At 37.9% G+C, this 144,179-nt stretch overlaps 5 protein-coding genes and 2 long non-coding RNA genes across 23 annotated transcripts in view; all 7 read right to left on the bottom strand.

Annotated features, from left to right (window-relative positions):
* The window catches only part of LOC107766389 (uncharacterized), a 6,513-nt gene extending 359 nt beyond the window's left edge, over window positions 1-6,154 (bottom strand). The window contains exons 1-9 of one of the 5 annotated variants that reach the window (XM_016585164.2): window positions 5,996-6,154; window positions 5,749-5,820; window positions 5,515-5,589; window positions 4,818-4,901; window positions 4,185-4,296; window positions 3,683-3,774; window positions 3,018-3,059; window positions 2,865-2,945; window positions 644-716 (exon numbers count right to left, since the gene is read on the bottom strand). In XM_016585164.2, coding sequence (XP_016440650.1) covers window positions 666-716; window positions 2,865-2,945; window positions 3,018-3,059; window positions 3,683-3,774; window positions 4,185-4,296; window positions 4,818-4,901; window positions 5,515-5,589; window positions 5,749-5,820; window positions 5,996-6,022 — 636 coding nt within the window. In that variant the 5' untranslated portion in view covers window positions 6,023-6,154 and the 3' untranslated portion in view covers window positions 644-665. Of the gene's footprint in view, window positions 1-643; window positions 717-2,864; window positions 2,946-3,017; window positions 3,060-3,682; window positions 3,775-4,184; window positions 4,297-4,817; window positions 4,902-5,514; window positions 5,590-5,748; window positions 5,840-5,995 lie in introns of all 5 variants that reach the window. The other 4 variants (XM_016585163.2, XM_016585165.2, XM_075235250.1 and 1 more) reach the window with 4 other exon arrangements.
* Window positions 6,155-33,165: 27,011 nt separating this feature from the next.
* On the bottom strand, window positions 33,166-35,495 carry LOC107766391 (uncharacterized). Its single transcript, XM_075235249.1, has 6 exons — window positions 35,361-35,495; window positions 35,104-35,173; window positions 34,672-34,848; window positions 34,009-34,107; window positions 33,667-33,912; window positions 33,166-33,563 (listed from the first exon to the last, which is right to left on the bottom strand). Exons 2-6 carry the CDS (start codon window positions 35,164-35,166, stop codon window positions 33,267-33,269), a joined length of 882 nt encoding a protein of 293 aa, XP_075091350.1. The 5' UTR covers window positions 35,167-35,173; window positions 35,361-35,495; the 3' UTR covers window positions 33,166-33,266.
* Window positions 35,496-53,189: 17,694 nt separating this feature from the next.
* On the bottom strand, window positions 53,190-61,096 carry LOC107775208 (uncharacterized). Of its 13 annotated transcripts, none has more exons than XR_001645674.2 (3): window positions 60,768-61,044; window positions 58,553-60,655; window positions 53,190-53,306 (listed from the first exon to the last, which is right to left on the bottom strand). It is a non-coding gene; the product is annotated as an uncharacterized LOC107775208 (long non-coding RNA). The 13 variants fall into 13 exon arrangements; XR_001645672.2 differs by lacking the exon at window positions 53,190-53,306 and adding an exon at window positions 57,445-57,937 and having other exon boundaries at window positions 60,768-61,043; XR_001645673.2 differs by lacking the exon at window positions 53,190-53,306 and adding an exon at window positions 57,445-57,927 and having other exon boundaries at window positions 60,768-61,043.
* Window positions 61,097-63,100: 2,004 nt separating this feature from the next.
* Window positions 63,101-64,115, bottom strand: LOC107775210 (uncharacterized). Its single transcript, XM_016594913.2, has 3 exons — window positions 63,868-64,115; window positions 63,486-63,604; window positions 63,101-63,345 (listed from the first exon to the last, which is right to left on the bottom strand). The coding sequence occupies exons 1-3, from the start codon at window positions 64,056-64,058 to the stop codon at window positions 63,275-63,277; spliced, it is 381 nt and encodes a 126-aa protein (XP_016450399.1). The 5' UTR covers window positions 64,059-64,115; the 3' UTR covers window positions 63,101-63,274.
* A 6,355-nt stretch (window positions 64,116-70,470) lies between these two features.
* Window positions 70,471-72,882, bottom strand: LOC107775207 (SCARECROW-LIKE protein 7). Its single transcript, XM_016594912.2, has one exon. It carries the CDS (start codon window positions 72,615-72,617, stop codon window positions 70,809-70,811), a length of 1,809 nt encoding a protein of 602 aa, XP_016450398.1. The 5' UTR covers window positions 72,618-72,882; the 3' UTR covers window positions 70,471-70,808.
* A 17,252-nt stretch (window positions 72,883-90,134) lies between these two features.
* LOC107800215 (uncharacterized) lies at window positions 90,135-91,535 on the bottom strand. The gene is made up of 2 exons (XR_001651335.2): window positions 91,212-91,535; window positions 90,135-90,554 (listed from the first exon to the last, which is right to left on the bottom strand). It is a non-coding gene; the product is annotated as an uncharacterized LOC107800215 (long non-coding RNA).
* A 14,499-nt stretch (window positions 91,536-106,034) lies between these two features.
* On the bottom strand, window positions 106,035-115,877 carry LOC107795955 (succinate dehydrogenase [ubiquinone] flavoprotein subunit 1, mitochondrial). Its single transcript, XM_075235248.1, has 16 exons — window positions 115,621-115,877; window positions 115,018-115,185; window positions 113,978-114,065; window positions 113,405-113,551; window positions 113,196-113,336; window positions 112,847-112,932; window positions 112,667-112,759; window positions 112,510-112,573; window positions 112,165-112,308; window positions 109,012-109,199; window positions 108,724-108,898; window positions 108,470-108,640; window positions 108,243-108,312; window positions 108,027-108,147; window positions 107,901-107,938; window positions 106,035-106,412 (listed from the first exon to the last, which is right to left on the bottom strand). Exons 1-16 carry the CDS (start codon window positions 115,711-115,713, stop codon window positions 106,310-106,312), a joined length of 1,890 nt encoding a protein of 629 aa, XP_075091349.1. The 5' UTR covers window positions 115,714-115,877; the 3' UTR covers window positions 106,035-106,309.
* Window positions 115,878-144,179: the final 28,302 nt, after the last annotated feature.

Here is a 144,179-nt window from a genome sequence, read left to right as displayed (position 1 = left end):
TATTGAGCTGCAGATGATTATGCTTTCTGTTTGATATTTCCTATTCCCCAAAGGAGACATAATGTCCATCACAACGATTTTGAACTAGTCATTTAATTATATTCCTAATATTTAGCACTTTAAATCAACTAAAATTTTATTTAATATATTTTTCCTTATTTGAACTATGTAAAAAGTAGTAATATTTAAAACTTTAAAATTAATTAATTAAGATTTTACCTTTTATACTAACAAAGATCACGTTGAAAAGGAAAACTATTTTGTATTTTGATCACCATTAAACTTGTATTTAAGTAATACATTTTAATGATCAAAATACTCTTTCTCACTCAAGTCCGATAGGTTTGGTTAGTTGCCGTTTCTTTTCTACTTTGTTTTGCCTTTTGTTTTGGTTGTGATTCAAGCCTTATTCGTTGTTATCTTTCTTTTTGCTTGCTTTCTTTATTTGTTTTGTTAGTAATTTTAATCTCATAATCCCATGTAACTATAATATGATTGATGAAAAATCCAAATCTATTAATTTCGAATTACATAATTGAGTATTGTTTTGATTGATTATTTTGCTAGTTACATTGTATTAAAATATTTTTTTATTAAGTCTTTCAAGTTCTGCGTTTGATGAAAATTGTCAATTATAACTCACATGTTCTTGGTTGGAGGGTTTCTTAGTACTCCTTTATGCCATGAATGTGAAATCCGACAAGGTTTGATTTAACCTGAAAGAGTATTATAAATAAACTGAGGTATTCAATTTCATCTAATGAACATAGATATTCTTAATTAGCTTAGTCTTCCAATATGCTCAGGTGTTCTTTACGAACAGTTCAATCACATAGTGCTCTCTTTTGTTTGCTAATTACAATAACTTAGTTTGTTCCAGGATGTTTGGGCAAAGAGTCCGAGCTGGCTCGGGGCTCTAACACCGAATTAGGGTAGAAAAACTCTAATTTTCGGTATTTCACTCTAAATATGAATACAGAAAACACACACAATTACATAACTACACAAATACAAAAGTTACACACTCTTTGGCCATTGAAGATTTTTAGAAGGATGCAATAGTTAACAAATTCGAAAATTTATCTTCGATTCCCACTTCTTTTAGCCATTGCTTTCTCTTTAAAATTTATATCGTCATATTTCATAATGGATAAAACTATACTCATTATTAGTGCTTAAATTTATAAAAAAAAATTTAGCTAGCGTTTGTACATAGATTTGATTGAAATTTTAAAAAAAAAGTCTTTGAAGTTGTGTTGAAAAATAATTTTTATTTTTTGAAAGTTGAAGTTGTGTGAGTGGAAGGAAAATTTTCACCCAAAAACTGGTTTAGACAGTTTTTGGAAACTTGAAAATTTTTGAAATTGTTTTCCCAAAACATGATCATATTTCATAAATAAATAATGTTTTTAATTTATTTTTGAAAAAATGAAGCCAAAATCTATGGTAAATTTTCTCTCTTTTACATCTTAAACTTACTCACCAAATTAGTGTTGCTTCCTTACGATCATGTCTTTTGCATGTTAATTTCCATTTCAATTAATTGATAGGTTTGCCTTTAATCTTTACTTTATAACTCAAATAATTTTTAAAAAAATAATAATTAACTAATTTTAATAAAATATATACTCATTATATGAGGTACATGCGCAACGCGCGTACCCTAAGACTAGTACTATATTAAAAGCACGAAGGCCCTTAGCGAAATGTCGTTCGCCTTTTTTACCCTTTTAAAATAGAGTTTATATTAGACAAAATAGTCATTTAATTATTTTCCTAATATTTAAGACTTTGAATCAACTAAAACTTTTACTTATTAAATCTTTTCTTATTTGAACCATATAGAAAATCCTAATAGGATTTCTAAATCAATTAAAATATAATATTATATAAATTCTTTCCTTATTTGAACATGTAAAATAACAAGACTTCTTACAAATTATATTTCGTGGTATTTTGTTTCAAAACAAACTTAAATGCCGTAATGAGTTTGGTGTTGGTGTTTCTTCATCAGTTTGGTTTTGGTTTTTACCTAATTTGATTTTATCCTCTCTTTTTATCACTTAAGTTCTCACATTTTAAAACCTTTTTTCTAAAACCATTGTTATTAGAGTTTAGATTCTTCATCAACAACCCCCGCTCTTTTTTTCCTTTTCCCGTTTCAGTCCCTTCTTTTAACTAAAAGTTTATATTCTTTTCTATTCTATTCATGTGGTAGCTTAAAAGCTACCAATTTCTTTGTGCTTTTCAACTATTTAAAAGTTAGTTGTAAATAAAGACGTCTATATTTGGTACAACTTAATAACATATGCACACTTAATAAGTAAAAATATTTTAATTAGAAATCATATGAACTAACTTTATTTTATTATCATAGTTGCATATCGATCCAATTAAATATCAAGTAAAATAACATCATCATTCATAATATATTCTAAATTCAAAAATGTCTTGCTATAAATTTAATTTTATATTATAACTCCAAATACATTTTCAAGAATATGCATACATTTAGTTTATTATTTTCTTAGGTGTCATTGGTTGAAGTACCAACGTATTTTTAGTTTGATTTGCTTTTTCACATTTTCATTAATATTTACAATCCATAAACATTGGTTAATACTTAATTCTAAAAGACATGATTCCTTCCTTCGGTGAATTAGCTACATAGGATCAACAATTTAACATTTATCATTTTCATAAATTTACGATTTATTTTCTTAGATTCTATTTTATAAATATTTTTTCAATATTATTTACGTGAGTTTTAAAAGTTTGGGCACATTAGTACAAGGTACACGCGCATCGCGCGTACACTAAAACTAGCATATATATATATATGAGAGAGAGAAGGAGAAACGAACCACAGTATCAACGAAGGGCAACGTCAGTGGATGTTCAAGCATTAAACCACCAGCAACATTAAGTATTATTCCTTCCTCAATCTACACAATTGCACTAGAAGTTAATGTTGCAGGTAAAGAACATCCCTTATTTAAGTACACTGTCATATTTACCAGGCTATCAATGACCTCATCAGGTATCTCATGGAAATATACCTGCAATTAAGCAGCAGATCATTATACTCCATGTTAACTAATCATATCATGTGCAAGAAAGTCAGCAAAAAGTTCTGTGAGCAAAATCATGTTGCATCCCACCATCAAGAAAGAACCAATTCATAACAGTAATAAAAGGAGGGGTGCGTAGAACATAAAACTAGCAAACTAATAATCCGGGAGATTTGAGGCAATTGTATTGGCGTTCCAATGAGCACATAAAAGCGTAAGCATTTTGGGCATCCTTATAAACTTGGATGGTCAGTAAAGGAAATCTTTGTCCAAGTTAAGTATATGATACAGAAACAGATTCATGGGTGAAGAGAGTTAATGTTAACGGGCTTTAAATTAACCAGCTTCCATCAACGTTCACTCTTTTTCGCCTGGGATAAGCATTAATGTACTTACTTAAATATCTATAAATAGATTTCTGGCATATCTTCAAATGGCACATCGCCTTAATCCTCGCTCACACATCACACACACTTATGCATAAGATGCAGCTAAGCCTACATTACCATTTGAACATATCAATTTACGCAAGAATGTACTGTATAAATGTGTTTTTGTACTTCAATAGTCTCCAGCACATAGGAATTACTTCACTTGGAGAAAAAATATACCTCTGACCTTTCCCAAGCTCCTTTTCTTATCCCCTTTGTGAGGTTGGTCACCACAACAGATCCCACAACCGTGGCTTGACCACCGGAGTAACCTGCAATTCATAACAACATGAATGGTAATAATGCTAGTAAAGATAAAGAACAACCTGACCAGCTGAGATACTGGATGAAACTACAACAACAACATATCTAGTGTATTCTCACAACTCACAAGTGGTGTCTAGGGAGGGTAGTGCGTGCGTACGCAGACCTTACCCCTACCTTGTGCAGGTAGAGAGGTTGTTTCCGATAGGCCCTTGGCTCATGCAAGCATAATCACAACATTAAAGAAAATGAAATATAGCAGAGAAGATTTCATGGAAAAGAAGCAGTAACAACAACGAGATAGTAACAAACCGGAGCAGAAGCAACATCAGATAATACTAGAAATCCAAAAATAAGGCAAAGCAAGAGTAATATTAAAGATACTGGATGAAACTTCCAACCACAAATGCAGACATACTTTTGATGAATTGGCGTGCTTCGTCCTTACTTGATGGCTTTTCTCTAATAATTCCTTGGTACACCGCCACCTCGATACCAATAGATGTAGGTAAGATATAGCCAAAAAAGATCTATTTTCATCCAAGAAAAAATTCATTAGACGGCTCAAGTACTCTAATTTTTGCAATATACTTTTTAACAGTAATATGAATTAAGATTGCCCATCACGGAGCAAGCCTGGAGCGTCCAATTTTAAATGAGAACAAAGCAAAAGACTATAAAATTAGCTAACCACACAATATATGTCAATCTAAAATGGCATTACAATATGCATCAACTGTTTGCAACATTTATCCAACAAAAGAATTTACATAGCTAATGTCAACACTTTTTCCAGACTTCTCCTATACAAAGTTACTTAGTTAAAATAATGTAATGCTATTATTTGTTTATTGCTACATGTGCCGATATCTCCAACTAGTTTTGGAATAAATGAAAAATAGCATTAACTGGTTTCTAGTGAGCCCTCAATTCAATTACTGAAATAAGTATGAAAATGTCATAATTTTGTGCTAGATAATTTGAACTACACGTCATTAACAAGACCATGGTACTTGAAGTATTCCCTAGCAATGTGGAGAAATAAACATACTGTGTCTGCAGTAATCAACAGAGTGGGATGAGTATTTTCCTCCAACTGTTCAGTTGTTTCGAGCCTTGACATAATAGCATCTGCCTAAGAAGAAAAGACCAGTAAGCAAACATAAGACTTGTTCTTACAGTACTGGAACATGATATCAATGTATTACATATTACGCCCTCGTCTCAATTTATATGGCATGCTAGAGTGTCATGGGGATGGAAGGAAAGCAAATGAGTTGATTATATTAAGCCGAACTACTCAAAATCAGTCAAATATCAACAGAAGAGAAGTACCCATTTATTGATAGTCCCCAACCATCAAATGGCAATTTGATAACTCGAATAATTGATGGGTGAAGTGATTAAAGTTTCACTGGGACACCAAAGATGTCAAGGGGACACTCAAGAATAAATCTCATCCAATCACCAGAATCTTGGATTTGACCTTCTTATTGAATTCATCACATAACTGCACTAGGATAACTCCTGGCCGTTATACCTAGAGTGATTTCTGTTACTTAAAAGAGCAATTCTAATACACTAGAAAGATCTTCCTTTCAATTTCAAATTACTTGCATAATAATAAAATTCGACAAATGTTCTAACCTATTCTAGCTAAAAATAGGTTATGGCATTAGTGAATTAGTGAAATTAACTGAAGAAGACATGAAAAATGTCCAAATAATTCAAGAAAGGAGGTAGCATACCTTTGCCTCTGCTAGAGCTACCACTAATTCCTCAGCATTTTCCTTCCTAATGCTCTTTTCGTCAATGTCAGCAGTCTAATCCGCAAAACAATTTGATTTTAAGTCAAAATCTACTAGAAAAGACAATCCCTTTTTAGAGAAGTAAACTTAGACTCGAGTCCAGAACCTACAGTGACCAGAAAATGCGAGTTCTAGTGAAAAGACAAAATCTTTTAAAAGCAAAATTGGACTTACCATAACTGTAAAATCATAACCCATGTCAGCTAGAATTTTTCGACGTGCCATGGAGGAAGAACCCAGGATTATCTTTCAACATATGGAACCACTAGTCATTTACTTCTACATTCAGTATATCATAGAATTGTAGGAAACTAACATGAAACATTAACTTTCAGATAAGAACAGAGCATTGTGTTAATTGTTAAAACTCAAAAGCTTTGAGAAAAAATGAGGGTAGTTCATCAGTGGGTGAAAAACAAACCTTGAATGACAAGTTCTTCGGAGCCATTTGTTTGCCCGCCTCTTTCTCACCTATGTCTAAGAGTGTAACGGTTAGCTTTGGAGATAAGCAAACGTGAATATCCGAAGAAAAAAAACGAGTGGTTTTAAGGTGGAAAAAGTAGAATGACTGGTTATTGCTTGGGGAAGTCCAAGCAATCCTTTTTTCTTTTTTTTCTTTTTTTTGTTTTGTTGTGCGCATAGTAAGACAAAATAAAATAAGATTTGGTTGGTAAAACTGTACGAGCACCGGTGCCACGGGGCAAGATAGATCAAACTCTGTCGTGTTTTCTTTTTATAATAATTCTTTAAGAAAATATTAAATATAAAAGATTTTTTTGATTATTTTATCCTTATATAATTTCTCTTCATTTAATATTACCATAATTAAAGATATTTATAGTCTTCAAGAACAATTAATATTAAGGGTAGAATAGAAAAATAAATAATTAATTTAATCTTGAACTTCTAAAATGACAAATAATTTGAGATAACTATTTTTAGAAACCACGACAGATAATTGAGACGAAGGTGTCTAAGATACCTTAATTGTGGCGAGTCTTAACAACTGGATGCAGACAACTACTTCAAAGTTGTCTGAGATATCTAGTACTGTTGCAGCGCAGTCATTTACATAGGCACCACAAGTCTCAACTGATCTTGATGAGAAGTTGTGCAAGATTCTGGACAACCAGAAGATGATCATGAACACTCTGGTACAACACGGGTCGGTTATTGAGGAGTTGACCAAGGAAGTGAAGAAGACGAGGAAGTCCCAAGCAAGCAAGAGATCAATTGATAAGCTTAGGAAGGAGGTGACCCGACTTGCGGCAAGTGGGAATTTTCCATTTGGTATGTTACTTGACCTAGACCAGTCTGCCCCAGATCCATATGCACCAGTTGCACCAGCTGGCCAGTCTGATGAGCCATGCCTTACTGCCGACACTGCTGAAGCAGTGCGTGCGATGTTTTCCACTCCTGTCACTCCCAGATATGATGATGATAAGATACAGTTGGCTGACCCAACGGGAGATGCTGTTGCTGGGGACACTGTGATGTCTAAGGATGCTTAGAGATTTTTCTTCGCCCTTTCTCTTTTCACACTTATTTTGTTCAACATTAGGGACAATGCTTACTTTTATTCGGGTGGGTTGGGGGGGGGGGAGGGGGGTTATTTGATTGACACATTTGGATACATTCGGACTGTAATAATGGGATGATTTTGTTTCTGTTCTTATTTTTAGTTTATTTATCTTTATTAGTTATTGTTCATTAGCTTCTTTAATTTTTCTCTTTAATTTTTGTTTTGTTAGTAGCTTCTTTTTATGTTAGTAGCTTATTTTTATGTTTTTTGTAGTGGTATGGATAATAAGCCTTTCATTTTTTTAATGCCACAGTTCTTTTCAAAGGTAGTTTTGTGTGAACCGGGTGACTCGTCCTGAGGATGGATGGCGTGACAACCTTTTTAAGGGAATGAGTCTGTTTTTTGTGTTCAGGTAATAATAATAGTAATAGTAAGGAATAAAAGGCCTAATCAAGTCATTCTAAAAAAAGAGTTATTCATGCTTCATTTGGTGCCAACACACTTAACTATGTGCTTATGGTTTGAAACAAGGTTTTTGAAAGAAAAATAGCTCTAGTTAGTGACTTTGAGACTCTTGAATTGACTTTGGTAATCATCGAGTGATTTATTGGACCATAGTAATCTTAAACGTGATTGTGGTTGTTGTAGGCTCTCGACTCTATCTTCTTTTACGGTCTAGTTACTGTGGGGTGAGGTGATTCGTTGCTAGTCCAAGTACCCGTGCGAATGGTCTAGAACTTGCCCCGAATGTACTTCAAGGCGAAATCCTAAGTTTGCTTGGTTTGGGATATGATTGTAGGCTTTTCTTGGTCCGTTTGAGCTTTCTATTTCCAACCAATGTTGTTATCCCTAGTTAATCCCTTTTGAGCCTCTAGCCTTTCTCATTTGATAACCATGATATAAACATTTACCCGTTATGTCGTGATCCTCTCTTGGCACCCGGACCATCCTTAACACTCTTGTGAAATAAGTGGCTTAAGGCATAAATTTAGGGAAGAGTTGAGAAATTTGAAAGAGGTATCAAGACACCAAAAAGAGAAAAGAAATGATCTCTATGAAAAGAGAAGGCAAGAAAAGAGAAAGAACAAAAAGAAAATGCAAAAAAGAGAATTAAAGGAAGGGTTGGTGGAATCAAAAGGAGGTAATTATCCCTAACATGAGCATAAAGGGAGAAAAAGAATGAAATAAACAAGAAAGAGTGATGTCAAGTCTCTCTAACCCCCAAGAAAGAGAATGCCTCTAAGAATTTGTAAATGTGAGCCAAGAAATGAAAATATGGAGTGCTTAAAGAAAGGTGTAACCACTTACGCATATGGTATCCTATCCCAATCTAATAGCCTTCATTACAACTCGAAAGAAGTCCTACTTGATTTTGAACCCAGTGAGCTTACATTAGTGGTGATCTATATGAGGGGCAAACCTATGGTACTTGAAGTCGTACTTGTGATATTATTTTGTGAGAGAAGAGTGAACCTTTCATTGATCTAAAGATTGAGTGCTAACTTTTGAAGTGATCTTGGTAAATGGAAGGTAGAAGAGGAAGAGTTTGGAATCCACCATGATCTAAATGATAGAACAAGAGTCTTTGATGAGTAAAGTCAATTCTTGAAGCTCAAATGTCACATTAAAACTATATGTGCATGATATTTGAATTGTCACCTTGTTGATAATGCATGAGTATTGTGAATAATTGTTGGTCCCAATTGAGTATGAACGGCTTACCATTAACTCTCTGAAATGACCTTTCACTCTGAGGAGGTAGGAACTAATCTATTTGCTTGAGGACAAATAAAGACTTAAGTTTGGGGGAGTTAATAAGTGTGAATTTGAACCACTTATTAGTACCTTCTTGCTTTAGGTTTAGTCCAAAAGTATTGATTTATATTCTCAAAACTAATAAAAGTGTGCATATTGTGAAATGTTGGAGATTTAGACTTTAATGAAGAAATCTAACTCAAAAAGGAATATTCCGGCTCATAAGGCAAGAAAGGCCGCAACAGACCAAAAGTGTGGTCCGTTGAAGTATTTCTGCGGCTGCAGAAGAAAGCGATGAAGCTCAGAAGTTGATTGAAGAGAAGTGCGGACCGCACACAATTTGTGCGGCCGCAAAACATGGTCGCACTGACAAGAATTCAAAAAGTTCAGAGAGTGTGCATAACGACCAAGATAGAAGAAGCCTTACCAGAAGTACGGACCACATACGGAATTGTGCGGCCGCAGAAGCTGAAGTGCATCCGCAAATCAAATTGTACGACTACAGAATCCCTCTACCTGCAGACTCGAGCGAAGTGCGGACCGTACATGGAATTGTGTGACCGCAGAACCTCCCGAAGGTCATTTTTGTCAGCGAATTTAGGGCCACTATAAATAGACGGGAATCACTTTTTAGGTCAAGTTTGGTAGTTTTTTGAGCTGTAGTCGTTGTAGTTTACCACTTTTGGTAATTTGTGATCAATTTGGGTTAAAAATACAATAGTTTATCATTTTAATTTCATATTATGGCTTTAGTTAGTATTTCATCTTTATTTTCTGCCATTTCTACTATGAGTAGCTAGATATTTACTAGGGTTGTAACCCAACCCTAGTGTGTAAACCTTATGTGTAATTAATCTAATGCTTGTTTATGATTGAGTATTTGTTATTTAGCCTTGTTCATGCTTTAATTTTAGAATTAATGGTTAAAAATATTGATTCATGCCTTTTGACTTAGTCTTTATTTGAGAAAGAGGGACTTAGTCTAGGAAAACTTGGCTAACAAGAAATTGGGTTATTTAAGGTTTTGACTAGCCTAATTAAAGGGTTTGAACTAGAGATAGGGAAAATTCAACTTGAGCTCATATCAACTATTTGGTTTGATAACCATTTAGGCTTGAAAAGGCCAAATTGGGAAAAATCACTCTATGATCGAGACGTATTGAGTAGGTAATTTAGAGTTGAGAGCTAAAATACACCCCAATCACTAAAATAAGTATTAATGTAATTAACTCATTTGGCTAAAACCTAGGCGAATGTTACATCCCTAAGCCTTTTACCTATTTGAAAATAACCAAAAATAATTAATCAATTTTTAATTTCATTTCTCTAGTTAATCATTGATAGTATAGTTTATAGAAGTAATTTACAAAACCATCTTGTTTGGAAACGTATTTAAGTTATTTCTTCTACACGCATCAAGTGTACACTCTAACACTCATATTTCGCTCCCACAGGAAATCGATCCCGACTCATAGTTGGGTACTATTCTTCCAACGTCCTCTTTCACTCATTGTTGAGTGTGGATTGGGAGTGGATCATGGACCTCACCAAATAAATTTATCTTATTCCATTAAGAGTTAAGTAGGTCTCATCCTCCAATTCTAGAGATTATAACCATATTTGATTTGGAACAGTTGTTCTAATATTACCACCCAAATTATTTTCTAATTTCATTCATTTTTTCCTTCTCCATAATCTATTTTCTTGCACTTTTTTTATCCTTTTCTTTATTTTTTCTCCCTTTTTATATAATATTTTTTTTTGATATAGTAAAATTATTTAATTATTTTTAAAATTTTTATATAACTGATAGAGTATATCTTTTCTTTCTCTGTTTCACATTTTTCTTTTTCTCCATATCAATTATCAAAAAAATAACTTATATAGTATATCTTATTTCTCTTTTTCTTTTTTATCTTTCATTTTTTTCTTTTTTTAAAATACGTGTATTACTATAAATATTTCTAGCATATAGGATCCAAAATTATATAAAATTATAACAAAATATTATATTAGTATAATAAGTTTTTGAGTATTTAATATTATTATAAAATACATATCATAATAGTATATCAAAATTGCATGTAAATATACCGAATATGTATATTACTATTTTATATCTTCCTACACCTACATCTTATAAAATGAATAATACATATTTTCATGGAACTCCATAAAAAATTCATTTAAGAATATATTTGAAAAAATCATAAGGACTTCGTTGAAAATTTTAAAAAGGACCTAGTTGGAAAAATTAAAAAATAACTTAATTATTAGGGTATACTATTTCATTATATTATATATTATAACATTATAATGTTACTATAATCATGATTTTATCTTTGTACAATAGCACCTAGATGATTTAACAAATAGGAGTCGAAGTATACTATTATGGTATATTGTATACTATTACAACATGCTGTTGCAATATGTTACATATTATTGTAGTATACCATGGCAGTATATTGTATACTATTACAATATACAAATAATGCTGCCATATCTTCAAGGCATGAATAATAGCTGCTAACTCAAGGTCGTGGACAGGATAGTTCTTTTCGTGCACGTTCAGTTGTCTGGACGCGTATGCAATCACCCTACCGTCCTGCATCAACATTGTGCCGAGACCAATCCGCGATGCATCATAATATATACAGTATAAGACCCCGAACCTGTAGGTAATACCAATACTGGGGTTATAGTCAAAGCTGTCTTGAGCTTCTGAAATCTCTCCTCACATTCCTCTGTCCACCTGAACGGAGCACCCTTCTGGGTCAGCCTGGTCATAAGTGCTGCAATAGATGAGAAACCCTCTAAAAATCGACGGTAATACCCCACCAACCCAAGAAAACTCCGGATCTCTGTAGCCGAGGACGGTCTGGGCCAACTTTGCACTGCTTCAATCTTCTTCGGATCCACCTGGATCCCCTCACTCGATACTATATGACCCAAGAATGCCAATGAGTCTAGCCAAAACTCACACTTTGAAAATTTTGCATATAACTTCTTTTCTCTTAAGGTCTGAAGCGCAGTCCTCAGATGCTGCTCATGATCCTCCCGACTCCGGGAGTATACCAGAATGTCGTCAATAAACACAATGACGAATGAGTCAAGATAAGGCCGGAATACACTGTGCATCAAGTGCATAAAAGCTGCTAGGGCATTGGTCAGCCTAAAAGACATAACAAGAAACTCATAATGATCATATCTAGTCTTGAAAGCCGTCTTCGGGATATCTGGCTCCCGAATCTTCAACTAATGATATCCTGAACATAAGTCAATCTTGGAAAACACTCTGGCACCCTGTAACTGATCAAATAAGTCCTCAATACGAGGCAATGGATACCCGTTCTTCACTGTGACTTTGTTCAACTGGCGGTAATCAATACACATCCGCATAGAACCATCCTTCTTCTTCACAAATAAGACAGAAGCACCCCAAGATGATACACTGGGCCGAATGAAGCCCTTATCAAGCAATTCCTATAACTGCTCCTTCAAATCCTTTAACTCAGAAGGAGCCATACGATATGGAGGAATAGAAATAGGCTGAGTGCCCGGCAACAAATCAATGCCAAAATCAATATCTCTGTCGGGTGGCATGCCCGGAAGATCAGCTGGAAACACATCTGGAAAGTACCTCACTACTGGAACTGACCCAACTGTAGGGGTATCAATACTGACATCTCTTACATAAGCTAGATATGTGTCACACCCCTTCTCAACCATTCGTTGAGCTTTAAGAAAAGAAATAACTCTGTTGGGAGTATACTCTAAGGTACCTCTCCACTCTAATCGCGGTAAACCTGACATAGCCAATGTCACGGTCTTAGAATGACAATCAAGAATAGCATAATGGGGCGACAACCAGTCCATGCCCAAAATAATATCAAAGTCTGCCATGCTGAGCAATAATAAATCGGCCCTGATACCAACTTGTCACGGCCCAATTTTCCCTCCGTGAGACGTCGTGACGACACCTAGTCTCTAAAACTAAGTAAGCCTAATATTTTTGCGGAATAATAAAATAAAAATATAAATTTAACCAACTATTCAAAAATACACAACAATCCCAAAATCCGGAACATAATCACAAACTGCAGAAGGAAAGTCTAGTGTCTCTATACGTTAGAGTCTATCAAAAAAAAATACAGAAGATAGTGGACATGAGGATAAAGTAGAAGGGGACTCTGATGTCTGCGGACGCGGTAGATATACCTTGAAGTCTCCAAAACTATCCCGGCTCACTGATAATACGGCTGATAAGGAGCACCTGAATCTGCATACGAAAAACATGTGCAGAGAGTAGCATGAGTACACCACAATTGGTACCCAGTAAGTGCCAAGCCTAACCTCGGTCGAGTAGTGACGAGGTCGGGTCAGGGCCCTACTGGTAAATATATAATAAAACAAGATAGAGTGTAATACCGCAATAAAATAAAGGTTGAAATCCAACAACAATGAAATCATAGAAGGTAACAGCTCGGTACAAAAAAAACATAACAGGGGATCTCCCGGAATACAGTTCCGTAGTCCCAAAGTAAATATGCAGTACAGGGGGATCTCCCGGAATACCATTCCGTAGTCCCAAAGTAAATATGCAGTACAAGAGAATCTCCCGGAATACCGTTTCGTAGTCCCAAAGTAAATATGCAGTACAGGGGGATCTCCCGGAATACCGTTCCAAAGTCCCAAAGTAAATATGCAGTACAAGGGGATCTCCCAGAAAACCGTTCCGTAGTACCAAAGTAAATATGCAGTACAAATCTTACGGGGAGTTCCCCCACATAAGGTTAGGCAAGCCACTTACCTCAAACCAAGCTCAATCAATCGGTAACAATGCCTTTTCCATGAATTTTCGACTCCGAATGGCCCAAATCTAACCAAAAATAATTACATATCATAAATACAACTACAATAAATAATATAATTAATGAAATAAAAATTTAGATAAAAATTTCGAAATCCATCCTAAAAAGTCGACCTAGGCCCATGTCTCGGAATCGGGTAAAAGTCATAAAATACGAAAGTCCGTTCACTCACGGGTCTAACCATATCAGATTTACTAAAATCCGACACCAAATGGTCCTCCAAATCCAAAAATCAAACTTCCAAATCCCTAGCCTCCAATTCCCAATTTTCACCTTAAATACACACTAACTAGGTGGAAAAATACATGGGGAAGCAAGATTATTGATCAAAAATAAGCACAAGGGACTTACCTCAAGAAACCCCTCTAAATGCTCTCAAGAAATTGCCAAACCCGAGCTCAAAATGTTAAAAATGATCAAAAATCGCGAACACTTGCATTTAAGTGTTCTGTCCAGACATTTCGCACTTGCGGACTCTCTGTCGCATCTGCGACTATCGCAAGTGCGGAAATGCATCGCACCTGCGGCTTCCCTTCGCACCTGCGCCCAGCTGCCCGCATCTGCGACTTTCGCTGGTGCGGGAAACATCTTTGCACCTGTGGTTCCTGCTTAACTCCTTCTTGACTGCATATGCGGCTCCTCCTTCGCACATTCGATTCTGCACCTGCGGTCTCCCCTCCGCTGGTGCGAAAATACCAGAAACTAGAAAATCTTCAGCTACTAGCCTAAGTTCAAATTCAATCCGTTAAGCATCTGAAACACACTTGAGGCCCCCGGGACCTCAACCAAATATACCAGCCAATCCTAAAACACCATACAAACTTAGTCTATCCCTCAAATCACATCAACTAATGCTAAAATCACGAATCGTCCTCCCATTCAAACTTAAAGAACTTAAAACTTCAAATTCCTACAACCGATGCCGAAACCTATCAAACCACGTCCGAATGACCTCAAAATTTGCACGCAAGTCACATTCAACATTACGGACCTACTCCAACTTCCGGAATCGGAATCCGACCCCGATATCAAAAATTCCACTACCGGCCCAAAACTCCAAAAATTTGACTTTTCGCCATTTCCATCCTAAATGAGCTACGAACCTCCAAAACACAATCTGGGGGTCAAATAATAGCGACGCATCTCTATGATAGACCGGAACAATACATGTAATGACATAATCAGAAGCAACTGCCTCTGTACGTGCAGGAAGTGCATAGTATCTGGCCTGGCCTCCCCCTCTAGGGTGACCTCTACCTCCCCGACCTCCACCTCGAGATGGCTGAGTAGGTGGGGTGGCAGCTGGTGCTGTAATCATAGCCCGAGGACCCAGTGGAGCACATTGTGGCTGAGAAGTCGATGGAGGCGCACCCCTCATAATCCTGGGGCAATCCCTCACCACATGGCGAGTATCGCCACACTCAAAACAAGCTCTGGGAGAGAGTGGTTGCTGTGACTGGCTCGGGCCAAGTCTGCTAGATTGGTCACTAGGAACACCCCGTGCAGGAGGCACACTAGAAACTAGTGGTGCATAATAAGGCTCTTGGGGCCTAGAAGGAGCTGGAACACCGCTGGCGGCTGGAAGATCTGAATGAACGGGGCGACTCACATAACCCCTGCCATGACGAGCTGCTAGGACACGAGCTCCAGAATAATAACTAGTCTCTCAAGACCTCTTGGCATCCCTCTCCTCTCTATCCCGGGAAAACATGCCCTTAAATCTCCTGGCAATACTCACAACCTGCTGATAAGAAATATCCATCTCCAACTCCCTAGCCATACTACTCCGGATGCTGGGATGGAGTCCCTCAATAAACCGTCGAACCCTCTCTAGAACTGTGGAAACTAAGGCCGGTGCATGTCGGGCCAAATCACTGAAGCAAACTGCATACTCTGACACAGTCATAGTACCCTGGCGCAACTGCTCAAACTCCGCGCGCCATGAGTCCATGAGGCTCTGAGGGGCATACTCTCTCAAAAACATGTCAGAGAACTGAGTCCATGTAAGTTAAGCTGCCTCAGCCAAACTACTCAACTCATAAGCACGCCACCACTGATAGGCTGCTCCTCTAAGCTGGAATGTAGTAAAATAAACCTCGCTCGTCTCCGCTACGCCTATAGTATGAAGAATACGATGACACTCCTTTCCGGAGTCGTCTTCACACAGTTCCGACTACGGTCAAAATCCTAAGACTTAAGCTTTAGTTTAGGGAGTAAGTGTCCCAAATTACTCCAAAAACCAAAATGAAACCTCCCGGCAAGTCACAATAGCAGAAATAGATATGGGAGAAGCAGTAAATAGGGGATCGGGGCTATTACTCTTAAAACGACAGACCGGGTCGTTACACCTGCCAAAGCCGCCCTCGCCAGCTCGTAGCATCAATATCAACGACGTCAAGTTCACTGCCACCTACAAGCTCAAATGATTGATCACCCATGAACAATATGACGAGTTCGAAGAAAGTATCATCTTCGACGAGTTAGATGCCGATGATTTGACTTTCCCTCACAACGATGCTCTACTCATTACTTCATGAATTTTAGATACTGATATTAAATGTATCATGGTAGATGATGGGAGTGGAGCATGTATCATCCATCCCCGAGTCCTCGCCCAGATGAGACTCAAGGACAAGATAGTGCCACGTTGCATCACACTAACTGATTTTAATAATGTAGTTGAGCGGACCTCGGGAGAAATTACACTCCCCATCCTTGCCGTGGCATAGCTCTGGAGACAACGTTCTACATCATGGACCAGGCCACCGCATACAATGCCATAGTAAGACGACCATGGATACATCATATGAGAGGAGTCCCCTCCAGCTTATCCCAAGTGATTAAGTTCCCAACACCTTGGGAAATATTCAGTATACGAGGGGAATAGCGCACGTCCCGGGAATGCTACCGCATCACCATGGATAGCACGAAAACTCAACAGAAAAAGACGGAAAAGCAACATAGCAATCATGAGGGTCGAGGTTGCCACAAGAAAGATCTAGGGATGTCATTATAGACCCCGAAACAGTCAAAGCCACATAATTAACTATAGAGGACCTTGAACTCGTTCAATTAGACCTCTGCGACCCCAGTAAAAAGGCCTGCATCGGCTGCAAAATCTAAAAACCAGGTAAATTTAGTCAATTCATAATAACTAACGCATATTTGTTTGATTTTAGCCATGCAGATATGCCAGGAATCCCCAAAGAAACCGCCACACACAAATTGAATGTCGACCCCTTCTATCCCCCGATATGGTAGGTCCGACGAAATTTCAAACCCACCATCAACAATGTCATCCATGAGGAGGTAGAGAAGCTATTAGCAAATGGATCTATCAGAGAGTTGAAGTACCCCAAGTGGATAGCCAACGTGGTGATGGCCACAGAGAAAAATGGGAAATGGAGGATGTGTGTGGACTTCACAGACCTAAACAAAGCATGCCCGAAAGATTCATTCCCACTGCCACATATCGACCAACTCATTGACACAACGACCGAGCACGAGATGCTAAGTTTTCTAGACGCATATTCGGGTTATAACTAATTACTCATAGAAGAAGAGGACCATGAGAAAATCACGTTCATCACTTACATGGGAATATATTGTTATAGGGTCATGCCATTTGGGTTGAAGAATGTAGGGGCCACATATCAAAGGTTGGTCACATGTTGGTAAAATCTGTGAGGGCAGAAGACCATATCGACTACTTGAAGGAAACTTTCAACATACTAAGACAATACAGGATGAAACTAAACCCCGAGAAATGCGCGTTTGGCATAGCCTCAGGAAGATTTTTGGGTTTCTTAGTATCACAACGAGGAATTTAAGTCAACCCAGATCAAATCAAGGCTATCGATGGGATACCTGAACAACTGACTATTAAGAAGCAAGTCCAAAGATTGACTGGTCGAATCGCCACCCTATCGAGATTTATCTCGCGATCGTCTGATAGATGTCATAGAATTTTGGCGTACTCAAAAAGGATAACGGCCTAGAGTGGACGCCCGAGTGCGTGCAAGCACTGCGAGAACTGAAGGCATATCTGTCATTGCCACATTTACTCTTGAAGCTTGAACCAGTGGAACACCTCCTCGTTTATCTCGCCGTCTCCGAAGCAGCAGTGGGTGCGGTCATGGTTCGAGAAAGAAAAGGTTCACAATCTTCTATTTATTACATCAGTAAAATACTTGTCGATACCGAGACGAGGTACCCACACCTCAAGACATTAGTCCTGGTATTAGTCATAGCTTCACGAAAGCTTAGACCATATTTCTAGTGCCATCCTATCTTGATCGTTACCACTTTCCCTTTAAGAAGCATTATACATAAACTCGAGTTGTCGGGGAGGCTGGCCAGATGGGACATCGAGCTAAGTGAGCACGACATCACATACCAGCCTTGAACAGCGATAAAGTCGCAAGTGCTCGCCGACTTCATCGTAGACTTTAGCGCAAAGTAATGTCCGAGGACAAGAAGGAAGTCGTTTAAGCTTCTCTTCAAACACAAGACCTTTGGGTCCTATACACCGACGATGCATCCAATGCTTCTAGATCTAGATTGGGACTCGTGCTCGAGGTTCCTACCGGTGAAGTAATTATCTAGTCCATAAGATGGACAGATATGACTGACAACGAGGCCGAGTATGAGGCCTTAATCGCAGGGCTGAGTCTAGCACTCAAATATGGGGCGAAGCGATTGAAACTCCGATGTGATTCTCATCTCGTGGTCAACCAATTTACATGGAATTTTCAAATCAAAGAACAAAGGTTGCAAAAATATCAAACCGAGATCTTTAAGTTACTGCCCTATTTCGATGAATGCCAGCTCGACCAGATTCTGCGAGCTCGGAACATTGAAGCAGATGGCAACGCCAAATTGGCCGTCACCACCAGAAGTATCACAATCAGGGATAAAAGCTTAGTCCATCTCCTCAACTCGTCACTAGACCAAATCGAGGTAAATTCTGTAAGTTTGACTTGGAATTGGCGCAATTGTATTATTACCTACTTGCAGGATGGTGCCCTCCTAAACGACAAAAAGGAGCTAAAAGAGTAAGAATGAAAGCGGCCAGATACAACCTCCTTTATACCTACCTGTATAAGAGAACATATGGCAGCCTTCTGGAGAAATGCTTAGGTCCGAATCAAACCCAGTGCGTTCTCAAGGAAGTTCAAGAAGGCCACTACGACGCTCATTCTAGTGATCGAGCACTCGTTAGGTGTCTCATACGGGCTGGGTACTACTGGCCCACCATGAAGAAAGACACCTCAGAATTTGTGAAGAAATGCGAGCAATGTCATAAATATGACCCAATAATTCACCAAGCGGGTGAACACCTTCATTTAGTCACCCCTCCATGGCCATTTTCCCAAACAGATCGGACACACACTAGATCAGAGCAAGTTTAGCTGGCCCAATGGCGCAGACGGAATAGACATCGTGGGTCCACTCCCGCCGGGGTGAGGTAATGTGAGATTTATTTTAGTTTTAACTAACTATTTCTCTAAATGGGTGGAAGCAGGAGCGTTCGCCCAAGTGCGCGAACAAGAGGTAATCGCCTTCATATGGAAAAATATCTTCTGCCGATTCGACCTACCCAAGGAGATAATATGTGACAACGGGCCCTAATTCATGGGAAAGAAAACCACCGAATTCTTCGAGAAATGGCACATTAAGAGGATACTTTCAACTCCCTATCACTCAACAGGCAACGGGCAGGCATAATTCTCCAATAAGTCCATATTAAACGTCATGAAGAATAAATAGGAAGAAGCCAAGGGACTATGGCCGGAGATACTCCCAGAAGTATTATGGACGCATAGAACCACCCCAAAAATGAGCATAGGAGAGATGCCATATTCCCTGGTCTACGGAACAGAAGCAGTTACACCAGTCGAGGTTAGAGAGCCTAGCCTGAGGTACTCCCATGAAAGCGACACCAACAACAACAAGAGTAGGAGATAAGAGCTCTACAAGGTCGACGAACGAAGAGATATGGTTGCCCAAAAACAACAGGCGAAACATTACTACAACAAAAAGGCAAAGGTCCGACCAATCAAGATCAATGACTACGTACTCAAATCCAAAACACAAGAAAACAGTGATCCATGAGAAGGCAAATTGGGAACCAACTGGGACAGACCATACAAAATTATAGGCAAAGAAAACAAGGGATCATTCCAACTAGAGACAATGGAAGAAAAACAACTACCAAACAATTGGAATATCATCAACCTCAAATACTTTAACTTCCAGAAAATAAGAACTGCCCCAAGTCGTACTCATTTTTTCCTACCTTGAGTTTTGTCCCATTAGGGTTTTCTCAAGGAGGTTTTTAACGAGGCGACGAGAGGGACACTTCGAGTCGGAGTGTACGAAGAACAAATTGATTTCTTTTTCATTGCTCGACTCCTCAAGATTCTCCAAGTCGAACAATGAAGGGACTAGATATACTGGGGCTGGGGCTGGAACGCTAGCCTACACCCAAAATTTGTAACCTTTACCAATTATGTAATTAGAGAAACAAAGCCAAAGTAATAGAAATTCACACTTATCGAAACTACTTTAATGAAATGTTAAGTTTGACCAAGCTCGAACAAACACCTACCGGCCTTCGGCCACGACCTAATGAAATGTTAAGTTTTACCAAGCTCGAACAAATATGTACCGGCCCTCAACCACGACTTAATGAAAAGTTAAGTTCGACCATGCTCGAACAAACACCTACCGGGCCTCGGCTACGACCTAATGAAAGGTTATGTTCGACCAAGCTCGAATAAACACCTACCGGCCCTCAGCCACGACTTAATGAAAGGTTAATTTCGACCAAGCTCGAACAAACACCTACCGTCCCTCGACCACGACTTAATGAAAGGTTAAATTCGACCAAGCTCAAACAAACACCTATCGGCCCTCGGCCACGACCTAATGAAAGGTTAAGTTCGACCAAGCTCGAACAAAAACCTATCGGTCCTCGGCCATGACCTAATGAAAGGTTAAGTTTGACCGAGCTCAAACAAATACCTATCGGTCCTCGGCCACGACTTAACAAAAGGCTAAGTTCGAACAACACCTATCGGCCCTTGGCCACATCCCAACTAAGAAACATACTTAACCTATATAAACAAAGGGAGAGTATGGCCCACGACTTTTTGGCTCAAAGGCTATGATCAGCTAGAAGGTGACAACAATAAAAAGGACAAAACACGAAACATGCAAACAACAGAAGAAAAAATATACAAGTACAGAAACAAACCGCATGACTGAAAAAAGGTACAAGAAATAACAAATTTGATATTCATACTTAGATAAAGAGTTTTTTACAAAGGCGCTCAAAGACGCCAACAAAAATACATAAAAAGTTTAAAAGAAAACTACTGGCCCTCACCATCATGGCCCTCAACACCCTCGTCATATCGGCTTTCAATGACGTCACCTTGACCATCGACACCCTCACTATCTCGGCCTCCAGCATCCTCTTTATCCTCACTCTGAGGGTAAACGAAATCATTTCAGGCATCGTCCTCAAGCCGATCTATGCCCTCTTCTTACTCCTCCTCACCAGGCTGAGGCGTAGCAGGATCATAGCCACAAACAAGCTGAGCCTCGTGAGCCTTGACCCGAGCATCCTCAAAAGCTGCCACAAAAACAGAGCCAGTTGTATTCAAGTCACGGAACACATCCAGTCGGGCTTCATCATGGATCCACTCTTAATACAACTCCTGATGGATGTTGGGCAAATCAGAAGCATTAGACGAAGAAGATTGCACAAGCAATTGAGTTTTCTCGATCTCTAGAGTGGCAACTCGATCATAAAGCTCGTAGGTTTCCTTGTCCAGCTCCCCGATCCTCTCCTCAAGCCAGTCGTCCTTGGACCTTGCCGTTGACAGTTCATTCTCCCGCTCAGAACAAAGGGTTCTATTTGCCAGCTCGAGGATCTCCACCTTCTTCCTAGCATCAAACCGAGAAGACTCCGCCTATTCGAGCTCCTCCTGCTTCTCAGTAATTTCACCCCTAAGAGCCTCCATCTGAAATTGGCACTCGTCTAACTAGCCTTGCAGCTAGACTACTTGAACTTGAAGGTCGCTACATTGGGCCTTCACGCCATTACTAATATCAAACTCCTCTTCCTTGGACTTTAACGTTCCCTTGGGGACGCTGAATATTTCCAGTGCCGCCATCAATTACTCGTTTTTCTTCTTCAAATATTCTCTTAAGGCCAGCACGTCGCCTCCCTCACAAAGCCGGTCTCGATGCTCCCGGTACTTCCCATGGCATGTTGTATACTTTCCTTTCAACTTCACATAAATTTCTTTACGTCTCTTCTCCCTCCAAGCACTCTCAGTTTCTAGAATGACCGTCTGCAAAACAAAGAAAAGAAGTTAGAACCTAAGAAGAATTTAAGGCATAAGGAGAAGGGCGGATAACAGTCATACTTACCCTAAGAGCGAGACCAAAGATTTTCTTCGACAAAGTACCATCGGTTATCTTATTGAGGGTCTCACCCTCGGCTTCAGAACAGAGAGAACCTAGTGCAGGGACTACCTCCTCGGTATTAACAAGCAAATTACGATCCATTGGGATCGTGATGGTCCTAGAACCCCCCTCCATAATCTCCTCGAGTTGGGTGAGCCCCTCGTTGATCATTCTCAGCACCAGAAAATAAGAAGTGCCCTAAGTCGTACTCTTTTTTCCCTCCCTTGAGTTTTTTCCCATTAGGGTTTTCTTAAGGAGGTTTTTAACGAGGTGACGAGAGGGACACTTCGAGTCGGAGTGTACGAAGAACAAATTGATTTCTTTTTCATTGCTCGACTCTTCAAGATTCTCCAAGTCGAACAATGAAGGGACTAGATATACTAGGGCTGGGGCTGGGGCTGGAACGCTAGCCAACACCCAAAATTTGTAACCTTTACCAATTATGTAATTAGAGAAAAAAATGCCAAAGTAATAGAAATTCACACTTATCGAAAAGTTGGACCAAGCTCGAACAAACACCTACCGGCCCTCGGCCATGACCTAATGAAATGTTAAGTTTTACCAAGCTCGAACAAATATGTATCGGCCCTCAGCCACGACTTAATGAAAGGTTAAGTTCAACCATGCTCGAACAAACACCTAGTAGGCCTCGACTACGACCTAATGAAAGGTAATGTTCGACCAAGCTCCAATAAACACCTACCGGCCCTCGGCCTCGACTTAATGAAAGATTAAGATCGGCCAAGCTTGAACAAACACCTACCTTCCCTAGACCACGACTTAATGAAAGGTTAAATTCGACAAAGCTCAAACAAACACCTATCGGCCCTCGGCCACGACCTAATGAAAGGTTAAGTTCGACCAAGCTCGAACAAAAACCTATTGGTCCTCAGCAATAACCTAATGAAAGGTTAAGTTTGACCGATATCGAACAAATACCTATCGGTCCTCGGCCACGACTTAACAAAAGGCTAAGTTCGAACAACACCTATCGGCCCTTGGCCACATCCCAACAAAGAAACATACTTAACCTATATAAACAAAGGGAGAGTATGACCTACGACTTTTCAGCTCAAAGGCTATGATCAGCTAGAAGGTGAAAACAATCAAAAGGACAAAAAACGAAACATGCAAACAATAGAAGAAAAAATATACAAGTATAGAAACAAACCGCATGACTGAAAAAAGGTACAAGAAACAACAACTTCAATATTCATACTTAGATAAAGAGTTTTTTACAAAGGCGCTCAAAGACGCCAACAAAAATACACAAAAAGTTTAAAAGAAATCTGCTGCCCCTCACCATCATGGCCCTCAACACCCTCGTCATCTCGGCTTTCAACGACGTCACCTTGACCGTCGACACCCTCACCATCTCAGCCTCCAGCATCCTCTTTATCCTCACTCTGAGGGTAAACGAAATCATTTCAGGCATCGTCCTCAAGCCGATCTATGCCCTCTTCCTACTCCTCCTTACCAGGCTGAGGCATAGCAGGATCATAGCCACAAGCAAGCTGAGCCTTGTGAGCCTTGACCCGAGCATCCTCAAAAGCTGCCTCAGAAACAGAGCCAGTTGCATTCAAGTCACGGAACACATCCAGTCGGGCTTCATCATGGATCCACTCTTCTTACAACTCCTGATGGATGTTGGGCAAATCAGAAGCATTAGACGAAGAAGGTTTCACAAGCAGTTGGGTTTTCTCGGTCTCTAGAGTGGCAACTCGATCATAAAGCTCGTAGGTTTCCTTGTCCAGCTCCCCGATCCTCTTCTCAAGCTAGTCCTTCTTAGACCTTGTCGTTGACAGGTCATTCTCCCGCTCAGAACGAAGGGTTCTATTTGCCAGCTCGAGGATCTCCACCTTCCTCCGAGCATCCAACCGAGAAGACTCCGCTTGTTCGAGTTCCGCCTGTTCGAGCTCCTCCTGCTTCTCAGTAATTTCACCCCTAAGAGCCTCCATCTGAAATTGGCACTCGTCTAACTAGCCTTGCAGCTGGACTACTTGAACTTGAAGGTCGCTACATTGGGCCTCCACGCCCTTACTAAGATCAAACTCCTCTTCCTTGGACTTCAACGTTCCCTCGAGGACGCTGAATTTTTCCAGTGCCGCCACCAACTACTCGTCTTTCTTCTTTAAATATTCTCTTAAGGCCAGCACCTCACCTCCCTCACAAAGCCAGTTTTAATGCTCCCGGTACTTCCCATGGCATGTTGTATACTTTCCTTTCAACTTCACATAAATATTTTTACGTCTCTTCTCCCTCCGAGCACTCTCAATTTCTAGAATGATCGTTTGCAAAACAAAGAAAAGAAGTTAGAACCTAAGAAGAAGTTAAGGCATAAGGAGAAGGGCGGATAACCGTAACACTTACCCTAAGAGCGAGACCAGAGATTTTCTTCGACAAAGTACCGTCGGTTATCTTATTGAGGGTCTCACCCTCGGCTTCAAAACAGAGAGGACCTAGTGCAGGGACTACCTTCTCGGTATTTACTACAAATTATGATCCATTGGGATCGTGATGGTCTAGAACACCCCTCCATAATCTCCTCGAGTTGGGTGAGCCCCTCGTCGATCATTCTCAGCTCCAAAAAATAAGAAGTGCAAAAAGTCGTACTCTTTTTTCCCTCCCTTGAGTTTTATCCCATTAGGGTTTTCTCAAGGAGGTTTTTAACGAGGCGACGAGAGGGACACTTCGAGTCGGAGTGTACGAAGAACAAACTGATTTCTTTTTCATTGCTCGACTCCTCAAGATTCTCCAAGTCGAACAATGAAGGGAGTTGATATACTGGGTCTGGGGCTGGAACGCCAGCCAACGCCCAAAATTTATAACCTTCTCCAATTATGTAATTAGAGAAACAATGCCAAAGTAATAGAAATTCACACTTATCGAAACTACTTTAATGAAATGTTAAGTTCGACCAAGCTCGAACAAACACCTACCGGCCCTCGGCCACGACCTAATAAAATGTTAAGTTTTACCAAGCTCGAACAAATACGTACCAGCCCTCAACCACGACTTATTGAAAGGTTAAGTTCGACCATGCTCGAACAAATACCTACCGAGCCTCGACTACGACCTAATGAAAGGTTATGTTAGACAAGCTTGAACAAACACCTACCGGCCCTCGGCCACGACTTAATGAAAGGTTAAGTTTGACCAAGTTCGAACAAACACCTACCGTCCCTCGACCATGACTTAATGAAAGGTTAAGTTTGACCAAGCTCAAACAAACACATATCTGCCCTCGGCCACAACCTAATGAAAGGTTAAGTTCGACCAAGCTCGAATAAAAACCTATAGGTACTCGGCCACGACCTAATGAAAGGTTAAGTTTGACCGAGCTCGAACAAATACCTATCGGCCCTCGGCCACGACTTAACAAAAGGCTAAGTTCGAACAACACCTATCGGCCCTTGGCCACATCCAAACTAAGAAACATTCTTAACCTATATAAACAAAGGGAGAGTATGGCCCACGACTATTCGGCTTAAAGGCTACGATCAACTAGAAGGTGACAATAATAAAAAGGACAAAAAACGAAACATGCAAACAACAGAAGAAAAAATATACAAGTACAGAAACAAACCGCATGACTGAAAAAAGGTACAAGAAATAACAACTTCGATATTCATACTTAGATAAAGAGTTTTTTACAAAGGCGCTCAAAGACGCCAACAAAAATACACAAAAGGTTTAAAAGAAAACTACTGGCCCTCACCATCATGGCCCTCAACACCCTCGTCATCTCGGCTTTCAACGACGTCACCTTGACCGTCGACACCCTCACCATCTCGGCCTCCAACATCCTCTTTATCCTCACTCTGAGAGTAAACGAAATCATTTCAGGCATCGTCCTCAAGCCGATCTATGCCCTCTTCGTACTCCTCCTCACCAGGCTGAGGCGTAGCAGGATCATAGCCACAAACAAGCTGAGCCGCGCGAGCCTTGACCCGAGCATCCTCAAAAGATGCCTCAGAAATAGAGCCAGTTGCATTCAAGTCACAGAACACATCCAGTCGAGCTTCATCATGGATCCACTCTTCATACAACTCCTGATGGATATTGGGCAAATCAGAAGCATTAGACGAAGAAGGCTACACAAGCAGTTGGGGTTTCTCGGCCTCTAGAGTGGAAACTCGATCATAAAGCTCGTAGGTTTCCTTGTCCAGCTCCCCGATCCTCTCCTCAAGCCAGTCCTCCTTAGACCTTGCCGTTGACAGGTCATTCTCCTACTCAGAACGAAGGGTTCTATTCGCCAGCTTGAGGATCTCCACCTTCCTCCGAGCATCCAACCGAGAAAACTCCGCCTGTTCGAGCTCCGCCTGTTCGAGCTCCTCCTGCTTCTCAGTAATTTCACCCTTAAGAACCTCCATCTGAAATTGGAACTCATCTAACTAGCCTTGCAGCTAGACTACTTGATCTTGAAGGTCGCTACATTGGGCCTCCACGCCCTTACTAAGATCAAACTCCTTTTCCTTGGACTTCAGCATTCCCTCGAGGACGCTGAACATTTCCAGTGCCGCCATCAACTCCTCGTCTATCTTCTTCAAATATTCTCTTTAGGCCTGCACGTCGCCTACCTCACAAAGCCGGTCTCGATGCTCCCGATACTTCCCATGGCAGGATGTATACTTTCCTTTCAACTTCACATAAATTTCTTTATGTCTTTTCTCCCTCTGAGCACTCTCAGTTTCTAGAATGACCGTCTGCAAAACAAAGAAAAGAAGTTAGAACCTAAGAAGAAGTTAAGGCATAAGGAGAAGGGCGGATAACAGTCATACTTACCCTAAGAGCGAGACCGGAGATTTTCTTCGACAAAGTACCGTCGGTTATCTTGTTGAAGGTCTCACCCTCGGCTTCAGAACATAGAGGACCTAGTACAGGGACTACCTCCTCGGTATTTACAAGCAAATTATGATCCATTGGGATCATGATGGTCCTAGAACCCCCCCACCCCCCCTTCACACTTACCTCAAATTAGGTGAGCCCCTCATCAATCATTCTCAGCTCATCCAGGTCCATGTCGGAATCAGATCTAGTGTCCTCTTCAGCGATGGCTTTCCCTCTATCTCCGGTTGACGAAGGGATTGCCTCCCTAGAGGAAGAAGCCTCATCTTGCCTCGAAAGTGTGGGGCCGCCATCAAGTGCCCTCACTATGGCTATCTCCCCTTCGGGACGCACTAGCACGTCCACGACCACCTCTTCTAGTTTGGGGGCCTCGGTGCTCGCCCTAGCATCTTCTTCAATATGGATCATCATCGTGTCTCTGAGAATCAAGTAATCCTCTATCGAGTCAACGACAACCAGGATTTCCCCTCCAGCATCCACGTCTCTCCTCTTGCGAGGCCTTAGATCCCCAACACCGAGGGAGATGTCGCCGTCCTCATCAATCAGCGAAAGTAGCTGAGGAGTAGAGGCAGCAGTCGGGACGGGACAGATTCGTGGACCACAGCAACCAGGACGAGTGCGCGCACAGAAGATACAGTAGCTGCGACGGGGGCATAAACCGATGACATAGCGGCCCTTCTCCTAAAATAGGGAATAGGCGCCCTGCTCCTTCGAGAAGACCCCCTAACTGGACCTAGGAAAAGAATAAACATAAAAGTTAACAAAGCAAGACAACATACAACAAAGATACACAATGATCACAGCCAAAAAGAGAAGTTACTTGTGGAGGGGAGAGCCGGTCTGAACTTCTTAAAGAAGCTCGGACAGTCGTGAATCCCTACAGAGGGAGAATCTGCCCGACCCAGTCCGCGATGCATACGACTAGAGGGGGAGGATAGTTGTTGGCTGCAAGGAAGGAAGAATCACTTAACTAGCCTGAAATAAGCAAAGAGATGCAAAAGGTGAGAAAAGAAAACTGGACACTTACGTGTATGCTTCCAAACCTAGGGAAATCTATCGACGTTAGCCACGACGTCCTCATTCCTGAGATAAATTAAATCAAGCCAGAACTAGCGACTAGACTTGCCATCCATCTTCACCACAAAGCACTTGCCTCTACGGTGGTGAAGGTTCAACATCACCCGCTATAGAAGTTAGGGGCGAATAGGTGCACCAAATGCCGTATTGTTACCTCGACCCCGGCGAGCTCAGCAAATTTGGTCAACATCTTGATGATCTTGTAAACGTAAGGGGCGAGCTGAGCGGGGCAGACGCCCTAGTGGAAAACCTCATCCACCAGCGGAAGAAGAGGAAATGAGTAACCGATAGTGAATATGTAAGAGTATAGAGCGCAGTATCTAGGGCGATGAACATGTACTTCGTCCCCCTTAGCAGGGATCAGTTCGATATGGTTGGGGAGGCCGAACATAGCTTTAAATTCAGCCAAATGTTTGGGTGCCATTGTCGACAGGAGTTTTCCAGGCACCGTATTCGGTGATAATTGGAAATCAGACCTGGGTTCAGGATTCCGGGGGATGATCTCCTCCACCGATGAAAAAGTTTTATAATCTATGGTGACAGCTACATTCTCCCCATGAGCAGGGAACACCACTGCCAACGGAACGGCGTGACTCCCTTCACCAACATCAGATGGTAAATTTGATATGTTTATGAGAAAGTGAAGAAGAGTACTGGGAAGAAAGTTTGGGATATGGTATAGAGCTATAAAGCAAAGATGAGAGGTTCAGAGAGGAAGTTTGAAGTCTCAAAGTTGGCAAGAATAAAAGTTTCAAATCTAGGTTTGGCCATCCTTATTTATAGAGATTGAGGCGCCAAACTCGAAATGGTTTGTCATAATGAGAACCAAACCCAAAAGGACTCATTATAATTGGCATCGGAATCAAAACGGTAGATCTAATCAAAGGTCAAGCGCGAATTGATGCAATCTGTCGGGAACAAGCATCATCATGACGCATGACATCATGACGTCACTCCCTCTCTTGGACCAGATGGTTCCAACAAAATCACTCGAAAAATTTAAGGAATTTGAAATATACGGCCCACGGAGAGCCAAGTCGCCTGCTTGTGACAACGACCACGACTCATGTTATCTGTTCGGCAAGCTCGACCACGAGGACGACCATGAATGATATTATCCGCTTATTGAACTCGCCGGCGAAGACGACCTCAACAAGCGGAGGGACTAACTATATGGGCCAAAATTATCCTAGTTATATTTAGGCCACGTTAGCACTGGGAGACTCTTCGAAGGCTGCCACGTGTCATCAGTATGATTTTAACAAGAGACAGATTCAAGGCCAAAGTGATCTGACGAAATATAGGGGCGAGGTGACGAGCTCAACAGAGATCGAGTTCGAGTACGAGCACTCTCCTTAACAGAACAGTACCAGCTAGTTTTGTTGATATGACTTTAAAGAGAATATTCCTAGGATCTGTACTATTAGGGTATTATGGCACATGGCCTCTTATAAATAGAAAGAGACATAGGCATTGAACACTCATTTGTAAGAGAAATTTATAAAAGAACACTTTGACAATCTCTAGTGATTCTTGCTTTATTATATACATACAAAAAATACATTTTTCTTTAGATCCTTGTCTAGTCTTTCTCCCACGATCCAAGGGGAATCTGAATATTCAAAGTCTCATCAATTATTTATTATTGTCAAGAGGAACATTACACGATTCCATACCCTTTTTCGGTCATACTGGTTACACTTATTTACATAAATATCATTATACGCCATTTATTGCCATTTAATGCTTTCTACTTCGTATTTATGCCATTAAGTGTTGTTCATTGTCATATATTCACCACTGTTATCACAGATCTTGTAACATTTTGACACAATAGCTAAATAATCTAGTAGATATTATTATTGGCTAAGATTAACCCTATCTTGTTAAGAAAATCTAATTGTTTAAACCTAGATCTAAATTTTGGTCAAGAAAAAATCCCATGTAAAAATTATAAAATTTATTTTAGAAAATATTTTCTCACACTAAACACACCGTAGTTCTGTTCCACGATTCCATATTAGTGTGAAATCTCTATCTTGCCATTCCATTATGTTAGATAGAGGTGTTCAAACCGAACCGGAAAATCACACCAAATCGAAAAGTCAAATCAAACCGATTAAAAAATTCGACTAGATTTGGTTTGATTTGGTTTGGTATTGAGTAAAAAAATTTGAACCAAACCGACATATAAATATATAATTTTTATATATACTTTTAAGACTTTATATTGAATTTTCTTTAAAAAAATATAGAATATTTGAGATCCTCTCATGAGATGTAATATTTAATAGAACTATAAAGTGTATTTATTTTTATTTACTATAAATAATGAGTTGTATCGTTTTCGTATTAACTGTTACTGAAATGCGTTAATCATCTCTTTGTTCTTCCATATTTATATGTCAAGATTTCTTATATCTTTTTCGAATTTGATTTAGAATTAAACAGAATATATCATTATTAGGTATCATCTTGATTTTTATGTCTAATTATTAAATTCAATTAACCTTGAAAGCGTACATTAACAAAAAAAATTATTGTTAGACAACTAAGAAAATAACTATCATGTGTTACTAAGAAAATTCTCCCATAAGAATATTTTAATAGACATATGTTATTCAAGTTTTTAAATTTTTACTAAACATATATTCACTTATCAAAACTTTATCTATAACTTTAACAAAGTAAAATTGAAAAATATTCATGTAACTCAAAAATCCCAAAAATTCGAAAAATCCGACAAAACCGAACCAATCCAAACCGATGTAGTTGATTTGGTTAGATTTTGATAAAAACCGAACCAACCCGATCCATGTACGCCACTAATGTTAGATAGTGTTAAAACATTCTTCAATAAATATACGAAAAAGACAAACATCAAAGAGAATTCCATGCAATTAAATCTTCACTAATAGGAACTTCTCATTGGGGCCACTCTAAAAGCGATAGAAACATATTCCCTCTCTTTACTTCAAATTCAATTATAGTAACATAATATCCATTTTTTGAGGCAATCGTTTTGTTTTCTTTTTCTTTTTCTTGTGGTTTAATTACGTTTTTCTCTTTATAGCTATTTGCTAGTAAATCAAAGGAAGTTGTTTTAGTTTAGTGCAAAGAATGTTTAAGTTTTGCGCCTGCGGTATACATGTGTATGGAGCAATAGACAAAGAAATTGTAGTTGACTCAAGGCAGATGCGTTTGACTTTTTCTTGAAGAAACTTTTTAATAAAAAGTTGTTTAAAACAAAAACAACTTTGCGTAGTTGTTCCTTTTTTTTCTTTTTTCCATTTGAGTTTGTTTACTCGAAAAACAGATAGAGTTGAATTTATACGTAGTCCTAATGATACGTGGTATAACTTGGTACAAACCGGAAAAATAAGTAGAGAAATATCGAATATTAACTGTAAAAAAGAATTAAAACAAACCGAAATTGAGTGGAGAATGATATTTATATGAACAAGATGATCCAATGTACAAAGCCCAAAAAAGGATAATCTTTACTATATGTGTGTAAATCTCAATAATTTCTTAATATGAGAGTGTATCTATGTTTGCTTCTCTGGATGTACGATATGTTCCTTACAGAAATGATACCAACTCTTAATATAGTGGAAAAATTCTACTTTGAATATAATAAAAAATACATAGTGGGGATCCCATGATAGATTAGTTAATTAACTTTTCCTTAATTCCTGCCAAGATTCTCTCCCTAAGTGCGGCTACAACGGCTCTTTGTCTCTTAGCTCGATCTTGGTCGGTCTTGGTATTGGTCGATCTCCGGATCTCGAGCTCGATATTGACTCGAGCTCGATATTGACTCAGACTCGGTATTGATCGGTCTCTGGCTCTTGTGCTCGATAACACTACTTCATATCATAACTCGATATTGACTCGAGCTCGGTGTTGATCGGTCCCTGAATCTTGAGCTCAATAACATGGCTTTACTTCTTATCTCAATGTTGCAACGACAACTCTCGGTTTATCACGTTCCAATCTTTAATAATTACACGAAGGACAAATTCGGATTTCACCGTATACCGAGATCTTGCGAGAACTCCCAAATTTTCAACCAATACAAATTTCTGACATTGAGAATACTTTTCGAGAAAAAGTAGGCAAACAAGTTTTCTGAAATTTTACGTGACAACTTATTTGACAACATTACAAGAGAAATAGCTTACTTAATAATTGCTTGTTCAAATGTTGAATGCTCCTCTCTCCAACTTAAATGCCAGTTGATTCCATTCTCTCTGAAGTTAAATAGCCAAACTGGTAGCAGACCCCACAATTAAAGCCACCAAACCTAGCCGTAGACATCTTTCATTTATGTCAAGACCAACCCCAGCAATAAATTTTAACTCAAAATGGGAAAAACATGTGTATATTCCAATTTATATGATTTGTCAAATTAACGATTATGAAAATGATGTCTAATATTTTTACTCCACCTTTTTAAGAGGACTCCATTCCATTGATATATGACCTTTGGATTCATAAGTAGGGGGTAAGGAGGAGCACGTAGGAATGTCAACCACTTCATAATGTCAACCACTTCATAAGCCACTAGTAGCTAAGATAAAGAAAACAACACCTTGTATAGGTTTGGCGGAGCTCAAAGAAGCAAGCCCCTATTAGAGAAATTCAGCGCTAGCCTAGCTAGCTAACGTTTTCCAGCTGGCTGTGTTATGTTAGTTGTAGCGTGTTTTTCCTCCTCTTACTTTGGAAAGATTTTTCAGCATTTTCTTATGAAGACATGGTCAAGAGAGTACAATACATCAGCGTAAATGATTTACTTTTTACGGGAAAAATAACTTAAAAATTGTGCTGCTTACATCGTGAAATATTTGTTTACTTCCCTTTATCGATCTACAATGGTATAGTATCTACTTGTCTAGAATGCGTTTCCTTTTCTGTACATTGGATTACTAATATTGATTATGTAGGTCTGGGTGCTTAGAAAACTTCATGTACTATCATACTTAAACATTATTTTAGGAGCGATCGAACTATATATGGAATTATCGAAGAACTGAATTAAACATAGGGATTGCTTTTTAAAGCATTGAAGATGCACAACATAATACACTGTTTAAGCCGTACACTAGGAGTTGCTATTATAGACAAGTGAAGTATGGTTAGCTTGCAGCTGATGCAACACTCACTGGCACAGGCATTATGGAGCGTCCAATATTATCATTAACATGGGATGGCAAATCGTCAAAGCCCCAAAATTTAGCAGTTTTAACATCTTCCTTAGCCATCAATCTGGAAAATTCTTCATGATCGTAATGCAATGTGGCTTTTCCCCCAAACTCTCTTGGAAGGTTTTCAGCATCGAAAAATATCTTCATCAACTCCGTGCTCTCTTTGTTATTCGGATACACAAACTTTATCTTCGCAAATGTTTTTGCATCAATAAAGTACTTTACAACCTGCAGAGCAGTGAACAATTGGGATCAGTGATGGATCGCTTTGGAGTTTAAAAATCTGTGGGATCAGCCACTGATACATTAAATGAAGAGGGAAGAATCAAACCTTCCAAAATGCCTCGAAAAATCTAGGAGGACTATACAGAACAACTATAGCAAGCCTCTCGGGGTAATGATTCTGCAAAAGGTAAATGACATCGCGTGCAATTTTAATGGAAATGTTGGTGTTTAATGAGCATCCGCTGAAGTCAATCAACCAACACATTTGTTCTTGGCCTTCTGGTAGGTTAAGGATTGCATTCTCCAACAGATAGACTAGATGACGAACGTTACCTTCTGGAGATGATGTATTCTGTTATCGATTAAGCAGAACAATGAGAATATTAACCATTTGATATCAGACATAGAATGGATTTTATTTAAAGGTAAGATATCAAGAGTACTTAACCTGTTTCCCAGGCCTCATTATAAGTACGGTTCCCCCTAGTCGGTCACAGAAATTGGCTTTGGAAACTTTGCCAGTTTCACCTTCATGTGCTACTTCATGCTGATAAAGTGCAACATCGTCATTTCAGAATCATCTTCCAACTTCCAAGATTATACCAAAGTAAAGTTGATGAAAGAAAAACACAGAAACAAAGTTGTTCTAGTAATACTTAGTGCAGCAATAATCAAAACCATATTGTCCAATAAACTGCAGGGAGATTCACTGAACTATAATGATAAAGATAGATGTAATTTCACCATTTTGATACACTCTTTAATGTTGGAATTGCAGGGATTAGGGGCATCATTCACTCCCTCAACCATTGATAGCAGTGTTCTAAACATCCTTTAACATTTTTTGGTGCAACAGAAAGCAACCAACAAAAATTTGAATCTTAAACTAAATCAGCTTTATGATGTGTATATTCTACAGACCGAAAGTAAACACTTGCTGGAATCAAGCAACTCTTTCATAGTTTTTTAAGATATTACATTATTATCCCAATTATTTTAAATGGTACTAACTGTGACCTCGCATAGTTTGGACGACAAAGTTGGGAATACAAGAAATTAGAGATGGCAAAGGGCAAAGAGCACTCTGATTTGCAGTACAGACAAGACTTACCCAACGAATTTCTTCTGGTTTATAGGTAGATCTCCACTTGAGAGTCTCTTCCAGCATTTTCTTTGCCTTGTCAAGTTTCCAATTTCGAGCTTCTAAGTGTCGCCTCAGACACGCATCGGTGCAGAACTTTAAACTACGTCCAGATAGAGGTCCAAGAGCTGCCCTTAACTCGCAAACCTGTTTTGACTAAGAAAATTAGTTCCTGTTCTATAATTCCAGAGTACTAACTACGTCACTGACACTACTAATTCAGCTAGAAATTTTAAGATGGAACTTTAGCCTAGTAACAGAGTACTGGTTAGTTTAACTCGTAAACGTTCTATCTTTATAATATGTCGTAAGGTTAATTTGAAGGATATTGGAAAGTAAACAAGCCAGAAAAGAAATCACAAACAAGCACGATTGTTTATTTTCTGAGAATTTGCCTGTTACCTTTGCATCACGGTTAGCAGAATCATTTGCCTCATTCGTGGGGCAAAGCTTTCTCCGAAACATGGTTCCTGAATATTAAGTAAATGATTTATACGTAAGCTCTGAATTCCTGCTTCATCGTTATTAAGAAAAATTTTAAGAGTAGTAAATCAAGAGTATCCTCAAATGTCAACTTTCCGCAATTTTTTATAGGTTACCAAGGGATTTCCATTTATGGCGAAAACAAGAATAAATAAGAACCTGTTATGGACGTTCCTTTCTTGAAATGGGGCTAGGAATTAGGTGTAGAAAGTTTTGCACTTGAAAGCTTTCCTGAAAGAGAGAAAGGCAGATAGGAGGAATACTTGTGATTCGCTTGGTCTCTTTCTATGCACAAAATAGCAATTAATTCTTGAACTAACATAAAGTAAATGAAAGAGACAAAACCACGCATAGTTCTAGGGAAATCACGTAAATTTGGTGATCTTTCATTTTACAAACTTTATTAAAGAGGGAGACGGCCGGACATTGGAATTTTCGCACGCTTGGGGTCTTCTCTTTTGGTCTCTAAAATGGACTATAATGTAATTATTTATAATCAACTTAAGTTACTCCTCAAAGCTAATGTGTAAAAATTTGGATGGATCTAACAAATACTTTGAAGGTAAAAACCAACTGAACTGCTGACTAAGAATTGTTGGAAAATTCAACTAAAATTTTAGTTATTTTTCCTACACATTGCTGTAATAGGACGGCTCAGATAGTTTCCTATGATATAGGTAGCATTTAATTAAAGCTTCCAAATTTAGGTAAAGAATTTTAATAATAGGTGTTTCGTGCATATTTGACTGTTGATTTTCCCGCTCTCCTTTTTTTTTTTTTTTTTTTTGGGGTACAACTGAAGAACCCGTATAATATTTTCCAACTTCACGAATTGAAACTGAACCAAATGCGGATTGTGATTTGCCTTCAACTATTCTTTTAGAGATCATGGTGGACGTATTATAGTGTTTCATGTGTACTAACACTCAAAAATGGGTGAAATTGTAGTAGATTTCATTATGAATCAGCTATACAATATATAGAGTTACACAGATATCGGAAGATATTTACAATCCCAAAGAATATGCTAGTACAATCCTAGAGAATATGCTAATTGATTTACAATTAAAATGACTGTTTACCCGAAAAACGGATATAGTTAAATTTGTACGTAGTTCTAAGTATATGTGATATAGCTTAATACAAATCGTAATGATAAATAGAAATATCAAATATGGATTGCAAAGAATGCAAAATAAACAAGGTTGTAAAGAAGATGATTTTTAGGACTGAGCAAGATAAATCAATTTATGAAGCTTAAAAGAGTAACTCTTGAATATAGGAGAATATGGTGCTTGAATTACAATGTAAGCCAGAGAACTGTCCTCTACAGAAATGTAGTCATCCTCTTTACAGTGGAGGATCCTACTTTAGATATAATTAAAAATACATAGTGGAGAACCCATGATAAATCAGTTTTTCCCTAATTTCTTCCGAGATTCTCTCCCTTAGTATGTTTGCAACGGCTCTTGTCTGTGAGCTCGAGCTCGATCGGCCTCGGTGTTGGTCGGTATTGCTTCTAGAGCTCGATGTGGACTCGGAATCAGGTGATGATTCGGGCTCGGTATCGGTTGGCCTCTGCCCCTTAAGCTCGAAATCATCTCATCATAGTTCGATTCGGACCCCAGCTCGATAGTGACTTTGAACTCAGTATTTGACCTATACCTGTAATCTGAAGCTCGTTCATACCATCTTCGGAACCCATCTCGATATTACGAAATCTTTCTTCGATCCATTATGTTTCGACCTCGATCAATCGTACGAAGGCCGAAATCTATTTCGACCGTATACAATGACACCGATTAATTGATTACAAAATCTACTCTATGAAAGGAAAGTCAATCAATTTACATGACTTACTCTAATACTCCCCCTCAAGATGGAGCATAAATATCATGCATGCCCATCTTGACCAGTGAGTTATTAAAAGCTTGTCTGGAAACAACTCTTGAATACCTTTGACCATTGCCATGTATTCAGCTTCTGCACTAGACAATGAGACAACCTTTTGTTTTTTACTTTTCCAAGTAACCAGGTTTTCTCCAATGAAAGTGAAATAACGTCGTCTTTCTCCTCTTGCACCCCAGTCCGAATCACAATAAGCCATAATTTTGTATGGTTATGCTTAGAGAACATGAGGCCTCTTCCAGTGCTGACTTCAAGTGCCATAAGATTCTAATAACTATATTCATATGAACTTCACTTGGATTATGCATAAAGCGACTTACCACACTGACTGCATAAGCAATATCTGGTCGTGTGTGTGACAAGTATATCAAGCGTCCCACTAGTATTTGATATCTCCCTTTGTTAATAGGAACTTGATCAGGAAATTCCTCCAAGCCATGATTTTGTTCAATCGATGTATCGATATGTTGACAACCTAGCATTCCAACTTCTTTTAGCAAATCAAGAACACATTTGCGTTGAGATAAGAAAATTCCTTGTTTGGATCTTATAGCTTCAATACCCAAGAAATACTTTAATTCAACCAAATCTTTCATATCAAAGTCCGCAGATAAGCAATTCTTCAATTTAGCCATCTCATCAACATCATCACCAGTAACAATCATGTCATCAACATAGATGATAAGAACAATTAGCTTACCATTTTGTCTCTTGAAAAATAAGGTGTAATCTGCATTGCTCTGAATGTAGCCATATTTCTATTGCTAGTCGTAATCTTCCAAACCATGCTCTAGGCAATTGTTTCAAATCATACAACGGCTTCTTTAACTTGCATACCAAATTTGTATGGCCATAAGTGTCATAACCAGGATGTATGCTCATATAAATTTCTTCAGACAAATCTCCATGTAAAAAGGCACTCTTCACATCATATTGTTGCAAAGGCCAATCAAGATTAGCAGCTATAGATAATAGAACAGGAACAGTATTTAACTTTGCCACGGGCGCAAAAGTCTCCTGATAATCAATACCATAAGTTTGTGTATAGCCAACACACCACTAGCCTTGCTTTGAGCCGATCTATTGAACCATCCGGCTTGTGCTTCACTAAAAAAACCCATTTGCATCCGACGAGTTTTTTTTCCTTCTGGTAAAGACACGATATCTCATGTCTGATTTTTCTCTAGTGCTCGCATCTCCTCAGTCATGGATTCTGCCCATTTAGGATCACCCAATACTTCTTCAAACCTTGTTGGGATTTTAACAGATGATATTTGATTCACAAAGCCTTGGATAACACTTGGTAAGTGTCTACTAGAAACATAATGAGTAATAGGATATTTGACTTTCTTTGAATTATCAGGGGAGTATCTCTCTGGTGCTTTACCTCGACTGGTCCGATGAGGTAACCGATACCTGTTATCATCACTGGAAACCACTGGTGTAGTGTCATCAATAAAATTACTAGTATTTTCCTCAAAGTTAATACATACCTCAGGAACATCATCAGCATGAGGATCATTGGTGGGTATTATAGGTACTAGAGAGGAGGGCTCCTCACTTTCTTGTTGTACTGCTTGATCGAGAGTACCATGATTTGGAGTTGTTGAGACAATCTCAGTATTAGCTAAAATTATACGATTATTGTCAGGCAGTAACACCATATAATTATGCTCTTCAACTATATTCTCCCCCTGAAGAGAAGAATTAGATATCTCCTAAGAAAAATACATCTCAATTTCAGAAAAAGTAACATTCATAGTCACGTACAATCTTCTAGTGGTAGGATGATAGCATTTGTAGCCTTTCTTATGAGGCAAATACCCAATAAAGACACACCGTAATGCACATGGATCAAGCTTGGTACGTTGATATTTAGGGAGATGAACAAAAACAACACACCCAAAAATACGGAGTTCCAAGTTTAAATGAGATGTAATGTTAACCAAACTGGAGAGAAAACTTAAGGGAGTCTTAAAATGGAGAACACTACTAGGCACACTATTTATGAAATAAACATCATACAAAATAACATTCCCCATTCATGTGGGGGATTGTTGAGGTTTTATTTTTTAAGATGAAATAGTCTTAAAATGAGGGTGAATGGGAAATGGAGGAAAAATAAAATTTTTGAGTAAAATTTTAAGTTTCTCCCTCTTGACAATGAGACATTGTCCCATATTGGAAGAGAAAAAGATTTTTGGTGGGTATATATATAATTACTCTTCTTGTAGCTCTTAAAGAGTTAAGAAGAAAGCAAGCCTCGCGCCGTCGTCGTCGTCGCTCGCTCGGCTCGGCTTCGGCTATGGCTTCGGTTACGGCTTCGGCTTCGGCTTCGGCTTCGGATTCGGATTCGGATTCGGATTTGGATTTGGTCAAATGATCGATTGATTGATTTAGTGGAAACTGCTACAACTGTGGGAAAATCGGATACAAATCTACGGAGTGTCGTGCTCCGAAGAAAGACAAGAAAAGGGGTCAAGCAAACATGGTAGTAAACCATGATGATGTTGATAACTTGTGTGCCATGCTTTCTGAATGTAACTTGGTGAAAAATCCTAAACTGTGGTGGTTTGATTCAGGAGCTACTCGCCATGTTTGTGCAGTTAGAGAAGCTTTTGCTACTTATGCTCCTGCTGGACCCGGAGAGACAGTTTATATGGGAAATGCTTCAACAGCAAAAGTTGAAGGATATGGGAAGATATTTCTGAAAATGACTTCTGGCAAGGTCATGACTCTGAACAATGTCCTTCATGTTCCGAAATGAGAAAGAATTTAGTCTCTACTGGACTTCTTGTTAAGTACGGTTTTAAGTGCATTTTTGTGTCCAATAAGGTTGTCATTAGTAAGAATGAAATATTTGTAGGAAAAGGTTACCTCACCGAGGGCCTTTTCAATCTGAATGTAATGGTTGTGAAAAACAATAATAATATTTCAGCTTCTTCTTACTTACTTGAGTCAAATGATTTATGGCATGTACATTTGGGTCATGTCAATTATAAAACCTTGCAAAAAATGATTAACTTGGAAGTACTGCCCAAGTTTGAATGCGAAAAATCAAAATGTCAAATATGTGTGGAATCTAAGTATGTTAAACATCCTTATAAGTCAGTTGAAAGGAATTCAAATCCTTTAGACTTAATTCACACAGATATTTGTGACATGAAGTCAATACCATCTCACGGTGGAAAGAAGTATTTCATAAATTTTATTGACGATGGTACTCGATATTGCTATGTTTACTTACTGAATAGTAAAGATGAAGCAATAGACGCATTTAGGCAATACAAGAATGAAGTTGAAACGCAAGTTAACAAGAAAGTAAAAATGATAAGAAGTGATAGGGGTAGTGAATATGAATCTCCTTTTGAAGAAATATGTTTAGAATATGGAATTATTCATCAAACAACAGCCCCTTACACGCCCCCAATCTAATGGGATTGCGGAAAGAAAGAATGGCACATTAAAGGAGATGATGAATGCGTTGTTGATAAGTTCTGGTTTGCCACAGAACTTATGGGGGAAGCCATTCTTACGGCTAATCGAATATTAAATCGAGTGCCCCATAGCAAAACACAATCCATTCCATATGAAAAATGGAAAGGAAGGAAGCCCAACTTGAATTATTTTAAAGTGTGGGGGTGTTTGGCAAAAGTGCAAGTTCCGAAACCCAAAAGGGTAAAGATAGGACCGAAAACTGTTGATTGTGTTTTCATAGGATATGCGAAAAATAGTAAAGCATATCGATTTCTGGTTCATAAATCAGAAAATCCCGACATTCATAATAATACGGTTATAGAATCAGATAATGCTGAGTTTTTTGAAAATATATATCCGTATAAAAAGGAATGTGAGTCGTTTGGTGAAGGATCTAAACGACCTCGGGAGGAAACAAAAGAAAGTACATGTAATAAGGAGGATCCAAGACGTAGTAAACGTCAAAGAACGTCTACTTCATTTGGACCAGATTTTGTGACTTTCTTATTGGAGAATGAGCCTCAAACATTTAAAGAAGCTATGATTTCTTCGGAATCATTGTTTTGGAAAGAGGCAGTCAATAGTGAAATAGAATCCATATTGAACAACCATACATGGGAATTGGTTGATCTTCCTCTTGGAAATAAACCTTTGGGTTCTAAATGGATTTTTAAGAGAAAAATCAAAGATGATGGCACTATTGATAAATTCAAGGCAAGACTCGTAGTCAAAGGGTATAGACAACGAGAAGGTCTAGACTACTTTGATACATACTCTCCAGTTATAAGAATTACGTCCATACGGATGTTAGTAGCATTAGCTGCAGTGTATGGTCTTGAAATTCATCAAATGGATGTTAAGACGGCCTTCTTAAATGGAGAGTTGGAGGAAGAAATTTACATGGAACAACCTGAAGGGTTTGTGGTTTCAGGTAAAGAAAAGAAGGTATGTAGACTTGTTAAGTCTCTTTACGGACTAAAAAAGGAACCCAAACAATGGCATGCGAAATTTGACCAAACAATGTTGTCAAATGGTTTTAAGATAAATAAATGTGATAAATGTGTGTACATTAAAAATGTTCCAAATCACATAGTCATTGTTTGCCTATATGTGGATGATATGCTGATAATGAGTAATGACATTGCCAACATAAAGGCTACTAAGCATATGCTCAATAGCAAGTTTGATATGAAAGACTTGGGAGTTGCTGATTTAATTCTGGGAATTAAGATCCATAAGACTCCTCAAGGTCTGGCATTGTCACAATCTCATTATATTAAGACAGTACTTGAAAAATTCAAGCACTTGGGCTTTAAAGTTGTAAAGACTCCAATTGACGTGAATCTTGCATTAGCAAAGAATAAAGGCCAAAGCATATCACAATTGGATTATGCTCGTGTGTTGGGATGCTTAATGTATATCATGAATTGTACACGACCAGATATAGCTTGTGCTATAAGTAAACTGAGTCGATATACGAGCAATCTAGGCCAATCTCATTGGATGGCAATGAAACGAGTTTTGGGATATTTAGAACATACCCAGAACTTTGAATTGCACTACAGTAATTTCCCTGCGGTGATTGAGGGATACTGTGATGCAAATTGGATCACCGGTTCAACTGATTCTAAGTCCACAAGTGGATATATATTCACTATTGGTGGAGGAGAGGTATCTTGGAAGTCGTCCAAACAAACATGTATTACCCGCTCTACAATGGAGGCTGAATTCATAGCCTTAGATAAAGCCGGTGAAGAAGCTGAATGGCTCCGGAATTTCTTGGAAGACATTCCATTTTGGCCCAAACCGTTGGCACCAATATGTATACATTGTGATAGTCAAGCGGCAATTGGAAGGGCTGGGAGCGTTATGTATAACGGTAAATCTCGTCATATACGACGAAGACATAAAACCGTTAAGCAATTACTCTCTAGAGGAATTATCACGATTGACTATGTAAAGTCAAGTGATAATGTGTCGGATCCACTTACAAAAGGCCTAACTAGAGAGGTAGTTGAGAAATCATCAAGAGGAATGGGGCTATGGCCGAGAACAAGTCATTGTGGCGGTAACTCTACCTAGAAGACTGGAGATCCCAAGATCTAGGTTCAAGGAGATCAAACAAAGTCATTAATGACGGTTCAACATTGTCAAATAAAATTTTAGTTCGTTCTCGTGATGAGACAATGTTCAGTACCAAGGATAAAGCATTCAGGCTTTTTAATGATTTCTAAATTTGATACGGGGTATATCAAATAGTGTATCTATAGGATGACACGTTTAGGAATCACCTATGTAAGTGTGAAGTGTTAGCCGCTTCAAGGAGAACTTTGTAAGGCCAGTTCTCTACGCACTTATGAAACCAGGCGGTGTTCATGGCTGAAACGAACACAACAATGAGAACCAAAGACGGTTAAGGGTTGATTGTGTGACTTATGGTTGTCTAGGTATACACCAAAGATCGACGGTTCAAAGATATCAAATATACCGATTGACCGAGTATATCCGACATAAGTTTACTACGGAAAGTTCAAAGGGAAACCTACTTATCCAGATGCGATTAATCCTTGCTTGTAAATCACACAGTTTTTTCATGCATACTTCCGTGATATAGCCATTCCCAATTCATGTGGGGGATTGTTGAGGCTTTATTTTTTAAGATGAAATAGTCTTAAAATGAGGGTGAATGGGAAATGGAGGAAAAATGAAATTTTTGAGTAAAATTTTATGTTTTCCCCTCTTGACAATGAGACATTGTCCCATATTGGAAGAGGAAAAGATTTTTGGTGGGTATATATATAATTGCTCTTCTTGTAGCTCTTAAAGAGTTAAGAAGAAAGCAAGCCTCGCACCGTCGTCGTCGTCGCTCGCTCGGCTTCGGCTATGGCTACTGCTTCGGCTTCGGCTTCGGCTTCGGATTCGGATTTGGATTTGGATTTGGATTTGGATTTGGATTTCTTCAAATGATCGATTGATTGATTAATTTTTTTGACCAAATTTATTTGTTAATAGTAAATATTAACGTAAGATTATCCGCATTTGTAACGGATATTTTCCAATCCGTGTATTGACCATTTGGCAGCCGCCTAATGCTCTTCCCAACATGAATGTGCTTGCTCCACAAACAAGCTAATGCTTGCTCCATCATGGAGGGTGGACAATTGATCTTCTTCAACACTGACTGCTATATATATGTGCAGCAGCTGTTGAAGAAAGACACACACAATACACAAGACCAACAAACTGAAAATCGCTCAACAGATTTGGCTATACATTGCACTCCTTCCTCTCAGCATTTCCATACGATTTTCTGAGTTTCTACTCCCTCGTTCTGCATTGTTTTTAACTTCAAACAAAGCAACTGTAAGTGTGATTTGCTACCGAACTTTGTGTTCGCTTAAACACTGGGGTTTGAAGTACCGCTACACCAGTGTGTGATTCGTTCTATCCTGGGAGGAAATAATCCATTACCTTGGGGTACTAGGAGGGGATTAAATTCCTTAAGGAAACACTGTGAATTCAATAGGCTCGAATTATTTATTGTTTCATTACGATAACTTATATTTTGCAGAATTATTATTTACATATACAGCAATATTGGCGGGAATAACAATCTTAAGGAATTTAAAATTTATTTCTGTATTTGTGTTATTCTTATTATTCTGCAAACTAAAACCTTTGTGGTTTTGTGTACTCCCGTTTTGGAGAGTAAAGCCTTCGTGGCGTTTTGTTGGAGATTAAAATCTACGTGATTTTTTACTCCAGTTTGAAAATGTGTATTAAACGTTTGTTTGTGTCATTCTTTTATAGAAAAAATGACGACTGAAAGTGAAAACCAAGCTATTCCGATGGTGGCTGCCAACGCATCGACAAGCTGAACACCGGCGTTGGCACCGGCAGAAAAACCCGGAAAATTTTCCGGGATTGATTTCAAGCGCTGGCAGCAGAAGATGTTCTTCTACTTAACTACGTTATGTCTACAGAAGTTCATCAAGGAAGATGTTCCTGATCTGCCAGATAAAACTCCAGAGAATGAACGCTTTCTCGTGATTGAAGCGTGGAAGCATTCTGATTTTTTATGCAAGAATTATATTCTTAGCGGACTGGATGATAATCTGTATAATGTATACAGTAGCGTAGAGACGTCAAAAGAATTGTGGAATGCGCTTGAAAAGAAATATAAAACTGAAGATGCCGGGATGAAGAAATTCGGTGCCGCAAAATTTTTGGACTACAAAATGATAGATAGCAAGTCTGTTATTACTCAAGTCCAGGAATTGCAAGTGATTATTCATGATCTACTTGCTGAAGGTCTTGTAATCAACGAAGCATTCCAAGTAGCAGCAATAATTGAGAAGTTGCCTCCGTTGTGGAAGGACTTCAAAAATTATTTGAAACACAAATGAAAGGAAATGTCCCTTGAAGATCTCATTGTTCGGTTGAGAATCGAAGAGGACAATAAAGCTGCTGAAAGGAGAGGCCGTGGAAATTCAACAATAATGGGAGCAAATATTGTTGAAGATAACAAAAAGAGGAAGAAGGCTTCTGGTCCGAAATACAACCAAGCAAGAAGCGGTTCAGTGGAAACTGCTACAACTGTGGAAAAACCGGACACAAATCTACGGAGTGTCGTGCTCCGAAGAAAGACAAGAAAAGGGGTCAAGCAAACATGGTAGTAAACTATGATGATATTGATAACTTGTGTGCCATGCTTTCTGAATGTAACTTGGTGGGAAATCCTAAACTGTGGTGGTTTGATTCAGGAGCCACTCGCCATGTTTGTGCAGTTAGAGAAGATTTTGCTACTTATGCTCCTGCTGGACCCGGAGAGACAGTTTATATGGGAAATGCTTCAACAGCAAAAGTTGAAGGATATGGGAAGATATTTCTGAAAATGACTTCTGGCAAGGTCATGACTTTAAACAATGTCCTTCATGTTCCCGAAATGAGAAAGAATTTAGTCTCTACTGGACTTCTTGTTAAGCACGGTTTTAAGTGCATTTTTGTGTCCAACAAGGTTGTCATTAGTAAGAATGAAATATTTGTAGGAAAAGTTTACCTTACCGAGGGCCTTTTCAATCTGAATGTAATGGTTGTGGAAAACAATAATAATATTTCAGCTTCTTCTTACTTACTTGAGTCAAATGATTTATGGCATGTACGTTTGGGTCATGTCAATTATAAAACCTTGCGAAAAATGATTAACTTGGAAGTACTGCCCAAGTTTGAATGCGAAAAATCAAAATGTCAAACATGTGTGGAATCTAAGTATGTTAAACATCCTTATAAGTCAGTTGAAAGGAATTCAAATCCTTTAGACTTAATTCACACAGATATTTGTGACATGAAGTCAATACCATCTTGCGGTGGAAAGAAGTATTTCATAACTTTTATTGACGATGGTACTCGATATTGCTATGTTTACTTACTGAATAGTAAAGATGAAGCAATAGACGCATTCAGGCAATACAAAAATGAAGTTGAAACGCAACTTAACAAGAAAGTAAAAATGATAAGAAGTGATAGGGGTGGTGAATATGAATCTTCTTTTGAAGAAATATGTTTAGAATATGGAATTATTCATCAAACAACAGCCCCTTACACGCCCCCAATCTAATGGGATTGCGGAAAGAAAGAATCGCACATTAAAGGAGATGATGAATGCGTTGTTGATAAGTTCTGGTTTGCCACAGAACTTGTGGGGGGAAGCCATTCTTACGGCTAATCAAATATTAAATCGAGTGCCCCATAGCAAAACACAATCCATTCCATATGAAAAATGGAAAGGAAGGAAGCCCAACTTGAATTATTTTAAAGTGTGGGGGTGTTTGGCAAAAGTGCAAGTTCCGAAACCCAAAAGGGTAAAGATAGGACCGAAAACCGTTGATTGTGTTTTCATAGGATATGCGAAAAATAGTAAAGCATATCGATTTCTGGTTCATAAATCAGAAAATCCCGACATTCATAATAATACGGTTATAGAATCAGATAATGCTGAGTTTTTTGAAAATATATATCCGTATAAAAAGGAATGTGAGTCGTTTGGTGAAGGATCTAAACGACCTCGGGAAGAAACAAAAGAAAGTACATGTAATCAGGAGGATCCAAGACGTAGTAAATGTCAAAGAATGTCTACTTCATTTGGACCAGATTTTGTGACTTTCTTATTGGAGAATGAGCCTCAAACATTTAAAGAAGCTATGATTTCTTAGGAATCATTGTTTTGGAAAGAGGCAATCAATAGTGAAATAGAATCCATATTGAACAACCATACATGGGAATTGGTTGATCTTCCTCCTGGAAATAAACCTTTGGGTTCTAAATGGATTTTTAAGAGAAAAATCAAAGATGATGGAACTATTGATAAATTCAAGGCAAGACTCGTATTCAAAGGGTATAGACAACGAGAAGGTCTAGACTACTTTGATACATACTCTCCAGTTACAAGAATTACGTCCATACGGATGTTAGTAGCATTAGCTGCAGTGTATGGTCTTGAAATTCAACAAATGGATGTTAAGACGGCCTTCTTAAATGGAGAGTTGGAGGAAGAAATTTATATGGAACAACCTGAAGGGTTTGTGGTTCCAGGTAAAGAAAAGAAGGTATGTAGACTTGTTAAGTCTCTTTACGGACTAAAACAAGCACCCAAACAATGGCATGCGAAATTTGACCAAACAATGTTGTCAATTGGTTTTAAGATAAATGAATGTGATAAATGTGTGTACATTAAAAATGTTCCAAATTACATAGTCATTGTTTGCCTATATGTGGATGATATGCTGATAATGAGTAATGACATTGCCAACATAAAGGCTACTAAGCATATGCTCAATAGCAAGTTTGATATGAAAGACTTGGGAGTTGCTGATTTAATTCTGGGAATTAAGATCCATAAGACTCCTCAAGGTCTGGCATTGTCACAATCTCATTATATTAAGACAGTACTTGAAAAATTCAAGCACTTGGGCTTTAAAGTTGTAAAGACTCCAATTGACGTGAATCTTGTATTAGCAAAGAATAAAGGCCAAAGCATATCACAATTGGATTATGCTCGTGTGTTGGGATGCTTAATGTATATCATGAATTGTACACGACCAGATATAGCTTGTGCTATAAGTAAACTGAGTCGATATACGAGCAATCCAGGCCAATCTCATTGGATGGCAATGAAACGAGTTTTGGGATATTTAGAACATACCCAGAACTTTGAATTGCACTACAGTAATTTCCCTGCGGTGATTGAGGGATACTGTGATGCAAATTGGATCACCGGTTCAACAGATTCTAAGTCCACAAGTGGATATGTATTCACTATTGGTGGAGGAGCGGTATCTTGGAAGTCGTCCAAACAAACATGTATTGCTCGCTCTACAATGGAGGCTGAATTCATAGCCTTAGATAAAGCCGGTGAAGAAGCTGAATGGCTCCGGAATTTCTTGGAAGACATTCCATTTTGGCCCAAACCGTTGGCACCAATATGCATACATTGTGATAGTCAAGCGGTAATTGGAAGGGCTGGGAGCGTTATGTATAACGGTAAATCTCGTCATATACGACGAAGACATAAAACCGTTAGGCAATTACTCTCTAGAGGAATTATCACGATTGACTATGTAAAGTCAAGTGATAATGTGTCGGATCCACTTACAAAAGGCCTAAATAGAGAGGTAGTTGAGAAATCATCAAGGGGAATGGGGCTATGGCCGAGAACAAGTCATTATGGCGGTAACTCTACCTAGAAGACTGGAGATCCCAAGATCTAGGTTCAAGGAGATCAAACAAAGTCATTAATGACGGTTCAACATTGTCAAATAAAATTTTAGTCCGTTCTCGTGATGAGACAATGTTCAATACCAAGGATAAAGCATTAAGGCTTTTTAATGATTTCTAAATTTGATACGGGGTATATCAAATAGTGTATCTATAGGATGACACATTTAGGAATCACCTATGTAAGTGTGAAGTATTAGCCGCTTCAAGGAGAACTTTGTAAGGCCAGTTTTCTACGCACTTATGAAACCAGGCGGTGTTCATGGCTGAAACGAACACAACAATGAGAACCAAAGACGGTTAAGGGTTGATTGTGTGACTTATGGTTGTCTAGGTATACACCAAAGATCGACGGTTCAAAGATATCAAATCTACCGATTGATCGAGTATATCCGACATAAGTTTACTACGGAAAGTTCAAAGGGAAACCTACTTATCTAGATGCGATTAATCCTTGCTTGTAAATCACACAGTTTTTTCATGCATACTTCCGTGATATAGCCATTCCCCATTCATGTGGGGGATTGTTGAGGTTTTATTTTTTAAGATGAAATAATCTTTAAATTAGGGTGAATGGGAAATGGAGGGAAAATAAAATTTTTGAGTAAAATTTTAAGTTTTCCCCTCTTGACAATGAGACATTGTCCCATATTGGAAGAGGAAAAGATTTTTGGTGGGTATATATATAATTGCTCTTCTTGTAGCTCTTAAAGAGTTAAGAAGAAAGCAAGCCTCGCGCCGTCGTCGTCGTCGCTCGCTCGGCTCGGCTTCGGCTTCGGCTTCGGATTCGGATTTGGATTTGGATTTGGTCAAATGATTGATTGATTAATTTTTTGGACCAAATTTATTTGTTAATAGTAAATATTAACGTAAGATTATCCGCATTTATAACGGATATTTTCCAATCCGTGTATTGACCATTTGGCAGCCGCCTAATGCTCTTCCAACCATGAATGTGCTTGCTCCACAAACAAGCTAATGCTTGCTCCACCATGGAGGGTGGACGATTGGTCTTCTTCAACACTGGCTGCTATATATATGTGCAGCAGCTGTTGAAGAAAGACACACACAATACACAAGACCAACAAACTGAAAATCGCTCAACAGATTTGGCTATACATTGCACTCCTTCCTCTCAGCATTTCCATACGATTTTCTGAGTTTCTACTCCCTCGTTCTGCATTGTTTTTAACTTCAAACAAAGCAACTGTAAGTGTGATTTGCTACCGAACTTTGTGTTCGCTTAAACACTGGGGTTTGAAGTACCGCTACACCAGTGTGTGATTCGTTCTATCCTGGGAGGAAATAATCCATTACCTTGGGTACTAGGAGGGGATTAAATTCCTTAAGGAAACACTGTGAATTCAGTGGGCTCGAATTATTTATTGTTTCATTACGATAACTTATATTTTGCAGAATTATTATTTACATATACAACAATATTTGCGGGACTAACAAGCTTAAGGAATTTAATCAAACATGCACACATGACTTCTAATATATGTCGATTTTTACTCTCTGTCACGCCATTTTGTTGAGGTATATGTCACGACCCAATTTCACCTATAGGGCGTGATAACGTCCAACACTACAGCTAGGCAAGCCAACTTAATTAATAAAGCATATATTGACAAAATTTAAAACCAAGAAAATAATAAAAATACCAAATTCTACTAACGTGTGTGCCAAGACCTGGTGTCACAAGTGTATGAGCATCTAGTAGATTATACAAAACCTCAAATACTGTCTGAAATTAAAAAAAAAATAGACAGAATGAAAAATACAAGGAGAGAAACTAGTAGCTGCAGAACGGCTCAGAAAGGCAGCTCACCACTATGTCCCTAGATAACGTGGGTGTAAGACGATAGGTCCCCCACTAGTACTTGCCTCAGGTCCTGCACAAAAAGTGCAGCAAGTGTAGTATGAGTACGTAAACAACGTGTACCCAGTAAGTATCAAGCCTAATCTCGAAGCGGTAGAGATGAGATGGCCGACTTTGACACTCACTATGGGTCAATAATAATAACTGAAATACAACTAGAATATCTAAATTAGCATGATTCACAGAATTTACAATAATTTATTTAACCAGCGAAAATAATCATATTCCTTCAAATGCAACAATTCTCAATATATTAATTAAATTTCTTAAATTCAAATAATTTTTAATTTATCAATTAATCTCATTTACGAGAATAACAATTAATTCCTTAACAAGCAGGAATAATAATCCATTAAATTTCAAGGATTCAATTTATCAATTAGCTTCGCAAACTTGAAATAACTATTAAAGTATCGTGTAATTATTATTATTAAGCACGATTTCTGCCGAGGGCGTACGGCCCGATCCAGAGTGTCGTGTACACTGCCGAGGGACGTGCGGCGCGATCCATAGATGCATTTATCCTGCCGAGACATTCGGCCTGCTCCACAAGAAAGGAGGACATTTTCTTATATACCTCCGGAAGGAGAGTATATTTATTATAAGATAAATTCGGGAGGAAGAATAATTTTTTTTAATAATTAATTAATTTAAACAGAAAATCAAGCATATGAGATTTTCATCCTTTAATATCTTTATCTAACAATTCACAATATACTCATATATATCAATTAATATTAATTAAACAAGGAATACAATTTACACGAGTAATTCATGCTTTGAGTCCTAAACTACCCGGACTTTAACATTAATAGTAGCTACGCGGACTCTTGTCACCTCGTGCGTACGTAGCCCCCCGCAATTAGCAACAATTATTCAATTTAATCCCTGTGGGGTAATTTCTCCCTCACAAGATTAGACAAGAGACTTACCTCGTCTCAAAGTCCACTTTCCGATTACCACGTCGCGCTGACTTCTTGATTCGACGTCGAAAGATCCGAAACTATCCAAATATTATACACAATAATATATGCTAAATTATTCGAAATTTATCTATTAAATAAATTACCTTATCCAAAATGGTAAAAATTTTAAAATTCACCCTGGGCCCACATGCTCGGATTCTGGAAATTTTCGGATAAAAACGTTACCCATAATCTCAAGAACTTAAATATATAATTTTTACCCAATTCCATAACTATTTTCGTGGTTAAAATCTCATTTTTATAAAAATCTAGGTTTTTCACCTAATCCCTTGATTTCTAAGATTTACTAGTTATAATCTACCTATAATCTATGTATTTAACTCAAAGGGTGCGGAATTAACTTACCTTTCAATTGCTAGTTGAAACCCTCTTCTCAAAAGCTCTGAAATCGCCCGAAAATGGAAAAAAAATGGGCTCAAAATGTCTGAGCTCCGACTTTTAACCATTCTGCCCAACAGTGATTTTCGCACCTGCGGAAGAGGTAGCGCACATGCTACTTTCGCACCTGCGGAAATTTTTCGCAGGTGCGCATTTTCCCTCTTTTCCTGATTCTGCACCTGCGGAAAAAGAGCTCGCTTCTGCGCAAGCGCAGGTGCTCCCATTCCTTCGCACCTGCGCATCCCACCGCTTTTGCGCACAAGACCTTCGCACCTGCGCGTTCGCAGGCGCAGGTGCGCCAAATTACTCTGCATTTGCGATAGCTGGGCAGGCTCCTCTCTTTCGCACCTGTGATTGGTGGCTCGCACCTGCGAGCTTGCACCTGAGGCTGTACAAGTGCATGTGCGATTATGACAGTAGCTGGGAGCTTCTGTCCTTGCTCAATTTCCCAAAATTGGTCCGAGCCTCGTTCGGTTAACACTCGGGACTCCCGGAGCCCCGTCCAAACATACCAACAGGTTTGAAATCATAAAACGGACTCGCTCGAACTCTCGGAACGCGTAAAACAATATCAAATCTAAGAATCATACCCTAAACTAAATTGATTCAAACTTAAGAATTTCAAGTTCTTCAATTTACTACCAATGCGCCGAAATATACTTAAACTACTCGGAATGACACGAAAATTTGTGTGCAAGTCTTAAATCACTATACGGTACTATTCCCAAACTCGAAATTCCAAACGGACTTCAATTACTCAAAATCCTACTCCAAACCAAATTTAAAGAATTTTAAACCTTCAAATAGTTGATTTTTACTATTAAGCGTCAAAATGCTCCTGGGTTATCTAAAACCTGATCCGGACATACGTCCAAGTCCAAAATTATCATACGAACCTATTGAAACCGTCAAATCCCGATTCCGGGGTCGTTTTCTTAAAATGTTAACCGAAATCAAACTTGACCTTTTAAGGCTAACTTAAGGAACCAAGTATTCCGATTTCAACTCAAACGCTTCCAAATCCAGAACCAACCATCCCTGCAAGTCAATAATCATTAAAAGCACATACAGAAAATTTTATTTTAGGGAACGGGATTCTAAAAGTTAAAATGACTGGTTGGGTCATTACATTATAAATGAGCATGTTGTTTCATGAATGATGCCATAATTTTGGAGATAAGACTGCAAAACCTGATTAACAAATTCTCCACCATTATCTGACCTAAGAACTCTTAATTTAGCTGAAAATTTGGTTTGTGTCATCTTATGAAATAAGCGAAAGCATTCATAAACATCACTTTTATTCTTCATTAGATAAAGACATGTCATATGACTACAATTATCGATAAAGATTACAAACCAACGATATCCAGTTAAAGTAGAAACGGGAGAAGAACCCCACACATCAGATTGAATCAACGCAAAAGGTTCAGTCACCTTACTAGTACTCAAAGGATAAGTGGTGCGATGACTTTTAGCTAATACACAAACATCACATTGAAAATCAGAGAGATTTCAATCCAAAACAATGTTGGAAATAAGTGTTTAATGTAGCCAAAAGAAGCGTGGCCAAATCTTCAATGCCACATCCATATTTGGTTTCGTTTAGCAAAAGAGGAACCCTAACTGGTTAGAGAAATACCACGACATACATCGTCTACATAATAAAGTCCCCCCCTTTTAGTACCACGCCCAATAATCTCCTTGTTGTTGAGGTCCTGAAAAATGCAGAAATTGGGATACATTAATACTAGACAATTTAATTGTTGAGTTACTTGAGGCACAGATAAGAGATTATTTTATAGTGAAGCAATAAATAATGTATGCTCCAGAGATAAGGAAGGCGTCAAAACAAAAGTTCCAACACTAGTAACTGGAGATGATACACCATTTGCATTGGACATATGTGAACGATGTGATATTTTAGGAGCCTGTAGAAGAGACTGATCAAATGTCAAGTGATCAGTGGCTCCGGAGTCAATAATGCATCTCGTGTTTATGTCTGAATCCATATTAATGAGAGCTGATCCAATATTACCTAATGAATGGCTAGGTATATCAGAATCACCAATCTTAGTTAAAACTAATGATGCAGTTCCAGCGGTTGGCAATGAAGTGCCTGATAACACCGTTGCGGCAGCTTTTCCCTCATTCTTTTCACCCTCATTTCGATTGCGTCGCTCCCGGGACTTCTTTTCATTTAAATCATCCCACCAATCTGGATAGCCATGCAATTTAAAACAATTTTCTGCACCATGTTTAGGATTGCCACAATGAGTACAACCCTTTTCACCGTTGTTGCGAGTTTTTAAATGGTAATTTCGATTATGAATCAAGGAAGTTTTTACTACCATAGCCATACTAGGATCTATAGTATTGCTTAGCATTGTATTCCTTCGTTGTTCGTCACTTCAAACCATAGCAAAAGCAAATTCTGGATTGGGGAAAGGACTTGTGCGAAGAATATCACTTTGAACACGATCATAAATATCATCCAAACCAGCCAAGAAAATATAAACGCGTTCTACCTCAATCTCTTTCTGTCGAGCATGAATAACATCAGCTTGTGTGAAAGAGATTGGCTTCCGATGATCTAGTTCCTGCAATATTTTGCGCAAATCTGCAAACTATGGGAAAACTGATTTTCTCTCTTGTTTCATACGCATAGCTTGACAAGAGAGATCATAAATAACTGATCTATCAGACCCTTCATAATATGTTTGAGACACGGTGTCCCAAATACTCTTGGCCGTCGGAAGACGAACAAATAAACTCATAATGTCGGGTTCCATGGCACCGACAAGCCTACTTTTAACAATAGCTTTATCTATACTCCATTTTTCATACGTGGCATCACTGGTGAAGGATTCCTTAATCGTTCCCCTTAAATATCCCAGTTTTCCACGACTTACAACAAAAGTCTCAACAACTTGAGACTAAAGAAAGTAATTATTGCCATTGAGTTTCACACCAAAACAAATGGAAACAGGTTCTGGTACAAGATTGGTGTTCTTAAATGAATCACTCATGATAGAATAAGAATAAAAAGATGATGATAATCAGAGAAGCAACCGTTGCTCTGATACCAACTCAAAAATGGGTGAAATTGTAATATATTTCATTATGAATCAGCTATACAATATATAGAGTTACACAGATATGAAAAGATATTTATAATCCCAAAGAATATACTAGTACAATCCTAGAGAATATGCTAATTGATTTATAATTAAGATGACACCTATTAATTGATTACAAGATATACTCTTTGAAAGGAAAGTCAATCAATTTACATAATAGCATTTAACACTATGACCACAGATTTTCCCACTTAATTCTATACTGTATTGGATCATTAGTATTAGATTCAATATCAGTTAGAACTTTCTGCACAAAATAAATAAATAAATATGTCTATGGTAGGTTCAAGAGGAGTATGATGCCTGCCTGTCGTAATTGTAAGATGTCTAGAGAAGCCAGCAAGAGTCTGTCAAGAAAATACATACCAAAAAAGGAAGAAACAACAATGTTGATTTTGAGCTATTCCCCAATCAAATTCCAATTCTCATAATAATTATATATGCACCCATTCTGTCGATATCCTCCTTAATGAGCAACCGCCAAACACATGTTCTTGTAGGGAAAAAAAATCATACTAGATGATTATATCAAATTAATAAATGCAAAATAAACTTATTTTGCTTGATCATAACTAGTTGATATACCTTCTCTCCTCATTTATTCACATAATAATTTATAGTTTGATTTTGTGTAAACATCCGGTGTGGATAAGCAAACAGCCTAAGCTTTCTTGTTGATTTCGCAGGCAGCCGATTTTTCATGCTTTGGTCTCATTCTCTCACCTAGCGAGACCACAGAGAGCTAGGCCTCGGTGCAAGTCAACATATTAGAATATCAAATTGATGTGGCATTCCCGACTTGAAAAAGGTTGGTAGACTTCAAACTGGATCGGCTATAATAATAATAATAATAATAATAATAATAATAATAATAATAATAATAATAATAATAATAATAATAATAATAATAATAATAATAATAATAATAATAATAATAATAATAATAATAATAATAATAATAATAATAATAATAATAATAATAATAATAATAATAATAATAATAATAATAATAATAATAATAATAATAATAATAATAATAATAATAATAATAATAATAATAATAATAATAATAATAATAATAATAATAATAATAATAATAATAATAATAATAATAATAATAATAATAATAATAATAATAATAATAATAATAATAATAATAATAATAATAATAATAATAATAATAATAATAATAATAATAATAATAATAATAATAATAATAATAATAATAATAATAATAATAATAATAATAATAATAATAATAATAATAATAATAATAATAATAATAATAATAATAATAATAATAATAATAATAATAATAATAATAATAATAATAATAATAATAATAATAATAATAATAATAATAATAATAATAATAATAATAATAATAATAATAATAATAATAATAATAATAATAATAATAATAATAATAATAATAATAATAATAATAATAATAATAATAATAATAATAATAATAATAATAATAATAATAATAATAATAATAATAATAATAATAATAATAATAATAATAATAATAATAATAATAATAAATAAGACAAGTCTTTATTGAAAAGGAGAAACTTCCCAAATATACCAACTACTCTCAAGATTACATATTTTAATATTTAAAAAGAAATTAACTTTAAATTTTAATTCTATCCATTTTACCTCCCTCAATGAAAAGTTTTTGTTAACACACAAGTATTATAGCCCTATAAAACTCTTACCCTTTAAGTTTCTAAGGCCACTTTTCAAAAACTTTTTTCTTAAAACTCCATACCAAATTAAACTACGTTACATACATTAATATGGATGGAGTCTAATTTGTGCCGAACACTACAAATCAAGTACTAGTGCACCGACGTCCCCATAGGAATTTGATTCTCTAGCAAAACATACAAAGCAGACACAGAGATGCCCGATCTAGATTTACAATTCTTCCTAAAAATGTAAAAAGTAGGAATGACGAATGGATACCCGCACTTCATCGGCTTGACTTCAAGCTCTTGTAGAGTATCTCCTTTTGCCTTTGAAGTCCTTAGAGAGCACGGGTGTACAAAGAAAATCGATAAATCCCACCAAATCGATAATCCGAGTTAAATCGGGAAAAAAAATTCGATGTGATTTGATTTGGTATTGGAAAATAAAACTCGACCATAATTGATTTGGTTTGGTTTTAACTAAAAAAAGTCAAACCGAAACCAAATCAACCCGATAGTACATTTATATAATTTTTAAAAATATTTTATACATATAAATATTTATTGTAATGTAATTTATAAATATTTTTTAAACTTTTTCACAATTTTATCGTTTAACGTATTATTTCAAATTTAGACTTAACATTCTTGAATGATAAATAATTTTATAGCCCAATTAATATTAGTACTTATTAGCTATACTTATTTTAGCATGACCTATATAGTATTTTTAGATTATGAAATTTTCATTATGGCTTATTAATTAGCAATATTTGTTTTATGTAATTTTATTATTTTATCTTTGTTATTGAATATTTTAGTATAATGCTATGACTTATCTCATATTATTGTGTTAGTTTCTTGGAAAACACATTATATAGTTGTATTTTACTAGGACTTAAGAAATATTTGGAGCACAAGTTATATATTTTATGCTATGAAGATTTCACCGGAAAAAAAAACCCGAAAAGCTGGAAAAACCGAAAAAACCGAGAAAAACCGAGATTGAAAAATCTGACTTTGTTGGTTTGATTTGGTTTATAAATTTAAAAATCCGACACCATTGGTTTGGTTTGATAATTGAAAAACTCGAACCAACCCGACCTATGTACACCCCGTAAAGAGGTCCAAAATAAGTGTTTTACTCATCCCCAAATGCAAATGTTTTTCACAACTCTCCACAACGTCTTGTCGCACCGTCAATCACATAATTTGGCTACTATTCATGATGCTTAAATGCTGGCCCTGAGGTGAATAGCTCAAAATCAAGCAGGTGTAGACTTGTTCTCCATTTACTTTTACTTGGATGAAGTCCCTCAGCTCCAACAGAGTTATGTTCTCAATCTTCTTGAGGAATTTAACCGTGCCAAAATCATCCCAGTTGTTGTTCCTTTGGATTCTTCAGTCAGATTATCAGGTTGCGTGGATAAATTAAATCAGCTCCTGAATCATCTTTGTACAGGAGACTGTTGGAAAGTTGAATTTTCCGCACTACACCAAGCCTGATATTTCCTTCACAAGTCGACAACTTAGTCACTTCCTCAGCCTTGCAAGAGTTCCTCAAATGCTGTTATGTTTTCTTTGACATCTGTTGAATGAACTTGTCCTAGCAATCTTGTTAAGTAATTCAACAGTTTTTTCTTTCGAGGCTCACCTTAACTCAGATTAGACTGCTCCTATTTCTAGAGTGTTATTTCTAGTTATTTCATTACAATTCCTGGGCTTTTTATCTCTTTGAAGTCCAAGAGATTATTCACATTGTTTTATTATCTTATGTTGCGGTTGACTATAGAGCCTTACTTAAACCTGTTGCAAAGCTAGCGAGCTTGGATGAATAAGTTATTGGGCCCTCTGTTTCTGTTGCTCTACCAACACATTGTGACAGCCAGATTGCCAAGCACATTGCCCAAAATCTTATTCTAACTGACTCTTCAAATTAGCCGAGTCTTTTTTGTGGTTTTGCCTTGATTCTCTGATCTTGGCTGGAAAGTGGGTACAGAACGCTCACTTTAAGAATGCAGCCCCGTTCGTATTATGGAATGCAATACCTCCAAAAACTGGATGAGACAACTTAACCAAGAAAAAATGAAAAAAAAAAGGGACAGAATCACAACCGAAAAGCAATACCTGAAAGAAGTACAAGTATCTTTTGCAGCCAAACGTTAAGTCCATTACCAAATCTCGATCACATGAATAGTTTGTTTTACCAGCTACAAGCCGAAGAAAAGCTTGAACGACGTTAGCCCCAGCTGCTGTATATGAGAACATCTGCACCCTCGTTACACGGAAAAAGAAACCTCCCATCTTGTACTTTCACTGTTCTACACAATAATGGATTTATCAACAACCTACTACCAATGCACAGTAACAGAAACATCCGTCTCTCTACAAATCAAAAGCCTACAATGAAACACGCAAAAAATAACCCGAGCACCTGATACTAAATAAAGAACATCTATAGTTTAGAATGGAATAACTCAAATCGAAAATTAAATTGATTATAACATAAATCCTTGGATATGCAGAAGAATCACTATAATTAAATTGTTCTATACAACAGCGATTTCACCTCATTTATTTGGAGTTAAACAACTTGATCGCTATCACCAGCCTTCAAATATCAAACTATCACGCATATCCGCTGTATTGGCAAAAGATAAATTGGAACAACAGCCACCAATACCAGTTCTCCACGAACGTGATACCAATTGCATTTCAAGTTTAACAGACAATATCATACTACTGCAAAATTAAAAATTTCTACCGACAACGACAAATCAGAATGATGGCCACCAATACCAGATTTACAAAGCGACTCAGGTGAACCCTCAAGTTTTCGGGTGCAGAAAGCTCTAACATTGCAGATCTCCAACTAGTATTTAAAATTCTCCGAGATTCATCGCAATTATTTTTCTTTTGTTCGCGAAAGATTCATCGCAATTATTTTTCTTTTGTTCCCGAAGATTCATTGCAAATTCATTAGAGCTTATAATAATATGATCGTGAATGATAAACAAGAGCAAGGACACCTCTAATGCAGAAGGAAACTTAAATCAATACCAGTTTGGATACTCTATCAGCAGATAATCAGCTCTTCATTCTGCTGCAATTAAAATTCATGTCTGTAGATAACATCTGTATATATGTTAGCCGTAACTTATCAAATTCTAGAAGAATCAAGTTGAAAACATTCCCCAATGTTTAGTTGTGAATATTTTAAACCAAAATTACACGCCTATAATGCATACCTGAGGTCCAGCTGCCAATGTACAACAACCAACTTAGAAGTTGCTTCGCCTATTAGATAGATGAAGTTCGCATGGATACCATAGCAAGAAATTTCACAGGATAATTGGTTTATTAGTTTTGGGATTACAACTGTGATGAAATGCATGTTCGACACTTTGGGAGATAGGAGATCGCATTCGTCATCCTCTACAGCGCTAACTGCACAAACTTGCAACATATATTAAACCCGAATTAGGTCGCTTCCATTGACAACGAATTTAGAATAATTGTGCTAAGCATAAAAATATTACTAGGCTCTTATAAATTGGTCGTACACCTACGCATTATAATCAATTGGCAGTTCAAGCAGAAACGTCTTGTGTTTGGGTTGCTTCAATTGACAACTGATCTTGGAATAATTCTAGTATGGATGCGTCAAAATATTAACTCTTATTGTCTTACAAATATGCATTATAATCAATTGCAAGTTCAAGCAGAAACGTGTTGTGTACCTGACGTGGGAAGCCAACTAAGAATAGCTCGTTGAGAATTTGCAATTAGGTCTGACGATTGATTTAAGCATCTATGCAAAGTGTAAGGAGCACAGAAGAATTAGAGAAGCGAGAAAACACACACACACCATATGAGGGTAGAGATCCCGGGCCAAAAAGTTCCCGTGCTATCTCCACCCCCAAAACCCGCAAAAACAAATCTTTATTAAGTGAGCGACCTGCCATGAGAGCGCACCCGACATGGCAAAGGCCAGAGTTATAACAGATCAGTAATTTAAACGGGACTTGGCCCCCTGAAATTAGGCCTTTTATGTCCCCATTATACCTATTACATCTTCGTACAATAGCAATTAGCAAATTCCTACGGATGTTCTCCACGCTTCTGAATACATAACCTTGATTGACAGCTTACAATATGGAATTAAATCCAGCAAACCACGCCAAGAATTTTAATTTGTCTGCATTCCATCTTTTTGAGCCAAAACCTTTCCTGTACGGCAAACCCCGGAGACAATTGAGAATAACAATGGAAACCTCCAGCAATTGCCAATCAAGTACCTACAAGGTAAAGCAAAAGAAATCTATGTAACCATGATTCTTACCAGAGGCAAAGAAGGCAGGAGAGACCATCTTATCAGCGGCCAACGCGACAGCTGAGATTGTAGTCTGTAGAATCTCAAAAGTTGGTGCTGTAGTTAAGGGAATATTGAAGCCTATATATAAGATGGTAACCGACTAAGATAACAACTTTTTGCGTGGCGGCGACAGAATCCTAGGAGGAAAACATAACCGACTTAGTACGATGTTTCGTTTGTGGCGGTTGATCCAATGATTAGAACAATCTGGATTTAGCCACTGGTTCTGTGACATGTGGTGAACTCGCATGTCCTCTTCCGAATTGAAAGCTTAACCGCAAGCAAGTCCAAGACCAACCCACACGAGTAGAAATGGCGTGGTATAGCCAGTTTTGTAAGTTGTATTTACTTTTTAGCTAGTGTTTTTAATGTTGAGCAAAAATAGTCATTACTCTATTAAAATTGATACGAAAAGTCTTTTTTATCCTTTCTTTTACACTGCACACATGAAGTTAAGGACACCATGTCCTTAACATTTACTCAGCACATATAAAGTTAAGGACATCATGTCCTTAATATTTACACATCACTCATGAAGTTAAGGACATTATGTCCTTAACATTTATATTGCACACATGAAATTAAGGACACCATGTCCTTAATATTTACACTGCACATATGAAGTTAATGACACCATGTCTTTAATATTTACACATCACTCATGAAGTTAAGGATATTATGTCTTTAACACTTACATTGCATACATGAAGTTAAGGACACCATGTCCTTAAAATTTACACTATACATATGAAGTTAAGGACATGATGTCCTAAAGTTTAACAACAGAAGTTGCAAATACAAGTTAATGATATTATGTCCTTAACAATTACATTACACACATGAAGTTAAGGACACCATGTCCTTAACAATTACACTGCACATATGAAGTTAAGGACATGATGTCCTAAAGTTTATTAGCAGAAGCTTCAAATATAGGATACTTTTTTCTTAATATTTACACATCACTCATGAAGTTAAGGACACTATGTCCTTAACATTTACAATGAACACTTGAAGTTAAGGACACCAGGTCCTTAACATTTACACTGCACATATGAAGTTAAAGACATGATGTCCTAAAGTTTAACAACAGGAGGTGCAAATACAAGTTAAGGACATTATGTCTTTAACATTTATATTGCATACATGAAGTTAAGGACACCATGTCCTTAACATTTACACTATACATATGAAGGTAAGGACATGATGTCCTAAAGTTTAACAACAGAATATTATGTCCTTAACATTTACATTGCACACATGAAGTTAAGGACACCATGTCCTTAACATTTACATTGCACATATGAAGTTAAGGACATGATGTCCTAAAGGTGCAAATACAAGACACTTTGTCCTAAATATTTACACAACATTCATAAAGTTAAGGACACCATGTCCTTAATATTTACACAACACTTATGTCTAGCACAAGGGTATTTTTGTCCGGCAAGTAAAAATTTATTAAGCACTGGCTAAAGACTAAATACGTTCAAAATAATAATTAAAAAATAAAAATATCTCTAATCAGTGACTATTTGTGCACTTCCCCCACACATGACATAACTAAGTAAGCCCATCAGAAGCCTTTAACGTTAGGCCTAAGCTCCTAACACTTGGCCCATCTATTCAGGCCTAAAATGTGTAGGGATCCTTACACAAATAGCCGGCAATATTCACTATTTACTTGATTATACATAACTATACACATATAATACATAAGTTATGCATATATTATATATTCACTGCTATTTTTAGTTCAAGCGAATGGGTTCACTGCTATTTTTAGTTCAAGCGAATGGGTGTTCGGCTCGTGAGATATTTACATAAGTTATACACGTTTATACATATTACATTACACATATAATATATGTTTTCGGTTATTTTTAATTTAGGCAGTTGAGAGGAAAACTATTTAGGTTAATTTTTGTTGAAATTGGAAAAAGAGTTTTTTATGTTAAATTTAGGAAAGAGTATTCCATAGTTTGAAGTTGCCAGACCATACTGCCAGTTTGCCAAGCGTGTAAAGCCTATGCCCTATCTTCTTCTTTTTTTAAATGTATTTATTTGAGTACACCCCGTCTTATCACTGTCTAATTCATTGAACTTCTTGAAAATTGAAGAATTATTAAAACTTTTTAAAACATACTACAATGTCATTTTTTTTAGAATAAATAAAGATGCAGAATTCATTATCTAATAAGCCGTCTCCAGCATTGATCGGAATAAGAAAGATAATTTGTGAAGAAATCGTACACAAAAAATGTACTTAGTACTAAATGCTATGCTAATCAAGATCAAAATACGGAAACTATGAAAGTTTTATTCCATGAGGCTGGGTATATATAGCACTATATATCCCAACAAAAACAGGAACGTAATTACATTCTAAAGCTTAGAAAGAAAAATGAAAAAGTAGCTCTGTCAATTCTGATAAAGTCAAGTGCCCAAAAGGGAGCCCTTTTCTTTTAGTTCATTCATGATGCTTGAGGCTGGTTACGAGCCTTCTCCTTCTCCTTCACTTCACTCCCTTGTTTTGTATCATACTCTAACGTAATCATCAACCAACACACATGAATCAGAAAATTGGAATTAAAATTGTAGAGAAGAGGAAATAAATTAAGAAGAAAGGGAACAATAAAAACAAAAAAGAATTAACATGCATGAAAAATGTAATTAGTAGCTTACCAGGAACATTTCCATGGACGATCTTTTCCTCAACATCTTGGTTTCCTCCATAGATCCCTCCAAAACCTTCTTCGTCTGACCTCGTTGCGTATCCTTCTCCAAAGCTGGACATTGTGTCCCTTCCATCCAACAAATACCAATTTCAATATGTTATATATAGTAAACGAAGGCAGTTCTAGGATTTAAACTTGACAAGTTTACATTTTAAAGTTCATAGCACCTAATAATCAAAATCAGGAAATAAGTTGGGACGGAAGGAGTATTTGGAAAAATAATGATGAGTTTAGTTAAACCGTGCATTAATAAAAAAAAGAGGTTGTATCTGCGCCTCTGCTAACAGATGAATGAACACAATTAAATGGATAATCAACTACACACTTACTTAGGTTTGGTCTCAGTTCCAGGTTTCTTGGTCTCGTCCATTTTGATTTCGTCCTGTTTCCCAGCTTCTGTCAACAGAGTCCGGAATTTGATCTGAGAAGACTTTGAACAAATACTGTAATGATGCGAAGGATTTGATGAGAAGACAGCAAGTGGTTGTGCTCTGGTAGCTGATCTGAGGGCGTTGAGCATATTTGCCGTTAGATTGGTATATATATGATTAATTAGATTTATATATATGGTAAAGGTAAATGGAAACTTAGTTAGGAGTGGGATATATAGAGAGGACAAAAGAGATGATGAAAGGGTGATGGATGTTGATCCTTGTCATGCTCCGTACTACAAGTCTCAACTTTCTCGTAGCTTCACACGTATGGTTTTCTTCTGACAGTAAATTCACTCCCACACCTTAGATTTCGCCACACATGTTCTGTTTATCATGTATACATGACACGTTTACACTCATTGCCACAGTTGAAATCGATTGGATGGAATAATAACTAAAAATTCTACTCCATTAACAAATAATAATAATAATAACAACAACAACAACAACCCAGTAAATCCCACTAATGGGGTTTGGGGAGGGTAGTGTGTACGCAAACCTTACCCCTACCACAAAAGAGTAGAGAGTCTATTTTTGAAAGACCCTCGACTCAAGAAAACAAAAAGACAAAAGGACAGAAGGAGACAATATTAGTATCACCACAACAATCATAGGAACACCATGAAATGCAGAAGAAAGATGCAAAGCAAAAGCGATAGCTAGTAAATAGGACATGCACTGAAAAGCGAAGTAGTAAAACACAATATTGTCACTAGTTATCTTAGACAAAAACCCTACCTGACTAGTCCCACAATGGTACGAAGTAAGTCAAGACTCAACTACATCATAACCTATAACTATAATACTCGACCTCCACATCTTCCTATCAAGTGTCATGTCCTCGGAAATCTGGAGCCTCGCCATATCCTGTCTGATCACCTCTCCCCAATACTTCTTATGCCACCCTCTACCTCTTCTCGTGCCGTTCACAACTCCGTACCGGAGCATCTGGGCTTCTCCTTTGAACATGTCTGAACCATCTAAGTCTCACTTCCCGCATCCTTTCATCAATGGGAGCCACGTGCACCTTCTCCCGAATAACATCATTCCTAATCTTATCTATCCTAGTGTGCCCGCACATCCACCTCAACATCCTCATTTATGCTACTTTCATCTTCTGGATATGTGAGTTCTTAACGGGCCAACACTCAGCTTCAAACAACATGGCCGATCTAACCACCGCTTTATAGAACTTACCTTTGAGTATTGGTGGCACTCTCTTGTCACACAGGACTCCAGATGCTAACCTTCACTTCATCCATCCTACCCCAATACGGTGTGTGACATCCTCGTCGATCTCCCCTCCCCCCTGGATAACCGAACCAAGGTACTTGAAGCTGCCTCTACTCGGGATGACCTGTGATTTAAGCCGTCAACGCCCACTTCCCCTTGCTCAGCGCTGAATTTACACTCCAGGTATTCCGTTTTCGTCCTGCTCAGCTTGAAACCCTTAGACTCAAGAGTCTGTCTCCAAACCTCTAGCCTCTCGTTAACACCGGCTCGCGACTCATCAATCAGAACTATGTCATCGGCAAATAGCATGCACCATTGCACCTCCCCTTGAATATGGTGTGTTAATGCGTCGATCACCAGGGCGAATAAGAACGGACTGAGCACAGAACCTTGGTGTAACCCCATTACAACCGGAAAATGCTTAGAGTCGCCTCCTACTGTCCTAACCCGAGTCTTAGCCCCATCATACATGTTCTTAATCGCCATAATGTAGGGAACCGACACGCCTTTTACCTCCAGGCATCTCCAGAGAACTTCTCTAGGAACATTATCATACGCTTTCTCTAGGTCAATAAAAGACCATGTGCAAATCCTTCTTCCTCTCTCGGTACAGTTCCACCAACCTCTTAACAAGGTGTATAGCTTTTGTAGTCAAATGACCCGGCATGAACCCGAACTGGTTGTCGGATACAGACACTGTCATCCTCACCCTCACTTCAACCACCCTCTCCCACACTTTTATGGTATGACTCAATAATTTGATACCCCTATAATTGCTACAACTCTGGATATCACCTTTGTTCTTATACAATGGGACCACCGTACTCTACCTCCACTCATCCGGCATCCTCTTCGCCTTAAAAATAACATTAAACAACCTAGTCAACCACTCTAAACCTACTCTTCCCACACACTTCCAAAATTCCACCGGAATTTCGTCTGGCCTGGTCGCTCTGCCCCTACTCATCTTACGCATAGCTCCCACGATCTCATCAACCTCGATACTCCTGCAGTACCCAAAGTCACGGTGACTCTCGGAATGCTCCAATTCGCCTAGCACAATATCCTGATCCCCTTCTTCATTCAAAAGTTTATGAAAGTAATTCTGCCATCTCCTCTTAATCTGGACATCTTCCATTAATACTCTACCATTTTCGTCCTTGATGCATCTCACTTGGTCCAAATCCCGAGCCTTCCTCTCTCTCAACTTGGCCAGCCGGAATAACTTCTTCTCCCCGCCTTTTTTACCCAGTTCCTCGGACATACGACCATAAGCCGCAGTCTTAGCCTCTGTGACCGCCAACTTGGCCTCCTTCCTAGCTGTCTTATACCTCTCCATGCATGCTCGCCTCTCCTCCTCATCTATGCTCCCCACTAACTTCAGGTACGCTGCCTTCTTAGCTTTCACTTTACCTTGAACCACGTCATTCCACCACCAGTCTCCTTTATGCCCACCAGAGACGCCCGTCGACACTCCTAACACCTCTCTTGCAGCCTCCCTAATACAATCTGTTGTCGCTGACCACATAGTGCTCGTGTCACCACTGCTCCTCCAAGCTCCCATAGCCAACAACCGCCCCTCCAACTCTTGGGCTTTATCCTTAGTTAAGGCTCCCCACCTGATTCTCGGACTTCCTCGAGTAGACCTTTTCCTCCTCTTTAACATAATACCAACGTCCATCACCAAGAGCCTATGTTGCGTCGCGAGTAACTCACCCGGAATCACCTTACAATCCTTGCACAGTCCTCTGTCACCTCTCCTGAGGATGAAATAGTCAATCTGAGTCTTCGCCACCGCATTTTGAAATAATAATAATAATAATAATAATAATAGTAATAATAATAATAATAATAATAATAATAGAAAAACAAATTAACTACTTCACTCCGAGCAAGCTAGATGACATGTATCTTTCAATAAATTGGACATTCCTAAGAACTTATTATTCATTTCTCAATCACCTTAATTATTCTCTCTTCTGTTGAATCTTACTAGCATATATAATAGCAAACTTAACACACTTTTTGTTTTGAACAATATCCTAAGAACTTGATGGAGAGAAATACACATAACGAAAGGCACTTCAATATGGGCGGTGTTGCCAGAGATTATATGTCAATGGACCGACTTCAAAATGTTTCTCAAAAGCAATAGAGTTGGTTTACTAGGAATTGGACTATTTGTTTCAAGTGTTTTCCACCAAAAATGGGAGCAACAAATTGGGCCATTAAACACTTGAACCTGAGTAATAATCCTAGGCCCGATGAAATCCTTAACCAAACTGACACATACTTTGATATCAGAAGTCATTACATGGTGAAATTCTTCTTTAGCATTCCTGTAGGTCACACAAGTAGTGTTACTAATTCCAATTAGTGTCATGAATTGGAATTAGTGATTTCCTAATTATTAGTTCAGCGTTGAGTTTAACTGTATATAAGAAAAATTCAACATAATCGTTGTATTACTTTCAACCGTTATAAAGAAACACTTCATAATTCATAAAGAAGTTGCTCTCTTATAATGGGTGCCAATTAAATGGTTAACCATTTTTGGTATTAGGACTATTGTTTTCTGATTTTTTTTTTTTTGTCTACAGCTCTGTAATAAGAGGTGTTAGAAGGAAAAGGTGTAGAAATCTCTTGGAGATAATTGATAAAGGTGTTGAACGAAAGTCATTAGGATCGAAGCACAGTAGTAAAAACAAATTTGGAGATCAATTTAAATAATTTCCCCTAGTACGGAAGTGGGTTGCTCTAGTGGTGAGCACCCTCCACTTTCAATCAAGAGGATGTGAGTTCGAATCACCCCAAGAGCAAGGTGGGAGTTCTTGGAGGGAGGTACTCGAGAGTTTATCGGAAACAGCCTCTCTACTCCAGGGTAGAAGTAAGGTCTGCATACAAACTATCCTCCCCATACCCCACTAATGAGATTATATTGGATTGTTTTCGATGTTATCCCTTGTACACAAGAAAATAATTTGCTTGTGATTCATTTACCCATTAAATAATTACCTCACCGATTTGCTTTATTTCTATTATTATATATGCACAAGATCCTTGAATTGTTGAGGGCAAATAATATTTTCGGGAGGTAAAGTTGTTTGAGTGATTATTACTGACTGCTCCAATTTTTACTTTTGGGTTGAACCCTATGATTACCTACCAAAGAAAAAGGAAAAAGAAGATAAGAGAAAAAATTACAGAAGCTGTCTTGACAGTGTTGGACCAGTCGACCGTTGGATCAGAATCTGGCGTCACCTACCCTACTCAACGGACCCTCCTTTAGAAAAACTAACTCACAGACTTGTGATTTCTGTGCCAAATTCAATTCATAAATAAAACACCTACGTCCTGGGACCAAGAATACAACATGTCATGCACGTGGCACATGACTTTCATCCTCGTTAATCAAACGTAGGTAAACCTGCTAATCCAGGTCGCCAAATGTCTTTTCCAGTTTTCTTTAAGTATATTCACTTTAGTTTTGGTGCAGCCACAAAGTCTTTTCAAGTCTGACGCTGTTTTTAATTTTGTGAGTACCACTCCCACACTGATCAGTTTTTGAAATAAGAGCTTCAGAAAACTACAGAGAGAACAGATTTAGCTTCAATCTAAAGGGGGCACTTTTATCGAGCTCGGTGGATCGTTATCATCATTGTCAATTTTTAAATTGTCAGACCGACTTTTTCCAGTGGAAATGCAGAGTACCCTATAATCTAATCGGCTCTGCGTCGTATTAGCCGTCTTATTGCTAGTAAAGTGCAGAGTTACCCACCATAATTTAATCGGCTCTGGGTCGTATTAACAGTCTTGGATTCGACTGGATTCGGTAATTTTATTTTGAATTATGTACGTATACATTTATGAAAAGTTAAACATGTATAATAATAATAATAATAATAGAAATAATTAAATTATGCTAAGTCTGCTATAGAGTATAGACCAGTTCCATTTAAGTCTTGAACCACAATGTCCACCTATTAGAAGATCACCTTAATTAAACTCGATGAGATAAGATAAGAGGGGTTGCTCCAATGGTCAGCATCCCACTTATAACTCCAGGGTTATGGGTTTAAATCACCAAAGAAGATCAAAGGGGAAATTAAAGGGCTGGATAGAAGGAAAAAAAAACTCACCGAAATAATGCATTTTGATCGACGAATTTTAGAAAATTGTTTTGTAAATGTTACCGTTTATATCTTTTTCTAAATGTCATAACTCATAACCATTGACTCTTGATAGCCGTATCAGTTCTTTTCAGTGTTTCAATTTTTTCTACTACCAATACCAATTCATGGCCCATTATGCTATGCAACTTGTCCTACATTTTCCTCAGCAATTCAGAGAGGCAGTAGTAATCAAAGCGCACTATGGATGGTCCAAAATTAGAGCAAACAATGTAAGACTACAGCTGACCCAAGCTCTCAGTCTCAGGCTGTGAATTTGGTGTTTCAGTCAAATAATTAGGCCCCCTACCACCTTCTACGTTTTGCAAAAGAGCACGCCTCTTCTTCATCTGTTGCAGCTGCTTCCCCACTTCATGACAGAAACTGAATAAATGAGTGAAAGATAGAGAGATAGAGTAATAAGGGTACTACACTCTGAATTCATTTCAGAGTGAAAGGAACTGCCATTAATATGTTTCCATAAATCAAGTAGTACTATTTCTACTATACTAGCACAAGACTTGCTAAAAAGGAATGACTTTACTAGGGGTGTAAGGCTTCCTGAATGAAAGATTTTGGCAAATCAGTAACGAAACAACTGCTCAAGAAAAAAGCTGTTTTTATTTTTCTAGCCCACAGGTTTTACTTAAAAGTCATTGTCAATGGAATTTCCATCGCAGAACCTGAGAGAAAAGGACGTTCTTCAATTCGATTAAAACCTCATCTAATCATTTAGTCGTTTAGTCCATCAACCTTCACTAATCGTGCAAGCAACAAAATGCTACCCCCCTCCAATTCAAAAAGAGTGTCTACTTAACCATTTGCATCCCCTTTAAAAAAATATTAACTTCTAAATAAAAATAGGTAATTTAACAAAACTGTCTCGGATTAAATATGTGTAGAGATTTGGTCACTTACACTTAATAAGGGCATTTTGAACCAAGAAAAAGCTAAGTGGACCCTCTTTTTGAACTAGAGGGAGTAATATGGACTGTACGTCTGTACCACAGCAACAATAATAGACCAAATTCACTCTAATTATAAAGTAACCATTAGTGAAATTCACTTGACAAGTTAAAATTGGACCCTGGAAATAAAATCAGTTAACTAATTGTACATTAATAATTCACAAAATATGCACAATTACAGTCGATTTCCTCCTAGTGAACACCATACCTACCCAACAACCCAGAAGATGCAAAAACAAAACCTAATAACTACACAAGAAAACAAGATATCTTTAGAAAAAAGAGGACACCAAACAGTACACCATTCATGAAATTAACAAGGTGAGTTGCTGTTCCAGATTCCAGGGAGCTCAAAAATATCATCTTTCTATACTAACTTTAATTACTCTACGAGGAGCAATGAAATTGAAATTAAGCACTAAAAAAAGTACTTAACAGAACCAGGCCACATAATTGATTTGTAGAATTAGTGCCAAGAAGAAACAGTCAAAAGAGGCTTATCATTCCAAGCCAAGGAGAGAAACCCAGGTGGAGAATCAATTAACCCATATGATGAACTATAATTATAGTTCCAAAGAAGAATTTTTGCTTGACTCATAGCATAATGACTAAGTGTCACTTCTTTAAAACCTGCCCCTTCCATTAATTCTTTCCAATGTTCTTTATCTTCCATACATTCTCTTCTGGTTCCAGCTTCCTCTGTTCCCACCGCTCCGGCAATTCTCCGGCCAAGTATCAGTCTTTCCACTTCTACTCGCTCCGGCGAATCTCGGGTCAAACTCGGATCTAGTGACTCAAAAACTGTGGAGTAGTAATTCAAAGCATTCTTAAACCGCTGAAGAAATCCAACGTTGTTCAAATTCACCTCGTACTCGCCCAATGTCACTATGCTTGGATTCAATGACTTCGCTAAATTGAGTGCAGTTTTAACACTAACACTCGTCTCGTCCAATAAATTGTACAGCTGTAACATGAAATTTACAGATAAAGTTTCATCTGGATCGATTCGAAAACTAGACTCGTTTAGCTCCTGAACGGGTGTAAGTATCGGCTCGAATTCGAAGTTAAGATCCAGAAGCTTCGCGAAGTCACGGAGACGGTTTCCGGTAGCTAAAAGTGAAGCTGCCGGAGAGTTGCCTAATACCACCGATGGAATGCCGGAGATTCTAATACTGACTGGTTTTCCAGCTGATCTAGTGGCTAAAGCTTGTAAAAAAGCAGCCCATTGAATCCCATGAACAATGCCAAAATCTACTATGTGAATCCTCGTTGCTTTTTCAGTTGCTTCAAGAATAGCCTGATTAGCCGTTAAATGAGCAAACTTTGAGTACGGACATGCGTCGTTAAAGGCTTTGTAAGACAAAGTGAGCTCCTCTGGAGTGTAAGTACTAAATATTGAAGGACTTCTCTCTGTTTGACACGAAAGCCTACTGTAAAGAGCTTCTAAGAAATAGAACCCGACCCGCTCCGTCGGATCTCCTTGTTGGGAAACTAATTCCTCGAGTCGAATCAATGATTTTACTGCATTTTCTGGCTCTGAGTCGGCAAGTCTTGCACATTCCAGTAAAGATTTCAACAATGGTTTTGAGGAGAAAGTTTCAGGGGAACTACAGGGCACATCAATTGAGGCCACCTTGGATTCTTTATGAACAACTGGAGGAGAAGAAGATGGGGGGACCCATGGTTGTAATGGGTTGAGATTTTTTTGGGTTTCCGAAAAAATGACTCCATTGAGATCGGAAGTAGGAGGAGGAGGAGGAGAAGAGCCAATACTGAGTCGATTCGGACAACTCGAGAACGGATCTCCGTAAAGAGCAGCGAACTCGGAACTCGTATGCCACGGGTAAGAACCAGACTGAAGATTGGAACTTCCAGTAGAATCTCCACCGCCAATCAAGCTCTCCATCCACTCGTCCGAGTCAAACTCACCGCCCGGTCCACCGCTAAAATCAGTGAATCTAAACCCGGTCGAGTGGTGTTCCAGGTTCGGGAACTGAAATCCCGGTTCGCCGCCGTCTGGGCCTCCGGCTACGACCTGAAATGGGTCGGTGAAACCCGGTCCAGTAAGACCACCATATCCTAAAGTGGGACTGTTGGTTAAGCTCTGGTGAGTTCCAGTCCAGGGGCTTAAGCATAATGGATTGACACCACCCAAGAATTGCTGATGCTGCTGCTGTTCTTGTTGTTGGAGCTGCTCTTGCTGCTGCTTTTGCTTTATAACTTGCTGAGCTATTGCCATTAGATTTCCACTGTCCGTACACATGTATGCTGCCATTCTCCACCCAATATCTTGCTAGCTTAATCTACGCTACTAAATATACATTACCTCAAGAAATTGCTGAGGTCGCAAGATTGAGTGGACTAAGAGAGAGAGAGAGAGAGAGAGTTAAGAAAAAGGGGATAGTGCACTAATCTATTGAGTGAGAAGGTCTCCTCTTAGCTTTAATTGACGAAAGCTCAACTTTAGAAGGAGGACAAAGTTTTTGTTTAAGCCCATCTGTCACTTACTATTTTAATAGTAATAGTTTTTCTTTCTCATTTAATATGTGTATTTCGTTTTGAGATGTAAATTGACTTATATATTATTAAAATTAAAGTATGATCATGGGCGGAGATAGAACATTACCTATAGGTTCGGTCGAACCCAGTATCTTTTGTCCAATTGTGTATTTATTTTTAAAAAATTATTGAATATATATACAACAACAACCTAGTAAAATTTTACAAGTGCGAGTTTGGGGAGGATAGTGTGTACTCAGACTTACCCTTATCTGATGGAGTAAAGAGATTGTTTCTGATAGACCATCGGCTCAAGAAAATAAAAAAGAGGAAAAGAGACGATATAAAATTGCAAGAGCTGCAACTCTAACTCTAGACATGCAACTTAAGACAAACCCGCTTAAGCCATCAAACTAAGAATTTGTATTCTCTTTGAATATGTATAATTTATTAATTTAGTACTCATTAACTTAAATCGATTAGGTTTCTCGAACTCATAAACTTCAAATTCTGTCTTTGCGTCTGAGTATGATGAATGTGATATTATTATAGAAAACAGTTCTAATTTATGTGAGATGAGATTAAATTTCTAAAGATGTGTAAAATAAAACATTGTTAATTGAGGCGTTTCTAAATAAAAGATAGTGTCATAAAAGCTGAACGGAAACGTATGAGTCTTATATTTTGTTTGGCTTTAAATTTACATTTACTTTCCTCTTCTAAAAAACAGACTACTCAAGCTCTTCATCATTTATTAGAGTTTCGGACATAAAACATCACTTAATTTAAACTTTTATTGAGAACTTCTTTTAAGTATTCGCGTAGTACGATACATCAGTTTACAAAAGAAAACAAAAAGGTCCATTTAATGTGCCTTTCAAATTTACAGAAGTAAGTACAAATCGAACAACTGATAAAAAATCCTACTTCAATCTATTCCGTAAAAACATTTTATGCAAACTTTAAGGGATCATTCTCATGATAGAACGTGAGAGTAACACGTTTTACTGTGACAAAATATGAAGTGATGATCATCCCGAGATATGCACTAACACCTTTGACATGCACTACAACCGTCAAACGCTCGTGAAAGTTTTATTTTCAAAGTTATTTTAATAAAGATAAGGTTAAATTTAAAAATAAAAGTTACCTAATGTTATCTAATATAAAATCAAATATATATTTTATGTTATACCACCTATTATTTCAATGACTCAAACATTTTCGAATAAAAATACAGTTACTAAATATTTTCATTATTTTTTAGTTTCATATGTAATCCCCACTTTATAATATCAATATAACTTGTTCCCAAATCAAATAACTCATGTGTTTATCTCCACCCACCTCATCTACCAATTGACTACCAATAACTATGATCACTCTATTTTTACTGTCCTATAATTCTTCATTGTCATTTGTCAACTAATTAAAATCAAGATTTTGAAGACAATAATTAGTGTCTGAAATCCATTTATTCTACGTTTATGCCAAAATCACAGTGAAAAAAAATGGAAGAATCTCAAACACATGTTTTGAATAGTCAAAATAGGCTTGACTCATAAGACCAAACTAATTCGCTAATTTTATGACACCGGATTATAAATTTTCTAGCCCATTTGAAATTGAAGCATTTTGCTCAGCTCCAATCAACCCGTTGGCCTCATGGAATGAGCTGCTTTGTGCGGCCAAACATTGAAAAGGTCGTGAAAATTTCAACAGATAATTAAAAAAAAATTATAAACTTTATACTAAACTCGAGGAACGTAACAGTACTTGTGCTTTTGAAATAATTTGATTATTCCTAGAAAAACCCCTATTTCTTTCATTAAGTAATTGAATGTGTTCAACTATTCTCTCCAGAATTTATTTATTCACATCTTGTTTGGAAGGTTAAATAAAAATAGAGCTTTGATAACAAATATTAAAAATTTGAAAGCGTTTGAAGGAAGAGTTGCAATTGGTCTGAATATTTTTTCTTCGTTCTTATTAAGACTTGTGTATCTACAAATCATCATATTTCCTTAATATTTCTTAATTTCTATGTTTTAGTTGATATGCTTGCTAATCGCTTACAACGATAATCTTACTAATTTCTTTTACTTGTCATTGTTTTAAAACCAATATTCTAGTGGAATGAAATTAAAAAACTCTTATAAGGAGGTCAAAAACCAATATCTCAACTTGTTAATTCAATTTTTATTTAATTTTACTTTAAATACAATGGATGTAGAAGTAAATTTGCTCAACCTTGCTGTTACCATTTTCTTGTGGACAATATAAAAATGATGTAAAGAGAGTCAAAATAGTCAATACAAATTTCATTGAGAAAGGGATGCACAAAAAATCTAATAATGGAAATGCAATGATGGTTAAGCCTATATAGTCCTCAGTGGCTGAATCGTGCATGACGTGGCGCCAGTAAGGAGTGGGTGCCATGTTTCCGTGATATGAAAACTCCATGTCATTAACGTCCACGTGTACGCAACTTTCCTCCCGCTCTGTTCGGGGAACTTTGTGTTTCACTGCGGGGCCTACTCTTTGTTCCCACATTTGAATACGACACGTCAGTATACGGCGGGTCCACATCGCTGTCTCGTGACCTCATTGATTATCTAATCTTTCTGGAAGTCAGCATGACTTGATCTTCACCGTCCATTCTGAAATCTACGGCAATAACTATATTCCTCATTACGTTCGTGTTTCTACCTTTCAACTATTTTCGCACTGAATTTTCAGCCTCCACCACCACCACCCTCCCTTTTTTTTTTTTTAATTAAAACTATTTATATTTGATAGTCTTTTTTTTTTTTTATATAGAACATACAAAATGTATATATATAAATAAAATATATATTTTTTAATTATTATTTTAAGAACGATTATACAGTATTATTTTTCCTTTTTCCCCCTTATAAAAGTCATTAAAACTTATACATCACAGAAAGTTAAAAAAAAATCTCTAAGAACATAAATTACAAAATTAATTAATAAATCACCTATAGTTAAATAATAAAAGTATATCGTACATTTATTGACAACTTAAAAATACAATGAAAACGAATGCCTATATTTTACACATTGCCTCCTAATCTCTTTACTACAAAAGTTGCTGAATGTGACTCCAGTGTATAGTGGTTAATGAATAGATAATTTTCCGGAAAACCATATAAAAATGGTAAATGTAAAAACTTTTGCTTATTCTCAGAGTTGAGGAATAGGAAAGTGCAGTTTCCTAGTTGGAGCCAAGTGTAAACATTTCAATTTTTATACTGGATTTGCCTGCTGTGTAAAATTCAGTAGATTTTTGACCAAGAAAGTAAAGAAGGTTGAGCAACTTGTGGACACGTCAGCAAATGAGTCAGCTCTGAGCTGGTATCGTACCTCTATTGGTCAAACTGTGGCTAGAGGGTGAAAAAAGGTGAAAACGAAAGGTGATGGAAAAAAAAATGGAAGGTTGTTAAAAAAGGAAAAGAAAAAAGAAGTGAAAAAAAAGGGAGATAATCTGATAACGTTGAAATGTGTTACGTTTCATTTTGGTCGGTTTTTGGGTCCGTTACTAGTGGGCCCATTCCTGCCGCAAGATGAAAAGGGAAAGTGAGAAAGACGGGACCAATTTGGGGAGAAAGTAACGGTACGTGATATTTTGACGGGGTGATTACAGAGCCTATGCCCAAGTGATAATAACAGCCAAATCCATCATTAATATGACTTATTTTTTTCCTTTTCCTTTTTCAAGAAAGATGGTCCGTTAGAAGTGGAAGAGGAATGTATGTATAGTTAGCATTTTAACCCTACATCAAATGGAAAATTGGAGGTTCTAAGAATATCAATTTATATTGAAACCATAAAACAATCTATCTCATAAGAAGGTAAGATTATGTATCGTGATTATAATTCTAATTAATTTCGAAATAACTAATTTTGAACCAAACGACCCCTCATTGACTTTATAACAACGGTTGCAATTGATAAGTTATGAATTGTAACCATTAGATAGTAGCTTTACCTGAATTGTTCAACAATATATAAATGAGTGAGTTGGTAGCTATACTAGTCAATTTCATCTTAGTTTTCATGTTTCGGCTTCCTTTTATGTCTAGCTCGATGGAGATAACTGATCACAAATACAGGGAGTTAATGCACTTACAACGGAAGAAAAGAAAAGACAAATAATAATAACAATATCATCAAACTGAGAATGTAAAGAGAGGGGCCAGTGCGTCAATGGGAAGGGTATGATTGAAGGAGGACCACCTTCGAACTATTAAAAGAATCGTATATTAATAATAATTATTTTTGACATATTAGTAATACTAGTAGCACACATGCACTTTCATGTTCGTACATCTTTCTTACGTATTCAGTTATCGTATTTTTTGATTGATACTGTTTGATACTACTATTTTTCTATTCTCTTTCGTCTTTTTCATCTTCTTTCTTCTTCTTCTTTCTTCTTCTCACCTTTTCCTTTTTCTTAGTCGAGAGTTTATCGAAAACAATTTCTTTACATTCACTAGATAGGGGTAAGGTCTGCATACACATTATCCTTTCCAAATGTTTGTCTTTTGACATCAATTTTTGGAGGTGTTTACCCGAAAATTCGGATAACGTTAAATTTAGATATGGTTCTAAGGGTATGCAAATTTCTTTGATATAAAATGACAATACAGGTATTTTTGCTGTGAAAATGGAAAATGATGGAAGGGAAGACTGGAAAATATTAGAAGAACAATCACAATGAAATCTTAATCTCCTCTCCCTATTGCAGTCTATCTCCCCCTTTATAGTAGAGGGTCACTACTTTATTTGTAACAACATAAAATAATACATATAGTGGAGAACCCATGATGGTTTGTCTCTCCCTTGATTCTCGTCAAGATTCTCTCCCTTGGTGCGGTTGTAACGGCTCTTGTCTTGCGAGCTTGGCACTGACTCGAGCTTGGTGCTAGATCGAATCCCCAGTCTTAGTTCGAGCTCGGTTCTGCCTTGGAGCATCGATATTCGGGGCCTGTGTCGGTCGTCGTTACCCCGTAGTCCGATCCGGATGCGGGTTCGATAATGATATCGAGTTTTGCGGTTGATTGGTCTTATGGCTCGAAGCTCGGCGTCTCTACTTCGGAATTTGTCAAAGCTCGCCATGCGGATACCCTTTGATTGAAACGTTATTGTCTCGACCGGTCTTTATGACTGAGAATCGATTTTGACCGTACATAGATAGTCCCCTCGTTTCTCGGAAAGGATGTGGTGAGAAACGATATGATTTCCCTGCGGCTCGATCAAATTTATGTCGACGTTTCTATCGAACCCGATCTCGACATATGTGATGGCTGTCCCATCGGCTCGATTTTACCGAGGCATTTAATGTGTGTCAGACGGTGGTCGGCCACCGCTGATACCAAACCGTCAGGCCTTACTCTATAAATAATCTTTCCACATAACTTTTACCATTTTTGCGCCTTCTTTTCCTCCAGACTTTCCTATTTATCCTCTCTACTTTGCTGCTATGGGGCCGTTCATACCAGAATTTTGGTGATGTCTATTTCTTCCCTTGCACTCTTTCCTTTCAAATCAATGGCGAAAACTTCCAAAACTGTACCTCAGAAGGAAAAAGCCTCTTCCCCACGGTCGTCTGATGATAAGGCGTCGGTGGAGCCGTCAGTTCATGACTATGTTCCTGGCCCGTGCATTTTGAAAACTGATTTTAAGGTGGAGAACCCTTCCTTTGTTCCGGGTCGATGTGAACACGTATCGATGTATACATGCTCTATAATGGAGGATCACCTCGAGGCCGTCCGGAAAGATTGCAACTGGGGTTCCGAGGTCGTGCTGCAAATTCCGTCTTCCGACGAGGATGTTACCACTTACGTAGAGGGGTTTTTAAGTGTTTACACTTATCCCTTCACACTGGGACCCATCGACCCGGTGATTATTGATTTCTGCAAAAGGTATCAAGTCACCCTTGGCCAAATCCATCCCTCTTTATGGCGTATAGTCATCTTATTGTGCTTCTTCTCTATCAAAGCCGGAGGGTTAGATTTTTCTCTGAATCACCTCATCCGACTGTATCGGCCTCAGATCTTTCGAGGACTAATCAGCCTTCATCGTCGGGCATCGAAGGCATTGATGTCGAGCATCGATGAAGACAAGGATCGAGGTTGGATGGGTCGTTATATTCGAGTGAGGACCCGTGATATCATTCCGGAGGAGAAGATGTCGTTCCCTGAGGAATGTAATTTTGACCGTAAGTGATTTTTGTTCACTTTTGAGGTGCTTTTCCGATTTTTTCTGATGTCCTTCCCTGATGTTCAGTTGCCCCTTGGATGCCACAAGCGGTGCCCGACCTCGAGGACTGGGTTCGAAAGTTGGCCTCGACATCCTCTTACGCCGAGCGCGCTTGGCGTGATTTGGCAAAAGGCAGATGGGAGGCCAAGAACTATGGTGAGGTTTGCTTCTTGTTTCCTTCAAAGTATTCTTTGCATTCTATTCGTTACCGATTTCCTCTTGTGCAGGTATAACCAGGGATGCCGTTTTGAGGCCTTCGAGCGGCGAGGAAAGAAACAAGTCCCTGGTCCCTAAGCAGGGGGAAGATAAGAAGCGAAAAGCTTCCTCTCGATCAGAGGACCCCAAGCCCAAAATTCGCAGGGTGAAGAGAAAAACAATTGCCCTTTCGATTGACTCGGTCCAACGACTGAGAGAAGAAGAAGAAGAAAATAGCTCCTCGGCTTTGGTAGTTCGGTCTACGGAGGCCATCGAGGTTGCCAGAGCTCCCGAGCCGATGGCGGCTGTACCTGTCGGGGTTGTTCCCGAAGACCAGAATCTCGACCGGAGTACTCCGAGCGATTTGCTCGGGGCTATGACAATGGGTGATTCGCCTTCTCTTCCATCTTTTTCTGAGGAGGTGCTGAAGGAAGCTCAAGAATTGAAGACTCATGATATCGGCGCAGGCTCTGGTGCAAGGGATCCTTTCGGGGATTGTTTTACTGGAGTCGACGACGGTTCCGATATCAGTGACGCTTCTCTTTTATTGTAGGAGGCTCAGCATTTCATTACCCGGGTAATGATTCTTCCATACTTCATTTTATTTGTTCTTTTCCATACTTGACTCGTGTTTCTTACTGTGCATGCCATTGGTAGGTTTCGAGTCGATTTTAGCCATTATGAGGCCGAGCTCCGGAAGGTCTCAGGTGAGAGAGATGCCCTGCGGCTTCTTTGCAGCCAAAAGGACGAGGCTATAAAGGACCTCCAAGCGGATTTGGCTAAGGTCCGTGAAGAAGGGGCTGAGCTTGATAAGCAGGTGAGCCTCGTTCTGTTAAAGTATGGGTCTGACTCAACCATGGAAGTTAACCCTTCGTTGTCTCAGTTGCAGCAAAAGATCAAAAAGATCGGGTTACTTCGAGAAGAAGTCGATCAAATCCGAGCTGAATGCAATCGGTGGAAGGAGACCCTCGACCGCCTGGCAGCGGAAAAAGAAACCATCTTAACAAAATTATTATCGGCCGACGTTCAACTTTGAAGTGTCAAGCAAAAGGGGTCTGTTCAAGCTAAGAAGATTGAGGAGTTTGAAACACGACTTGCTGAGGCTAAGGCGGAGGTTGAGTCGTCGAAAGTATTGGCGGATAAGTCCATTGCTGTATATCATCCTGATGCTGAGGGTGCTCAGATGGAGGCCCGGTAAGCGGCGAAGTCCGCCGATACTCGAGCTCATTGGGTTGCCGAACTTGTTAAGTGTAGGTCTCGGAGGGAGACCCTCGAGGAGATACACGCTCGAGGTTTCGACCTTGCCGAAGAGGTAAAAAAGGAAAAAGAGCAAGAAGCGGAAGCTGAAGCCTTGGCTTCTGACGATGATGATGATGGTAGCAAAAGCAGATCTGAGGACAGGGAAGATCTCGACCAGGAAGATTAGTTTCTAATTCTTGATGTTTGTACATTAATCTCGTAGGCAAATTTTGTATATACATGTGTAATCAGGTCGACTTGTTTTTGTTTTGTGAAGACTTTTAATCGAATGTTGACCTTGTAGTTTCTCTGATCGATTAGATTTGTAGCCCATGGGTTTGCTTGTTGAGTCGATGATTTAAAATTTGAAGGAACATAATCCGTAGGTGTAATGTAATGGTTGAGTTAATGTAAACTCAGAGTAAAAGTAGCTTATTAGCCATCGAGTGAATGTTTTGAACTTAAAATATTGTAGCCCGTAGGCGTAATGGTCGAGTGAGTGCTTGCTCGAACTCGGAATAACAATAGCCCATAGGCCTAATAATCGAGTGAATGTTTCGAACTTGAGATCATGTGGCCCGTAGGCTTAATATTCGAGTGATTATTTCTAACTTGGAACGAAAGTAGCCCGTAGGCTTAATGGTCGAGTGAATGTTTCGAACTCGAGATAATGTGGCCCATAGGCTTAATGGTCGAGTGAGTGCTTGCTCGAACTTGGAATAACAGTAGCTCGTAGGCTTAATGGTCGAGTGAATGTTTCGAACTCGAGATAATGTGGCCCGTAGGCTTAATGGTCGAGTGAGTGCTTGCTCGAACTCGGAATAACAATAGCCCGTAGGCTTAATATTCGAGTGAATGTTTCGAACTCGGAATATAAGTAGCCCGTAGGATTAATAGTTGAGTGAATCTTAATTCTGGTTGAACAATAAATCTCAAGTCATTGCACATGTGTTTATGTTTTGGCTAATCTATATGAGCATGGTTCATTTTGAAAATTTGGCTCTTACAAGTTTTCCTGTTGGAACCCTATTATTGTGAGATGACTTTCTTGTATCTGAACTCAATGTATTTGAGGGCCTTGATGCCCCCCTAGTATTCGAGGTCTGTCGGAAAGAGACCTCGGATATTGTTGAAAGTGCAGCATGATCGATGGTTGCCTCATTAAAAACCTTGCCGAAAAACCCATTTGGGAGAAAACCGATCTAAGGGAAAAAGAGTGCAACACGTGCTCTTGATTGGAAGATCTTCTTCATCTCTCGTTCGGACTTATGCATGGGTTAGTTAGATGAATATGGAAAGGACATGCCTTAGCAGTAGTACCGTTTTAGATATGATACATTCCAACTGCTTGATAGCTATTTGCCGTTTATGATGCCAAGCATGTATGATCCTTTTCCAACGTTCTCGAGCACCTGGTATGGTCCTTCCCAATTTGGTCCCAATTTTCCTTCGTTTGGATTCCGAGTATTGATGGTGACCTTTCTTAACGCTAAGTCCCCGGGCTTGAAATGGCGGAGTTTAGTTCTTCGATTATAGTACCTTTCGATTCGTTGCTTTTGGGCGGCCAGTCGGATGATGGCAGCTTCTCGTCCTTCATCCGATAATTCAAGGCTGGTGTTCATGGCCTCGTTATTTGATTCTTCTGTCATGTATCGAAATCTGGGACTAGGTTCACCGACTTCGACTGGTATCAATTCTTCGGAACCATATACTAAGGAGAACGGGGTCGCCCCCGTACTGGATTTTGACGTTGTTCGGTATGCCCAAAGGACTTCGGGCAGGATTTCTCTCCATTTTCCTTTCGCGTCGTTCAATCTCTTCTTCAGGTTTTGAAGAATAGTCTTGTTCGTTGATTCGGCTTGACCGTTCCCACTGGGGTGGTATGGTGTTGATAATATCCTTCTTATTTTGTGATCTTCGAGGAATTTTGTGATTTTGCATACTATTTCGGCGGGTATCCCGAATCGGCATATGATATGATCCCAAATAAAGTCTATAACTTCTTTCTCTCTTATTTTCTCGAATGCCTGGGCTTCAACCCACTTAGAAAAATAGTCAGTCATAAATAAAATAAATTTGGCTTTATCTGGGGTCGACGGCAGAGGGTCGACGATGTCCATCCCCCATTTCATGAATGTCCACGGGAATAGGACCGAGTGAAGTTGCTCCCCGGGTTGATGGATCATTGGCGCAAACCTCTGACATTTATCACATTTACGAACAAATTCTTTCGCATCTTTGCCCATATCGATCCAATAATACCCCGCTCTGATCACTTTTCGGACTAATGTGTCGGCGCCGGAGTGATTGCCACAAGTGCCCTCGTGTACTTCCCAGAGGATATAATTGGTATCTCCCGGACCCACACATACCGCCATCGGTCCATCGAATGTTCTTCGATATAGTGTTCTATCCGCAGCCAATGTAAATCGAGCAGCTTTAGTCCGTAGGGCCCTGGAATCTTTAGGGTCTGAAGGGAGCTTTCCGTTTTTTAAGTACTCAATATACTTGTTTCTCCAATCCCAAGTTAAGCTAGTAGAATTTATTTCGGCGTGCCCTTCTTCGATTACCGATCTTGAAAGTTGGACGACAGTCCCCGAGCTCAAATCACCTACCTCGACCGATGATCCCAAATTTGCTAGAGCATCGGCCTCATTATTCCGTTCCCGGGGGACATGCTGTAAGGTCCATTGTTTGAAATGGTGTAAGGTGATAAGCAGTTTGTCCAGATACCTTTGCATCCTACTTTCTCTGACTTCGAAGGTTTTGTTTACTTGACTCACCACCAGCAAAGAGTCACAGTGCGCCTCAATGACTTTTGCTCCCAAGTTTCTAGCTAGTTCGAGACTTGCAATCATGGCTTCATACTCGGCCTCGCTGTTAGTTAACCTGATAGTTTTAATAGCTTGCCTAATAATGTTACCCATGGGGGGTTTTAAAACTATGCCTAACCCGGACCCCTTTATATTCGAAGCACCGTCCGTAAAAAGGATCCATACCGCGGACGATATATCTGATTTCAAAAGGAGTTCCCTTTCGACTTCGGGTATGAGGGTTGGCGTGAAGTCGGCCACGAAGTCTGCCGAAATTTGAGACTTGATGGCCGTGCGGGATTGATATTCGATATCGTAGCCACTGAGTTCGATGGCCCATTTGGCCAATCGGCCTGATAGTTCGGGCCTATGTAAGATATTTCGGAGTGGGTAGGTGGTTAATACGCTTATGGGGTGACATTAGAAATACGGCCTTAACTTTCTAGATGCGCTTACCAGGGCAAGTGCCAATTTTTCTAAGTGCGGATACCTAGTTTCCGCTTCTCCTAAGGTCCGACTCACGTAATAAACGGGAAATTGCATACCTTGCTCTTCTCGAACTAGGACGCTGCTTACGGCGACTTCCGATACTGCCAAGTACAGGTAGAGCTGCTCGTCCGGTTTCGGAGTATGAAGCAGTGGCGGGCTCAAGAGGTATCGTTTCAATTCCTCTAACGCTTGTTGGCATTCTGGCGTCCAAGCGAAGTCGTTATTCTTTTTGAGTAGGGAGAAAAATTTGTGACTTCGATCCGATGATCTTGAAATAAACCGGCCTAAGGCTGCAATTCTTCCCGTTAACCTTTGTACAGCTTTCACGCTGTCCACGATGGTGATGTCTTCGATGGCCTTGATTTTGTCGGGGTTGATCTCAATTCCCCGATTTGAGACCATGAAGCCGAGGAACTTGCCCGAACCGACCCCGAAAGCACATTTTTTGGGGTTGAGCTTCATGTTGAATTTCCTTAGAATCTTGAACGTTTCCTGCAAATGGGCCAAATGGTCCTCTGCGCGCAGGGACTTAACTAGCATGTCATCAATATAAACTTTCATTATTTTACCTATTTGTTCTTCGAACATTCTGTTTACTAGGCGTTGATAAGTAGCTCCTGTATTTTTTAGCCCGAAGGGCATTACGTTATAACAATATGTTCCATATCGTGTCACAAATGAAGTCTTTTCCCGATCATCCGGATTCATCTGAATTTGATTATACCCGAAATAGGCATCGATAAAGGTGAGAATCTCGTTGCCGGCCGTGGCATCGATCATACGATCGATGTTGGGAAGTGGGAATGAATCTTTGGGGCATGCTTTGTTCAAATCCTTATAGTCCACACACATTCTAAGTTTGTTTCCTTTTTAGGTACAACAACCACATTGGCTAACCATTCGGGGTATTTTACTTCCCGAATGGACCCTATCTTGAGAAGTTTGGTTACCTCGTCCTTTATGAATGCGTGCTTTTCCTCGGACTGCGGCCTTCTTTTTGCTTCACCGGTCTGAACATGGGGTTCAAGCTTAGCTGGTGCGCCGTTATGTCCGTCGGGATCCCTGTTATATCTAGATGGGACCAGGCAAAACAATCGATGTTATTGATAAGAAATTGAATGAGTTTCTTCCTGAGTTCGGGGCTCAAACCCGTTCCCAGGTATACCTTTTGTTCGGGCCAGTGTTCGATCAGTACGATTTGCTCCAGTTCCTCAATTGTTGATTTGGTGGCATCGGAATCATCGGGGGTTACGAAGGATCGAGGGATCCATCGATCATCATTGTCCTCTTCAACGTTTTGCTTACCTGGTCGGGTCGAAGCCGATGTCTGTGATTGCTATTTGGCGCTCAGCTTTGAACCTGATCCTTTCATTGGTGAAGGTGAGGATATTGATTTTGCTTCTTTGATGGAGAACATTTCCTTTGCGGCCGGTTGTTCCCCGTACACTATTTTGATACCTTCCGATGTTGGGAATTTGAGGACCTGGTGTAGGGTTGAGGGTACGGCTCTCATGCTGTGGATCCACGGCCTTCCGAAGAGGGCGTTATACCTCATATCACCTTCGATTACGTGAAACTTTGTTTGCTGGATGGTTCCGGCTACGTTTATCGGTAGGGTGATCTCGCCTTTAGTGGTTTCACATGCCATATTAAATCCGTTTAGAATCAGAGTTGCGGGTACGACCTGATCCTGCAGGCCGAACTGTTCTATGACCCTCGATCTGATGATATTGGCCGAGCTACCTGGATCAATTAACACACGCTTAATCTTAGTTTTATTCATGAGTGCGGATATTACCAGCGCGTCGTTATGGGGTTGGATGATTCCCTCTGTATCTTCATCGCTGAAGGATAAAGTCCCTGCGGGTGCATGATCTTGGCTTCGAGATCGCTTCACAATCGACGTTTTAGCGTGTTTAAGCATCGGTCCCTGGGGGGGCATCGACGTCGCCGACGATCATGTGAATGACGTTTTGCGGTTCTTCTGGCTCGTTTCGCTTACCGAATTCCTTGTCTCTAAAATGGTTCTTCGCCCTATCGCTCAGAAATTCCCGAAGATGCCCTTTATTAAATAAGCGGGCCACTTCCTCTCTTAGTTGCCTGCAATCTTCCGTTCTGTGACCATGGGTTCCATGATATTCGCACATTTGATTGGGATTCCTTTGGGCAGGATCGGTTTGCATGGGTCGAGGTCATCTGGTGTCTTTGATGTGTCTGATGGCCTATACGATGGCGGATGTACCAATGTTGAAATTATACTCCGAAAGTCGAGGGATTTCTATAGGATCTGTATATTTATCAATGCCGTTCTTGCTCATAAGTCCTCGAGAATTTTGCCCCCGATCAATCCTTCGGTTGTTCTGAACCGTGTCACGTGCTGAACTATTGTTCATCCGATCTGTGTCGTACGGTTGGTATCGATCTCTGTTCGACCTTTGCTCTCTGTTGGCTTCCCTTTGATTTTTAGTGGTTGTGTGGTTCTGTCGTACGGGCCCATATGGAACTCCCAATTGATCATCTCGACCTTGATTTTTGATTGGTACCGGTTGTGTACATCTGCCCAAGGTATTGCAGGGTACTCGATCAAATTTAATTTCAACCGACGTGATGCTGTCGAGCTTAGCCCATTCAGTCCTTGGGTGAAAGCTTGTACGGCGCAGTCGTTTGTGACCTGTGGCAAGTCCATACGCTCTATTTGAAATCGGGATACGAATTCCCTCAGCATCTCGTTACCCCTTTGCTTTACTTTGAAGAGGTCCGATTTTCTTGTTGCAACCTTTATGGCACCAGCATATGCTTTTACGAACGAGTCCGCTAACATGGCGAAAGAATCAATGGAATTCGGCGGTAAGTTTTGATACCAGATCATCGCTCCCTTTGCGAGGGTCTCTCCGAACTTTTTCAACAACACGGATTCGATTTCATCATCCTTAAAATCGTTGCCTTTGATAGCGCATGTGTAGGAGGTGACGTGTTCGTTAGGATCGGTCGTACCGTTATATTTGAAAATTTCGGGCATACGGAATTTTTTGGGGATTGGTTTTGGGGCCGCGCTCGAGGGAAAAGGCTTTTGTATGAATTTTTTCGAATCGAGCCCTTTTATCATTGGCGGAGCCCCCGGAATTTGATCGACCCTAGCGTTATACGTTTCCATTTTTTTGTCATTGGCTTCGACTCGCTTCGTGAGTTCCTCGAGCAATTTAGCAATTTCAGGAGCAATCCCCGATTCCCGCTCGTTTGATTTCACTACGGCGGGTTCTGTTCTAGGTGTGACTTCTCGAAGAAGCGGATTAGAGTTCGGCCCGCTTTGCGTATGGGTTCGGCTCTGCAACTGAGCTATTACTGCTTGTTGGGCTTGCAACATTTCAAAAATCATACGCAAGCTGACCCCGATTTTCCCCGTGCTGTAGGTGTCTCGGGCTATAGATCGAGCACCGCCTGAATGCTCCTCTCTGGTTCAGAACGCTGATTCGCTTCTAGAGCTATTTGCGAATTGATATCCAGTGGTACTTCGGCTCAAATTTCGGGTTCTTCGATTCGAGCCTCGTTACCGTTGTTAGGTAGCCTTCCGGGCCCGGGCACCAAGTTGTTGGTTTCATCTTGAAGGCCGGCTTCGAGGTCGATAGGTAGAGCCATGGCTGATTCGAAGTTGTAAGCTGGAGTGTACTGTAGATTTATATCAGACAATCACCGTTACCCTTAGCCCCACGGTGGGCGCCAAACTGTTTACCCGAAAAATCGAATAACATTAAATTTAGATATAGTTCTAAGGGTATGCAAATTTCTTTGATATAAAATGACAATACAGGTATTTTTGCTGTGAAAATGGAAAATGATGGAAGGGAAGACTGGAAAATATTAGAAGAACAAGCACAATGAAATCTTAATCCCCTCTCCCTATTGGAGTCTATCTCCCCTTTTATAGTAGAGGGCCACTACTTTATTTGTAACAACATAAAATAATACATATAGTGGAGAACTCATGATGATTTGTTTCTCCCTTGATTCTCGCCAAGATTCCCTCCCTTGGTGCGGTTGTAACGGCTCTTGTCTTGCGAGCTTGGCACTGACTCGAGCTTGGTGCTAGATCGAATCCCCAGTCTTAGTTCGAGCTCGGTTCTGCCTTGGAGCATCCCGATCCGGACGCGGGTTCGATAATGATATCGAGTTTTGCGGTAGATTGGTCTTATGGCTCGAAGCTCGACGTCACTACTTCGGAATTCGTCCGAGATCGCCATGCGGATACCCTTCGATTGAAACGTTATTGTCTCGACCGGTCTTTATGATTGAGAATCGATTTTGACCGTTCACAGGAGGCGCAGAAGAAAATTAAAGTACGAGCCCTTCAAGTTTGAACGCTTATAACAATTAATTTGTATGAGTGTAATAAGTCGTTTTTTGTCCGAAATCACTGGCTTGAAAGCTAAAGCAAAGAGTCTGAAGTCTCTGGACTCACTGGTGTTATTGGATAAGGACACAAGGCAAGCAAGAAAGACTAGCCAGAGACGTACTGTAGTAACAAGACATAAATAAAAAAAAGTTTAAATCTTGCAAGGCAAGTTAAGAATGTAAGGTCACATTCAACTGCACATCCACCCATGGCCGCCACCTTTATTTTGTTTCTTTCTGCTTTCTTTTACTTCAAACGTGAAGCCACCGGTTTGAATGAGTAGCAGGATCACTATTAAAAATCACATGTATACCGACGGACTTCCCTCGTTAACAAGGCTGCACCGAAGTAAGTCCGTCGCTAAGTAGTAAGTAGGTAAATTCTTTCTCGGTAAAATAAACCGACAGAATTTCTCGGTAATTATCAATGAACCCCATCGGAAAGTCATCGGTATATTTCTGACAGTAAGTGGTCAAATAATTTTACTTACCAACGGATATCCGTCGGTATATTATAAAATAATATAAGGCCAAATACATACGCAAATACTTAAACTTGTCCCAACTTTTTATTTAGACACCTAAACTAAGCTTAGGACCTATCAAACACTTAAACTAGATTAGAACTATACCAATTGAACACAACTGGATGATATGGCAAGTCATGTGTATCTCACCGAACAAGCGCGCTTAATGGCAACAAAAATTTAATTTCTGTTTGTTTTTTTCCAAGTTGTCTTGTTCTCCATGCTCACGGTCATTTTCTTCTTCAAAGCCAAAATTCTTGTACGAGAAAATAGAGTTTCACCAAAATTTTTTTGGATGAGTTGTAATCATTTTCTTCTTCGTGTGTTAAGAGACCCAAATCTGCCTTCATCGTCTTCGCCAAAAAATATTTGAGACCCAACAAATACGAATTCAAATTTAATTAGCCCTCAAATTAGAACTTCACAGCTTTAAAACATAGACTATAAAATGTCATGCTCTCAGTGAGTTAGATAATGGCAAGAGATAATAGCAAGAAAGCTTTTTAGGAACTCACGAGCAAGCTCCAAACGTCAAGTAGATCAAACAAAGCGGACACTGACACAGCCAAAACTATGAACCAGAGAGCTCGAGGATGAGAAATCCGAAAAGCTCCCAATTGGTTCGGGGTTATGACATTAGCAATTATGAGCTTGCCTCATTTTTCCGATACAAGATGAGCATGAAGAAGTTATTTAGAACACCTATGGAAGACGGTAGTTCAAAAACCTGGTGGGTTTTGATTTTTATTTTATTCAAATATTTTGACTTTTTGTGCTGAGGTTCACTGGTTGTATTTGCCACATCAGAGTAAGTGTCTTTCACGCACTATAGGTTGTTTAGAATTGTAAAATAAGTGCTCAATTGGTATAGTTTTAACCTTGTTTAAGTGTTCCATAGGTCATAACCTTAATTTAAGTGTCTAAATAAAAAGTTGAGACAAGTTAAAGTGTCTGCATATGTATTTGTCCATAATATAATATTAATAATATCAATACCGACGGATATTCGTCGGTAAACTAAAAATAATAATTTAATATTACCGACGGATACCATTGGTAAATTTAGAATTTTAATTTAGTAATTTAAAAATTAAAAATATGAATAAATTCATATTCCGATGGATATCCGTCGGTATTTTCAACAAAATTTAAAAACTTGGTTCAAGTCTACCGACGGGTTCCCTCACTAATTAAGAATTCTGGACTGAAAATGAGTAAGTGTTCCGACGGACTCTGTCGGTAAGTCCCTCGTTAAATCTGGTACATTTTTGGCAGAGAGTGCCTATTTTTTGTTGCACCACCTGCGAGCCAGAATATTATAATAGAAACAGAAATGCAACTACAATAAAACTCAACTTAACAACAATAAAACTTTATAAACTATCCAAGCATCCAAATGATCCCATCAAACATCAAAACTATCCAACCAAACTTTAAAATGTAACATTCAAAGTTAACATCCAACTAAACAACAATCCAACCAAACATGAAATCACTCCTCATCTTCGGATTTCCCCTCATCTTCTTCATCATTTATATTATTTCCATCACTTCCATCCTCTTCATAAATGTGACTTTTTGGCGGAGAGCGGGGCAGGCCGATTAAGTGGTTTACTTGAGCCTTGAGGGAGTCGATGTCATTCTTAAGTGCGTCTTTAATCTTCTCTTCATGCTTTCTTTTTTCTCGTTCATCCGCATAGTTCCTAGAAAGTTGTTGAATCGTTTGTCGTATCTTTTCAAGGTCCTCATTTTGCACGGTGACGGATGTCCCAATACCTTGTAATCCACAAAAGAGAAGTGAAAAAAATACACGAAGAGTTAGAATTGAATAATTCAGCACCTAACTTCATAAACTTTAACTAGGGAACATCGACTACCATACATACCATGAAATAGAAATGTCAGACTAAGTTGGGGCAAAACATTTTTGTCCTACCAACTACCATCAAAATAAAGCCTTATTTATTTTCTTTGCTGAATCTTTATTTCCTTTTATTGTCAGTGTCCTCTTTTACGTATTAATGACTACAATTAAATGGCAACTTTAGTTTTAAACTGTTGATATATAATGCAGAATAAATTTAAGGGAGAAACGGGTAAAGAAGAAATTATGCGACATATTTCCTTACCAAGAATCCTTAACACTACATTTCTGAATTTAGGTTTTTTATACGCTCTAAACAATTGCATAAACGCCCAATATAGGTTCTTTATACACTCTAAACAAGAAAAACAAAATCCAATTTGTGCAAATATAAAAGAAACTCATTACATAATCTAGCCAATAAATAGAGATTTGTAAATAATAATGAAATAAAAGTAGTACTGATATATATACTGTTAATAATGCAATAGACTTATTTTGAAGATGAACACTGCCCTAATTTTTAGATTTAGGGCAGAAATAATTCGAAAATAGAGAGAAAAACTCACCGAGATAAAGGTCTTAGTAGGGTTTTGCTCTTTTGCCCAATTCTTAGAATGGCAACGGCACCGGTCAAGTCACAGCCACTGCATTATTTCTCTTTACCCGGTTGAAATGGGGCCAAAAAAGCCACACTAACACCAACCACCACTTCCGCCGCCGCGAGTCTCCTTCGTCTACAGCCGATAGCCACCTCAATACACCCCAAACCACCGAGTTAAACGGTGGTTCTGACTTAGACAAGCTCCCAGTAGAAGAACAAAGACAAGAAGAACAAAGACAAGACAAAGACAAGCTCTCAGTAGAAGAAGAAGAAGAAGGGCAAAAAGAGGAAAAAGAGGAAAAAGTGTTGTGGAATTTAAGGCGAAGAAAGAGTATAATGAAGGTGGGGTTAGAGGCTGAAACGACGTCGTTAAAGAAGAACATGAAATTAAGAAAGAGGTAAACCACCCAATAATCTTAATTATCAAATGCTTTAATTCTGTGTTGTGGAATTTATGTGTAATATTTAAGTTTTTGAAAATATTTAATTCTGAAAATATTATGCCCGTAATTGTAATATTTTCAAGCAAATGTAGTAATTAGCAAGATGTGATTAATTATTTTATTACTCCCTCCCATCCACTTTAATTGAGTTTTTAGATGTTTTAACATATATTAAGAAACTCATCTTTTAGCATTAATTAACAATGAAATTGACCATGAAATATAAATAATCCTGATAAAGGGTAATTCATCTTTTAACATTAATTAACAATGAAATTACTATTAATAATTTAAAATAAATCATAAGCTAATGTAATTATTAATTTATAAGCTAATTACTACTAAACCACTTTTACGTAGTTAAGTATCAATTAATAGTCTAATCAATCACTAATAGTACTTAAGGATATCACTAATGCACTTCTACTTAGTGTAGTTATCATTTTATAAACTAATCAATGAGTAATATTTCTTAAGAATACTGCTGATACACTTCTACTTAGTAGAATTTTCAATGTATAGGCTAATTGATCACTAATCTTTCTTACTGATATTACTAATACACTTCTACTTAGTGTAATTCTCAATGTATAAGCTAATCAATTAGTAATAGTTCTTAAAAATACTATTAATATACTTCTACTTAATTAGTCTAATTATTAATACATGGGCTAATCAATCATTATTATTACTTAAGGATACCACTAATACACATTTATTTTCTGTAATTATCCATTTATAAGCTAATCAATCGCTAACATTTCTTACTGGTATATTTCTAATACACTTCTGCTGAGTGTGAGAACTAAGAATACTACTAATACACTTCTACTTAATTAGAGTATGTGTGTGTATATGTGTGTGTGTGTATATATATATATATATATATATATATATATACACACACACACACACACACACAGTAATATTATTTAAGGATACCACTAATAAGTATCTACTTTTTGTAATTATCAATTTATAAGCAAATTAATCGCTAACATTTCTTACTGATATTGCTAATACACTTCTGCTTAGTGTAATCCTCAGTGTATAAGCTAATCAACTAGTAATAGTTCTTAAGACTACTACTGATAAACTTTTACTTAATCAGTGTAATTACTAATAGATAGGCTAATCAATCATTAATATTACTTAAGCATATCACTAATATGCATCTACTTTATGTAATTATCAATTTATTATCTAATCAATCGCTAACATTTCTTACTGATATTACTAATACACTTCTACTTAGTGTAATTCTTAATGCAGAAGCTAATCAATCAGTAATAGTTTTTAAGACTATACTAATACACTTCTACTTAATTAGTATAATTATCAATGTATAGACTAATGAATCACTAGCGTTACTTCAGGATACCATTAATATTACTTAAGGATACCACTAATAAATCTCTACTTACTTTAATTATCAAACTAAAGATAAACAATCACAAATATTTCTCACAAATAGCATTAATACACTTCCATTTAGTGTATAATTATTAATAAATCGGCTAATCAATCACTAACGTTACTTATATAAGGATGCCACTAGTTCACTAATACTTAGTGTTATTATCAATGTATATAGGCTAATCAATCACCAACATTACTTACATATATATTATTAATACACTTATACTTCCTGTAATTATCAATCTACAAGCTAAATACAACCTATACTTCGTGTAATTATCAATCTACAAGCTAAATATAACTAATACACTTTTACTTAGTATATTATCAATGTGTATGATAATCAATTCTTAACGTTACTTAAGGACACCATTAATACACTTCTACTTATAGTAATTATCAATTTATAAGATAAACCATCAATAATATTTTTTACGAAAATGACTAATACACTTCTTCTTAGTGTGTAATTATTAATGTATAGGTTAATCAATGTAGTTAAAGATACTACAAATTCACTTTTACTTTGTGTAATTATAAATTACTAAGCTAATTACCACGAATATATTTTTTAGTAGTGTATTACCTCCACTTAGTGTGAATTTCAATAAATAGACTAATCAACCACTAAGATAATTAAGTAAATACTTACCGAGGGACTTACCGGCGGCCTCCCTCGGTATTGTGTAATAAAAAATACAAAATAATTATCTATAAGATTATATATTTAAGTTACCGACGGAAGTCCATCGGTACTGTAAGAACAAAATTCAAAATATTATGTAAATGCAATAGGATTGAGTACGCCGATAACTTTATTTTCTTTTTCATTTATTTTTTTCTAAAAGCACCGAGAGACACCGTCGGTACCAAAAAAAATAATTCAAAAATATAAATACAAAATGTTCCGAGGAGTCCGTCAGTAAATTACCGACGGAGTGCATCGGTACAACCAATTAAATTTTGACCGGTCAAAATATTATTATTTACCGAGAGTTGTCCGTCGGTTATTTTAAAAAAAATAGAAATTAAAAGGTTCAAAAGTACCGAGGGACTCCGCCGGAAAGTCCCTCGGAATAGCGACGGAAAAAAGTCCGTTGGTACTGGGGCGTCGATAAATACTAGTAGTGAATACTAGTAAATTAAAGACCAAATAATGCTGACATTAATTAGGAAGAGTTCTGTATTTATCCCCGCGTTCACAATGGGTACGTTCTGTTAAACCTGCAAAATAACATACTATACTATGATCCAGAATTTGGGAAGATCTAAGATTACAGGAACATGAGTGTTCCACTAAAGATAGGAGGAAAAAGAAAGTATTACGTAGAAATTATTCCTATTCAATCAGAGGCGGATTCAGGATTAAAATTTTATGTGTTCAAATTCGTAATTCTATCACATATTATCTAATTTAATGGGTTCAAGATTTATTATTGGTACATATTTAATAATTTTTGACAAAAATACAGGGTACGAGCGAAAGTTATGGTTTCAATTGAAATCATAACTTCTACGCTGGAATCTGGATACATTTAATCAAGTGCACCATTCAGCTTTTTTTAAAACATGAGGCCAACAAATAATATTTGTTCCGGAGAATACATACATGAAATATCAAATTTAACAGAAAGATCATGAATCCATGTGTATCGTCTTTTGAGCACTACATCTGCCCCTGGTGGGGAGGTGGCTTTTGTAGACGTAAGAATTCTGTTTCCTTCAAATATAGGGAGAGGGGAAGAGGCGGTGAGAGCCAGAATTTTCATTAAGAGGTATTAGAATATAAGAATTTAAATACGCTATAAAATTAAGGGAAGTCAATGTATAATAAATATACATAAAATTAAAAAAATTATCTAACAATGCATTGTAATTTTCCGGCGAAGGAGTGTCGATTACACCCCTCGGTTGAATGTGGCTCCGCCACTGCCAGAGGGGGAAACAATTTTCAAATGTTTATTACGAGTTTTCCAAATGATTAGGATTTGGTTGGTATATGACGCAGAAAATGACTTTCTAAAAGTATTTTTAAGAAGAAGCTTTGTCTCGTTATTACTCTCTAAAATTTAGAAGTTATTCAATGGACTATCGGAGAAGAAAAACGAAGAAAGTCATTTTCCCCTTTTTAATGAAAATATTTTTCAAAAATAATAATTTTTGGTATTTAATTGCTAAAAAATGACTTATTTGCTGAAAAATATTTAAATACTACTCCGAAATTATTAGGTGAATATACACCTGCCACGGACCCTGCTAGCTCCACCACTCCTTGAATTTGAGAGCTGCTTCTCTCCAATGACTTGTCATTATTATTATTATTATTATTACTTATCTTTCACATCTTTTCTGAAGCAGCAGCAACAACAACAACTAAAGAAATTTAATTAGTCACCTATAAGTTGCAAAGACGTCTAAAAACTAAGACTAAGGAGTTAGGATTTGGAAATTGGAAGTTCTGGTCGTTAATTTTCTTGAGAAATAAGAAGTTCGAGTAGTAGTTAATTAGTAAAGTATACTATTTATGAAATAAAATGTAAGAAGGGGAAAGATTAAAGTCAGTCTTCACTTATCTTAAGTCTTAACTTTAACATCTTACTTTAGAGATAATATAATAGACCCACTTATAGAACCTTATCTCAAACTCCTTTCATCTATTCCATTCGTCAATCCACATTTATCTCCTTTTTGTTATGAAAATAATTATAATGTGGATGTGCATTTATTATTCCGCTATAGATAATTTTCCTGAAAAAGATTATTCGTTTGGCACTCTATTGAAATTTATCTACAAACAGCTGATGCAGGCAGGTTGTAAACAACTCAATGAAATGATTTGCATAAGCTTCTCATTAAACAGGCAGATTGCAAGCAGCTCATGCAGACAGCTTACAAGCAGCTCAAGAAAAGCCTCGCAACTGCTTCCTTTCTTCTATAAATAGAGGAGTTTTCAGTTCATTATGTACATGAATTTGAAGTTGAATAATATATCAGTTTCTCTCTATACTTGTCTTTACTTTACAGTCTTTATTTTATAACACGTTATCAGCACGAGACTCTGCCATCTCGAGCAAATACTTTGAAAGTATCAGAGGTACGAACTTTCTTTTTCTAAATAATGTCAAATCTTTCTAAATTTGAATTTGTAGCCCTGGATATATCAGGCAAAAGCTACATGTCTGGGGTGCTTGATGTTGAAATTTATCTTGATGTGATGGGTTTGGCAGACACCATAAAAGACAAAAATCAGGCATCAAATCAAGATCGTGCCAAGGCAATGATATTCTTACGTCATCACCTTGATGAGGGCTTGAAAATGGAATATCTTACTGTTAAAGATCCAGTCATACCGTGGAATAATTTGAAAGATAGATATGACCACCCGAAGATGGTCATTCTTCCACAGGCACGATATGATTGGACTCATTTAAGGCTACAAGATTTTAAATCTATCAATGAGTATAATTCTGCTATGTTAAGAATTATTTTCCAATTGAAATTATGTGGTGATAATATTACTGATCATGATATGTTGGAGAAAACTTTCACCACTTTTCATGCCTCGAATATGCTCCTACAACAGCAATATCGAGAGATGGGATTCAAAAAGTATTCATAACTTATCTCATATCTTCTTGTAGCCGAGCAACATAATGGGCTATTAATGAAAAACCATGAAAGTCGGCCTACTGGTTCTTGTTCATTCCCTGAAATGAATGAGACGAACTTCCACCAAGCTAAGCGTGGAAGAGGTCGTGGCCCCAGTCGTGGTCATGGCCGTGGTCGGGGAAGAAACTCTAATCATGGTAATAATAATGCACCAAAGAACCCTCCTCATCACCAGCAGTGGAAAAGGAAGGAACAAAAGCATGAAGCGGTGCAAGCAACAAATGCAGAAAATGCATGCTATAGATGTGGAGGAAAAGAAAATTAGTCACGTACCTGTCGTACGCCAACGCACCTGGTTGAGCTTTATCAAACCTCCCTGAAGAAGACAGAGAAAAATGTTGAAGCAAATTTTATTTCTGAAGATAATTTAGACTTCATGCATTTGGATGTAGCTGATTACTTTGCACTCTCAGAAGGAGAAACAAGTTATATAATCGGTGATGAATCTGTAGAAATATAAATATTTTAATTTTTATTGTTTGTAGTAGATAGTATGGTTATGTAATTGTTGTACATAAATAAAAAGTTATGCTTTGATAATGATGTTTACTATAATATATTTCGTTTATGTCATTTTGAAGAATATGGATAATCCTCAAATTATGTTTAGATCAAAGACCAATCATGAAAATATTTGTGTAATTGATAGTAGAACAACGCATGCCATATTCAAAGAGCAGAAATACTTTTTTTATTTGCATAAGCAAAAAGCAAATGTTTCAACAATTTCAGGTAATATAAGTTTGATTGAAGGCTCCGGAAGAGCCATTATATTTCTGTCTAAGGGAACAAAACTTATTATAGATAATGCATTATTCTCCTCCAAGTCCCGAAGAAACTTGTTGAGTTTTATAGATATCTACCGAAATGGGTATCATGTTCAGACGATAGATGAAATGGATATGGAATATCTTTGTATTACAAAGAAGGTTTCTGGCCAAAAGTGCATTGTAGAAAAGTTACCAACTTTATCTTCTGGCTTATATTATTCAAAGATTAGTACACTTGAAGCACACTCTATCGTAAATCAAAAGTTTACTGATTCAAATACTTTTGTGCTTTGGCATGGCCGCTTGGGCCATCCTGGATCAATAATGATGAGATAAATTATTGAAAATTCGAGTGGACATCCATTAAAGAACCTGAAGATTCTTACAAATGATGAATTTTCTTGTGATGCTTGTTATCAAGGCAAAATGATCACTAGACCATCACCAATGAAGGTTGGCATTGAATCCCCTGCCTTTTTAGAGCGTATACATGGAAATATATGTGGACCTATTCACCCACCAAGTGGGTTGTTTAGATATTTTATGGTACTAATAGATGCATCTTAAAGAGTGTCCCATGTGTGTCTACTATCATCTCGCAATCTGGCGTTTGCAAAGCTATTAGCCCAAATAATTCGATTAAGGGTACAATTCCCAGATTATCCTATAAAGGTTATTCGCCTTGACAATACTAGGGAATTCTCATCTTAAGCTTTTGATGATTATTGTCTATCAGTTGAGATAAAAGTTTAACATCTTGTAGCTTATGTTCATACTCAAAATGGCCTTGCAGAGCCATTTATTAAACACATACTCAAAATGCTATCTTGCATGAAACATCACTTGTTCGTCTCAAACCGACACTACTCCGTCACAATTAGTTTTTGGTCATGAACCAAATATTGCTCACCTACAAATTTTTGGATGTGTTATATATATGCAGTAGCACCACCACGGCGCAGCAAGATGGGCCCCCAAAGAAGATTAGGAATATATGCTGGGTTTGAATCACCCTCTATTATTCGCTATTTTGAACCATTATCGGAAAATTTATTTACTACTCGATTTGCATATTGTCGATTTGATGAAATAAATTTCCCACAATTAGGGGGAGAGAAAAAGGAAATCAAAAGAGAAATTGTGTGAAATGTTTCATCATTATTTTATTTTGATCTATGTACCTCTATATGTAATCAGGAGGTCCAGGAGATCATCCATTTACAGAATATAGCAAATCAAATACCAGACGCATTTACTGGTTTGAAAAGGATAACTAAGTCACATATCCCTGTAGAGAATGTGCCTATCCGAATTGATGTCCCAGCAGGACCATCTACTAGCATGATAGCTAGTGAACCTAAAACACGCCTGAAGCGTGGTAGGCCTTTGGGTTCTAAGGATAGAAATCCTAGGGAAACAAAATTGACAAATGATCAAAATAATACTCTGAAAGGATCTCTTGAAGAGACCCAAGATCTGATTAGTTATGAGATTCCTAGGGAAATAAAATTCACAAATGATCAAAATAATACTCTGAAGGGATCTCTTGAAGAGACCCAAGATCTGATTAGTTTTGATTACTGAAAATTTGAGTGCGCATCCATTAAAGAACCTGAAGATTCTTACAAATGAGGAATTTTCTTGTGATGCTTGTTATCAAGACAAAATGATTACTAGATCATCACTAATGAAGGTTAGCATTGAATCCCTTGCCTTTTTAGAGCGTGTACATGGGGATATATGTGGACATATTCATCTTCAAGATGGTCTCATGTGTGCCTACTATCATCTCGCAACCTGGTGTTTGCAAAGCTATTAGCCCAAATAATTCGATTAAGGGCACAATTCTCATATTATCTTATAAAGGCTATTCGCCTTGATAATGCTGGAGAATTTTCATCTCAAGCTTTTGATGATTACTGTCTATCAGTTGGGATAAAAATTGAACATCCTGTAGCTTATGTTCATATTCAAAATGGCCTTGTAGAATCATTTATTAAACGCTTGCAATTGATAGTAAGACCACTACTTATGTAAATAAAATTGCCCACTACTTTTTGGGGACATGCTATCTTGCATGCAACATTACTTATCCGTCTCAGACCGGCACATTATAATACATATTCTCCGTCATAATTAATTTTTGGTCATGAACCAATATTGCCCATCTATAAATTTTTAGATGTGCTGTATATGTGCCAGTAGTACCACCACAACGTAGTAAGATGGGCCCACAGAGAAGGTTAGGAATATATGTTGGGTTTGAATCATCCTCTATTATTCGCTATCTTGAACCATTGACATGAGATTTATTTACTGCTCGATTTGCAGATTGTCAGTTTGATGAAACTAACTTCCCACAATTAGGGGGAGAGAAAAAGAAAATCAAAAGAGAAATTGTGTGAAAAGTTTTATCATTATCCTATTTTGCTCCACGTACCTATATATGTAATCAGGAGGTCCAAAAGATCATCCATTTACAGAATATAGCAAATCCAATGCCTGACACATTTACTGATTTTAAAAGGATAACTAAGTCACATATCCCTACAGAGAATGTGCCTATCCGAATTGATGTCGCAACAGGACCATCTACTAGCATGAGAGATAGTGAACCTAAAGCACGCTTCAATCGTGCCTGGCCTTTGGGTTCCAAGGATCGAAATCCTCGAAATAGAAAATCGATAAATGATCAAAACGAAACTATAAAGGGATATTCTGAAAAGACCCAAGATCTAATTAGTTCTGAGATTCCTGAAAAAATCAATAAACCCGAGACTCAAGTGAGCGAGAAACTTTTAATATGTTTTACTGGTGATGGGATTAATTTAAATCGATCTGAAATAGTGGTGGATAATATTTTTGCATATAATGTTACACTTAACATTATGCAAAACAGTGAGGATTCTGAACCCCGATCTGTCGAAGAATGTCAACAAAGATCTGATTGACCAAAATGGCAAGGGACAATTCAATCAGAATTGAACGCACTTGCTAAAAGAGGGGTCTTTGGACCAGTAGTCCAAACACTTGCTGGTATAAAACCAGTTAGTCATAAATGGATTTTTGTGCGAAAAAGGAATGACAAAAATGAAGTTGAAAGATACAAGGCTCGCCTTGTCGCACAAGGATTCTCACAACGACCTGGAGTCGATTATGAAGAAATATATTCACCCGTTATGGATACCATAACATTTCGATATCTCATCAGTTTAGTCTTACGTGAAAGCCTTGAAATACATCTGATGGATGTGGTTACACCTAATCTGTACGGCTCACTTGATTATGAGATTTACATGAAAATCCCTGAAGAATTTAAAATGCCTGAAGCAAATTCAAAATCTCGAGAAATGTATTCAATCAGATTACAAAGATCTTTGTACGGTTTAAAGCAATCTGGGCGCATGTTGTATAATCGCCTTAGTGAATATTTGTTGAAAGAGGGTTACATAAATGATGTTATGTGTCCATGTATTTTTATAAAGAAAATGACATCAGAATTTGTTATACTAACTGTTTATGTTGATGACATAAATCTTTTTGGAACTCCAGAAAAGCTCCAAAAGGAAATTGAATATCTTAAGAAATAATTTAAGATGAAAGATCTTGGAAAGACAAAACTTTGTCTTGGTGTGCAAATTGAACATTTAGCAGACGGGATCTTTATACATCAATCTGCCTATACAAAAAGGGTCTTAAACGCTTTTAAATAGACAAAGCGTGCCCATTGAGTACACCAATGGTTGTTCATTCACTTAAAGTGAATAAGGACATGTTCCGACCTCCATAAAAGGATGGGAAATTCCTTGGTCCTGAAACACCCTATCTCAGTGCAATTGGTGCACTTATGCATCTTGCTAATGCTACAAGGCCTGACACAGCATTTTCTGTTAATTTACTAGAAAGATATAACTCTTCTCCTACACAGAGACATTGAAATGGGATTAAGCATATTTTGCGATATTTAAAGAGAACTCTTGATGTGGGTTTGTTTTATGCTAACAAAGGCAGTGCCGATCTTGTTGGTTATGCAAATGCGTGTTATTTATCTGGTCCCCATAAAGCTCGATCTCAAATTGGGTACATATTTACATGTGGAGGTACTGCCATATCATGGCGCTCCATAAAGTAATCTATTGTTGCTACTTATTCAAATCATGCTGAAATAATAGCTATTAATGAAGCAAGTAGGATGCGTATGGTTGAGATCAGTGATTCATTTTATTCAAGGAAAATGTGATTTGGAATGTGATAAAAGATCCACAATTTTATACGAAGACAATGCTGCATGTATAGCCCAATTAAAGGGAGGATTTATAAAAGAAAATAGAACGAAGCACATTTCACCAAAATTATTCTACACACATGATCTTTAGAAAAATGGTGACATCGATGTGCAACAAATCCGTTCAAGTGACAATCCAGTAGATTTGTTCAACTAAATCTTTACCAACTTCAACTTTTGAGAAGATGGTATACAAGATTGGAATGCGGAGACTCAAATATTTGGAACAAGATTTTCATCAGGGGTGAAATACGCGATGTGCTCTTTTTTCCTTACTAAGATTTTTCCCATGGGGTTTTTCCTGTAAGGTTTTTAATGAGGCAGCTAGAATTGTGTATTACTAAATGTGTGTACTCTTTTTCCTTTACTAAAATTTTTTTCATTCCTAGTAAGGTTTTAACGAGGCACAATATCTTTTAATGAACATCCAAGAGGGTGTGTTATAAAAATAATTATAATGTGGATGTCCATTTATTACTTCGCTATAGATAATCTTCCTGAAGAAAATTATCCGTTTGGTACTCTATTAAAATTTATCTACAAGCAGCTGATGCAAGCAGGTTGCAAGCAACTCAATGAAATGATTTACAGCGGTTTCTTATTAAACAGACAGCTTACAAGCAGCTTAAGAAAAGTCTCGCAACTACTTCCTGAAAAGCCTCGCAGCTGCTTCCTTTCTTCTATAAATAGAGGAGTTTTCAGTTCATTATGTACATCAGTTTGAAGTTGAATAATATATCAGTTTCTCTATATACTTGTATTTACTTTACAGTTTTTATTTTATAACACTTTTGTTTTTCTTTTCTTTTATTTTAAATGGGAAGTAAAGGACGACAGAATTGATCTTGCACCTATCAAAAACAAGCAACAATTCTATCAATGAATATCACTCACATTTCACTCCCATGTACAGATGTTTATTTGTCTTAGCTCATGTCTTTTCCTCATTTCCTTAAATTTTGCTCTGCTTTTCAAACTGTATCTGACAATGCCCCTTCGATGGAACTTAAAGTTGGATTGAACTGAGGGGAAATTGCAACATCAATCCAAAGACTTTTACTCCAGTAGTACTATTTCCTTTGTAACGCTAATGAATGATCGACAAATTAATATTTGTTTTTGATATTTATATAATTGGGGTTAAGCCGAATACAAGATAAGATCTATGCAATAACAGTGTAAAAATATATTTACATAATTATGTTACTTATAATTAAGGTAATTACGTATACATATATCTATGATAAAAATGGTAAGTAAGATAATATCACATGTAGTATAAAAATTTCTTACATTTGTAATCCTTTTAATGTCGGTTTAATTATCAAATATGGGGTTAATTTGCAACTGCTTATATATTTGCAGGATGTTACTTGGTTTAATTTTCGTACTACAGTACTACAGAATTACAAAACTCATTTAACAGGAGGGGTGTAGTCTTAGATGTTTAGTTCATGAATAATGACAAAAGAGCTGGTTGTTGGTCAAAGGTTGTAATAGAGTGGTTTGTTGATCAAATCCAAGAAGGAAGTAGTGCTTTAGTGGAAAATCTGCTATTACTTTTGTTGTGAGTTATAGGAACAAAATAGAGACATATCTAGTGGCTTTTTGAACTCCTTGCATTGGACTTTTGGGAGTTTGGAAGATGAAAACGTTGCCAACTGAGTGGGATTGTACCGCATCTTTTGACTGAAAAAACTATTGACTCATTATTGCTCTAATTAATCAAATCATTTAAGGTGCATTTTCAATCCCTTTCACCCACTAGAAAACAAAAAAAATGTGTTACACATAAATATCGGATTGAACAAAATTGCAATTACGCTGGATTATAATTTTAAAAAATTTAGTTAGTTATGAAAGAATCCTACGATAGAGGAAAAAAATCGGAGCTTACTCCTTTAAGATGCAAAATACTGGTTCTATCAATGACTATCACTTGATCCTTGGTTGATTTGTTGCGTTAGAACAACGTTCTTCATTTATCGATTCGACCACTTTCATTTTAGGGGCTTAATTAACGCTCGAATAATAAAGCTAATATATGAATGTTGCCACCAACTGTAAAGGTAGTGGTGCTGGATTGGGAATTCTTCATTATTGCTTTTTAAGTTTAGATAAATTTATGTTACTGAACCTTCATCATTTCTGACTCTTATTTCGGTCATATACGAAACTAACAGATAGAAAAATGTTGAAGAAACCACTCTGCAACTTGACTCTAATTCCCCTTTCGGTCGTTCTGCTCTGCCATCGACGGTAGTGTTTACCAGTAAAATGTTACAGTTGAATTTATACGTGTTTTTTAGACAAATGTATTTATTTGATCCTGAAATAATAAAATAATCGAAAAATTATGCAATACTTAGCCTTAGGATGTAGACGAAACAGCAGAAACGACAGTTCCGGGAATAGGGTTTCCGGGCACAACAACAACGAAATCAAAAAGTAAGAAGATAATATGGTTTTAAGCATTGTATAGAATGTAGCGTAAGTTTGCCAGAAAATTCGTGTCATTTACAATGATAACTGAGCTCACTATTTATAGCTATGTCTGAACAATAATTTTTCTTCTATGATCGATCGATATAAACATCAACAGCTCCGAATTGGATCAGTTTCTCCTCAACAAATAAGTGATTGGGCCACTAAAATCCTGCCTAATGGTCCCTACACTTTTCATTACAAAACTAACAAACCGGAAAAAGATGGATTATTTTGTGAAAGAATTTTTGGTCCTATAAAAAGCGGAATTTGTGCTTGTAGAAATTATCCAGTAATCGGAGATGAAAAAGAAAACCCGAAATTTTGTGAACAATAAGATAAGATGGTATTAAGCATTGTATAGAATGTAGCGTGAGTTTGCCAGAAAATTCGTGTCCTTTATAATGATAACTGAGCTCACTATTTATAGTTATGTCTAGGGAAGGAGATCCTAGGATCGTGCCCTTCTTTAATGTCAATTATGAGGGACATTGATGAAGATGTAACGATGAATATAAATGCCAAATTCCCTGTAACGGGTAATTACTCTTAATGCCATGGAATATTCTCTATTAAATGCTCGGGCGAAGAGCATTTATCACATCTTTATAAGCGTTATTCTTTCCGGTGACAAACAAAATAGTTGCCTTCGGTCTTTGGTCATCCCCGTCTTGGGTTCCACGTGTCCCTTTTTTGGACGGCCACATATCATAGCATATTTTACCCTATACAGATAATATAAGAGTTCCTCAACAGTTAAACCCCGAAACTTTTCACATAATAGTTCCTACTTCTTACAAATATGGCATGTATGAGTATAGTTTAGTATAATATCGTACACCATCATCTCTTCGATGTGGCAAGGACGAAATGACATGCCATATTATAATCACATACACAGTGGTAGCTTCCGTCTCGATGCTGTTAGTTACAAAGATATGACCATCAACCAACCCCATGAAGTTTCTAACGACCAAGATAGAAGAAGAGACCATTCATGCCAGCTAACTTAATAATGAATTACCACTGTGTTACAACGGGTAACTTAAACACAGAATGATGAAAACCGTTTACTGCAAAAAGCAGGAATGACCTTTCTTTATATTATTCCATTGCAACACTCCAAACTCGCAACTGAGTCATAGCTGTATTTCGTAGATTTACGACACAAAATATAGACAACTTGGGTTGAAATATCCATTGTCACCAAGAGCATAAACACAGTCTATCTCAGATCAATGAGAAAATTTGGGATCAAGGTGAAAGTACGATAGTATGCGACAGCCAAATGTCATGTGATACTAAAATTTTATGAAACATCAACACTGAGCAAAATTAAAGAATCTTTTAATTCTTTTTGCATCACGACAAGCCAAAATCCGAAACACACGAAGAAATTTGAAGGGCAGGTCAACTGATTTCATAAGCATGTGCTGCTTCCTATCACTCCGCGATTTAAAACCCAATTATTCATACTTAACAACCATTTATTTATCGTACTCAACAACCCTTAAAAGTGAGAACGCTCAGATAAAAGAAGAAAAACTAGAGATCCGCCAACCATCCTTTACACACCATTTACTAAGACACATTTATTAGAAACGCCGATCCAAATCTGAAAAATTGAAAGCTTTTTAAAAGTTCCAGCATTCCTTGCTCATTAGAACATATAACTCACAAAGCGCTTTAACTGAGTTTATAAAAGGCATCGCGGTAAGTTGAGTCATCAACGTGTCCATCATGTCAAATTACGAGAAGTAGAATATGCAGGAGTATAAACAAATGATAATACCAGCTTCTACAAGATCAGGAAGTCACAAGACAGAAGCAGTGTTCTGCTTCTAAATATTTATGCACACTTCAGGCTGCTTCAGATTGCACAATAAAATCAACAATTATTACCAAAATTTCACAATTTGGGTGATTTATTGCAACCTTGCATAATCCTTATTATCAACTTCTATGCCACCCAAATCCCCTACAAATAAATATATCAATAGACACGTGCCTTGGGTGGGAATGACTCAACCTCGTCATCTAGAGTGTTCATATGAACTGGTCTGTACTCTAGCCGGACCTTCTCGTTCTCCCAATATCTGCAGATAAATAAACTTTGTTAACAAGCTGAACGCTAAGGAGAATGCATCTAACAATGAGAATAGCACTGAAGAACAATCAAGTCACACTACTAAATAGAAAATTGTGGAAATCTAGGCTGCTACATTCAGGAAGATGCAAGTTACAAACTTCAAAAAGCAAACATCAAAATCGTGGTATACGAACACCAATGGGACCAACCAGAAAAGCAAAAATAGAAAAGCAATGTACTGGCAAAAAGTAGGTAAAACAATCCAATCGAAACCCCCTGGGGTGGGCTAGTACTACCAATTTGATGATGCTAGTTTATAAAGGTGATTCTACACCTGGTTACAATAAGGCTAATAGAACAGTCCATATTTTGAACAGCTTACAGCCAAATCCAACTGTAACAGCTGACTATCAAGACTCGACGCCTAACAGCACTGCACATCATGATCCATAGCGAGAATACGAATAAAGAGAACCAAAAGTACAGGTGCCATATATTAGATTATTGCCCAGAGGAAGGCATGCAAGATAGAATTTATTCTCATGCAGCGGGAGGGACATAAACTTGAGTGGTTTTTTAATTGAGGGGGTGGTATCATTATTATTTCGTCCTTCGCTAATGAGAGGAAACATTGTGGCGCTTTTGTTAACACGCTCCAATGTTTGCCAGTCAAACAAGAAGTAGATTAATATTCCTCATCAAGATTCACTTATCATGTGGCAAAAACATATCTAGTGTCAGTGGACAAAGGAGGCTCTAGGATTTTCGTGTATAATGCACCTGTTATACACATCTTAACATTCTTTTTCATATTTTTATAAACACATTGTTTAAAAGTATATTTTATGTAAAAGACCAATTAGAAAAAATTTAAATCTTCATACTATTCAAAAACTCAAAAATCAAAAATCAAAAGTAAGATACAAGTGTTTTAACAGTGCAAAGATTTTTTACCTTTCCATTTATTCATTTCTCAGGTATTCACCTACTATTATTTTCAATGTTGGAGGGAAATCAGAAATTTTTTAAATTTATAAGGGTAATAACTGATTTTCACAACTTGAGGTTGCAATACCCCCACCCCTCCCCCCACCCACCCACCCCACACACACACGAAGAAAAAACCCCTCTCTACCGCAAACAAGAATATATAGGTCCATGGAAAAGTAATTTAATGGATAATCAAGCAAGACCTTTATCAATTATTGCAGACTAAATTACTAGGAGTAAGTGATAGAAATAAATAACAAGAGTGGGTTGCTGGTAAGCACCCTCCACTTCCAACCAAGAGGTTGTGAGTTTAAGTCACCCCAAGAGCAAGGTGGGTAGTTCTTGGAGGGAGGGAACCGAGGGTCTATCGGAAACAACCTCTCTACCCCAGGGTAGGGGTAAGGTCTGCGTACACACTACCCTCCCCAAACCCCACTAGTGGGATTATACTGGGTTGTTGTTGTTGTTGTTGTAAGTGATAGAAATAAATAAGGAAAAAACTTACCCTAGTGTATGTTTCATCCACTTCTCATCATCTCTTTTCTGCAAAACCATCAAAACTTCACTCCATTAGGGACAAAAAAGTTAGAGGAAAAGTAAATGAATCACAAGGAGAGAAATTGAATCTTACCGTAAAATCTTCACGAGCATGAGCTCCTCTGCTTTCCTTTCTAGCCTCAGCTGAGTGCATGGTGATGCATGCATTGATCAAAAGGTTTTCCAGCTCAATAGTCTCTATAAGATCTGAGTTCCTACGAATTAAAAAGAGGAAATTCAAAAAAAGGAAGAGGATAAGAAACACCTTAATATTACTTAATAAGAATTGATATTCTCCTAGCAATAATACCATATTAAACTTCTATCCTTCAACTGAACATCATGGAAACTCTCCCATGTTTTGTCAATGAGCTGGCAACCTGTAAGGCAATAGAGGAAAAGGGTGCAGAGGAAGTAGTCAGCTAAGCTGTTAAAGCCGCCAAAAACTTAGAAAAAACAGAATCCCTCACCAGACAATTCTTACAAAAAAAAAAAACTTGAAATAAATTTTAACAAAGATGAAAACCTCCTGCCTACCTTCCTCTAGTGTATCTTGTGTGCGGAAGACAGCAGCATTGTTTTGCATAACTCTTTGCATGTTCAGCCGAATCTTTGAGGTAGGCAGTGAACCATTTGAGTTCCTAATCTTGTCCAACCATGCAATGGTCCTCTCTCCTGCATCCTTCTCAAGTGGCTTCTGGTTCTCCCCTGCAGGAATGCATATTCAGAAATCTTAAAAATGTTATGCATGCCCAAAGGTTAGGGTAAATAGACTACCAATTTCTACAAACCTGGTCTTTGGATTTCAGCAACCCTATTAGCACATGCCCGCCCAAAAACAACAATGTCTAGAAGAGAATTTGCACCAAGACGATTGGCACCATGAACTGATGCACATGCTGCTTCACCAGCAGCCATCAGTCCAGGGACCACGGAATCAGGATTATCTCCTTTAATAGTGACCACCTGCCAAACAAACATTTTAACAAATGAGTTTCACCTCCTAAATTGAGCAGGTTAAAAAACATAAGCTGAAAAATAGATTTTCAAAGAGAAAGTCATTAACTAATTTTTAATACCTCTCCGTGGTAATTTGTGGGGATTCCTCCCATATTATAATGCACGGTAGGTAAAACAGGAATTGGCTCCTTAGTTACATCAACACCAGCAAAAATGGCAGCTGTTTCAGAGATACCAGGAAGTCTCTCCTTAAGGACCTCCGGAGGTAAGTGATTGAGATGAAGATAGATATGATCCTTCAATGGTCCTATCGAAAGTTTGACAACAATATCAAAATTTTGAAAAAGGTCCAGCAGTCGTGACTGCTCTAAAAGGGGGAAGGAAAAAGGAGAGAAACAGGGCATGGGGTTAATCCTGAACACATGCACTACACTCAGCTAAGTTGCTCCGACATGGCAATTTAGATGCCGCACCAGTGTCGACACGACACTAGTATGGGTGTAAGTATGGGATCCGTACCAGATCTGGTCAAACAATTTGGGTACTTTGACCACGACGGATAGAAAAATTCGAGACGAGATACAATTTGATTACCGAAATCAGAACTAAAACTAGGGTAAATTTGAAGAAAATAACATATCTTATCTAGGAAATCAATCTTTTACTTATCTACAACTTGAGAATAAAAAGGAAATCCACACTTTACAAGCTATACGTAAGTATGCCACAAAATTTCTCATAAATTAGAGAGATTTTTATTTTTTAAAATTATTTTTAGCCGGATCCCCCGCACACGTATACGTACTAGGATCCGTATCCCCGAATCTTAAAATTTACATCTTGAAAGATCCGACCTCTAGATCCGCACCTGTGTCCGAGCAACTTAGACGCTCAGAAACTAAGCGCTGCAAATGTACTAGCGCAATCCTAGGAAAAGGCTGTTTGACATACACAGGTTGTCCATCAACAAAAACTTCCTCAGTTCTATCAAAAGATTTCAAACCCGAACATGTTCAATCTTTTACTGAAACTGCACGTGGCAGTTTCTCAAAAGGAAAGATAAACGACCAGAATCATGGTGGACCTTTGATACCATAGCACTAAAAGCTTAATGAAACAAGTGTTTACATTATGTTTTTGACAACTAATAATGCCAACAATAGAAAAATATCCTGTCTTGATATAATAAATGAAACAACCAGATTGTGTTTGTTTGAGATATATACTGTTCAGCATAAAAAAAGTTTTGTCATAAGTAAAAAGAATACTTCACGTGTAACTGGAAATTGAAATTGGTCCATGAGTAGTGCATCACTATATTCTGATGAACTAATATATTTCAATACAAAAGTTAAAAATTTGCTATTTATTAATTTGAGATTGTTGCTGTATTTCAAGCGCAATGAACATTATAGCAAGATTAACTTTAGGTCAGAGTATTCAAAAAGCAAAGAGTGCAAAAAAGCTCTAAAGTCTGTTAGAGCTTTAAGGGCAAAGCGCAATTAAAGAGTGGGCTTTAGTGAAGAAAAGTGCCAAGGAAGAAAATAAACAACAGAAATGCAGTGCCAGAAAATGTAACTATAAACACAAATCATAACAATTTGGTCAAAGCAATTAAAAACTACTGAAAGAAAATAGATACGATGTAGTGTTGTCAAAGGCGAAAAGCTCTAAAAAGCGCTCTAGGTCTATTTGGGCTTTAAGCGCAAAGCGCACTTAAAGTGTAGGCTTTAGTTAAAAAAGGCGCAATGAAGGAAATAAATAAAAATTTATACTCCCTCTGTTTCAAATTAGACGAGGTACTTTACTTTTTAGTTTGTTCCAAAATAAATGACACATTTCTAAATGTGGAAATAATTCAACTTTAAACTCTTCATTTTATCCTTTTTACCCTCAATGAGAAGCTTTTATAACCACATAAATGTTATGGCCCCACAAAGCTTTTACCCCTTAACCTTTTAAGACCACAAGTTTCTTTTTTTTCTTAAACTCCGTGCCGAATCAAACTATCTCATCTAAATTGAAACGGAGGAAGTATGTATTTCAAGAACAAAGTAACAAATTCATTTATAATGTTTCCCCTAGCAGCTAATACACTTATTTCTGATTATAGTTGTGTTTTAGTGCCGCTTGATTCAAGAGAGAACGCATGGGCAATGAGGCGCACGTCTTAGTGCCTTGCCTTACACTGAAGCGCAACTAAAGCGAGGCGAAGCACCCTCCTTGAGCTTTTTGAGCTTCAGGGCTTAAGCGCGCCTTAAACGAGCCTTTGACAACATTGATACGATGTTGTGCCCTTAAAGACATAACCCGTCTGTCGACGTCCATACACATACATTAAAGCGCCAATTAAGCGAGGCGAAGCGCACAACATGGGCTTCACCGAGCTTCAAGGCCTAAGCGCGTTACGCAAGCCTTAAACAACACTTCTTTAGATTTAGGTGGGCTAGCATCAAACACATTGTCTATGGATGATATTTACAAGTTTATAATTTTGGAGGAACACTCAAGATTGTATATGGTAATATGATAGCAAAAGTATGTAACACTTCCAAAACCAAAATTCAGTTTCCTAGACTTCAATTATTCAGTGAGATAAGTTTCATTGTACAGATAAAAAAGCCTCTTAGCCTTCCTCTGATAATCCCTACAAACAATTCCACTCATTAGTTGAGGATGTCCTTCCTATAATTAATAAACCCACATACAATATCAGGGCTCTGAGCAATATTAACTACACAAGAAATATCAGAATCAACTTGTAAAGCATAAATAGGAAGTCCAGTTGACTGATGGGCATCAAATGCCAGATCTTCCAATTAAGAACTAAGACACATGGATATGGACTGATGCAGCATAAAGCGGAAATCCAATGCATTGGTGCTCAAAAACAATTATGATGACATCAACAATAAACAGACAGAGGCTAGAGGTGATTTGCAGAAAATACTTTCAGTTAAACAAAGATCTGGCATTTCAGACTTTCAATATGACAGTCATAACACAATCACTTCAACCAGACAGATCATGAACTTTGCCACAAATCATGAAGATGCATGAAAAGGAAAGCAAGAGACTTGAACAGCTATCGAGTGAAACCAGTATAAGAATAGCAATAACCCTGAAACATTAGTACTGTGGTGAATATCTACCCAATGCATTTGAAGCCAGGAGAATATTTACTCCATCAGAATGACTTAAGAACATGGGGTCTCCTATAAGAATGCTTAACATATAAACTCATTTATTGAGCTTAATCAATGATATCATACCTACACCACGCCCTTCTCGAATTTCCATTGTCATAGATCTGGAAACAACATCTCTTGACGCAAGATCCTTGGCTGTTGGGGCATACCTTTCCATAAATCGCTCACCCTCACTATTCCTCAGAATACCACCTTCACCACGAGATCCTAAGCATGGAATAAAGCATTCGTAAAAAAATAAAAAGAATATGCCAACAGAATAGTGAAAGTACTACATCAAAAAAATCACTCATCACAAGGAAGATACACTGTATTCACGAAATCAGGGAATACGAACAGAGAGTTGACAGAAAATTGAAAAAACAATATATTATTGTCCTCACTAATAGCATCGAACAAGAAACAAACCTTCAGTAATGAGACAACCAGCTCCATATATACCAGTTGGATGAAACTGCACAAACTCAAGATCCTGCAAGAAGACAACAGCAGATTTTCCTCGATATAAGGTACCAAAAGTAGAGGGGAAAATTGCACAGCCGGAAGATGTCAGTAATAAAGAGACCTCAAGAGGAAGCCCAGCACGCGCGACCATAGCATTACCATCTCCGGTGCAAGTATGAGCAGATGTTGCAGAGAAGTAAGCCCGACCATAACCCTAATCCAAACATTTAAAAGAGAAGATTTAAAATTCATGACTACTTCCAGAAGTCTAAAGCAGAGGTCAGTGTTAACAGGTAAGTACCCCTGTGGCCAAAATAGTAGAGGTGGCACGGAACCGATGCAAGGTACCATCCTCCATATTTAGTGCTATTACACCTTGGCAGCTCCCTAATTTTGATGCATTTTAAATCAAAGAGAAGATATGATTAGTAGAATGAATCAACCAAAAAATGAGCAAGAGTCCTACGAATCCACATGTAGCCTCAGCCACATATATACTAATCAATCATCCAATTAGGAATATGTTCAAAATATCAATAGAAATACAGGACATTTTTAGTATGTATTGTGCTAGGTTACTACCACAAAGTTTCAAAGTGTACAAAACATCCCAGCAAAAGTGGACGTATATAGTAAGTAGAAGAAAATACCATCACTGTTCATTAGTAAATCCAAAGCAAAATATTCCACGAAAAACTGTGTATTATGCTTCATGGCCTGCCCATAAAGAGTATGCAGTAGAGCATGCCCAGTCCGATCAGCAGCACAAGCACAACGATATGCTTGTCCCCCTGTCCAAGATAAAACAAGAGTCAGATTGATTCGATAATACCATTAGATCAAGAGTTCAACTTCTTACCTTTTCCAAAGTCTAGGCTTTGACCACCAAATGCACGTTGATATATTTTACCATCTTCAGTTCGAGAGAAAGGCAAACCATAATTCTCAAGCTCTATAACTGCTTTTGGCGCTTCTCTACACATATATTGGATAGCATCCTGATCACCTGGAAAATCATCACCAGACTTGCATTGAGAGAGAACAATATAAAACAAACAAGGAAAACCTTAAGGCATAAACTCAAAGGTCCAGAGATTGGAACCCACTCTCTTACCACTTCTAGCCCAAAAAAACAAATAACGAAATAAATAAATTTGATTGGTTTCTAAAAAATGTACGACACACATTGCAGTCATACAGTATACTCAATGTGGCAAAACCATGTAACTTTGGCCCCTTAATTACATTGTTTGAAAGCAATTGGCTTTGTTTTGAAGCGGAACATGTGTAAGTAAGAGGTACAAATCTGTAACAATTGAAGTGCACAAATTTCTACTCTGCACTTTGACTTATACATGGTTCATGCATACAAAAGAAGCACTGAGTTAATGCCAACAGACATGGAGAAAATCTGAGTTCAAGACAAACTTACCTAACCAATCACTTCCTTTAACTGTATCATACATGTGCCACCTCCAATTGTCCTCTGACATATTGCCTAATGCTGCATTTATACCGCCCTACGAAGGAAAATCACAAACATATTGGGTCTCAAAATGGAAAATTTAGCAATTAAATGCAATATTGCCTATCCGATAAGAGCTGTTAATATTTTAAGGATTGTTGGTCCATCAAGCAGCACAGCAAAACCAGTTTCTCCCCGATTTCTCTAAGAGAAACATTTTTTTGGGAGGAAGTATAGAGACAAAATGCAGATTAAGTGTGTTCTACCTAGGGAGGCAAAAGAAAGCTACTTGCATATAGCAAACATGAGCAAAAAGGATATAGCATAATATCTTCATAAAAAAAGCGACAAAAAAGAAGGACAAGCATAATAACTCACGCATAAGAAGATCAGGCAATGTGAATTTTAAGCAAGTTCCGCACAAAGAATGGAAAGGGAATACAACAGCTGAAAATTTTAAGCCGGGAGGACACAAAAACGAGCTGATTTCCTTTTTTGTGGACAACACAAATCTCCCTCAACTGGCATAGTCAAGAATGCACCACCATGAAGTTCTCAAATCTCAACAGATAACAAGCGAAGAAGAAAACTTTAAGCGAATGAGTAATATACTACTGAGAGAAAGGAAACAATCAAAACCAAGTTAATGGAAAACAATCAAAACAAAGTTCTTCGGTTTGATTTAACATACTCCAGTCATAAGTGGCTAATAGCTCTGTGCAAACTATAACACAAATCTACCTAAACTGCTACTGTCATGAGTTTAACTTCTTTAAGAAAATACAGTGAACCTTTCCATGTTTGTAATCAATTCCAAGTAATTTCAGTTATAAAAATGAATATTGTTTAGTTGGCACAGCCCGCCAATGAACAGGTAACCCGACGGCAGTGAGCAATGGGTCCCAATTAGTGCAGATGATAGGGTGCTCTTTGTACAGAGTCATATTTTTGCCTAAAAATCTATACTTTCCGTATACGTCTTGTATATGGATTAGAAAACCAGGTACCTGAGCTGCAACGGTGTGAGATCGAGTAGGAAAGAGCTTGGTTAAGCAAGCAGTATTGAATCCATGCTCAGACAACCCTATTGCCGCTCGAAGCCCTGCACCGCCTGCACCTACCACCACTGCATCGTATGTGTGATCCACCACCGTATATGACGAGCCTCCCACATTCTGTCGGGCAGCACAAAATATTCATCCATGAAAAAACAATCATCAGAACTTAATAAAATAATTATTTTAAAAAGAAACCCGAAACCACAGCTTATACAGAAGAAAACAAAGCTAGTAAACATAGGCCAAAAAGGAGCTTTGAGGATAAGAAAATGAGAAATCATAAGCTTGGAGAATCTCGAATGATCGAACACAATCAAATCTATTAACAACTAGGTCATGAGCCTAATGAAATATCAGAATCTAATACAAAGTTTAATCAATCGAAAATCATTAAGATTCACTAACAGCTAGGTCACGAGTAATGAGACAGCAAAACTTCAACACAGAATATATCAAACGACAATCGTTAAGATTTAACAAATAGATAAAATCAGGTCATTATGATTAGCTGATCAAATGAATAGATTGAAAAAGGATAGAGGAAAACCGTACAGTCTGTGAGGAGAAAAGTCGGCGAAAATGGCCGCCGCCGGAGATAGATCTGTTGGAGGAAGCGCGAAGGCCACGCGACACACACCGCCACATTCTCACGGGTGAACCCACACGTATAGAAAGGATTGAGAAACAAATATGCCGCTGCTGGTTGTCTTTGGAGATTGTATGGAGAAGAAGACGACAGCAAAAGCGAAGTAAAAATGGGATGCTATTCTTGGGTACTGGGACGGGAAGATTGTTTGGGTGAACACTGACGCTTATATTCCCACTTTACTGAAAATACCCCTAATCTTAACCCTTTTTACTGAACGGCCACTATCGGGGTATCACGTTCTGTTACGGTAATTTCTTTTTTTGGTAAGATAGAAACGTGCGGCCGCTACAAACTTTGTCACAGGCTCTCTGTGGTGAACATTTTATGTGCACTGAGTAAATTTTTTCTGTGTAATAACTTACAAACTATATAGTGAATGTAAACCGCATTAATTGTGCGACACACTCAACCCATAAAGTATTGAGAGGAATCGATCCCAAGTCACCGTATGGATAATCACCCTTCAAACCAACTGGGCAACCCCGAAGGGTCATACCAGAATTTGTTAGCCAAAATATAAAAAATTTCTTTGGGGTTGTTTGGTATGATGTATAAGAATAATGTTAAATATGATGTATTAGTAATGTTGGTATTAGTTATGCTGACATTAGCTATGCTGACATATTTCTTATTCATTATTTGGTTTGATGTATTAAAGTATTGTACAATTTCTAAAAGAGTTATTTTTTTACAAAAATACCTTCATAACTACTCCATCACTTTATTTTTTTAAAATAAACATATGGTGAGGAATATTTTTATATGAACAAGGTTTTAAAAAAATTATTTGATTTGTTTACATATATTGTAATATATAACTAAATATTTATTTATAAAAAAAAATAAGCTAAGTATTTATTTATTTACTAGGGATATAATTTTATTTTTCACTTTCTTGAATTATTTCTACCTTGCATTAATATAATAGTATATTTTAATCAAGCAAATTTTGAAAGATAATTTTGTCTTTAACTAAGCTAATGCATGCATTAAAACTCATTGCATTGTTAATGCCATGGTTTCTTATGCGTTAGTTATGCATGGGATAATACCAAATTGGGTGTATAACTAATGTTTGCATAACTAATACATAAGTTCAAAAAGTGTACCAAACAAGATATTATGAATACACAAAGCCAATGCATGTATTGTTTTATCTAATGCATTATACCAAACGCCCCTTAAAACTAATTGTATTTATTAGTCAAATATATATATATCCTCCATATTTTATAGACTATCTTTCTTGGAAACGGCTTAAATATACATTTCTCTAATTTGTCTCTTTTTGCTTAATATCTTTTATTAAAGAAAATTCCTTTTAATCTCAATTCAATGTAGAAGTTACTCATGCATCCATGCACATGCCGCTCACACAATCCGTTTGGCCATAAATTTTGGATATATTTTTTAAAAATAAATTTTAAAAACACTGTTTGTTCATGGAACATGATTGGATTTTGAACAAAAATTAAAAAAATTTCAAGTTCTCAAAAACTGGTTTAAGATAGTTTTTTGGTGAAATTTTTTCTTCCACTAAACTTCAAAATTTTTTTCAAGTTTCAATCAAATCTATATCCAAATGCTAGCTTAATTATCGTAATTCGTAAGAATACGACATAACATCCGGGAAAGGCAATAATTTTACTTTATCAATTTGAATATCTTTGTTTTAGATTCTATTTTTTTTAAAAGGAAATAACAATTAGATGTATGATATTGATGTAAATACTTATTTCTGATTGTAAATTCTACCACAATCCATTTTATTTCATTGAGCCACAGTATTTATATTTATTTAGTAAATTTGTGAAGACATAAACAAAATTAAAACTCGAAAATAGAGCCATTAAGATTGGATGAATTTTACAAGTTATATGCTAAAACTGCCTCCTCCAAATAATCCTCAAATGATTTAGCAAAAGATAGATGAATTATAAGGAAACGGTAACTGATATGAGTCTGGAGAAAGAAAGGTCTCTCCAATATAAATAGATGGTAGGAGAATGGACGCGCATATAGTTTCCAAGCCATAGGGAAACTAACTAATGGGAGAAGCAAGCAGCGTGGCCTATGCTATCGCCGTTTAACTTCCAATTAGTGAAGTCCTCTTAGATTACACATCTTCATTTATGATTTTGGAAAAAGCTAGAATATTCCAACAACTTTTGCATAATGACTACCCAATAAATTCAATAGGTCATTTAAATAGTTTCATCTTCATTTTTCTCCTCCGTTTTTTTTTTTTTTTGGCATTTTGGAGAAGTGACAAAATTGTTCCTCAATGGACAATGGGTACAACAAATGGAATTTGATCTCCACAACTCTAACTGTTTGACCAAAAAGTGTAACCCTTGACTCAAATAATTAAATTTATGTACTAAAGGGTTAAACCTAGTTAACAATAATATTTCTAGATGCGAGTTCCGAAAGTGTGACTAACATTGGACAAATCTGGTATAAATATAATAATGGTGTGCAACAATCATTCCAAGTAATGTGAGCAATAATAGAGCATTAAATAGCAACGAACACTAATAAATGACATTTAAGTAAATAAAAGGAGTGATTCGCCCAATAAAGGAAGAATTAGGTGGTTATTCCTCCTGACAATGATGAATGACAGACAAATTCTTGAATGTTCGAATTATCTTCGGATCTAGTGGGAAGTATGTGATAATATATGAATAATAATATAGATGAAAACGTAGTGTTTGTATTTTTGCAAGAGAGAGAAAGATTCTTTAATCAAAAATCTATTCTTGTCAAATGAATGTCGCATGCCTTACACCATTGTCTCCTTTTCTATTTATATGAGACATTTTCTTAACAAACCCTAATAGTACAAGTGCAGAGAATATCCAGTAGAATATTCTCTTTAATATCTTATTTCGAAAACTAGCTGTTAAAGCTTCATCAGTGATGCTCAACCTCGACCATTGTCGTCATCTCGATCACGACTCCCGTCGACTCTTCGGCTGCGAGTATTTTTGCTTCCTGGCCCACCTCGGCTAATGACGACTCGAGACTCCCTCCTTCTGGGTAATCTTATTTCGAATACTATCATGCAGATTTCGACTCATACACTAAAGATAACTACTTTTCTTTTGCACCTTTTTAGGCTTGACTTGAGATTGTGCCACCGACCCAATCGACCAAACTCATTGAGTTTAGCTACAGCATAACCAATATGAGCCCATCCCAAATGTTATGTAAAGGTGTTTATGAATTCACCGGTCAATAAATCAATTTTAAATTTATGCGTTCTTCTTTTGTATGTTCGTGATTTGAAGTTTGATAAATAACTATTATATGAAAAAGTACAGTTATTGTACTTAGTTTATTAGTGGAAAAAAATAATTATAATTTTTAAGATAAGAACGTGCAGGTTCAACTAAGTCGAATTTTGACAAGAAGCTTGTCTAATCAAGAAAAGAACATGACTTGACTGCTTTTCTTGAAAAAAATTAGAGTTAGAATAAAAGATGAGTCGAGTTGAACGTAGTTTGATGCTCGTCATGGCACCTTGTACTTGGACTCACTTCACTAAGCATAAGAATTTATATGCTTTTAAATTATTGCGTAACTTATTCTACCCATTTTATACGACATTATTTTTCGAAAGTCACAACTATTGTGTCTGGGATACAATATTTTCACTCTTTTTGTTGGATACTCAATATAAGTTGTTGATTCTATCTAGTCATAAATTGTAATGATATGGGAGTAAAATAAGCAGATCCAATGTGTAAAAATAACATGATAATACTGTCTAAAATTCAAGAAATGAAAGGTTGTGAGCCGAAAGTTAATGCCAACAACTAGAATATTTTTAACATGCGAAAGTGTCAAATGGTTATGTTTCCTCGATTTAGCTTATAGTTTTCTTCACAACAAAATTTTTTCCTTGCATTATTTTTGGTATGTACAAATTTTTTCTTCAGAGGCTCTGTTTAAGGTCCAAAAGCTAGACAATATGAAAGGAGGCCGAGTAAAGAGTTGAGCATACTGAAGCCCAAAGATAAAGCCAAGTAATTATTCGACATATTGAAGCAGCTTGGCTCTTCAGCAATCTTTTCCAGATTCAAGTTATATATATTGATGGTATAAATAAATTTATAATACCATTGTAGTTTAAATGGTTGTAATAAAGTTCTTATTGTGTTTTTTTAATTACTTATCATACTTTTGACTGACAATTATCTACAAATACTTTTCTCTGAATGATATAACACGTAGTTTAGTGGTCATGAGCCAAGCTAAGTGGGCTTTCCGAAGACAATGTAGGATAGCCCAATCATGACAAGCTACTGCACAGAAACAAGACCAATCACGTATCAGGCTAATGGCAAAGGGCGTCATGTTTCGCTGTTTACTTTTCATAGCCGTAATACATAGATTATATAATGATTATAACATTAAATGGATCTTTACACAAATAGCCGTCATATTTTACTGTTTACTTTTCATAGCCGTTATACATAGATTATATAATAATTATACATGCTTATACACATACTATACATAGATTATATATATATTCACCGGCTATTTTTAGTTTAAGTAATTGAGTAACCTGCTATTTAGGTTAAATCTTCACATTATAAAGTGATGCATACGAATGGTGGTTGGCGTGGCGATGAATATGCTAAGGAGCAATGAATATTAACGAGACACATATAGGGTCAGGGGAAAAATGATCAGCATTTTTTAATATCCAAAAGAAAATAAATCAAAAAAAGAAAACTAGCTAGAAATCAAACAATAAACCCTCAACAACATCTCCTGCAACGCGCGAAGAAATGCTAGAAACCATAAGCATATGTCATTCAAAATATGACTCTTGCCTAAAGGCCAAATTGGCTAAACCATCAACTAATGAATTAGGCTCCTAGTAGATATGAGCAAGAGACCGTCCAATTTTTAGCTAAGAGATGACGAACGAGGTTGACAATGTCATCATTCTGATGAGGCACATACCCTTCAAACGCAACACATGTACTACACTAGAATTATCAATTTGTAAGTTTTACACTTATATTACTTGATCATAGTTAAATAATAAATTAGTAAAGATATAAGTCAATTAACAATGGTTAAGAGATACTAGTGTAATTAAGTAGAAGACACATTTTACGTTATCACTAGTTTAGTATAAATAGTTAATTTGCCTAATTTTTTCATGAGGGGTAAATTGTTGGAGCAAGAATTTTTTTTTTAGAAGTTCACGAACCTTTATCTTTATGTGTTTGTTTGATTCCATTTCAGGAAAATCCCTTTTTTTCTTTTAAGTTTTTGGCTTTTTGAAAAATACCCTTGAAACACCTTTCTAGTACGTACGTTTAGCTTTCATAGTAATATTCTTTAGGCAAAATATATAAAGACCCCATTAAACTTGTCCAGAAAATATGTTTGAATACTTAAACTAAACGGATGATTTTTTACCCCCCTAAACACATTGTGAGTGAATTTATTTTCCACCCTCCATGACACCAGACCAGTTAAAGAGTAACGAGTGTGAGCCATACTCTTTCTGGCGATGCCACGTCATTAATGAGGTTTGTCATTTTAATGACCCGGTCCATTACTAATGAATTCACCCGATTAAAATACCCGACCCACTTTATTTAATTTTTACCCTAGTTTTCTAACCCCGACCTCATTTCTTTCTAAACACAACGAGAAATGGTTTGATGAACTCAAAACCTAGTGTAGATTTTTTCCCAAATATCAGCGATTAAAGTGTAGATACTGAAGATTATTATTTTTTAGCAAATTATACTACTAGGCAGGTTGCCTATAGCTATTTTATTAATAATAATAAAAAAAAAATTACAAAGGAAGAGTACAAGTAAGGGGAGCAAAAGCTACTGTAGTATTGCCTCTATTCCCTTGGCTATATAATCATCTTTGTGCGCCTCCATCGCCACATGATGGCAGCCTCATGACGTCTGCCGGCAAAGCCTCATGAGGGCGAATGATCTCATAGCCGTTTAGATACTTCCCAAAGGCATAGGACATATCACAAACACTTACTGAGCTAGACCTTACCTTATAATTTCTATTGAGGCATGAACAAAAAGTAAGAACTAGAAAGTACTAGATACTCTATGATCATTACAAAGTTTATAACAAACTCTATGATGATATTACATATGATAATGCTTAAAATGATAGAATAAAATACAATATAAATAGGAATCTTGCCCCTTCTTCTTCAAGCTTGTGAGTTCTTCAACTTGTAACTACATGTCTTCCTCTTCGACTATCTTTAAGCAATCTTCAAATTTTATCATTTCTTCTTGGATCTATTGGACCTTGTGGAGGTGGTAGGGGCAACCCCTTTTGCTTTGCAACCCTTATCGGGAGTTGCCTAATGGCAGCCCCTTGTGTCACCTTACCATGACAATTATGTTGCCTCACATGTGCCTTCTTCTTGCTCTTGTTGGAACCACTTCTCAAGTGCCTAGGTGAGAGATCTCCCTCCCTAGCTATATTGGCAAAGCTTGCATCTAGAAGGTCTTTATTTTCCTCTTCTTCATATAAAACCTGACCCATCTCCACACCAAATGCTTCAATAGGATTGTATCCGGGCACTAGAGCTCCTTGCTCATTCCTCGGATTGTCAAGAGTTTTTAGAGTATCCATGTCATGTGATACAAGAGCTTAGAGGATGTTTGTATAAGTCAAGTTATATTTTGCAGGCACTCCAGTTGTACTTGCTAGCTTTTTAGAGGATTTTTGGATTAATTTAACCTTAGAAAACTCACCTGGATGTTCAAAATTCACCAAACATGTTGCTGCTATGGATTGAATCTGTTGTTGTCCCATATGAACGAACACGACTGCGTTTGCGCTTAATTGTGTCTTATTTTGCCCACTAGGTGATGTAAAATGTCCATCCTTGTTGTGCACAATTACTGCCCCTTTCCTCGCTTTACCACTTGGCTTTGTTGACGAACCTATTTCTTGAGTATTTAACTAATGTGAATCATCAATGTAATTGTCTTCATCTTCTTCATCCTCTACTTGGTCTGCCCAAGTCTTACTATTAGACCAAACTGCCTCGTTTAACTCTTGTAACTTCTGGACATTTGTTTCATTACTGTCCTCCTTTGTGTTTCGATTTTGGAGGTAGAAGATACCATAGAAACAATCTCTCGATTATGTGTTAGATGGGCTGAATCTTCTGAGAAGCTAATAGCATCATTGGATGGGATATCCTGATGATAAGTGTTGAGTCCAACCTTACAAACATTAGCATTATCAGCAACACCTTGGTAGTGTTGTGCTATTGCACCTGGAATCGAATTTCCTAAGAAACCATGCAATGGATTCATGTTCTATATTATTTGAGCCCCAAGGGAGGTAAGGTTCAAAACATCTGGGGTCGAGGAACTGTTATGATCATTTACTAGTTACAAATTTCCCCCAGCACTCTTTCCCTCATCTTCATTCACCTTAACAAGAGCATCAAAAGGATTTAAATTACATCTTGCATCTGTGTTATCTTCAAAGATCTTTTCAACATGTTGCACCTTTTTTGTTAGACACCCTTGACTTGCCTTCTGCATTCTCCTCAGCCCTATTATCACCCTTAACATCTTCATGTAACGCCTCTTTAACACTAGTTACAACAATTTACCCATGTACAACTTTATCGTGTATTGTTTCTTTGAAATTGCCAGACAAGGCTATTTGTGCACCAGCAGTGGGCTCAACAACTATATGCTTTTGAGGTTGCATAAAATCTTTAACCACTGCCTCAATACCTATAGCAATTGTACCATCCAATGAATCCACACTAGTTGCATCCACAACAACAGTAACCTTCATATCTGGAGTTTTGGATTTTGCCAACGCCTGCTACTTCCTGCACCAACTGATGATTTTACCTCTCCTTCACATTACTAGATGCCCCAACATGTTGTTGAACCACATCAAGCTTGTTTCAATAACAACTCGATCAGTAGCAGCCTTCAAAGCACCAGCAGTAGTTGTATATATCCTTGCAAAAATTGTGACAGCAAGGATACCCTTCAACCTCCTATCATCTCTATCTTGCTTTTTCTTGACTTGCTCTACACCTACACCCTCGAACTTTTGCCCAGCTTCAACTGGACCTGGAGCAGCAGTAGAATCACCACTGTTAATAGTCCCCGTTATCTCTTTCAACACACCCGTATCATTAGCCAAGTTCACTTCCTTAGAAGCCCTAGCTAGAACTTGATCACCCGGTGCACCTTTAACCAGTTCATCAATGGCCTTAACAAGCTCCAATTGCTACTTCTTAGCATTCAACAAATACTTGCATCCCCTGTAATTTTTCAACCAATATTCCTTATGTGAGCACCTAGTTTTTGACTATATTTGAATTTTTACCACCTTCTACTATGTAAATATTTTTAGAAATTTAATATTTTTTTTTAGCTTTGTTACATTTTTTTTATATATGGTAAGAATTAAAAATAATTTAAAAGGTCAAATTATTACTATTAGTATTATTTTTGTTTTTTATCTTTATTTTAAAATAATAATAAAAAAAACGAAAAAATTAAATATTTTTTTTTAAATTTTCAGATGGGAATAAAATAATAGGAAAATTGAAAGTATGGAATAAAAAAAGTAAAAGTAAAAGTAGGTGGAATTTTTTTTTTTTTTAAAGTGAATAAATTAAAAAAAGAAAAGTAAAATTAGTGGAAAATAAAAAATAAAAAAAAAGTAAAATAAAGTTGGAATTAAAAAATAAAAGTAATGTAGCTGAATGTTTTTTTAAAAAAAGTAAAAGAAAGTGGAAATTTAAAAAAAGAAAAGTAAAACAAAGTGGAAATTTAAAAAAGAAAAGTAAAATAAGTGAAAAAAAAATAAAAAATAAAAAGAAAAGTAAAAAAATTTAAAAATTTAAAAAATAAAAGTAAATGAAAGTGGGGAATTTATTATTTAAAAAAAAATGGGAAGTGGGATTTTTTAATTAAAAAATAATAAAATAATTTAAAATAAATCTGAAAAATTCTGAATTTTTTTTCTATAAATAGAAGTGGAAAATGATAGAAAAGGGAGAGAGAGAGAGAGAGAGAGGGGGGGGGGAATAAAAAAAAATAGAGGACAAAATTGAGAGAATTTTGTTTTTCTCCTTCTACGCTAAGGGATTTCTACTCGTGTCATTTTTTCTTCCTCTTTTTAGTATTGTTGTTGAGTTTCATTTTGCTAGTCGATCAACAATTATTTATTAACAAATCTGGGTTTGAAGATTCTTAGAAATACAAAAACAAAACAAAAAAAAGAATTCAAAGAGATCAATTTTTTTTCCTCTATATTTTTCCGATTTCAAACTATATTTTGCTTCACTTTGAATGTTGGATGTTTTGTGTGTGATTTTATTGTCTTTGTTTAAAGAATGGTTCATGATAGTTTACTGTTTCATTTGGGGTAATTGTTAGCTATTGCAGTGGTCAAGTTGATTTGTATGATTAATTAGATTTAAATTCAGTTTTGAATGTGAGGATTATTCTTGAAATTTTGCAAGAGGGCATTGGGCTCAATTGAGGGAAATCTTTGTGGCCCATTTCATAAAATAGTTGGTCCACTCTATGTAGATGCATAAGATTTTTTTTTTAGTTACTACTTGGGTCAAACACCAATAATAAAAGCTAGCCCGTTTTTCCATAACTAATTTATTATATTTTTTCCACCACTACTTCATAAATCATGACATTACAATAATCTCAAAGCTTAAGAAGAGTAATGAACACTGTTAGATTGCTTTAGGGACGCTTTTAATTAAAATATCGTGATTGTGTACACGTTCGTGTGACATAATCATGATTTTCACAAATAAATCAAAGTATGCGTTCTCGCGACTTTGGCCAAAAACAATCTTCATAAATTAATAAAACGTGATAAATTGTGTACACGTACGCGTGACATGATTTTAGCGCCCCAAATAAAATAGATTCACGCACATGTGATCTGTCTCAAAGATAAAATCATAAAACGCCATAATTAAAAGTGGTAAAAGGTAAACGTACATAGGTTCTAAAAATAGGTAATTTAATAATTAATTAAGTCAGGTATGATTAAAGCGACCGTGCTAAAATCACGAAATCTGGGAATGCCTAACACCTTTTCCCAAATTAACAGAATTCCTTACCTGCTCCTCTGTGTTCGCAGATCATAAATAAGAGTCAATTTTCTCGATTTGAGATTTTAAAATAAACCGGTGACTTGAGACACCATAACAAATATCACAAGTGACGACTCTAATTAAATAAATAATCTCATTAATATTAATGTCACTTTAATTGGAAAAACTCCCTTATCCCTCGGGAAAAAGGAGGTGTGACAGCTCTGGCGACTCTACTGGGGACAAGAACCTAGAATCTCTAGTTCAGGGTTCAAAATTCGAGCTTGCAATGTGATCTATACTTGGTTTTTTTTATTGCTGATATTACTGTGTTTGTGGGCCTAATGTGCTAATTGTCGCTCATGTACCGCTTTGATATTATTTGAACTGTATAAACTGCCTTCTTACGCCTCATGTATAAGTCTTATGAATTTATGGTGCACACATGCACGTGACCCACTTTTCTGTTAGAGGTCATACCAAATAGAACGAGGTTGGATCAGTAACTAGGCCGGGTAGACTTTCGTGCTCCTGGTACGTTGCCCCCACCTCGGCTCGAAGCTGTCCGCTCGGGTAAGTTAGGTCTAAAACAATCCCCTAGAATTTTAAACCTAGAATAACATAGCCTCATGCCGGATTCCTGGTAGAAACGTTTGTTTGCATCACGTGCATTTGACTTTGGGGACTCAACATAGGAGTTGAGTCCGTTTAGGACAGGTGTACCTGAAAATTACAAGACCATAATGATGCATCTTATGTGCTAGATGTACATAATATTTTATTCGGTTTATGCATGTTGACCGACATCTAAAAAATAAAAATAAGAATTGAGAGAAAACCTTAAGGAAGAAAATTGGAGAGAGAAAATTTACCCATTTTTTTAAAAAGAAATCTCGGTATTTGAAAATCCAAAAACCTTGTCAAAAGTTTACCCAAAACGATTATTACAAAATAAGATTGAATTTTTTCCAAAAAAAAGAAGGTGTCATCCCATTCCTGAAATATTTACGAACTATGCGGGTCTGATTCTCACCGGATGTGAGATACGTAGGCAACCTTCATAGAGTTCGTCCCCATTTTTTGAAAAATAACCAAAAGAAAGAAATGTGTCTAGTGTTTTCTTTTATTTTGTCCAAATAAGCCGACCCAACTTCGTTTAATCCCAAGCCGTTTCTGTTGGATTAGCCTTAGAACATCGTCAAAATTGTCGAAGGGTTGTACTCGCAAGAACGGACGTGTCTGTCAATTGGGCATCACTTTTACCATAATATCCTTCCCTTGGTCCTAAAATTTTCCTTAGAAGTATGAAGGGGTATGGTTGCAAAAATAGCCACCCTTTCCTTGACCACAATTGCAAAAATAGCTACCCTATCTTTGACTTTTCTTAAAATTAGATTATTTACAAAAGATTATTTTGCAAAAGAGTGCATTGGTTTTATCTTTTGAACTAGCGTCAACCCTTACCTTAACCACCCATAGATACAAAATGAGCACTATTCAGAAGGCACAGTTGAAGGTTGTAGACGAAGCTCCACTTCAGCTTCAGATGTGGTGGTATGACTTGGGGAAAGATGGTCAGAAATGGGTCACCAAGCACTTGGGAGCCCTCACAGATATTATGAAAGTTAAACCACGGGACGATTTGATTGAGGTACTAGTGACTTTTTGGGACCCCGTTCACAATGTCTTCCGCTTCTCCGATTTTGAGCTTACTCCCACTTTAGAAGAGATAGCTGGATATTCTGGGTTTGGCAAGGATTTGAGAAACCAGAAGCTCATATTCCCGAGGGCTCTCTTTATACACCGATTCTTCGATCTTCTGAACATCATTAAGCAAATCAGAAAGATCAATGTAGTCGAAGGGTATTGTTCTTTCTACTTCCTGTACTCTCGGTTCAGGCACCCAAATGGGGTTTGAAATGCATGAAAATGGCCTTAACAATAAGCAGAACAAGGACACATGGCAGATTCACCGTCGCTTCTCCTTCATGGTGGCGTTTCTGGGAATTATGGTCTTCCCAAATGAGAAGCGGACAATTTATACTTGTACAACCAGGGTTGTACAAGTCCTCACTACCAAAGAACATCACACTCTTGCCCCGATCATTCTATCAGACATTTATCGGGCGTTGACTTTGTGTAAGTTTAGGGCAAAATTCTTCGAAGGGTGCAATATTTTTTGTTGCAAATGTGGTTGATTGAGCATCTCCGACATCACCCCAAGTTCATGAGCTATGGTCCGAGCACAAACAATTTTATTAAAAGCTACAAAGAAAGAGTAAAAGATTACAACTCTCCAGAAGGGGTGGAGGCCTGGATATCCCACCTAAGATCTTTAAACGCAAGTCAAATTGAGTGGACTTTGGGATGACTCCCGGTAAGAGAGGTGATACACATGTCGGCCTTAAAAAGTTATCTGCTGCTGTTGGGTTTGAGAAGTGTCGAGTCGTATGCGCCACACAGAATTCTAAGATAGCTAGGAAGGTACCCGATAGTGCCCAAGGATGAAGATTTGAGTGTGCAAGTGATTATGCTACACCCCAAAACCCCACTCCCCGAGACGTTAATCCAACAAATTTGGAATGATTGTCGCTACTTGAAAGATTATACCCAGGTACCAGATACTGCGAGAGGCTAGGTAGATCCAGGTTATGCTAGGTGGTTTGAGAAGAGGTCCTGCAAAAATAATGAGCCAAATCCCGAGCCCGAAAGTCCCGTAAAAAGGCCGCATGTTCAAGTCTTTAATGATAAGATCCACGAACGGTTAGCTTGGGGCGAAAAGGAAAAGGGATACCAAGCAACTATCCATGCTTTGGAAGAAAGGCTGAGGAACCTCCATTTTGAGAAAGACTTACAAGCACAAGAATCTGAAGGGGAAAAGAAGAGACTGATCCGCAAAAATAAAGCCCTTTGTGTCCAACTTCAACAGATGAAAATAGTCTCCAAGGTACCAGTCAGAAGTTGGAAAGACCAGAAAACCATTGCCAATTTGATGGGAAAGGTGCAAGATTATGACGCAATCCTGGCAAAAACTGAAAAGGCATTGGAAAAAGCCAAGGAAAAAATTGTACAGTTAAATGAGGAGGCCAAATCTAGAAAGGATCGCCAAGCAACAAAATTTGAAGAAGAGAGGGCTCAGTTCAAGAGAGAGAGGGTCCATTGGGTACGTTTGGAAGCTCAACTTCAGGCACAGTTGAAAGAAATGAGAAGGTACAATAAAGACTACCAACATGCAAATTTTTAAAGGGAGAGGGCTCAGGTGACACTCGATCATGCTAGACTTCGGGCTCAGTTAGAGTCAACTTTAGATCGCGAGGGACACATAAGAGAGATAGCCACTACTCGCCAACAACAGTTACAAGATCGAGACCAGAACTTTCAGTACTTCAGAGAGTAAGTCCATGATTTGGCTGTTTATACCGCTCAAAGCTATGTGAACTACCAAGGGATAGATTATGAGGAGTTTTTGGATCATGCATCTACCTTTGCCCGTCATCTTGCAGCAGAGTTAGAGAGCATGTACCGTACATTGGGGGGTCAGCCAGGGCAAGCGCCACCATGAGCAGATGTTCCAGTGGTTGAAAGCAAAGATTGTGGAGTTTGAAACATCGTCGTAGTTGTTAAGACTTTTCAAACCCAATAGTATTTTAGTTTGAGTCATCGTTGAGTTTTTTTGTTATTGTATTTTATTCATGTCAGAGTATGTTAAGTTATTTTCGATGTAATGTCCTTTCTGTCATTGTATTTGGAATTGATTTGAAAAAAATAAATAAATAAAAAATGAAAAAAATCAAGACTATTAATGTTTTCCCTGAACTACATAATGATCTGATTCATGCGGTGACATGATACGTAGGCAACCCCCAAAAGGTTCGATCAAAATATTTTTCAACGATTCTAAGACGAGGGATAAAAATGAGGCGCGAGTAAAAAGAAAAAAACATGGAGAGAAGAAAATAAGAGCTTCAATATGAAGCAACCTAATAAGCTGGAATGAAACATGAATGTCACGCCCCGAACCTGGGAGCGAGACCGGCACCCGGTGCCTCACCTAACCTAGCGTACCAAATTACTACTAAGGGACTATGAACATATAATGTCATAATTTGGCCATGGGGCCACATTGCAAGACACTTTGCGAAGCAAAATATAAAACTGAACGTAAACTAGCACTGACTAAACATCAATATAAAGTTGGGCCGACAAGGCCGTCATAACTACTACAGCTGGCAAACCACCAAAATATACATACTAGGCCTACAAGCCCAACATACTGCACTAACTGATAGGATATGTCTACAAGCCTCTACTGATGGAAGTATTATGATCGGAACACGGACCCGACCTACCCATAACATATATACATACATACAAAAGATGTACACGAAACCCTAGACCCGATAACTCCGAAGGACGTGGAGCTTACCGATCAGGCTGAACTCGGGGAACACCTACTGAGGAGGTCTACCCGTTTGTCTATCTGAACCTGCACGCATAAAATGCAGCGTCCCCAGAAAAGGGACGTCAGTACAAAATAATGTACCGAGTATGTAAGGCAATAACATAACTGAAAGTTGAAACTGAACTGATAATATAATAACTGAAAGTAACTAGGAGTCAAAGATGATCGGGAGATATACTTGCCTGTTGATACTGACTCAACTCCTTCAATATAGTAAGTAAAATAAATGTTCGGCCCTATAAGGCTCGGTACATGTAACTGCTCGACCGTAGTAGGCTCGCTCATAGGCGCTCAGACATACTAGGCTCTATATCTCGGCCATCCTGGGCTCGCTCAAAGGCGCTCGGCCACAATAGTCTCGGTATATAACTTACCATCTGATCAAAGGTTGCCCAATAGGGGCCTAGCGACCTATTATAGCTCGATGGTGGTAAATATACTGTAATACTGTATATATATATATATATAGACCCCCTGCTCTCTTGACTTGAAGAAGACAATACTCAATTTAATATAAAGTCCTGATAAGGGAGAATACTGTAACTTATGAGACTAGGATAATGTATATAAATTCGGGAGTATGAACTTCTCTTTATGCTTCGTTATCAAACACATGTAGTTACGAGATCATGCCAAAATGCAGAAAAAGGTTTAGCCTTAACATACCTTATCACAATCTTTCCAATCACCAAGTTTAACTCGCCTCTTCGCACCTTAAGCTACAACAACGATAATAATACTATCATTAAGTTATAAAAGGTACAACTATCGCACAACGAACGATAAACTTATTTTGTATTAAAACGGGCAGCATCTTTCCTATAATCCTTTCTTCCTCCAAATTCAAGATAACACCAACAATAATAAAAAATCAATAATAACAACATATATACATTATTTTCCGACCTTATATACACCACAAAATACTAAAAAATAGCCCAACACACCCCAATATTTTCATACACAAAACGACCACCGTAGTAGTGTCAAACAACCCAAAAATGTTACGACGAACGACCAGCCCACCAACCAGCATTTATATGGTGTTTATCCACACCCTTACTCCTCCAAAACTCCACAAAATAGTAGTAAAACATGCAGCCCAACAGCAACACAAAACAGTCCATAAAACAGTCCGCTACAAGTGAATAACTCGAACTCACGGCTTCCTATCACCGTCTCGTGAGTTCTTACAAATATAGAACGACTTACTATGAATATAAAGCAGAAAAAAATGGATGAAAGAGAGCAGTAAACTTACCTTATTTGTTGGATAACTCAGCTCCTATCTTGGTTCTTCAAACTCTAAGGTTTTACCTCCAATTAGTACTTGAAAGGGAGAGAAAACCAATTGGGGTTTGTGGGAAATGTTTGGGAGAATTTTTGCAGAGCTTATGCCTGATTATTATGACCTATTATCTGCCTAATATATGAAGGAGATAGGCCTTTAAAAATGCCTCTTTGGACGACCCGAACTGGCCCATTTTTGGACGATCCGAACTGGCCCATTTTTGGACGATCCGAACTGGCCCATTTTTGGATTCTCGTTTAAGCAAGTAGGTGAAAGTCTGCGTAGTCTTACAAAAATGCCCATATCTCTCTACTCTGATATTGTATTGACAATCGCTTTAATGAGTTTGAAAATAGATTCATAGATCTTTAATTCCATGGGTGGAAAACCCCATAACTCTTAGTATATTGGGAGAAAATCGCAGTTACATTTGACCCAAAGTTTCAGTAAAACTTATGAACGTAACTTGTCATGACTTTTATCGACTTTCTTTCCACCACTTGCTTGACTTCAAAACATAACACACGACTATCATACGACTAACATAACTCATAACATAACCTCCTTATCATGTTAAACACCCTGATCTTGCCCCAAAAGTACATGCTATAATATTCCTAATTTTTCGACTTTCGACGAAATATTATTTTCTTCAATTCCTTTAGCTTCTGAACCTTCCAACCCTCTTTGTACTTGTTGTCCATGATCATCAATATTTGTAACCTCCGAGGTAACACGATTAACTTACTTTATATATTTTCAAAGATGATCTCATTTTTGGTCCTACATTAGTTTGCTCACGATGCAGTTTTACGTACGAAAATATAGGGTGTAACATCATTCCCCCCTTGGGAACATTCATCCTCGAATGTTTACTCTTAGAGACTTTGGAATTTTTTTTCCAGAGTCTCCTCTGTACACTAGACTAAAATCAACATGCATGCAACCAGAAAATATACTATGCATGCCACACATGGCCAAGTCTATAAATAGCAACACTTTGCCTCACACAGTCGTAAACCATAATTACTAAAAGTCAGGAAATAATAGCTTACCTGATGACCTACTAGCCTAAATAGAGTTGTGTTGTAGCATCCCATCTCGAGCCATATCTTCAGTTTGAAATAGGTGGGGGTATTTAGACTTCATTTCTTCCTTCGCTTTGATGTCGCCCAAACTCACACCACAAATATGGGTAGTGAGGCAATCGAAGGAATAATAAAACCCAACGCAAGTCGGGGTTAAATCCTCAAGGAGTTAGAATTGGGATTAGGTATATATTTAGTATAATTGTACAATATGCCTTAGATTACACTTCCACATTCTTATTTGTTGTTTTTACTTCTACTTTAAACTATTGATTGCAATTATAAAACTAGGAGACAATATTTTTGGTTTTGTTTGTTTTCCAAATGATAAAAGATCTAGGGTCGTGACTTCCACCTAGGTGGTTACCTAATGGGTTAAAAACTCTAGGACAAGCCTAATTGGTCGGGGTTGTAATATAGCAATCACATGCAATTACCCACTCTATACCTCTCGGTAGTTTGAGTGGTTTTGCCCAATTTGACTTTCTCAAGTCCAAATGGGTATTGCACAAAATAAGTGATAAATGCTCAAGTCGGGTCTTACTATCTCTAGATTCAACCCTTTAGTTGGGGCTATCAATTTCTTGAGTTCACCCCAATTTCTTGTTAGCCAAGTTTTCCTAGACTTAGTCTCTCTTTCTCAAGTAGAGACTAAGTCAATTAGGCATGAATCAATATTTGCAACCATTAATTCTTGACTTCAAGGAAGAATTAGGCTAAATATCACTAACCCAATCACAAAAAAGTCCTAAATCAAACACCCATTAAGTATCCATACTAGGGTTGGGCCACAACCCTAGCTAAAAATTTAGCTACTCATGAAAAATGAATAAATACAAGATAAAATTAAGATAGAATGCATAATAATTGATTAGGGAAAGAAAATCTAATGTTAGAAGCTAATCTAGTACAATATTACTCAAAACAGTAAAGAAAAACAGCTCAGGTGCTCTCCCAAAACAAAACTTATCATAAAAATGACAAAAAGTTCTATTTAAACTAAGCTAAAAATATCTGACAAAAATGCCCATGCGGAAGTTGTGCGGCCGCATAATTATGTGTGCGGTCCGCACAACGAGACTTGGCTTGACAGGTTCCAGTTCTGCAGCCGCACAATTCTAGATTGCGGTCGCACTCCTTCAACTACTGCGGACCGCACATTAGTGAGTGCGGCCGCACTCTTGCTTCTACGGCTGCACAATTATAGTGCGGTTTGCACTCCTTGATCTTAGGCTTCGGCTGTGTGAGACTTCTGTGGACCGCATAAAAATAAGTGCGGCTGCGCTCTTGATTATGCGGCCGCATAAAAATGGTGCGGTCCGCATTTTTTCTTGAACTTGAAATTTCATCTCTCTGATCTTTGTCTTCTGCGGCCGTACCAGAATGGTGCGGACCACACTTTAATTGTCATTTCTTGTCAGAGGTTTTCTTCATTATCTGCGGCCGCACTCAATATTATGCTGTCCGCACAATGCCCTTTTAGCCTTGTTTTTGTCCTTCTCCAATATTACTCATTCTTGAGTTGATTTTCATTTCTTTAGCTCATATTCTAACACTTCTGCAAGCAAGCATATTTCGTTAGATTTCGGGAATACCTTTAAGCAATTTTGAGCTAAAATGCAAGTAAAAGAGTGCAAATAAGCAGTCAAAATCCCTACTTATCAACTCCCCCAAACTTAAGCTTTTGCTTGTCCTCAAGCAATTAAGGCAATTCTTATCTCCACTAGAAAAATGGCTATTTCAGCTGGCCTAAGGTGAATCAATCACACATCAATTGGGACCAACAATTACCCACAACACGAATGAATTATCAACAATGCAATGATTTGACTTTTTGAGTACCATAGTTCTAATGTGACACTAGAGTATTAAGAGTATAATTTATTCATCAAGGAAGCTCGCTCTTTCATGTAGGTCATTGTGGATCCCAAACTACTCCTCATTTACTCTCCGTTAGCAAATCTCACTTTAGAATGCAACTCTTAATTCAAGAATAGTGAAAAGTTCGTTCATCTCTCTCAAAAGAATGTCACAAGTACGGCTTTAAGTACCATATGCTTGCCCCTCATGTAAATCACCACTAATGCAAGCTCACTCAACTTGAAATCACTTAGGGTTTTTTCGGGATGTAATGAAGGCTTTTGGGATCAAGGTAGGATTTGATGGATTAGAATGAGTTCATCTTTCCTTAAGCACTCTATTTTCTCTTTTTTTGGCTCATACTTTGTCGACTCTTTGAGTCAATTTCTTTTTCCTCGAGGGAACTAGAGAGACGTAACGTCACTCTTTCTTGACCATGACATTCATTTTTCTCCTTTTCTAATTACTACATGCCTTTCATCCTTGCTTCCCTTTGAATTCCTTCAACTCTTTAGTTTATTCACTTTCTTTTTGGCATTTGTTTTTCTTTCTTTTCTTTGCCTTCCCTTTTCTTCATTTCTTTCTCTTCTTAGTACCTTTATATCACTTTTAAACCTGTCGTATCCCCCCTCCCCCCCCCAAACTTATGTTTTGCCAATTATTTCTCAAGAATGCTAAGGAAAGATCGGGTGCCAAGAGAGGGTCATTACCCAACGGATAAAGGGTTATAACGTGGTTATTGAAAGAAAAAGGTCTTAGGCTCAAATGGGTTGACTAGGGATATCACATTGGTAGGCGATGGAAGATTTCAAATTTCAAATTGGACAAAAGAGAGCCTACAATCATTTCTCAAGCCAAGCTACACTAAGAATTTCACCTAGAAAAATATTCGGGGCAAGTTCTAGACTATTAGCACGGGTACTTGGACTTGCAATTCAATACCTCACCTCTCACACTGTTGGATTGCTAAAGAGAATGGAGTCGAGGGCCCACAATAACCCTAGTTGAGATTGAGAATCATAAATGGCTCGACTAAACCACTCGATGACTGCTTAAGTCAACACAAGAGTCAAAAGGTCACAACTAGAACTAATTTCTGCCAACAACTTGTTTTGAACTATAAGGTCGTGGGTAAATGTGTTGGTACCAAGTGAAACATGTTAGAGACCCTTTTATTCATTACTACTATTTTTTTGCCTAAACATAAAAGAAAACGGACTCAATCCCTTAAGAAGGTTGTCACACCATCTATCGTTGGGAAGAGCCACCCGGTTCACACAAAATCCACCTTTGGAAAGAATCGTGGCATTAAGAAAACCAAAGGTTTATTGTTCACTCAAACATAAAAAAAGAAGCTAACAAATCAAAAAGAAGTTACTAAAATAAATAAGAAGTTATACTACTAAGAAAGACAAACTAAAGAAGCTAAACTACGGTAAGTAAGGCAAACGAATATACAAACCGAGTGGAAAATGAATATAAACATCAAGGGAAAGGGAAGAATATATACATAACCAAAGAGAAAATAAAGATAAAAGAAAAATAGTATAATAGTTATTACAGACCAAATGTCAATTGCAAATCAATCAAAATAGACCACCCCCGAATAAAAATGAGCATTGTCCCCAATGCTTATAAAAAATAAGAACAAGAAGGGGTAGAGAGTTATGAGAACTCCCTATGTGGTCTTAGTCTGCATGACATCCTCAGCACCCTCAGTATCCTCTAGATGTATCTCATCATCACCTGGCTGAGGGACAACAGGGTTGCTGAGTATCTGTATCATCTCCTCAGCGGTGTGGGCAGTCGCAACTGACTCCTCAGACTGGCTGGCTACTACCTTTAATGCCTCAGGTACTGCTGGTGCTGCATATACTATTGGAACTACTAATGCTGTCTCCATGAGTAAATCCAGTGGTAGATCTCCGGCAGATGCAAGCTTGGTAACTGTTGTTGTCAACTTATCCACCGACTTCTTCGAAGCTTGAGACTTCCGCATTTTCTTTACCTACTTGACCAACTCCTCAATGACATCCCCATGTGCTACCAGAGTCTCCATAATGGTCTTCTGATTGTCCACAATCTTCTTCAATGTTTCCTCCACTGACGGAGGTACTTGTGGTGTAGCCTGGGTAGAAGACTGTGCTGCAACAACACTGGATATGTCAGACAGCTTTGAAGTAGCTGCATGCATCCATTTATTGAGACTCGCCAATGTCTGGGAGACTCGCAGCGCAGTCAGTGGATAAGTAGATGAAGTTGGCACTGATAATAGAGCTGATGGTCTGGAAGAAGAAGGTGGTGGTATGTCTGCTGTCCCGGTGGAAGTTCCGACTGCTGTGGAAGGCATAACATCTGTGGAAGGCTCAGCAACTACTACCATTGGCTCCTCAGACTATCCAGCAGAGGTAGTTGCCTTACCCTTAAACTTCGGGTTGTCAGAACCCTGTAGGTGGTACCATGAGAAACGCTTCTTGACCTTTACCTTAGTATCATACTGCCTCGGCTCCACCTTTTGATCATTGAAGTACTCTGTGAGAAAGTTCGGGTAAGGGTAGGATCTTTCATCCTTCTGGACAGCCAAAGTGATGTTGGTTGACATTATAGCACCCATATTGATCGGGTACCCAGCCATAATCGAAGCCACCAGGACTGCTCGGGGAAGTGGATGTTCTCATTCAAGCACGGGTCAATGCGGCTGCACACGAAAGTCTGCCACCCCTTAGCTTCAAAGTTTAGGGCGGCCCGGACTATGGGAACCCCTGCTGTAAGCCACAGAGGTGCTGATCCTCGAATAGCCAAAATCTCAGCTAGCCTCGGCCCACGGGCAAGCTGCATCACCCATAGCCAGCTTTTTCAAGTATTGGACTGCCTCCACTTCTTCAAATCCCACATAAGAGTTCAAAGCACATGAGTCGAATCGTATTTTAAGATTTTGCACTTTTGTCACCTTGGTATCCTTCTTAATGTGAGCCACATTGGCATAAAATTCTTTAACAAAGTGTTAATTTGCATCGAGGGCACTTTGGGTGAACAATTTCCATCATTTTCTCTCCTGGAACTGTCTGAGGACATTTGGGTTATGCTTGTCAAAATCCTTCATCAAGAATTGTCGCTCAAGAGTGAGCGATCTCCGGGGCCACCACTCTCTAAATCTATTGAAGGCAGTCAAGCTGACAAATCCGTCTTCCCACATCTCCCTTTTCCTCGACCTCACTAAACCCCCCACTGTAGCATCACCTCCTCTACCATCGTCCGGGACATCATCATCATCATCAACATTGATTGGTGTAGCCGGGAAGAACTAGCAACAGAAGATGATTCGTCAATCAATTGGAATTTGCCCGGGACTTGTTGAGATTAGGTGTTAGGTAGGACTTGGTCAAAGTTTCCCTCAGAAACTTCCCTAGACGGGAGATACTCACTGGAGTCTGATGATTCAAGGACTCTGTTGGCCGTAGCCTTCTTGCTTATCACTCTCTGGATGGCTAGTGGTAGGTTACTCTTGCTTTGTCCTCGGCCTCGGGAAGGTTCTTCCATCCTTTTTGATTAATCTCCTCTACCACATGATCTAACCATTGTCTGCAATTATAATAATAAGAATCAGTTAGAGTTCAGGTTCATAGGACTCAAATACATGCATGACAGTTATAAGCCAGTTGTGGATAAACAGTCTCAGGAGAGGCAGTGCGGACCGCATAAAAGTGAGTGTGGCCTCAGACTGCCAAGTGCGTAACGCACAAAAGTGAGTGTGGCCGCACAATCAAAAGTGCGGACCGCACAATTTTGAGTGCAGCCGCACAACCCCAGGTTCAGACTACTGGGTCTCTGATCATTTAACAGTGTGGACCGCATAATTTTGAATGTGGACCGCACAATTTCACTGCGGATCGCATATTTTTGAGTGTGGACTGCATATTTTTGAGTGCGGTCTGCACAATTCAAGCATACATCCCTAACTTAGAGACTGCGGACCACACGAAAGTGTGTGCGACCGCACAATTTGAATTAACACGGCACTGCTTTACGATTCATACAAGTTTTGTAAGAATTAGACATGGCCCTAATAATTAAGCATGATTAGCTATTTATCCAGGCCCCAATTAACAATTATGAAGCTACCCATATGATTTTGAGCAAAGATGACTAACTATTGATATTTTAGGCATGAAATTAACCCTAGACAAAAGAACAAAACTAAGAGAAGATGAAAAATCTAAAGATGAAATGAACATACCAGTAATGAAGGGTGCATGTGAGAATCTACAGAGATGAAATGCTTGAAGTTTGATAACTAGTGGGGGACGCACTGTTTTTGCTTAGGGATTGAGAGTTCAGAGATTGTAAAATGCGAAAAGTATTAAAAAGCCCTATTTGTAGGTTGACCTGTCGGGCCCAGAACTTACCTGAGTGCGGCCATAAAATTTTGAGTGCAGTCCGTACTCTTTACCTGATCCTTTGAAGAAGTTCTACGGTCCGCACAAAAGTAAGTGCGGTCACAGAATTTGTGCAAACCGCACAATTTTGTGTGTGGCCGTAAATTGTTAAGGAATTTTGACATGCCAAACTTCAGAGAACATGCATTTTTGGTCTTCCAGTTGTGCGACCGCACAAAGAATTGTGCGGCCGCAGAGTGATTGTGCGGTCCACACTTTTGTGACGCTTAGCTAATTTTTCTTGCTTAGTCCCTGCAATGCACACCCATTCCTGCATATACTTCAAAACTAGTTAGCACAAAACAAAGCCTATCTAACAAAGGAGAAAGAGAAAAAGAAAAAGACACATGGGTTGCCTCCCAGGAAGCAATTGGTTTAACGTAGCGGCACGACGTAGATTACCAATCATTTGAAATGAAGGACCGCCATAATGTGGCCATCATCAACCTTGCCAAGATAATTTTTAACCCGGTTCCCATTGACTCTAAACACCTCATCATTCTTATTTTTCAAATCTAGAGCACCAAAGGGGGTTACATTCACCACTTCAAAGGGGCCACTCCATTTTGACTTCAACTTGCCCGGAAACATCCGTAACCAGGAATTGAACAATAGCACAAGATCACCCTCTTTAAATTCCTTGTTGTGGATGTACTTGTCATGGAGGTACTTCATCTTCTCCTTGTAAAGGGACGAGCTTGTGTAGGCATGATACCGGAATTCATCAAGCTCATTCAATTGTGACACCCTTAGATTTGCCGCGACATCCCATTCAAGGTTCAACTTCTTCAAATCCCACATGGCCTTATGCTCAAGTTCTACCGGAAGATGGCATGCCTTACCGAACACCAACTGGTATGGAGACATCCCTATTAGTGTTTTGTAGGCCGTTCTATAAGCCCAAACAGCATCATTAAGTTTTCTTGACCAATTTGACCGGTTGGTATTGACTGTCTTTGACAAAATACTCTTTATCTCCCGGTTGGAAACTTCAACTTGTCCTCTTGCTTGAGGATGGTAGGGGGTTGATACTTTGTGAGAGACACCATGCTTTGTGAGTAAGGTATCAAAATCCTTATTACAAAAATGCGAACCCCCCATCACTAATATTGGCTCTTGGGGTACCAAACCTCGTGAAGATGTTCTTTTTCAAGAATGCCACCATACTCCTTGCTTCATTGTTGGGCAAAGCAATGGCCTCAACCCATTTAGATACATAATCCACCGCAACTAGAATGTAGGTGTTCCCACAAGAGCTAACAAGCGGACCCATAAAATCAATACCCCACACATCGAAAATATCTATCTCCAAAATGGTGGTGAGAGGCATTTCATTCTTATTTGAGATCCCACCGGTCCTTTGGCATTCATCACACCGCTTGACAAGCTCACTAGCATCCTTGTAGAGAGTAGGCCAATATAATCCACAACTCAAAACTTTTGTCGCCGTTCTTGCTCCACCATGGTGACCACCATACGGTGAAGAGTGGCAAGTCTCAAGAATACCCATTTGTTCTTCCTCCGGCACACATCATCGGATCACACCATCAGTACATATCCAGAAAAGATACGGCTCATCCCAATAATAGTCAAGGCAATCCCGTTTGAGCTTCTTCCTTTGGTTTGAAGAGAACTCATTCGGTACAATGCCAGTCACAAGATAATTGGCAAAGTCTGTGAACCATAGCATCCTGGTCATAGAAATGTCTAGGAGTTACTTGTCGGGAAATGAATTATTTATCTCAAGGCCATCATGTGGCCTCCCATCCTCCTCTAATCGGGACAAGTGATCCGCCACTTGATTCTCACTACCCTTGTGGTCTTGAATCTCTAGATCAAACTCTTGAAATAGAAGCACCCACCGCATCAACCTTGCCTTAGAATTGTTCTTGCTCATCAAATATCGAAGCACTACATAGTCGGTGTGAAAAATCACCTTTGTACCCATCAAGTACGAGCAGAACTTTTCCATAGCAAAGACAATAACAAGGAGCTCTTTTTCGGTCACTGTGTAGTTTAATTGGGCATCATTCATGGTCTTGCTTGCATAATAAACAGGATGGAAGAATTTGTTGATATGTTGCCCCAACACCACTCCAACCGCCACATCACTTGCGTCACACATGAGCTCAAAAGGAAAGCTCCAATCCGGTGGGGGTAATAATAGGAGTAGTAGTCAACTTGAACTTAAGCAACTCAAATGCCTTCATGCAATCTTCATTGAAATGGAACTTGGCATCCTTCTTCAAAAGTTTACACAAAGGGTTCACCACCTTAGAAAAATCCTTGATGAATCGGTGATAGAACCCCGCATGACTCAAACATTTCCTCACTCCCTTCACGGATGTAGGGGAGGGGGTTTGGAGATCACTTCAACTTTGGCCTTATCAACCTCAATACCATACTTTGAAATCTTGTGACCGAGGACAATGCCTTTCTCGACCATGAAGTGACATTTCTCCCAATTCAAAACTAAGTTAGTTTGCTCACACATTGCCAATACCTTGCCCAAGTTGTTCAAGAAATCATCAAAAGAATTCCTAATGGCGGAGAAGTCGTCCATGAAGACCTCAAGAATATCTTCCACCATATCGGTGAAAATAACCATCATACACTGTTGAAAAATCGTCGGTTCATTACATAACCCAAATGGCATCCTCGAGAATGCAAAGATACCATATAGACAAGTGAAAGTGGTCTTCTCTTGGTCCTCAAGATCAATAAGAATCTGATTATAGCCGGAGTATCCATCCAGGAAGCATTAAAAAGCACGCCCGGCCAACCTATCCAACATTTGATCAAGAAATGGAAGCGGAAAATGATCTTTCCGAGTGACTTTGTTGAGCTTCCTATAGTCCATGCACACTCTCCACCCGGTGACAGTTCTTGTGGGGATCAATTCATTCTTGTCATTAGTTATCACAGTCATGCCCCCTTTCTTTGGGACACATTGCACCGGAGAAGTCCATGAGCTATCGGAAATGTGGTAAACAACCCCGGCATCCAACCACTTTATGATCTCCTTCTTCACTACCTCTTGCATTACTTCATTCAATCTTCTTTGATGCTCCGCAGAGGGTTTGGCATCCTCCTCCAAAATAATCTTTTACATGCACAAGGCGGGGTTATACCCCGAATATCTGTTAATGTCCAATCTATAGCTTTCTTCCTCTTTTGGAGCACCGCCAAAGTAGAATCTACCTGCACGTTAGTTAAGCAAGAGGAAATAATAACAGGTAAAGTGGAACAAGGGCCAAGAAACTCATACCTGAGATGTCAAGGCAAAGGCTTTAACTCCAAAGCGGGAGGCTCCTCGATTGAGGGCTTTGTTGGAGGAGTCTTCCGGTTCTCAAGATCTAAAGACAATTTTCGGGGTTCATAAGTATATGACCCCATTCCTTGCAAAGCATTGACACATTCCACAAAGCCTTCCTTCTCATCATCATTATGATTGAGCAATACAGCTTCCAAGGTATCCTCAACATTCATCACAGCAATAACATCATCAACAATTACTTCGGTCACTAAATCCACGAACGAACATACTTCGTTGCTATTTGGTTGCCCCATCGATTTGCACACATGGAAAATCACTTTTTCGTCACCCACCCGAAAAGTGAGCTCACCGGCTTCCACATCAACAAGAGCCTTCCCCGTAGCAAGGAAAGGTCTACCCAATATAATAGGCACCTCGTAGTTAACCTCACAATCAAGGATCACAAAGTCCGCTGGAAGGATGAACTTATCAATTCGGACTAATACATCATCAATAATTCCCAATGGCCTCTTCATAGTCCAATCCACCATTTGCAACCTAATAGATGTGGGTCTTGGTTGCCCAATTCCCAAAGTTTTGAACACAGAGTAGGGCATCAAGTTGATACTTTCCCTCAGATCACATAAAGCTTTGGCAAAGTTGGTGCTCCAATAGTGCAAGGGATTGTGAAAGCACCCGGATCTTCCAATTTCGGAGCCATTGAGTGAACAATAGCACTCACTTGATGTGTCATCTTGATATTTTCACAATTCATCGACCTCTTCTTGGTAACCAAGTCCTTCATCAACTTTGCATAACCCGGCATTTGTTCCAACGCCTCAACCAATGGTACATTGATAGACAAACTCTTCATCATGTCAATAAAATTTTTGAATTAGTTCTCACTATTTTGCTTTGCAAGCCTTTGCGGGTATGGAGAAGGAGGTCTTGGCATTGGTGCCTTAGCCTTTGGCACTACTAGTTTCGGTATGTCAATCATGTGCTCCCTAGACGGGTTCACCTCTTCTTGCATCTCCTCCACATTTTTATCAATATCAATTCTCACTTTGTCATTAGCTTGAACAACATTGCTTGGAATTTCATCTTCTTGAACTACAACATCATCATCCACAATTCTTTTTTGATTTGAGGTGGTTGTATCTCCACCTTTTCCACTTCTCGTAGTTACGGCCATAGCATGTCCCGTATTATTCCCCCCCTTTGGGTTCACCACCATATCACTTGGTAATGCTCCCTTAGGACGAGTGTTCAATGTTTGTGAGATTTGGCCAAGTTGAACCTCCAAATTGCGGATTGAAGTGTTGTGGGAGGCTAATTGAGCATCGGTGTCCGCATTTTTCTCTATTATTTGTTTAAACATACTTTCAATCTGTCCCATCTCATTGTTAGAAGAGCTTGGGCCTTGAGAAGGATAGGGAGGTGGATTGCTCAGTTGTTGGAACATCGGGGGCCGTTGAAAACCCGACCCCCAGTTGTTGTTGTTGTTGTTCCACCCTCTTTGATTACCTCCCCAATTACTTTGATTATTTCCACTCCAATTGCCTTGGTTTCCTTGATTATTCCAATTACTTTGATTGTTGTTGCCACCACTCCAATTGCCTTGGTGGCCTTGGTTATTCCAATTTCCTTGATTTCCTTGTGATTTCCATTGTTGTTGATTTTGAGCATTGTTTCTTTGACTTTGATATTTGTTGACGTATTGCACCTCTTCTTCTTGCTCACTATACGAATCACCTTGGTCATACCCACTATCATCTTGCATGAATTGTTCCGGACGGCTTTGCCCTTGTTGACCTTTTTGCCGTCTCTTGTTCATCATCATATTTACACCTTTCATCGCATTCACTTGTTTCGGCCCTTGAATTTGTTGCAGCTAAGCTTTGGCCAATTGGTTCATTGTGGTTGTTAACTCTTTGATAGCTTGC

Source organism: Nicotiana tabacum, chromosome 17, assembly GCF_000715075.1.
Source record: "Nicotiana tabacum cultivar K326 chromosome 17, ASM71507v2, whole genome shotgun sequence".
NCBI lineage: Eukaryota > Viridiplantae > Streptophyta > Magnoliopsida > Solanales > Solanaceae > Nicotiana > Nicotiana tabacum.
The sequence above is the reverse complement of the archived record's forward strand: the minus strand, read 5'-3'. Positions and strand labels throughout refer to the sequence as shown.

Bases quoted from the DNA above. Each gene is read 5' to 3' on its own strand.
- LOC107795955 (XM_075235248.1), bottom strand. From the start codon at position 115,713: ATGTGGCGGTGTGTGTCGCGTGGCCTTCGCGCTTCCTCCAACAGATCT. The intron at 109,200-112,164 runs GTATGATATCAT...AACTTTCGATAG, and splicing joins TCGAGAAGGGCGTGGTGTAG to GACCATTGAAGGATCATATC. The intron at 107,939-108,026 runs GTAAGATTCAAT...ATGGTTTTGCAG, and splicing joins ATGCTCGTGAAGATTTTACG to AAAAGAGATGATGAGAAGTG.
- LOC107775207 (XM_016594912.2), bottom strand. From the start codon at position 72,617: ATGGCAGCATACATGTGTACGGACAGTGGAAATCTAATGGCAATAGCT.
- LOC107775210 (XM_016594913.2), bottom strand. From the start codon at position 64,058: ATGCTCAACGCCCTCAGATCAGCTACCAGAGCACAACCACTTGCTGTC. The intron at 63,605-63,867 runs GTAAGTGTGTAG...GTTGGATGGAAG, and splicing joins GGAACTGAGACCAAACCTAA to GGACACAATGTCCAGCTTTG. The intron at 63,346-63,485 runs GTAAGCTACTAA...TGATTACGTTAG, and splicing joins CGTCCATGGAAATGTTCCTG to AGTATGATACAAAACAAGGG.
- LOC107766391 (XM_075235249.1), bottom strand. From the start codon at position 35,166: ATGTTTCGGAGAAAGCTTTGCCCCACGAATGAGGCAAATGATTCTGCT. The intron at 33,913-34,008 runs GTTAAGTACTCT...AATCGATAACAG, and splicing joins TAATGAGGCCTGGGAAACAG to AATACATCATCTCCAGAAGG. The intron at 33,564-33,666 runs GTTTGATTCTTC...ACTGCTCTGCAG, and splicing joins TTTTCGAGGCATTTTGGAAG to GTTGTAAAGTACTTTATTGA.